Here is a 144179-nt window from a genome sequence, read left to right as displayed (position 1 = left end):
AATAGTGAAAAGTAAATGACTGGTGTATTTTTTATTTACATTTTAATTTAATTTTCAAATTTTATAATATAAAAAATATAATAAATTAAAAATATTTAACAGAATTTATTATTTTCTTATAAATTAAATCTGATCTTTTTAATGAATAAATTGATTCTGCAAAGTTTAATTATAGTAAAGTTGTGTAATTTTTTTTAAAAATTTATTTAATTATATGTATAGAATAGATAATATTTTAATATAAAAAAACTGAATTTTTTTAAAGATATAATTCGAAAACGTATGCTTTTAAATTTGTATTACGTAACAAAATTAATTTATTTATGGAACTTCTCGTTGATAATTGTTGTTTTTTTCACACATTATTAATCAGATATTTTAGCAATTGTACTCCTTTTATTGTCTACCCCGAAAGAAATGTCAGATACACATTTATCTAGTAAATAATCGTATATAACTTGTTCAAATTATAAAATTTTTGCTTGTAGCATGACTAGAAGCTACTCATTCGCTTGTCGCTTCTTTTCTGACTTTGTAGATGACATTTCGTTTATGAAAGCATGAAGAAGATGTAAGTTCTTGCCTGGGGTGTGTAAAACATTCAACCCATTACAGCAATTCCTTTTTTCCCCTTCTCCATTCTATATCAAAAGGGAAAAAAGTTAAAGTTACAAGTTTCATTTCAGTGTCGTTTTGTTGATTTTTTTTCTTTTATTAGCTACAATACTATACAATTCTCTTTATTTTCAAGTCTACATGGAATTTATTTCCTTTTTTTTAATACGTATATATTTTTTCATAAAATTTATATTTTCTAATATATAAAAAAAAGCATTTTACAAAGAATTTTTTTATTTTATTTTATTGTTAGACAAGTTACTAAAATTATTAAATTTAATAAAATGTGGAATGATTTAAAGTTATCTTTAAATTAAAATTTCCCATCTTTTTTTTCTTAATATTTATTGCTTAGAGTTTAATTTAATTTTTTAATAAAATGCCATTAAATATTTAACGGTGAATAGCTATTTTATAGAAAATATTTTAGCTTTTATAAATATAAACTTTAATTATTAATTTTGTATCCTTTTGTATAAAATTTTATGAATAAATATGAATGAATAGTTGATACAATTCTTAAGGATGCTCTATTCATTAAACGTAAGCCAAATGTTAATAACTCTGTTCTTTAATTTATTACTGCATATTCATAACTTTTATCATTAGTTATTCATAACTTTTAAAATATAATGTTCCTGTTAATAAAGTTTATTAATAAATTCTAATTAATATTTATAATATAAAACTTTTAACGTCGTCGTAAACAGCAAAACAAAAGATAGATAATTCTAAAGAATATGTTTTTAAATCTTAAATTTTTAATAATTTATTTATTATTTTGATATTAATTTAGGCATAAATATAATAACAATAATAATATATAATAAAATATGATAAAACATTATAAATATTAATTACAGTCTAATAAATAAACTTAAAATGTCAGTATTATAATGTAAATATTATGTTTTGTGATATTTTATCAAAAGTATTGTTAATGTGTTAAATTCTCTTGAAATGATTATATATATATATAATATATATATAGTTGAGTTGAATTCGTACAAATTCCTAATTTGTTAAATTGTTCTTATATAAAAATAATTGAGTAATATTTAAATATAACAATAATTAAATGAAATTATTACATTGTATAAATATCAAAGAGCATAATTAAAATTGTATTGAAATGTTAAAATTCCATTTAACTATATTAAAATTAACATGTTTTTGATGTTTAGAGCACGTTTAAATTATAATTATACTTTATCATCTGTTTAATATTAAATAATTTAATGTATTTTAGTCAGAGATATACTCGGTTAGATACTATTTATAAGAATAATTCAATTTAGTCTGTTTTGATCCTGAATAATTATAAATTTATACATTTAGAACAACAGAAACATCAATTGTCATTTATAAGTTATAAGTTAATTTTCTACACGTAAATATTATCTTTTAGAACAGATAAAATGTTTAAAGTTTCTTATCTTACATCCAGTTGGATAGAAAGACATTATGAGATGTTGCAAATTCTACTTTTCGGTTTCCTGTAACGACTACAAGATGAGCAACATCACGTCGAAATGCTCCCTTAGGTATGTAAGAAGATCAAAATTTCCAACTATATTTGTCTTTCTCAGAAGTTTCTTGTGAATTTTCCTTTTATAAAGTCGGAAATATCATAACCTAAACAACTAACATTTTTCCTCTAACATTTTTGCATATACTTATGTTTGACATGTACTTATTTGAAAAGAAACGTAAAATCTTCAATTTTTCTTTAATATCAGAGGAAAAAAGACACTATTTTTAAAGAAAATACGATTGTAGGAAGAAAATTTTTTAAACTTCCATATATATATATATACGGCTTACAGAAGGAAATACAATATTCAAGCTCCAGTGTAAATATCTTCCATTTTTATGTTAGGTTGTTGGAGGTAGCACGAGTCCCCAAATACTTCGAATGGATGATAATGTTTGTCCCCATCGTGTTCTGTTGATGGACATTTATTTCCAAAGTGAATATTTTCAATAGAGAAAATAGTCAGCACGGTTCCCAACCTCAATTCGATTCAGGATAGTTGGGAGTTTTAGGGAGACACATTGTCGCATGTCAATCTCCTCCACGAATTATGTTTCATCGGTGCAGAAAAAAGAATTTATTGTTTCATAACTGCAATTATAATTTCTATTTATATTATAGAAGAATTACTTTTCATATAAGTATAACTTTATTATCTATCAAATAGTTATAATTCTATTGACTTTTTTCGTATTATTTTAAATTCTTTCATCAGATAAAACAATCATAAAGTTTATATTTATATTTTGATTTATTTTCTGATATAAACTACTTTATCTTATCAATAATCGTGTAAGTTAATTTAAGTTACAGCTCTGTATAATTCTCATAAACTACAAGTTTAAACGCTCACATTTTTAAATTAATTTAATTTTATAAACTCTTATATACTATCAATACATATTTATTATATGAATTATATTCTTTTACAATTTATAAACTCAATTAAAGATAGTTATTGTCAAAACTCTTACTACAATCTGAAGTCATAAAGGATAATACGATGTAGTCCCTTTTAGAGAATTAACAGATCAAAGAATACATTAATGGCAAATTTGTTTGAAGCCAAGCAATTATTTCGGGATTTATGATTTAAATATCGACGTCTTATTCAAATCTGCTAATATGCCAGACAATAATATTGATTGTGACATTTAAATCTTCAAATAGAATTTGAATAAAATATGATGAATTTATCTAATAAATGACACTTTTAAATCTTTTATATATCTTCATTATTTTTTATTTTTTAAAACTCCCGACTGACAAACGAAACGATAGAAAAAATACAAAAAAAAATTTCCCAAAATTGATGCTAAAGTTTTCAGTTTGTACAATAGATGGTGTTATGTATAAATAGAGCATTCTTCCTCACAATTTTTCCTTATTTTTTTAACTACGTAAACATTCATAAATTTAAAATAAATTAATAAAAATAATTTTCTAATTAATGAAATAAAATTTATTTATATTAAGAAGAATATACATAAAGTTCTAAGACGATAGTCAAACTAAATCCTCTGCCCAATTTCATATGCTACTAGGATACTTTACGACTCCATTATCGTCTTGAATTATGCCTGAAGCCCTATATAAAACTGGGATCGTAATTTAAGAGGACAATTGTTTATAAAGAGCGTAAAATAATATATCTAAAATTAAAGTTATATATTATGACAAAAATTAAATTAATAATATACAAATTTAATTTATTAATGTGGGTAACATCAATTTTGCCTCTAGACTATATAATGAAATATCAAACGACTGCAAAGGAAATTTCGAAATTATTTTAGAAAATATAATTTATAACTCACTTCCAAATACCGTAGTTACAATTAAAAACTCTATACTTTTATATTTAAATTCTAGATTAGAAAAAATTTATAAATTAAAAATGTCTCTTTTTTATTTAATATCTTTGTTATTTGGATACGTAACTTTGCGTACGTGTATTTTAATTTTTTAAATATTAATTCGTATTTTTATTTATTCTTTTAGTGTTTATTTCGAGATGAAAAGCAATTCGTATAAATACTATTTATGCATAAATTATTCATTTATCAATAAAAAATAAAGCATAATTACTGTAATATATAAAATACCTTCATTGTACAATCTCTTGAATGTATTTTATACAATATAAGCAAAATACTACATAGAAGTATATTTTCTTTCAGTCCAATTTCTTCATTTTATGTTATTGTTTCTCTTTTAGATGTAAGATATTTACTTACTTTGATTCTATTCAATGTAATTTTCCCTTTTACAGAAACAATTTTAAATCATATTTATAATTTATTTAATTTAAAGTATATGCTCTTCACCTCAAATTAGTAGTGTCTTGCCCCTGTACATCATACTTTTCCCGATAACAACAGAGTCATGCCGGTCATCTATGTAACTCTGTTCTAAGGAAAAATATTTGATTTAAAATCACGTAACTCACTGTCTAGACCGGAAGTTTGTATATACTTACACGAAGCCTCCTTCCCCTAATCTTTCCATATCTGGTCTCGACTTCAACTATCTAACACGGTTCTCAAGATTCAGGAAGGACAGGCAAACAAACGGAGGAAAGTAAGATTCAATTTATTCAGTATTATTCAAATTGCAGCCTCAATATAACATAAAATATGCATATCATGTAAGAAATTACATATTTCCTTATATATTTTTATATGGTATTAAAAAAATTATTTGTATTATATAAAAATAATTACTTCAGTCTAAAATTAAACTATTATGTTTTTAAATTAATAGCTCGTTATCAGAGATTAGGTATCAGAGAAGTAAATAATATTAACTTTATGAAGTAATTTGTCATTAGTCTTCTATTAAAATTAACTTAAGTAAGTTTAATTAAGTTAAACTGAATCGCTTAAAAAACAAATGTAAAATATTTTAGTAATGATACAAAATGAAAACATTTATCAAAATTTCAATAATCTTTTCTCCCTTTCAAATTACAAAAAGTAATTTTAAATTACATTTATCACTATAAGTGTGAGCAGGAAGCAATTTATCAGATGTTTAAAAAGGGAAAAAAAGATAAGAAAGGTGATTCTTCTGGTACATTATTATAGAATTTAATCAGATAAACTTTCTTCGAAAACATTATTAATACTGCAATGCACACTAATGTAAAAATGATGTGCTTTGTAGTCTTATAGTTAAAGAAATGTTGAAATAAAACATGTTTTACTTTAAAATTTTTTCGATCATTTTTGTAAAATTTCATACGAAATTGTTCAATTTTTTGATGAAAATAATTGATAAAAATTTAATCATTTTACCTAACAAATATGATGTGAAAGTAAGTAAAATGTATAAAATTGTCCGAATATATATGTATATTTTCCCCTTTAAAATCGATATAAAATAAATTAATATATATATATATATATATATATATATATTATTTTAAATACAAAAATACTTAGATAAACAAACAAAGAAATTAAATAACAATATAACAATTAATTAAACAAACAATTTTAATAAAAACAAAATTATTTCCGTTAAAGAAAAAAATAACAAATTTAATTAAATTAAAATACAAATTTATATGCAAAATATAGTATCATTTGCATAAAAACACTATTACATGTTTTTATGTAAATGAATTTAACAAGACAAATTGTATCATTTAATAACAATTAAAAACAAATACATAAATCTGTTTAGATTACTTCGGACGTGCAGAATTAAGAGAATTTTGTATAAATAATAGGAGAAAAAATGAATAATTAATTAAACAACGTTGATCATTTTATATATAAACCTAAACTCTCTTTTTCTAGTTCGTTATAAGTAAATAATAAATATTTATAGGCAGAGAGATTGGTAAGCAATAAATAAGATGAAACACAAACAGTGAGATAAGATCGAGATAAATTTGAGGCAGAGACAAAATTAAAATAAATGGAAAAAAAAGAATCCCGTGTATTAGAACAACAAGAAAGACAACACGTATGATCGATACAGGTGCTATTACAATAATAACTGCTAGCCATGTTCAATATTCATGATTCCACAGAGAATATAAGCAAAGAATGTTGATAAAATGAAAAATTAACTTTTTATCATTTATTTTTCTTTTAAATAATTATTATTTAATGTTGTAAAATTCACAAATTGACAAAGAAAATAATAAGTATAATACATACATACATACTTAATCAAAATAAATTTTTGTTTATCATTTATCAAAATGATCTAAGATTATTTTCAAATATAAATTGACTACTGTATAGTTGTAATAATATTACCAATATTCAAAAATTTATCATTATTAATATTAAGCAAAATATTTAAATTTTTTCCCCTTTTATAACAATCTATCATTTTCAAGATTGTCTTACATTTGTTGTAAGAAATTTTCCAAGATTAATGAGTTAAAATTGAACGGGATTCATATGAATTTAGAAGTAAATATCAGAGGAAATTATTTAAAGTTGAATTTCTTTCGAAAAATATTATAAAATTGATTAATAGCTTAAGGATATGCCAAAGATTTCACTGAATAAACTTAATGAAGTTGCTAACTTACAGATCTTTATGTCTCATTATCTAAAATTTAAAAAACAATGTATTATTTTAAAGGTCAATATGCATTAAAATAAAGTAAAATTTTAAAAAACTGCTACATTATTATATAACATTTATTATCATTAAATATATTTTTTTTAAAAAACGTACACATAATGGGCCTAATTCTTACAAAACACGGTTTTTTCATGTTATTCATTAAAATTAATTATTTTAAAGTTTAAAAAAACACATGAGATTTTCTTTAAAGATTTTTTAAAAAATTTTTTGTAAATTAATTTAATTAAAAATAAATGATAAATAATTAGACTTGCTTAATTTTTTAAATAATCGAATTATTAGCTTATGTTTAAATTTAATAGAAGATAATTTAAATGACATTTAAAACTGATTTAAACAGTTTTAAAATTTCGATATATAAGAATAAAATAATAAAACTATTTTTTTTACAAATTATGACTATTTTAATATTTAATAATCACGTAAATATATATAAAAGAATATTCTATTGTACAAAATTGAGCATGGGCCTCTCTATATAGACCTCTTCTCATGGGTCTTTCAATACAGAATTTAGCGTAGGCCTCTCTGTACAGATCTCTTCGCATGGACCTTTCTGTACAAAATAGGTAGGTTCCTATATACAATTTTATATCTACATATTTATGCAGTTAATTATGTAATATTTGATACACACGACGAAATGTGAGGAAGTGCAACACTAATAACTTATTAAAATATTAATAAAAATGAGATTGTAAAATTCTATAGGGATTAAAAAAACTTAACACTTTCTTAATTGTTTTTCAGATCTTCCAGATTCTAATTTATATCGAAATAGTACATAATTTTAAAAATCGTATCTTATTATTATTATTTTTTTATTAAATTAACTGCAGAAATGGAATGAAATTTTTCTTTTTTATTCTTACTTGAATAATGAATAAGCTTTTCTAACAGTTCGTCGTTCATAAGATTGATTCTCTTTGCTATTTTAGAAGCTATTATCAAATGAATTGAAAATAATGAAGATACCATAGATTCACAATCAGCTTATCTGAAAATGAATGACAGAAAAAGCACTGTTTAAGAATGCAACCAGAGGCAAAACTCTGTTCTTTTTTGTTATTCAAGTAACGAAGAAACTTTTCCAATATTTAATTTACCTGTTTTCCCTTTTAAATTTTTTTTTCTTGGATGATATCGTTTGCTGTTTTAAAAGCTATTAGTGAAATGAACTGAAAATATTAAAGTAACTAAGCATTTAAATTTAGGCTAATAAGTATAGTAAGGAAAAATATATATACATTGATATAACGCCAGAAAGTATAGATGTTGATATTATTTTCATACGACATTCATTTTATTTTAATATGTAAATAATATAAAAAATGAAAGTATAGATGAGCAAAATTCTTTTGATAATTTAAAGGTATTTATTTTATTTTTAAAAATCACGTGACTTCCGGTACAGATCGGAAGTCACTTGTATAGTTAATCGAGGTATTCGGCCTCTAATCCTTCTCGATTTTCATTTCTAACTGTCTCGAGATTAAAGAAGAACAGACAGACAGACAGACAGATGACAGTGGGAATGTATAGGTCTGAAATTTGAAAATTTCAGCCCAATGATATATTTGAAATTCACTTAACTTTTTTATTTTATTAAATTAATCTTATAATTTTTACACGCATACTAGTTATATATAATAAATAACTATTGTGTGTACTTATATACAAAATTATTATGTATATGTGCGTATCTAAAACACGTTTTTTTCCTATGAAAAAATTAAGTAGCTATTTATTGTTTAAGCAATGATAAGAATAATTTTCTTTTGTAATGTGATATTTATCTTCATAGAAAGAAGAAAAATTCGATTAGAATGATACACGAATATAAATTAGATTTATATCAAGAAAAATAAGAAGAATAATTAATTTTACCGTATTAGTTCTTTTGTGATATTAATTGTTATTACTAACATAAAATGCAACAATTGCAGAAAAGTTTTCTTGAAGAGCAATGAATGTCTTCAGCTAAATCTCAGCTAATTTCATTACTTTCAAATGTATTTGTGATAATTTCATCAGCGTCACGTGTTGTTTCTTTTAGTCGCAAATCAAAGTAAATGTATAAAATTTATTCACTTTGATTGAAAATTAATGAATAAGATTCATTAAAGGAAAAAATCCAGCAATGAGTTGCGTAAGTTTCCCGTCCAAACTTTAAAATTGTGTATAGTGCTATCTATTATAAGATTTTTTAAGAAAATTTTTTATATAATTAATTAATATATAATTATATATATATATATACAAATGCTAATAACGAGTAAAATCTTCATTAAGACCGATCTTACTTTGAAATATGACAAGTGGCCTCCTCGACTCTTAATGGCCAAAATTTAATAGACTTAAAGTCCCTAATACACAAACTTCTCTGCAAACTTTTAGAAATTTTCGACAATAGGCACAGCAGTTATTAAGCTACAAAGTGAATGAACAAAGTCGTGCCCTCTACATATTCACACTAACATTCATAAATACAGAAATAATCTAAACTTTTCTTTTTTTGCATTTCTATACGTTTCAAGGTCCCTTGAGTCCAAAAATATAAAATCTTCGGAGTTATTTTTGATCAAAAGTCGTACTTTCCCTCTGTTATATATAACAGCCGGGAAAGTAAAGGTAAGAGATGAATATGGTCATTAATAAAATTGGTAAAATTTTCTATAATTGTTTTTATTATAGAATATATCACTATACTACACTATAGTACAGTATGCTGTTGTAGAGTATTATACGGTAGTATTATTCTGTAGTAGTATTCTAGAGTTTTACAACTACTACTACAGTACTAAAAAACTAGTAAATTACTACTATAACGATGACGTTTCTTTTAATAATGGCACTAAACATTTAATAAAATGCAAAACATGTAAAAATAATAGAATAATTAATAAAAACTTAAGCATATTCTTAGTTTTATTCTATAAACAAGAGCGAGAATAAAATTTGATATTAAACATCAAAAACACTTTTTAACTCATGAATATTTTAAAAAGTAAGCCAAACATTTTAAAAATTTTTATTAAATATTTAAATTTTATTTAATTAAGATTTATTGTATTATAACAATAAATACCTTTGCAAGAATTTTTTAAAAGAGACTTTTCTTCTTGAGGTTACTCATAAATTCTCTAAAAATTAATTTAGTAATATGTATATATATGTTATTAAATAAATTTGCTTTAGATCAAATATTATTATTGATAATATGATGATAATGTTAGTAACCATTATTAAAGATAATGCAAATTTTTCGTGTGTTGAAGAGATTTTTTGATTTCTAGCATCAGAATCATTGAACTGATGCATTATCTTTTTGAAGAATATAAAATCCAATGAGAGCACTTAAATTATCTAAAGTTGTGTTCAGCCACTTTGCTGTAGAGATAAGAAATTTCTAGAATAGAAAATGTAATAAAAAGTAATACGATAAAGTTGATTGAGAAGAAAATTATATCTTTGTAGAATGTAATTTGTCGACATTGATTTTCTTGTAATCAATTCTTTTGCTTGTAACACGATTATCCACATTGATTTAAACATGTTACTTGAACTTTGAAGAATAGTTATTTAGAGATAATTAATTAGTTTCAATATAAAATGTTGTTTTTTTCAAAATAATTAGTAAATTTTAATACTATATTACATTTTTATGCAAGCGACAATTTCAAAAATATAAAATTTTGTAACGTATAATTTAAAATATTTTATTTAAATGTGAATTTTTCAATTTTTCTTCTTCTTTTTGATAAAAATGAAAGAAAAAAAAAGTCAATTAAATTTACTAAAAATTTTTTAAATTAAATTTGTATCGGGTGTAATTTATGAAATTCACTTGAACATAAAATTTAATGTTAAACTTTTAAATGAAAATAAAATAAGGTAAATATTTTTAAATATTTAAAAAATATCAATATATTTTAAAATAATAAACTTTTAAAAGTTACACTAAAATATTATTTATAACTTCAAATATAAATATTTTATTTTATTTTGTAAGATAAATAAAATTTATTAAATACCTTTATTTAAAGAAATATTTTTTTAAATATTTTATTTATCCATACTTATTATATTACATCAGAAATAATGTTTATAATAATAATGTATTGATAAAATGAAATAATTATGAATAGCGTGTAATATTTATAATTTGTTGGTGCTATTCACTAAATATATAATATAAATATTCCACTATTGAAGGAATATCTTCATATAAATATTATGAATGCATAACATTACAGTATATAACTACACATAAATTACATTAAATTAATCAACACAGATAAAACAAAATTATTTGATGTATTAAACAACGTGAATTAGCTAACTTATGAAATTTAGTTTGATAATCAGTATACCGTTTTAAAATATAATATTTATTTAAATAAACATTAACTGATGTGAAATATCTCTATATTACCTTTATTATGATTACTCTATTTAATTAATTATCTATAACGAATAACAGCATTATTTTGTATTGATAAGCCTGTGTATTTATTTAGATCTTAATGTTTATAATTTAAATAATATAAAATAAATAACTTAATAAGAAGTAATGATTAATTTTTAATATAGAGGTAAAACATATTTAAGTACAAATAAATGTGTAATGTTTTAAAAATATTTTTATTTTAAATTTTAATTTAATTGCATACATACGTGAAAGTTAATTAAATACTATTAATATTATCAAATAAAAATATTAAATTGAATAAATATGATTGCTAATTAATATTTTTAAAATAATTAAAAATGAATTGTTAAATTATGAAACAAATTATTGTACTCTAAACTAATTATAATTCATATTTACGTTTAAACTGTATGTTATCTTTATTTATTCATTAATTAATTTAGGGATCGGATACGAATTATTATTAAAAAGATAAAAGTATAAATACAGTATTACAATAGTCACAGACATAATAAATTTAAAGTTTTAAGTTATTAGTATTTTAACTAAATATAAAATTTATAATATATTTATAGTGTAAACATCTAATGCATTTTAATATATTTATATACATATAATACTATAATTTAGCAGACTATTTGTAGTAGTTGCTTTGCACCATTTATTCTACCATGGCCCACTCGAATTGCATTCTGTATTGTTATAAGTAGCATATAATAAAATGTTTATTGATTGATTGAAGCATTAATAAAGTTAACTGTGTAGTATACAATTTAAACATTATTTTTATTTTTTAAAGTCATTAAAGTAATTCAAAACAACTGTAAAAAAATGATTACTTTAGAAAGTCGAGATTCATTTGGTTGTTTCTTTTATTCTCATTTTTCTAAACAACACGATTGATTTCGGATTTTGGACATTCGTTAATTTAATTTTTTTTTATTTTTTACTTTATCATTAAAGAAAAGAAATTTGTTTTCCTCCGGTTAATTTTTGTTTATTTATTTTGTTTATTTATTTCTTTTTAATTTAACGAACAAATTTCTTTCGCATACTCCATCCTTATCTTCCATGTCTCTCACGTATTTTTGTTCTGTGAAATTTAAGGATGAGTTACATGAAATACTTAATTGTGAAGTATTTCAGAATTCAAATCATGATTACATTTGGTGTAAAATTCATTGCCTCGTTAAATAAAAATTCTTTTCTTTTTTACGAATGATTTCTGATTAAGAATATTAAAGTGATAATGGAAACTCGAGTAAAATACTTTTATTTTCTCAAACATCGATTTATTTGTTACTTTTTTTACATTTTTTGAAATGTTCACAAACAAATTTTACATCAGATATAGTTAAAATTTATTTAAATCTAATCAATTCTTTTAATTTTAAATTAAAACGAAATTATTTCTTCTTTATTCTTATAAACTTTAATGTTTCTATAGTCATTTTCAAAAGGTAGAATTTTATTAAAAATAAATTATTGTTTATATAAGCATAATTATTTATTTGTACGGTTTTCTAGAATATTTTCGATACTAAATGTACCTAAATATCAGAATTTTAACTCAAAATAAGGAGCTATCGAGTTAAAGTTGTTCGAGACATTTTAGTTTTAATTTTAATATCGTGGTTTGTATTATTTGCACAATTGATAAAACTAAATTAAACAGAACAGAAATAGAGTTAAGATAATTCCAACAGTTATAGCTTACAGAATAAATCTCTCTCTCTCTCTTCTTTCGTTTGATGATATGCAAAACTAAATTTGCAAAATACAATATCACAAATCTGTCTGAGAACTGAATATTTATTAAATAAAGAAAGAATTATATTCAATTTATTCAAATCAATCCTAATAAGGAATGCACTTGTTTTCTTAAGAAATTATAACAATTTACATATCCATCAATTTTCAAAATATTAGATTATTTCTATTCTCTATTTTAAAATAAAAGTTTTAATAATAAATCAGATTAAAACTTTCTCAAAGAATTACTCATAAAAAAAATTTCATTTTATATAAATTTTTTAATATTTGTTAATTTAAATTTTATAAAAAATATATATTTATTTAATTAAACGTAATTCAAATATTAATTTTTATTAGTTTAAAAGATTATTATAAATTGTAATATTTGAATATATTAATATATTATTAAACGCTGTATGTTATTACACTTAAATTTATATAATATTAAATAAATATTATTTTTTAAAAAATTTTAACTAAAATAAATAATTTTAAAAAATTTAAAATAAATAATAAATGTTTTTAAACGTAAAAAACAAATATAAATTTTTCTGTAAATATTAAATTTTTATTTTAAAAAAGTTTAAAAAACCAAGTTAATAAGTTAATACATATTTAAGTAAATATAAAATAAAAATTTCACGTTTTTATATTTATTTATTTTATAGAACATCTACATTTTTATAAGTTGAAATATAAATTTATAAAATATTTATTTAGTTTATAACACTTTTTAAAAAATATTTTTAAATTTTGATAAATTTAACTTTTATCAAAAAATTTATGTATTCCTTATATCCTTCTAAATTTGAATTTTATATTAAAATTTTTTATAATTATTATTTATATTATTGGAAATTTTAACAATTTTTAATGTTTATTCGTAATTTATAATAAAATTTTATGATAGAGCTAAACAAGTTTAAAATATTTAAATTTATCAATTTAAAAACAAATCACAACATATGGAAATAGTGTATTTTAAAGAAAGTCGAAATCAATATAAATCAAAATAAGTAAAATATATTTGAAAGAATTTATTCGTAAATATTAAATTTTTGTAAAGCAAAATATGAATAATTAGTTAATTCAAGAAAAATTCCATAAGTGTACTTTCGTACTTATAGGATTTACTAGTGAAATCCTGCCTCGTAAATATTTTTATAACCAACAGAATAAATTTTAAAATTCTCTTTTAAGAACGTTAACATGTTTTTAACTGAGATGATAAATAAATAAATACGTTTAATAACTGAATTTTTAAAAATTTAGTGTTTTTTTACCAAAGAGAAAAAAAAGAAATTGAAAGTTTTAGTTTAATTGAAAATCTAATTTTTATTTCACTGTTTACTTCTTAATATAAATTAAGAATTTTTCTACATAATATATTAAACAATAATTCAGAAATTGTATCTAGTATTCATTTACTGAAACACATCGTCAGAATATCAAGTAATTTTCTATTAAATAGGATTCTAAAATAAAAATAATCATATTGTAATATTGCAGGATGAGAATTTTGAAAGCCTTTGTAAATATAATAATGTTTCCATGTCTCAGGAAAAGAATGGAGTATTATTTATATATCTAGAGACGGATTTAGACTTGCTATGGCCCTAAGCTGTAACACATAAGAAGGCTTTCAACCTCCTCCTAATAATAGTAAGTTCAAAAAACGTTAGGCCCTACCTACATATTTTTTTTTTTAAAGTGAGGGCAGAAGCTATAATTTTGTGAGTTCACGCGTTATTCCAGCTGTTTTAAGTAAACATAGATTTAAAAGAGCAAGCTTAATTATTCTAAATGAATATTTACAATTATCTACAATTATTTTAATACAGGTTTATAGATAAATAATATTCTTGCAACAATTAGGTCAGATATTTTAAATCAATAATTGCTCTCCTGTATACGATGGGTTATACATAATTAATTATGTATTTCACTTACTTTAAATTTATTTTTTATGTTTATTTGTAAATTTAATTAAATATTTTGTGTTCAAAAGAATACAAAAAATATATTTAAATTAAATTCTATAATAATATTTTGAATAAAGTTATTTAAAATATTAAAATAATTTTGAATTTATTTTAACAATAAACATTCAAAGAACTTATAAATGAGGTGTATAATATTTAATTAAGAGTTTAATTAAAATTTATTTCTTTTTAAAAAAATATTTTAAGCGAATATTTGAAAAGTATTTTTAGAAAGTATTACTGAATTTTAAGCTTCATATTTTTATATGAAATTTAAATTCAATATGATAATATCGGTGAGAAATGATATGCAATATGTATGAATGTAATTTTTCAAAACTAGATATTAATAATAGGAAATATATTAAATTTAAAAAATTGTATAAAGATTTCCTAATTTAATTTTATAAGTTTTTACTCAAATTTTAAAGATATAAAATTAAAAATTGTAATAAATTCGTATAATTACAACAGCTTAAACACTGAAATAAAAATACCTTATTGCTGTATTTTTTTCCCTCTTAATAAAGATAAAAAGTAAAATAAAATAAAATTTCTTTTAATAATAATTTGTTTATTTATAAAGTCAATAAATTATTTGTATTAATAAAAGCATCGAATAAAATAAATCGGATGTTCTAGATAACAACGATTTGAATTATCAAGAGAAAATTGGATTTATTATTTTAAAATAATTTAAATAAAAATAATAAATTTAGAAAACCAAGATTTTGATTAGCTCGAACTTCTTTTTTTTCCTTCTAAGTATTGGAATAACTAAACTTCAATTTTATATTTTGTATTTATATAATAGTCCGTAATCAATTATTTTATGTTTTAGTAATAATAACAATAATTAGAAATTTCAATCTTATATAGAAAGATATAAAAACATATATTATCAATAAAGATAAAATGCATATAATGATGAAATATTGTATTTGAAATAATTTTATTTTTTAAATATATATATATATACATTATTTATCATTGTTTGTTTGTTGGATTATTTGCTTTAACGTTGCTTTATATTATAAATTATTATTATTTTCTTTCTCGGAAGTTTAGTTTAATTCAATAAACTTAAATTTACAATTTTGTTGAAAGATATATACTTTATTTGTTTTCGTACATTCCGAACTGATATTTTATATTTTTTTAATCATAAAAAATTAAATTTATACTGTAGCTTTATAACCATAAATGTTCCTATTACATTTAAAAAATATCTATTTATTTTAATTCGAAATTATTTAAACGAAACAAAATTACCTATTTGTTTATTCTTACCGTTTTTATGTACAGTACATTCAAACAGGACCTTTAATCCAGAAAATCTTTTTCTATCTTTATTTATCCTATTATCTTTTTCAGAATGTTCATCTACAGAATTTTTAAACGCTTTTTAATGCAAGTAATTATGTCAAATTAGTTTTGTCTGTTAAAGAAAGCAGACAAAACTTTATTTTGTTTAATTAATTTTATTTCAGATTATTTTAATTTTCACGTTTCTAAGTTTGAAATTTCAATATTTTTCTTATTGTTAAATTAGGAATGAATTACACGTTGAATTTTATATAAACAGTAAGGTTCGTTGGCTTAAAACTGTATTTGAGGAATAAGAATTTTGTGTTAAACTTGAAAAATGTTTTAATTTATATAAAATAATTATTCTAAATTGTCGAATAATTGGGCTGCAATTTTTTTATTGCAGACATATATTTCGTCTGTTGCTGTCTGCCCTTCGTTAGATCTATCTAACTCGAGACCAGTTTTAGAAAGCTTAGGGGCCGTATGCCCCGATTTACCACATATTTATTTTCGGTTTATACCGGAAGTTACGTAATTTCAAAGCGAAATTTTCTCGAATACTGAGTTAGATAAACGGCAAGACTCGGTTGTTAGATAAACGGCAAGACTCGGTGTACACTACTAAAATCGAGTCTTGATTTTAGTAGTGTATGGAAAGCTTAGGAACCGGTGATTCCAATGTCCTATACATAATTTTTATACACATATTACAGAAGCCTATACGTTAATTTTTTAAATTAAAAGACGATTAAAATTTGCAGCCCGGCATTGTGACGATGTCACAATAAATAAATGCTCGTAAAAAATAATGTGTTTATTAACATCTTAAATTCTATTTATTAACATGTAAAATAATTGCATTTACAATTACAATAAATGAATTATTTCTTTCAAAACAGCACGAAAACAAAACGTTAGTTATTATTTTAATATATATATATAAAAAAAAAATTAAAATAAGGTTCGTCAACCCTTGAGAAGGCAAATAATAAGTATTTAAAATTGCAAGTATATAAATTAAACATTTCAAATTTATGTAATAAACCCAATTGGGCTCTATAATTATCGGAATTACAGTTTTGAAACATTTTATTTCTTCCAATTTTTATTTGTTTAAAATGCAATTTATTACATTGAATAAATAATGAAACTCTGAATCTACATCATCATTACAACAGTAACGCTTTTCTCTTGAAATATGCAGTAAAATTATTAATGACAAATATTTATTTAATCTTAATTGTCTAATTAATCTTTTAATCTTAATTCCCATTGCCATGATCATAAATATATATATTAACTAAAGATATTCTTATAATCTAAACACACCATTTATGAAAGCTGAACTTAACAAATATTTTTGATCCGAATTTTAAATAAATATATCTTTCCTATATAAATTATATACCGTATTTCCACGCATATAAATGTATGCTTTTACAGATGGAGGAAAATCGATACTATATTCAGCAAAATACCTAAAAATAACTCACTACTTTTAAAAAACTTTTATAACATCGCAAGCATTTTTTTATTTTTGATTCTTATTTATAATAGCTACCACAGGGAAGTCACTAAACAGCACTGCAATCCTCTTATAGGCGAAAGAGAGCTGCAATACATAAGAGCTTGCTTTATATGAACGGAAATACGGTATGCGTTTTACTTATAACTATAATCAAAATTATAATTTCGTTAATAGTTTCTAATTTATATTTGTTCTCTTTTTTAAATTTTTATTTATAAAAGTTCGCTTTATTTAACTCTTTAAACTTAATACATAAAATAGTAATTAATACACCATACAAACAGTGTAAAATATTGGAATGTTTATAACTGTTAAGTGTTAATAGGGGTTAGCCTCTCCATACAATAGCGAGAGGAACAATACTTAATACTTAATACCATCTGTAACCACGTTCTCTGTCATTCTAGTGGTTCCTATGTACGGATGTAGTTTCTAAGCTGTCTTAAATAAATACGTGTAGATGTAGAAAATTAGCGAGGAGAGTGTAGGATATATTTCTGAACATAAGGATAATTCTCGAAGAAAGTACGACATCCATAATTCATAATCTATTCAACCGTTAGAATAGTCCGAAGATTGATACGATTGGCACGAACATTTAGAACAATTTTTACTGGCGAATTCAATTCAAAGTGACAAGAAGGCCTCAACTTTAATTTCTCTGCTAGGAAGATACGGATACAAAGTACTACAAAATCTGTGTGCACCTAGGAAGCCGTACTTACTTCGAACTGGTACAGAAAATAGCTGATCATTTGGCGACAAAACCTTCTGAGGTTAGTGAAAGATTTCATTTTCATAAAAGATATCAGAAGGAAGGTGAATAGGTTGCTAATTTTGTGTTAAGCTTGACATATTTGTCTTTTTACTGTCAATTTGGTGAAGATCTAAATAACTAATGGTGAGAATTAAAAAGTGAACAAATTCAGAGAACGTTACTCGTCATGAAAAATTTGAAATTTGATGATTCGGTTCAATATGCAGTTTTCGTTGAAGGTGCTCGTCGTGAGGCTGAAAAAAAATCCATGGATCTAGTGCACAGCTCACATAGGTGTATTCTTATATATAAAAAAAACGATTCGCACAAAGGCGCAAAGGTGTCTAAATTATTACGGAAAGCTGATCAATTCACCAGTAAGTATCTTCCGCCAACAAAACACAACTCAGATTTACTCAGTGTATCAGATCGTCGTGGTTTCGCTTGCGGATCACAAAATCACGTTCAAGCAGATTGCGAATATAAGCGTGAAATTTGTAATAACTCAAAAACCTGAACACATAAGTTCATTTGGCCATAGAAAACGAAAGAAGAGTATAAAATTTTTTACTCTTGAAGAACAAAATAAGTGTGACATTCTGTTTTACCACATAAACTGTCATAACGCTCACCTCGTAAAACTGATTTTGGTTACGGTCCTGATTGAGGATAGACTCTTAAATATGGAAATGGACATTGGATCAGCACAGCTTAATCGGTAAAAATAGTTGTAACTTAGATTTTAAGAATTATTCCTTAAAAGATACATAAATTTCATTAAGAACAATGGACATTTCTTTCGTGTATTAGGCTAAATTCAAGTATTGTAACATATAAAAACGTAACAAAAACTTTGAATTTATTCGTTATACATGAAGGAACAATCCCTGTAATGGGCAGGGATTGGTTAAACCAATTTAACTTATTACCGAATCCTAATAATAATAATAATATAAGCAATTGTTACGCCATAAGGACAACTCAACTCGACCCTAATAGTGGCTCTACATCTTTAGTTCTACCTAAAACATACAATAATGACCTTATTTACATATTGCAATCCCATTCCTCTGTTTTTAGATCAGAAATCGGTTACTGTAAAGATGTAAAAATACATTTACACCTTAAAAACCGTGCTTGTCCTGTATTCTTTAAGGCAAACTCAGTTTTATTTGCACCAGACAAAACAGAAAAAGAATCACAAAGATTACAAGATAATAATATTATTTTTTCGATTTCGCATAATGATTGGGCAACTCCCATTCAAGCAGTAGAAAAAAGAGATAGTTCGGTAGCCATAGCAGGATTTTATAACTTAACAGTAAACAAAGTCATTCATATTGATTACCCATTACCTAAGGTTGAAGAAATTTGTGAAAAGATACAAGGGTGACATTTATTCTCAACATTCGATTTAGCTCATGCGTATTATCAATTTGAACTAGACGATGATATCAAACAAATAATGGTTATAAATACACATATAGGTCTTTTTCGAGTTTATTTTATGGAGTTGCATCTGCTCCTGCAATTTTTCAAAGAGTAACAGAAGAAACATTACGTCCTGTTAGTACAGCACAGCCATATTTAGATGATATTTTAATTACTGGATGCTCTAGATAGGATAATTTAGATGCAATCGATCGAATTCTCTCTATTTGTGAACAAAAAAAGGTTGCGCTTGAAGATTCAAAATGCAAATTTCTATTGTCAGAAGTAAATTTCTTGGGATTTCAAATAAATTCTTCTGAGTATGGTCCCATTCCAGGAAAACTTAACCCTTGATTCAGGCACCTAGACCCACTTCTGTTTCTTAATTCCGTTCATATTTAGGAATGATAAATTACTATGCAAGATTTATTCAAAATTTAGCTACCATATTTGAACCAAACCTCTTGATATTGGTCTAATAATCAGGAAAAAGCAGCATATTTAAATCAGCTTATTTAAATCTGAGGTTAGAACTTGGGAGCGCGAATCTTTTAACACATTTTGATCCAAATAAACAAGTTTTTAACCGATGATGCTTCTCCAGTAGGGGTAGGAGCAGTATTATTATATGAACTGAATGGAATTAAGTATCCTATTGCTTTTGCTAGCAATGTCTTATCAGACGTTCAACGAAATTATTCGCAAACTGAAAAGAAAGAGTTAGCGAAAGTTTACGGTGTAAAGAAATTCCATGAATGTTTATATGGACAAAAGTTTATTTTGGAAACTGATCATAAGCCATTACTAACCATTTTTGGACATAAATATGCCCGAAATCAAATAATTGCGGCTAAGTTATTCCGTTTGGTCTTTATTTTTAGTCGCTTATCAATATGATTTTCGATACACTTCTACTGAGAACAATGTGGTGGCAGATGGACTTTCTCTTGACGCACTCGATAAATAGAATATCGAAATTTATTTTAATTTTGAATCGTTCATCTTTTATGCAGGGCAATAGAGGCATTGCCTATTTTAGCTGATATAGTTAAGTTTGCACTCGTATCTGACTCTGTCTTTAGTCAAGTTATTAGTAAATTTTCAGGAAATTAACAAAAACCTTCAGAACCTGTTCTAATGATTTATTAGTCTTTGCGTACTCAGGTATTATTTTATGACAGATGTCTCATTTTTGGGGGACAGAGTAGTCACCCATATGCACCCAGGTCTAAAGTTTTACAAGAATTACACAAGTCATTTAGGCATTGTAAAAACTAAAATGTTAGCTCGAACAATCCTTTGGTGGCCAGGGTTACCGAAAGAGATGGAGAACACCGTTAAAGTGTGCACATGTCAAATCAATTAGCAGACCTACCTAAACAATCTAAGGTTTTCCGACCCAAAAAAAAATTGGGGTAGATTACATATAGATTTTACAGGACATCTTTTCAATAGATATTTCTTCCTTTTAGTCGACGCTACATCTAAATGATGTGAAATATTTGAAATGTCTGACACAACATCGGAATCAACAATTAAAGTGCTCAAATCTTTATTCGATCGCTACGAGTATGGTTTGCCATATCAAATTCATTCGGACAACGGAACTCAATTCACGTCTAAACAGTTTTGTGATTTTCTGAATCGAAATGGTATTTTGCACACTCGTTCTGCACCATATCATCCAGCCACTAATGGGGCAGTTGAGGGGTTCGCCAAGACATTTAAAAATCAAATATATAAGTTTGTAAAGCCGGAGCATTTATTGTCGGAATCATTAAGTTTATTTTTATACTATTATCGTTCTACTTCTCACTTGACCAAGAAATTGTTGCCGGCACAAATGTTTTTGGGGCGTACGTTTCAAACTCGTTTACATTTATTGAAACCAGTTCCTTTAGTTGTAGCTGAGGGAACGTGTCCCAGACGTTTATTTAATGTTGATGATAAAGTTTATGCCCGAGATCATGTTCGTCATCCAAAATGGGTAGAGGGGAAGATTTATAGAAAATTATTAAAGGTTATCTTGTAAAATTGCATAACAAAGTCATCTGAAAGAGACATGTGAACCAACTGCGCTCCAGAATTTCAGATTCGGCTCAGAATCAAGCCGAAAGAGATGATGATGTAATGATACTACTTCATGTATCATCTCCGAGACAATCACAACGCCTAGTACTTCAGTCTCCATCAACCCTGTACTTCGGAGATCACAAAGAACACACAGAAAGCCAAAATATTACGGCTTCGAAAATTCAGCATCCCTCAATTAAGGGTGGAGAGAATTGGAACCTTTATGTTAGAATGTTTATGACTGTTAAGTGTTGATAGGGATATCGCCTTATAAGAGCGAGAGAAACAATAGTCAGTCACTTAATACCACCTGTAACAAAGTTCACTTATTCTAGCGGTTCCTATGTATGGATGTAGTTTCTAAGCTATCTAAAATAAATACGTGTAAATATAGAAAATACAAATATAAGCAATATACATAAAGTGTTTATAATATTAATTATAAATAATTTAAGATAATGGATATATATTTTTATATATCTACGCGTGTTCAATAGCTCAACAATAGATTACATGAAAAAAATTATAATGATCTAAACCCAAGTTATAAATATAGGCATGCAAGAGCACATTGGAAGTTACTCTCTTCTGTTATATAAAGAACTCACATTGCTAAATTCTGTACAGAAATCATTGATCCGTATAAAAAGTGTTTTATATTTTTATATTGATCAATATAGATTTTTGTATTGTCTCTAAATTTATTTATTTTTTTACGAAACTATTTTCCCGAGTTCAATATTTTAGAAATAAATTTTTAAATATCAATAAAATTAAAAATAAAATTATATTACATTTAAAATATTATTATGCCTAAACTATAAACTATAACACGCGTTATTGTTATATAAATACTGTACATTCATTTTAGATATGAGAAAATAAAGAAAATACTACATAGAAATATGCTGTTTTTAAAGTTTCTACTTTCCTATTTTATCCTTTTAAGTTCAGATATATATGCATTAAACTAAGTCGTAAACAAGAAGGAATATAAAATAAATTAGTTTCTGTGTAATGCACTCAATACCTTTATATAATTCAGTTCATATAACGAATTTCGACTGACCATTATTCTTCATATTACAAATAATAAATGATTCAAAATGTACATTTTGCTCATCATGTCAAATATTCGATTGGATTATAAAATCTACTATTTCAAATGACTCTGCATTCTGGAAAACAGAATTTCTAACTAAAATTTATCTTCTTCAATTTATTCTCTAAAATTATCCTTATCTTATAAATTCTATACTTGATTACTTTATAGCCAAATTTGGATAGATTACAATTGTTACATTCTACTTCGATATCTGTTACATATTTTACTTACAAGATATAAATTTATTCAGTTTTCTTACATTCTGAGTTAATAATATCGCTCAAAAACTATTTAGTTTAGAGCCTACTCAAGGGTGTAGGCTGTAGACTGAAGAAAAGAAGAGAGTGAGAGGATGAGAAAGAGAATAAGAAGGAGAGATTCCAGTAAGTTACAGAAGCAGAAAGTATAAAAATAAATACGACATTTATTATACACATTCTTCATTAATTGTATCAGCAATCGCTTTTTGTAATGATTGGGCTACAATTTGAAAAACTTGTAGACATATAAATTCCCCACTATCTGTCTGTCTATTCTTCTTTAATCTCCGAGTTATAGGTAAAAATCGAGACCGGATATGGAAAGCTTAAGGGCAGGAAGTCCCAATTAAGTATATACGAACTTCCGGTCTGGATAGGAAGTCACATGACTTCAAATATTTTCCCTAGAACGGAATTACATAGATAACCGGCATGACTATCGTTATCAGAAAAAGTATGATGTACTGTACAGGGGTAAGTCACTACTAATTTGAGATGGAAAGCATATATTTTAAATTAAATAAATTAAAAATTGCAGCCCGGCATTGTGACGATGTCAAAGTAATGTATGCTCGTTTTATTTTAAATTATTTCGCTTTTTTGAAAATCTGAGTTAAAAACTTTATACCTGAAAAATAAATCATATCTAAGTATCTAATTAATGATTTAAAACTTCTTTTACTTATGTATGCTTCATAACATCAGTTCAAGTACACCTTGAAGACACTTTTTTTTTAACTCTTTCCGCCCTGTGGGCACTAAGAGGGCCTCTTATAGACGGCCATTATGGGTTCGGTCAGGCCCACAATGGGGCGACCAGGTGGTGAGGGACGGGTCCGACATATCCGAACGGACCACCCCCCGAAAAATTCCTGGAGATTATTCGACCCGTTCGGATTCGATCCTGGGTCCCCCAGAGCCGTAGGCTGCCACCTTGACCGCTCGGCCATCCGGCCGTCACCTTGAAGACACTGTTCTACTTTATCTTTTGTGTTTCTTTTTAAATCAGCATTAAATAAATCTAGCATATAATTAGAATTATTTCTCAGATTAGTAGGAAATTATAAACACTTTTTATCATTTTGTAAAACTAACCATTCAATCATAATTGTTAGAAAATATTTAGAAATGCTCTCAAATTTTCTGAAATTTTAAATTAGATTTTAGAATTCAATAATTATTTTAATCTACTTTCAAATCTATATAATCATCTGATATCTCCTCAATAAAAACGATTCTCAATATGACTTTCCGATCTAAATTGAATCAAATATTGATTCTGTTTATTGTCTTCCTTCTGATATATATAAATGTATTATATTCCTTTTATATAGGCTATCCTAAGTAAAATATATCTGATGTAGTAATTTTCATGTTATTACATTGTTAATAGTTTATATATATATATATATATATATCATCTCACCTAAAACTTTTACATTTTTGAAATCAGGGGATCTTGAAACATCAAGAAATGCAAAAATATTCAGAGTTTTTTCCTGTATTGTGAATGTTAGTGTGTGTATGGGGAGGGTCACAATTTTTTTCATTAACTTTGAAGCTTAATTATTCCTATATCTTTTAACAAAAATTTCTGAAATTTTTCTGGGAAGTATGTTTGTTAAGGGAAAATGTTTTTGAAAATTTTCAAGAAAATCTGACCGATGAATCGTGAGACATGACCCCACCCCTCTTAATATCTCCCTAGACAATCTTAAGATTTAAAGGTAATGGTAGCAATTATTAGGAATGAAAACAAATAAAGAATGCTAGACATGGCCAGCAGTAACGTTTCCAGCTTTTATTAAGAATGTTTTCATAAATTTTTATATAAAATTAAGTATCAATTGAAAAAAACTTACGTTGTCACAAATAATAATTTACTTTGATTTTCTATAAACACAAATTAAATTTTTGAATAAATTTTCAGAAATGTAAAGAAATTATTTATAAAACTTACTGGCATATATTTAATTAAATAAAAAATATTGTCATTTATATTTATAACTATCAACTATTTATAGACACGTCTGCTATAAAATTAATATTTTGTATAAAAAAACTTTATATATGTTTTTTAGCTGATACATTTCCAGTGTAAAAATTATTAAATATATGTAAAGTTTAGTAATTTAATAAATGCAAAAATATTACATTTTTTTAAATCAGAAAATGCATAAAATAAATACCTTAAAATAAAACCTCTATAACATGTTTTCGAGTCGATGCTATTTTAAAATTATATTTTATAAAACTTTATAAGTTAATCAAAGTTTAAGATTAAATTATAAATAAAGTAACAGGCAGACTAAAACTATAATAACGAAGAAAACTTTGCTGTAAAGTATATATTTTATAGAGTTTTAAAACTATATATAAAATTTATACGTAAAAAGTAAATAATATTTAAAATAATAAATATTTTATATAAGGAATTGTATTATTAAACAAAATAGAGCTACCTGAAAATGGCAGAAGTCACCCCAGCATGTTTACCACAACTCATCATTCATAGCTAAAAGTGGCAGATTTAATGAGGCATTATCTGGTAAGCTTAACTAGCTGTCATAATCAGGACGTTTTCTCTCTCCTCCATACATTATTCTCTTGGGGCAGGTGTGCTGCATCTTTTCTCTTTCCAATTTAGGTCTTAGTTGTGAGGTGAATTGTAAAATTTTCATGGATTTTGAATCCATTCGATTACCCTACCTTGTTATCTTGGTCACATTTGGTAAATCTTTTCGTGCGTGATCTCATAATGATACAGAAATTTTCTAAACATAACCGAAATTAAATAAAATTCTTTTCTGTAATTTCGAATCAAAAATTTCTTATTATAGGGCTGCAATTTGGAAAAATTGTAGACATATATATATTTCTACTGTCGTCTGTTCGTCTGTCTGTCTCCTCTTAATCTCTAGAACAGTGTTAGAGATCAGATATGAAAACCTTAATTATATACGAACTTCCGATGCACACCAGAAGTCATGTTATTTCAATTAAAAAATGTTCCCCTGAAAGGTGTTAGATCTGCACGACTTTATTGTTAAAAGAAAAGTGTGATTTACAGGGGCAAAACACTAGTAATTTGAGGTGGAGAGCATATATTTTAAACTAAGTAAATTAAAAATATGATTAAAAATTGCAGCCAGGCATTGTGACGATGCCACAATAAATAATTGCTCGTTTTTTAATTGTATTATGAGAAATAATTTCGTACGATGACGTTTAATAAAACTACAAATCTAGTGTCCTTTTAATAATGATACAGAGCATATAGAATTATAGAATTAATATCAGATAATATATAATTCCATAAACTGTATTTCGAATATTCAATGAAGCATTTAAAATATTATAGAATGTCAAGTAGCATATTATACAACTGTGTTATCTGACATTTCGATTTTCGTATCTGTGATATTAAGTTACATAAGTTACGTTATAATGTTATAAGTTGTGCAAAATAGATAATTTATTTATTACTATTAATGTTATGTACTATTGATTTTGTACTATTGATTTTGTACTATTGATTTTATACTATTGATGTTGATGTTCATTCTTAGATCTGTATATAGAAATTCTTCATTGAAAAGATTTTTAGGTAAAGAAAATTCGTATGTTCGAAAGGTTTTAGTAATTTAATTAAAAAGTCTTATTATAAAATTATGTATGGAATCTAGTTTTTTATTTGAAAATTAGAGTGTATGAAGAGTGTACAGAAGGATGAAAACTTACAAAAGTCCAAAATATGTTAATTTTTAAACGGTGTAAACTTTGTTGTATATATTAGTTTAAAAAATTAAAATCTTTTAATGCGGGTCGAACTCTTTCGATCAAATTTGTTCGAGTTTTGTTCTGTTTTATAGGTCTTTCTTACATTACTTTAGCATCATTTCTTTAGTTTTATAATAAGAAATTCTCATGAATGACGTTAGATTTACGTAATTGTCCATTAGCTCAATCAATCGAACGAATATTATATGGAAATGCCTAGTGGAGCTTGAAAAGATGAGTTTGCACTTTTAGAATTATAGATAAAAATATATATATATAAACTGAATACGTTAGAATAATTTTATTAACTTTGAATAAATATTAATATTTGATTTATATGTTTGGTTAATACTTATTATTTCTATAAAATAAGAGTTTATTAAGGTGTTTTTTAAAAGTGTAGACAAGTCTCTAAGAGGGTCTGACCATAATGAATAAAATTAAAGAGCCTCATCACACTAAACAAAATTAGAGGACCTCATATTAGACCGCATAGCCACCTCAAAAAACGTATCCTAAACTATTCATTCCATTGCATTTCTTATGTATTAAGGAAAAACTTTTATAATTTTATTATTTAAAAAATGAAGTACAATCTTATGACTTATTTTTAGTATATTTAAATACACTTAGAGTCTAAATAAGATTCAGTACATTAAATAAAAGGTATAAATATTTCAGGCCTTTATTGACATCTGAAAGGCTCTAGTTATACTTACAGTATCTAATATAAAGTATTTATAAAGTGTTTAAGATGTTTATTAAGAAACTTTTTAATAAAAATATTCTTTTCTGCTAATTATATCTATATATATATAATTTCATTAAGTTCAAAATAAAGATATTATCATTAGCTTTTATTAAATTTTTATAAATTTGTGTAAGTAATTCAATATATTCTCTATGATAATCTGATAGTACACATTAATTTATGAAAAATTACAAAAACAATATTTAATTTCTTTATTATATATATATATAAATTTATTTTCAAATTTTTGTAATTCAATATATCGTTAATGATAAACGTTTTTCATTTTAAACAATTTAAATACTTTAGAGATAATATAGCATATCACAAATTATTTTAAAAGTAATTTAATAGCTATGTTGTGTCTCTCTTAATTTATCATTTAATTTGATATTAAAATTTTAAATTAAATTAAATTTAATTTAATTTAATTACGTTATTTTCGGTTCATATTGAGTTACAAAGTACACGTAAAGTATCAAAATGTTGGTTCTATTTTTTTGTCAAAACTCTTTAAAATCTTATTTTCTAGTAAAATAATTCCTTTGGAACTATGTACAATTTTAATAATGATATTCTGAAATATAATATAAATCAATGTTCTTGAAATTCTATTTATTATTTTTTTATGTTTTAAAAAAGAAATATTGAATTTCAAGTAGATAAACGCGAAAGTTTTACATAAATTAAATTGTTCATACAAAGAAGCTTTTATATTTGAAATTTTTATAAATTTTAGCATGAGTTATAAATTTAATTTTTCGGGCTAATTTGAATACATAAAAGTGTAAAGTTACATTGAGACGATGTAACGAAATTACCTTTTTTTTCCTTATAAATTTCATTTTTTTTGTATATTTAGTAAAGTAGATTAAAAAATTTATTTTTTATTAGTTAAATAACCCTTTGTTTACCTTAAAAAATAATGCAAATATCGTATTTATTAATGAGATTTTAGTAATTTTAGTATCTCATATTCAAGAGATAAAATTCTATGTTACCAATGTATCGTTTTCGAAAAAATTAGGTATTACACATCAGTAAATTTATATGAGAAATGGTCCAAAGAAAAAAAAATTAAAAGTAATAAATCTTCAGAAAAAACACTTAAAAATTCTTGTTAAACAACATTAAAAATTAAGTTACTTTAATCGATTAACTTGAACATTTTTCAGAATAATAAGAACGAAACAATAAAAAAAGTAAACCGAGATTTAAGTAAAAGTAGAAGCAAATTATCCAGCTAGATATAAAAAAATAAATAAATAAATATATATATATATATATCTCAACAAAGTATCTTTACAACAATCCTAGCAAAAAGAAGAAAAGAAGTAGATATAATATCGCCTATAAAAACTATAAGTACAGTTAATACCTATCTAATAGCAGAATAAAAGAGAAGTCTCAAGTAAAAACATTCTGCTGACACAACTAAGGGAGTCTTTTGCTACAACTTGCTGCATGGACGTTTTTATCTTTAGGAGCTTTATAAACTTCAATAATAACGGGTAATATTCTCTACTCCTACTGTTTAGTGTTTTTTTCGATCGTAGTTTTATACTAGCAATCTGGAAATTCAGAAAGCAACATCTTTTCAATCGACCGTTTATGAAGTTACAGTCTGGTGGTCTGTAACGGAGTATGACACTTGCACCCACCCACAAGCTTTCAACATTCTCTCGCCTCATTGGTTCTCCATACACGTCTTGACAGCCACTCTGATTTCTACGTCACCCACATCAATAGTAAAGAAGTAGTAGTGGACCACAGCTGGCATTTGTCCACTATCTTCTCATTTCCTGAAAGAGTGTGAAAGTTTTCTACATTAGTTGTTGTCGCTGCACTAATGTAACCGTATACACATATAATCATTGACCTGGCTTCATTTGTATGCAGTTAAAGTAACAAAAATACCTTTATACATATTTATTAAAAAAGGAAGAAAAAATATATATAAATATATCATTTCTAGTTGTTTTTAATGTGAAAAATATATTAAAATCAATCTATTAACATAAGTTTCTTCCTCACTTTACAGAAAATTTTGTAAAACAAAACAGAAAAAGAAATTATCTTTTGTTTAATTAACTACATTAATTTTTCCTTTTTTTCTAATTTATTAAATGATTATCAATATAAATGTCTATTGATATTTTTCCTGTTTAACTAAAGATAAAAATTAAATTAATAATCTTTTTTTTAAAAAAAAAGAAAAAAAAATTTCTTTCGCATTAAAAATATTTTATTTTTATAAATTATTTTATCGAACGTTGCTTTAAATGTGTTACAGTTGATAAATGGTCATTTTTGTGATGATGATGTTATTTGAAAACTAATTAAGTTTAAAATTAACATTCTCTAGTCGACACGTTAGGTCAATTTGCAGATACTTATTCTGACAATGTCAACGTGAGTAATACACATTATAATGTACAAATTGTTATATATTACGTATGCAACAATTATGTGGAATGCTCATGTTTAATTCTTAATAAATGTAAATAATGAAATTTACGTATATGTAATGCATATGTCATTCAGAAAATATCGACTATTCTTCGAATTTTATATTGAATATTTGGAAAATTTGGGCTTCGTATGCATAATATATAGTTCTAAATTCGAAATTTTCATAAATTTCGTCTTCGTTGTAAAATATAGTTGAAACTGAATAGCTTATACTAGACTAAATGTAGCTACAATATTAAATTTTATAGTATTAGAATGCATACAAAAGTATAGTTTAAGAGTTTGTGAAGTTATATATATTTAAAAATGAATTTGTTTTGTTTATTTAGAATATGACAAATGTTGATGAAATGCTAAGTAGATTATTCATGTTGCAAAATTCTCGACTGAACTTTCAAAAAGATGTGTAAGTTCTAACTGTGTAACGCATTGCCTGGAATACGTGAAATGTTTCAAAGTCAAGAATAAGATAAATTATTTAGTGTAAAGAAGAAAATATCTCACGAAAGCAATTGAAAAAAATAGCAATATACAGCGAAAAATTGATGGGTATGACCTTATTCAATTATGTGTACTTCTATGGCTCTGTTTTTTATACTAAATTGTAATCATCTCAAAACAATTTGCTGCATCGTCGCATCTCAAGATTTACGAAAAAAAGAGAAAAAAAATCATAGTTAATTTATTAAAATAATACATTATACCTGCCTTGAAATAAATTAAAAGAAATAAATAAACTCGACGTATTGAATGTCAGATAAATATTCTTTTATTTTTAATAATAAAAAAAAAGCACTTGACATATTACTTTTTGTATCAATATCGATCTTCAAAAAAGACGAATACGGAGTGAAAATAAATATTATTTTTATATTCATACTCTTTTAAAAGAAAATATAAATGTTGTAGGAGGAAGGAAGTAAAATAAAGAAGGAATGGAGGAGTAGAATGGCGAATAGAGAGTCTCTAGAGGAACCATAATGGATTATAAATAGGATAGAAGCTAGTCTGAGGTCGGTCACAATAAAATAGGGTTCGGGGGTACAGTTTCAGATTAGTGACGTATCCCAAAGCTGTTCGGTTGCGATATCGAAGGAGGATTACAATAAGGACTGTCTCACTTCCTCGTTGTAAACTACTGTATCCAGTGGTATTAGATGAGAATTGGTGATCAGTCATCTGAACAGTTACGAATTGACCGGAAAAATTGTTATTTCGACACGCTTTATATCAATTTTGATTAGTGTATGTCATTTTACGTACATTTTCTTTTTAATATAAATATTTGGAAAGCTTTTTATAATGCTTAATTATATAGTTTCTACCTTAATTTATAGAGTAAATTATGAATAATTTAGATCAAGTTTTTGGAAATTCTAAAAATAATACAGTATTTGTAAAAAATAAAGATTTAATATATATATATATATATATATAATAATGGAAAAGAAAATTTTCATAAATGAAAATTATTCTACAGGCGATCTCGTTACAGCAACTCTGAATACTCGAAATAAAATCAAACATTTAGATGATAAAATATTACATCAAGAAATTTACGTTAAAAATAAATAAGTAAAGCTAATTTTAAAATATTTTACAATTATCAATGAAGTAAACAAAATAAATTATAAAATTTCCTCGTATCTAGCAATTAAATAACAATAAGTTTGTTCGATAGTATCCTCATTATTTTGACATATATATATATCCATTCTCCAATGTAGCCATACTGAAAAGTAGTTAATGGTTTTGTTATTTCGCCGATAATCAAACCTCTTAAAGTATCTTAGATGGCTTTCGCTTTGATTGCTACACTTCATTTAACATAACGTTAAGCACTCCTCTTTTATCTTTGATAACATAATTACATTTACAAATTATCATCCTTAAGGAATTTATTTAGAAGTTTTAAATATTCAAAATATATACACTCTTGTAAATTATTTTATATTTTTAAAACGCTATTTAAAAATATATAAATACCTTTAAAATTGTTTAAAAGTTGTATAATATAAACACCTGATTCGGTTGTTTTGGTTGTTATAAAGATATATCCTTATGATCTTACAAAAGTTTAGATTATTTTTTATAATAATCAATAAGATTTTCCTTTCTTTTCAACTTATATATATATATATATATATATATATGTTATTCAAGGTTGTTCGAAAGTAAAATACCAAAGGATGCTTCCACGCATAGCAGATATGTATGTACAGTACGCTACCTTATAAGGCGCTGTCAGGGGTATATAAAATGAAATGGCTGAATACTATAGTTTTTTAAGTTATACATTCATTAAATAATTAACTTTACGGTATACCTTACGTGTTACGACGATTTACACCGTAAATTATGTTTCTCTCATAGACTTCTTATGAGTACTGTACAGTACATACAAACGTGATATGCGGGGAAGCATTGTGAGGTGTGTTATTTTTGAACAACTTTTGTATATTTAAATTTAAATAAATATTTATAAAATTGTTTCAAAATATATTTTTTAAGATAAAATTTTATAAATTATCTATTTTTTACACTAGAATTTTGTTCCACGCTCCTCATGGGACTTTCTCTCATATCTTTTTTATATTTTCACAATTCAATATTTATTTATTTATAATCTATTTTTAATATAGTAAAAAAAATTATAAACTTAAATAAATAAAAAGAATATAATTTTCTTTAAGTTCATAAATTTTTGCAAAAGAAATTATAAGTAAATATTTATTAAAATATACATAAGTTCTTATAATATGGTATATTTTTAATAAATAAGAAGAAAGGAAATTTTGTTTTGATTCTTTTATATTTCTCTTTTAAAGATTAGTAAAAGTTTCAGCTAGTTTCACAACACGAAAAAAATAGTTCTCTTCATCCATAACAAAAAAAGAAATCTTACTGTGAGATATTAGTATCAAAACGCTTTTCTTCTTTCTTATACAACAGAAAAATCGAAGTTTATCTTGATATAAAAAAAAGGAAAAACATTATGCGAATGATCAATACAAATTAAATGCAACACAACGTAAAAAAATATTGTTTTATTCTTAATTTTTTTCAATTATAATTTCTCTAAACTTATTTAGAATTAAAATATGCAATCGAACTATTCGAATATAATTATATATATATATATATATTAATTTTTAAATATATTCCGAAAAATTTATTTAATTTCAAATATATTAAGAAAAATTCTAATTTTTTAGAGTTTATATTATTATAATAAACGTTTATTCACAAAAAAGGAGAGTTTCCCTGTTAAGGGGATGTTACATTTAATAGGGAAAATTACTAAAAAGGTTGAACAGTTTACATATATAAATAATAATCATTATAACATTAATTGCAAGTATATTTTTGTTGCATAATAACAATCAAAGTCTTAAAGTTATTAATACAGATAAAATCACAGTTATTTAGTAGTAATGAACAATGAACTATTAAGTTAGGTTTTTTAAAATTTTTGTAATTTTGATAAAGTAATTATATAGTTTATATAAAACTTTTTTTATTATCTTTGTTGATACTCATTCTAAGTTCAAGAAGTGATTTACATTGAATTATTCGTTTGATATCAAGTGAGTCGCGCACGTTTGTTAAACCGCGACAATCCTGTATCAGATGGTAGAATGAGAGTTTTTCGGAATTGCACCAAATACAATGATTATTTGCAAAATTAATATAACTGTTGTTAATGTAAATAGAATATTTATTAAGGCGTATTTGTGCTATTAATGTTTTCACATTTAAATTAATTGACTTAGATATATATGGTTGTGAAGATGAAATATGGAGCAGATTGGTGTACCAGGGATGATATTTACTCTGATTTAAACTTGTTTGATCCTTGTTAATAGACTGAGATATTCCAGATTCGATTAATAGAGTATAGCCATAATTCCAGTCTTGCAAATTATCTTTAAATAGAAGTCAGATACACCAAATGAGTTTAAAATTTTTTGAAACTTAGTTTGCCATAGTTGATTTGAACTTATGTTTTTGCTTTTTTTGATAATTTCCTGATGTAGAACAATTAAATTATTATCATTTAAAATTTTATACGGCAGTAGAATTTTATTATACGTTTGAGAAAAGACGGGAGTGAGCATATACGGTTGGTTTCGTTACGTATAGGATAACCAGGAATAGATCTTTCTAGATGGATAAGTTTACGAAGAAAATTAATTTGAAAAGATTCCAGTTTATATAAGTAATCGAGACCCCAAATTAGACTGGCATAGTATATAATGGGATTAATTATTAAATTATATAACTTCATATGGATATTCAAATTTGACGTTTTTAGAGTAGAACATAGATAAAAGAGATTGTTAATTGCCAGCTTTCCTTTGTTATTAGTAGTAGTTAGATATGCTTTGAAGGTAATATTCCAATCAAATATGACTCATAAAAAATTAACTTCTTTAACTATTTGTATGGGAGTATTATTTAGATACAACTTCGATTTTGTTTGTGAAATTTTACAATTATTACTGAATATTAGAGTTTATATTATAAAAGTTTTGTAAATTTCTATAACTTAATGATAAAAATTTTTATTTTTGATTATTCCAACAGCTTTAAATATTAATTAGAATAATTTAATGTTTTAAACATTTATAATATTAAAAAATTACACTAAAAATTGAATTTATACATCATATAATTTAATTCCATTGATAACTTTATATAATATTCTATCTAACAAATTATTTAATTAAATATTTAATAATTGATAAGGAATGAAACATTTATAAAATACAAATCATTATATTAATTTTTTGTAATAAATAAGGTAAAAATAAATAATTAATCCAAGTAATTTTCCTATTCACCAATTCATCTCGAGTAGTAGTTAACAGTATATATTAAGTTTTTCCAGGTCGATTATAGCAGCAGATATCTATTGATATTAGCTATTATAAGTCTATCTACTATGTAATAAGCTCCCATTAATATGCGGTACTGTAATGTGTTGATGGTGGTTTCGTGTGAATAGAGTTAATATTCAGTTAGATGCATTAACTGCGATCAATATCGAAAATCGTGCTTAAGAGGTTAAGTTCTCTAATGATAAAGATTTACCCAAATATTCCCCTTTATACTCTTAATAATTTTCGATAATAATGCACAAGTTTTTAAAGATTTTCTCCCCTCTCTCGATTGACACCATAGATAATTATTAAAATTGGCAATTTCACTTATAAATAAGTCGAGTCATCACTTTGATGTTATCTGTATCGTTTGCTCGAAGCTATAATTTGTTCTTCTCCCCGAAAAAAGTCATTTTAATCTAAAAGAATTACCTTTTCCATATGTAATTTTAAAATAAAAATAAAAGAAAATATATTTTTGAAACGATAAAAGAAGGGGGGGGGAAAGATTTAACATTGTCATTGAAAGTCGTGAATTTTATTTCTTACAATACAACATTTGCAATTATTTTCTTACGTTTCGCTTGTTTATATTTCCGTTTTGTTTAAATATTTAAACAAATATTACTTTTATTTCTGAATTTTTCAAAGATTTGTAATTTTATCATAAAAAAAAATAATAATAGAAGAGACTTTCTGGATGGAAAGAATAATAAATTCAAAATCCATTTACAAAAGTTACACCTAAATGTGAAATGTTTAAATGCTTCATTAAGAAGATTAAATATAGGGTATTAAAGTTAAACTAATTTACAACATAAACATATAGAGCAAAATTTTAATTACTATATTTATTTTATTTAATATATTTTTACGATGAAATTGCTTATAACTTTAAAGAACATTGGATCGTAAGGTTCATAATACACGATACTTTACATTTTTATATACAAGAAAGCATTTTAAAGTTTCAAAATTATGTATAACTTATCCTGTACAACATTCAGGATTTGAAAATATTTTAAATGTAGGTGAGTAAATGCCATCTGTTTGCTAACATGTGAGCTTGCTAAGATTTGTCATTTGCGTGCCTTTATTCTGCAATTGCTATTTTTGTACTGTTCATCATGAAGTATCTATCCATTATAGATTGTTTATGATGAACAATAAAAACGTACAGTAGCAATTGAAGATACATCAATGATATTTGAGGATACTCAGTATTTATTCGCGTGTTTACCTTTAGTTATATTCTAATTTTTGATGACCGATCAATGTTTGAAACTTTATCATATCATGCTTTCTAAATTTGGTAGTTTAATAACATTTTTATGGGTTTTATTTGAGTTTAATTACAAATATTATAATAAATTCATATAAGAAAATAAATAAAATATGTTGAATTCGTGAATTTTTTAAACATTTTATTCCTTACATGTATTTTATTTTAATACCTAGAGTAGGCTTATTATTTTAAAAATTTATTACAATATCTAAATTATCCATTCTACTATTTTTGAATTTAAGTATTCTACACGCTTCTGTACTTCTCTGTTATTTTATTTTTTAAAAGAAACAGCAGAATTTCTTGCTCGAATACAACTTGTCCTTTCGGGGAAATAGCATACTCTGCATCACAAAACCATCTAATCTTAATATCAAAAACGCATGTATTTGTCGAGCATCATATATTGATGAAAAGACATCGATCCAAAGAAAAATAAGAGGAATTCTTTTATCGATTTCCAAATATGGTTCTAGTTTTAACTGGTTAACAACTTGGCATTGAACAGCAACTTTCAAAAAAATTGTCGAAAGCGAATTACTTTATTATGTCATATAAAAAAGGAATCGACTTTTATTTCTTGAAACTATCAATTACCATTATATTTCTGGAACAAAATATTGGTTTACAGTTTTTAGCGATCATAAAGGTTTTCCACATGAGATACATGAGCATCAACTTAAATGAGAAGACACAGAAAAACAATTGGACCACAGATCTAAACGACTGCTTCAACTGAATTTGGATCATTCCATAACATGGACGTTGTTTTTGTCTTACCAATTTTAATCTGACATTACTTATAAAAGAAATAAGAGTAATGTTCTAAAAATATTTTTTGTAGTACTATGTATCATACCGTATGTTTACTTGGTCCACGTTTGCTTTAAAATATTATGCTAGTTTAATCGAGCGGAAGTAATTACTAGAGTCTTTGCTCATTTCGTTTTAGATTTACTAGTCATTACTGCAAATCACCTTAAGCTCCTCAAAGTGAAGTCGCTTCTGTTACTGACTCGCCTCATTCACCTATTTCCGACGTTACCATTGCATTTTATTCATGTTATGTATTAATGTTGTTATGAAAATCAGTCTTCATCAATCTCAAAACTGTCATGGAACCTGAATAAAGACTTATCTTCTGGAAGAAGTAAAGCATTTACGTAAGGATATCATTGTATAATGACCCCATTTGCTTTAATGCCAGTTAAGAAAATACATACAGTAATAGGCCATACGTTAGTGTTTCTATAGTTAGTGTAATATATTGATGTAGAAACAAGACATTTTAAGTGTTGGAAGAAAAACAAGAGCTTCAGATAATATAGAAATAAAAATAAAAATTTCAACTCCGAAATAAATTCTTATTTTTACTCAAACCGTTGTTCATTCTTTGCTTATTTTTATGAAATTCTGATTCAAAGAAAGTGGAATTACAACAAAACGAGTTTCTTGTAATTTTATGCGAATGATGACAAGAGAAAGAAAGTACTCAAAGAAAGAAAATTAATTATAAAAGTTCAGAATACTTTCGGCATTTGCATGATTTTAAAAACTTTAAAAAAATTAATTAAATTCAAACAAAAATATATTTTGTAACATCTCTAAATACACAGTATTTTAGAATTAAACTGACACTAATTCCTTTTATAATTCCTCAAAAGAAAATAAAAGAAAAATTAAATTCTAAAAATTAAAAATTTAACTTTTAGTTTTCTAATTTTTGTAATTATCATTACAATTTTTTAAAGTAGTAATTTCATACATTAAAATTATTTTATAAAAACTGTAATGATCAAGAATGATAGAAAAATTTACAACGTACAACGTACCAAGCTGCAATTATAATCGTATTTTTAATTTATTTAATTTAAAATATATGCTCTCGATATCAAATTAATAGTATCTTGCCCCTGTACATTATACTTTTCCTGATAGCAATAATCAATGTAACACCATTCTAGAAAAAATTTGAATTAAAATCACGTGACTACCGGTCAAGACCGGAAAGTTTGTAGACAGTTAATCGGGGCCTCGTTCCACAATACTTTTCCAATCCAGTCTCAGGTTTTATCTATCTGACACCATTCTCAAGATTGTAGAAGGACAGACAGACAAGCAGACAAGCAGACAGACAGATTACAGTGGGAATTTACATTTCCACAATTTTTTCAAATTGCAGTCCAATTATATATTGCTATGTAAAGAAAATCGAAAGCTTTATATACAAGACCTCGACAGTATATTTATTAAAGTGACTGGAGAATAGTGCTTCAACAATATAATTGAGTGTGTTGACATTAAAAGCTTATAGATATTATTTCAAATTGCTTCGTCTCACAATTGATAAATAGGGAATATATTTTTGTCAAATGATACGTTGATGTCGCAATTTCTTTAGTCTGCAGAAAAAAATAAACGATTTCAACTTGGAAATGTTGACATCTTTCAACAAAGAAATCGGTTCTAGATACATTATTAATGATCCTGTTTATAGTTATTTATATAAGCTATAATTATTTTTCCACAAAAGAATTCTATTTTTAGAATCCTTTTGTGATAAGTTATACCATTATATACATATATAATCAGCAAATACTCTCCGATTCATTAATCTTTTATACGTTTCTATAAACAAGTCCTTTTTCATAAATAATATAAATTAATTAATTACAATGTTAAAAAATATAAAAATTCTTTATCTTTCCATTTTTGTTTACGAAGAGGCTATTTGTTCGAGCTATTTGTTACCGATAATCAATCAAGACAATAGTACAACAAATGCAAAAAGAATAAAAATAAGTGAAACAAAGAAGAGGAAACAATCTCTTTGCTAAATGTTTTATAGATACCTAAGAGTTATTTATGATAACCAATACTGAGTAATTATGACAAATGAACATTTTATGACCCCATAAATCAAGTTTTCATGTATTTTCAAGAAAAACCATTTGGTTTTATCTAAGCTCCGATAGATACTATTTAGAAAACCGAAGAGAAATGTTTGTTTCTCGAGGATAACTTATTTCTTCGTTCCTATTAAGTTCCTGTCATTTATTTTTTTTAAACAATTTTTTTTACGATATAAACGAATGTGTTTAACGTGTTTTTATGTAATTGTTAATGCATTTTAATTTCCTGAAACATTTTAAAGTTCGTTCGCTTTCGTTTTTTTAAACGATCGTTTAAAGATCACTTTTTAGAATTGAGCCAATTTTTCTTTAAAATTGTTTTTATATATATATATTTTTTTCTTAGAGTTATTTTCTGATTTTTTTAAAATTTATCTTCAGTGTTTATTTACACTTTTTAATTTTAAATTCAAAAACTGAGAATAGATGTATTTATTTATTTTACATTGAATTTTGGAAATGCCATTAGGCAGTTGATTTACACTCCTCAGTACACAACAAACCGAAGAGAAGTTTAAAAAATATAAAAAGACAACGGAAAAACACGTAAAAAGCAATATAACACGATACATAAAATATATATATATATAGCGGAGAAGTGTAAATAAAAAAAAACATACAGATAATATATTGTTCGAGCTATTTGTACATTCATTAAAAAAATATATAAATTTAGTAGAAAATCAGATCTTAGAAAATGTTAAAAATAATTGTAATATTTAAAATTTATTTTCAAGAATTAAAATTTTTAAAATTAAAAATCTTTCATGCAATTTTTCTTAATTAAGTTTTAAAAATATTTAATAAAGTTTTATAAAACGAGTATTTAATGCAAATTTTAAACAATTAAAATTGAATATAATCCAAATTTTTAGTAGTTAATAGAATTTAGATGTGTTTAATCTATTTCATAATAGAAATTTTAATATATAAATGATGTTAAATTGTAATTTAATATTAATTATTTCGTTATAAATTCAGATTAGCTATAAATTTTACTATGTTAGTTAAATCAATTCATATCTACTGTACTGTACGTATTCCTGTATCTGGTTAAGAAATGCCTTTATTGTGTTTAGTAGTTACAATTTTTAACAATTTTAGAATTTACAACTACATATTAATGTGAATTTGATAACACATTATAATAAATTTATCTGCATAAATGTTTACATAAGAAAAATTCAACATTTTTACAACTTTCCTTAAGTTAAAAGCTTGCAAAACTTTGATTTGCATATTCTACTTTACACATAAAAATTAAAATTTCTAAATTATGTTTTAAAATTTAAGTATTAAAATTCAATTAGAAATTAAGCAGAACTTTCTATTCATAATATTGAAATTATACTATAGAAATATAATGTCTGTAAACATAGTTCAATGATATGTCCTAACAATGTTTTTAAATATAAGATAGAATAACTAATTTACTTAAAACTTGTATTCCCATTAACTTCTAAGCAAATTATATAACGTTAATGTTCTAACTAATTATCTCTTCTAATATTTTATAATATAAAATGGAAGTTATGATGTATTATTGACTAATGTTCTATTGCTATAAGTGGATATGTATTTAATGATATGTAGATTAATTTTATGGCTATGTATCCACTCTTCCATATGGCAGCATTAATCTCAAGGAGGAATTATTGGTGATAATTTTCCATTGTATTGTTAATCTAAAGCCATTATCAGATATATAGTTTCCAATTAATTCTATATCACTCGATTTCTCTGACATTTTTTAAATATATAATTGACTTAAGAATTGTAAATTATGTAAAGAATTAATGATAAAAATGTTAATTATCTTAGATAATTAGCGAATAATTTATTGAAAAGATTTGTGTTAACTTTATGCATATTGTTTAGTTATGTAATCTAAATTGTATTATGTTTATACTGTACAAAGAAGCTTCTACCTGTATCAATTTGCATAATAAAAAATATTTAAGTGAGTTAATATCAAAAAATGCAATTTATAATATAATTAAACACAAAATTAATTCACATTTAATTTAATTTTTATCGTCGTCATTCACTGCTGCAAGGTTAAACATATATTTGATATTAGAATACTTTCATGTACTGTACTGTACTGTACATGATTAATTTATAATTAATATTAAATAACATATATAGAATACTGTAAACTATATATTATAAATGAATTTTAATATTTAGTTAGCAATTTTCAATCTTTCATCCCGATAAAATGTATTTAAAAAAATTAAGAGTATTTTTCGATAAATTAAACCCCTTAAAAATATTTTAATTTATAAAAAAATAGGAAAAGTTTATATAAAGTATAAAAAATAAACAGAACTATACATTTAAAAATATATATAAAAACCAGTATTAAAAATAGAATATTTGTTTATGATACTAAATGTATTTATAACTTAAGTCGAAAACAGGAAAAGATAAATTTATTTTATGAAAAAAAAGACTAAAAAAATAAATAAATAAAATATTTAAATGTTTTTACGAAGCAAAAGAAAATAATTGATTAATTGTTTCTGTTTATCGAAGAAATTTTTGTTCGATAATTTTTTATTTATTTATTTATTTTTTATACTTTTCTGTACTGTTCTATTGATTTTTTTATGATTGATACTACCGCAGTTTGATATTTCTGAAGAAATCACTTACAATTATGTAGTAAATGCAGGAAAGCAGAAAGAAGAAGAGACTTAAAAAAAATAAAATAAAATAAAAATTGCACTTAATGTTGTCCAAACTTGGCTTTAAAAATTACATTATGTAGAGGAATAAAGCTTAATAATGAGGTATTTTATACATTCTTTGTATTCGTATTGATAAATATGTCATATTTTAATCTCGACTGAAAAATTCTTTATAACTGTATGATGGAAAAATGCCAAAAAGTATTTTCAAGTTTCTTTAAAAATTAATGAAAGAAATATTTTCGTGTTTCAAGATAATCTTTTGGAATCTTGTCAAATAAAACTTCTTTACGAATAAAATGTAAAACTTAGAAGAAATATACGAGAATAAAGTATATTTTGATTTCAATTAGATTTACAACTTTCGATATTTTTCTCTTCTTCCTTCTTTATATTATATATATATATATATAAAGTTATTTAAATAAAAATAGGATATAAAATTATTGAAAGAATCACGACAATATGTTTGGTTGATTGCTTCAATATCTGACAAAACTTCTATATATGATATATTGTTCGGATTTCAGGAGCAAAAATGCGCAAGACATGTCACAATAGATAGCAATATTGAAACTTATTTTATTCACTTTTTTTATATTGGAAAGAATCCAGGTCATAAAATTATGATTAGAAAACCGAAACTTTACAGGTGCATAACAGTGGAAATTTTCATCAAAAAATGTTTTATTCCAATTTTAAAATTATAAATTATTTTATTACAAAATTACTATTTTAACATTTATATTAAAAATTTAATTTTTTTTACAAAAAATTCTTATTATAAATCAATGAAATTTATTTTATAATTTTATATATATATAGTATATTTTAAGTCAAATATTGTGTTTTTTATTTTATGTGTATATATAAATAATTTAATCTAATAAATAGAGGTAAAAATGTCTTATTTTTGGCTAGAAAATAAACGATTTTATGAACAAAAAGATCAAGAAAAATTCAAGTTTGACTTTTTATTCTCGATTCATAAATCTGAATAACCAAGTTCATGTTTTAGTTTCGTTCTGTCACTTTCTTATTTTTCTTTTATTTTACAAATAGAAGTCATTTGCAAATTCAGCTTGGAAGGGAAAAAAAGAAAAAGAAAAGAAAATATAATCAATAAAACAATCCTAGTTAGATTCAAGGATGTCATGGGTTAGAAAAATTGATGCAGATATACATTAGAAAGTAGATAGAAAGAAATTCTAGATGAAAAATCAATAGATTCTTAATGAAAAATAGTGACAGGTGTTAGAATACATGCCTATCAACCGACAGTATTTCTCTTGTTATTTCTAGAATAGTATTTGATTTCTTTTTTTCTATATTCCATATATATATATATATATATAAGAGAGGAGGAGTTTACAGGTTGATCAGTGCACAGCTGCTTCAGAAAGACGACAAATTATTGACACAGTCGTCTGTCATTTGTAACAAAATATTATTTGTCACTCGCTTTTTTTTTCTTTTTGGCTAAAAAAAAATATATATATATTTATTTATTTATTTTTATTGTGCAAAATTATTGGCATAAAATAATCTTCTACGAAATTTATTTTGAAAAAAATAAAATTTATTTTAGTTTCTTAAAGTAATTAAAATTTGTTTTTAGTGTCCTATTAAGTAACGATTATCATCATTAATATGTATTTATCTTCTGCCTTATAAATATTTAATCCATATTAATTAGAAAGTAACGAATGATTTACATTAAGAAAAATGTATTTGTAAATTTAATTGGTTTTTAAATAAGATAATATTTTAAAAATTCGATTTATTTTAATCATTTTACAAAAACGTTTTTATTTCCTTAATGAATAAATTAAATTTTCATTTTATTTAACTTTGTATTTATATTTTCACTTCTAAGATTACTTTTATGTCATATTTATTAATATAAATGAAAAATATGAATAATTTCTCTGACAGATTCCGCATTAATTAATTTAATATCTTCATCTTTCCAAGTTTCATAGATAAGCTTTAATACAATGCGAGGATTTCAGGAAACTTTTAAGATTAATAATAATCTCTGGTTAATATTTGCATTTCACTATGTGTAAACAAATCTCTTCTCATTTAATATTTATTCAAATAAATGAAAATTAATTTTAACCAGAAAATATTCTCTGTATATAAACGTTAAAGATTTAAAGCTGGTTTTAAAATCTTTTTTTTTTCTTGACATTAATTGTAAAATTATCCTTTTCTATTTTTATCACTTAAATTTGAATTAATAATTACTTGATTTCTTTTTTAAATAAACCATAATTTTTACTATAAAATTATAAATAAAAAAATAAAGAATTGGATTAGAAAAATTATATTATAATTTATTTTTATAATAAATAAACAATACTTTAATTAAGTACAATAATACATAATAGTGTGAGCTTATTTCCTCTATGAAAAATGTCAGAAATAATTTTTAAAATGTATGTAAATTAGGAGTAATACATTAAGAGAAAAACGGTAGAATTTTAAATAATTTAATTGTATTAATTATACACAGTCAAACCTCTAAACAACGGCCACTAATGGAAACATTAAAAAAAAAAATGGCCGTTGTTTGCAGATTATCTCTATACACTTCTAAAACTAATGTTACTGAAAAAATGGCCGCCGTATAGAGGTGGCCATTGATGCTTGCCGTTATTGAAGGTTCAACTGCGTATACTTGTACAGTTAACTGAAATAAGTTAGAATTTTTTTAATAAATAAATAATAATTTAATATTTTATCAATGCCATTATAAATGTTAAACATTTAAATATAAATTTAAAATTAAAAAAATACTGTGTAATTAATATATTAAATTTTGGGTTTTCTGTCCAATTTACTCTAAACCAGAAGTTCCTCACTATTTTGCTTGTAGATCCCTTTTCAAAAATAGATTGAATTCGTCAACCCCTTTCTATACTGATACATAACAAAAATAAATAATCAAATTTGAATTTATATTTTTTAAGCATTGATCAAAATTCAAAATTTTATTTTTAATTTACTAAAATTTAAATGAATATCAATTATCAATTTTTATTATATTTTTTTAATATAATAGTAATCAGATTTGTCTACTGACCCCAAATGACCCCTAATAATTCATCGATCCCTGATTAATCGATTGGCACTTTGAGTCACCGGAAATACGTTAGGAACTCCTACTCTAAACAAATATGAATCATTACAGTAGGCCCTCGATTTAACGTAATAAATGGAGAAAATGGGTATCTGAAAGTACTTCAAATCGAATGAATTATCATTAATAACAGGTTTACAATGTACAGTACAGGATATATTAAAATTTACACCGATTATTTCATTTATTTACGTAATTTTTTCCAATAAATGGGGGTCTGTTAAATCAAAGAGCCTATTGTATTGAGTGTTAGAAAAAATAAATACTTAAATTAATTTGCTACACATATAAATTATCTTACACTAAAATATTTAAGCAAATGGAATGTTTTTACTTTATTTGTTATATCGAAACTTTTTATTTCTATTTTATATTTAGCTTAACAACCTTTATTTGATACTTAAAGAAAGAGATGACGTAGGTTTTTATTTAATTAGCATTAAAAATTATTTATGCTTTTAAAATTATAATCAAATGCAATACAATTATTAATTGTCAAGTTTTCTATCAATAGAGTCTTACTCAACATCTGATTCAGCATTCTCAAGCATCTCAAGCATCCTAGAATATCGTAATTACTAACAACAATTTAAGATAAACAATACTGTTAATAAGTGATCTTTCATTTAATTTATTGTTTTTAATTCGAAATGAAGTAATTTTTAAACATATTTTAAATTAACTTATGTAACAATTAATCAAATTTTTATTATAATTTATTGTTTCGATTGCTTGTAACACATTTCTGTATTAGTTTATTCTTATCTTAATTCTTCTAAAATTATAAAAGAAGGAATTTATTATTCTAAACAAAAGAAAAGTTTCATTGTTTACAGAATTATAAAATAATTTATAGGATATTTATTATAGAATCATATTAGCAATATATGTGTACTTTAACTAAAATTTATTATTTATGTTTACTTTAGTGGACTAAATAATTGGAATTCAATTCATTTGCATGAAAATTCAGAAAGACTAATAATCGATAAAAGTTGTTGAACTTTAATTTTAAATATACGTGTATAAATTCCAAATTTTTATAAAACAAAACATGAATTTATTAAAATATATTTTTATTAATAAAACGTAAGGATTTAAACTTAAATTTTCTTATATTTTTATACATAAACAGTAATTGAATTTTATAATAAAAGTAATTTATCAATAGCAACCATACAATAATATTATAGTGATTGAAAACAATGCATTCTTTCAATGTTTTATTTGGAAAATTGAAATTCAGGCGTAAAAAATCTTTTCTCCTTATTATTTTTTTGAAAAATTGATTTTATTCAGATGCATTCTCGACTTTCTATGTATTTATTTTATACAAAAATATTCATTTATTAAGAGAGAATTTTCTAGAACGAGAAAGCATGGAAAACAATAGATAAAATACCAAAAAATAACTCAAAGTTCGTATGTGAAAAGAATATTAAATGCAAGAAAACTTCATACGACAGTAACATATTTACGATTTTGATAAGAGAAGGTAACAAGGCAGGAAATATCAGTGAATCCACAGCAATCAATCTTCCTGAGTCACATAATGTTCTGATACCAGTTACTTCAGTGAACTGAAGTGTTTTATGATGTTTCTGCTTTCTTTTCACCTAAGTTTCCGAAATTTTCTTTGTCTCGCTAGAAAGCTCATCACATGAGATGATACTTTTTGATAGAAGAACTAATGTTAAAGATACTCCCGAGAACGATACTGCATAAAGGTTTCTTGCATACTAAATAAGAAAACTGCACCCTGGTTTCATATCGAATATAAAAGGGTTTAAAGGTAAGTCAGCTGATGGAAAGCAAGTTTGAATGGAAGATTTCTATTTTTTTCTTCTTCTTCCAGTACTAGTGGAAGTAACTGAAAATGACGTTAGAGAAGTGTCAACGATCTCTAAAAGCCGCAGAACCAAGTGCTGTACAATGGAACGTATGCTGAATAGAAGACAGTGAACAGACTTGTCTGTAAAGAGTTGTTACGATTAATAATGTTAACAATAACAATAGACTTACTGTTGAGATATTATTACAATATGCATTGTCGTTTATTTAACGCTTTTGAATAAAGTTTAATCTTTTCTATTATGCTGCATCTTTACAATATCGTATAATTAGCTTTCAGATTCTACTTTCATTTTAACAATTTTTTTTATATATTTTTAAATAAAGCTTTTTACTGTATTAACATAATTTTAATTAATGTTTACACGTAAAAAATGTATAATTAATGAGAGAAATAAGTTATTGTAAACGGAATTAGTTAGAATTGGATGTATGATAATTAGTATACGGAAATTAGATATTGAAATTTAAGTCGAACAATAAACACAGTGTGAACGTTGAATTAGATACCTAATACTGTGGTTAATACAACGGTATGGGTTGTAATCCTTCTGTCTATCAGTTGGAAACTGCGACAAATACTTACTAAATCGTCCACACTGATTGCAATTAATCTGCTAGCCACTTTACATAGCGATGTCAATGGAATACATTAAGTGTCAGGAACTTTAGATATTTGCACGTTGAAACAAAAGATAATCCTCTATTAGAAAATGAACTTAATGCGCCTAAGTATATATATATACTTATATATTTTTAGTAAAAAATATATTATTAAAATTAAAATAATTAACAAAAGAATTAAACTTAATATACACTTATAACTTTATTAATAAAATTTTATTTTTTATAAGTGTACAAATCAATTAATAAGTTTATCAATTATCAATTATCGGATGTGAGTTGCTCGTCTGGTGTGAGAGTGAACTTTTGAAAGTAGCTGATACTTAGTACACTAAAATACAATTGTGTCAAAGGAAGAGGAATATGTTCGACGGTAAAATAGAGAAATTGGCGAATGGTTTATCCCTGGATTTGATTATAATATTGTTAATAATTGCTGGAGTTGAGCCCAATCCAGGTCCTCTCCCCCGTTCCCCACAACAAATAAGTCATCAGGATATGCAAAAGAAGGGGCGTGGGAGACCTCGGAAGGAAAGCTCCAAGAACGAGGAGAAAGAAAACCAACAAGTAGAAATTTTAAGTATAGATTACCACCAAATAGAAGAAGAGAGTAAACAACCGTCTGTATTCACGAAAGAACCAACAATTCATGATTATTTTGAACCATTAAATGAACCGAAATTACAAACTGCAGTTAAATCTCCATATACATTGCAATCTATTTACGAGCTAATCCAGGATAATTTTTGTCGGTTAAATATCGAAATTCAATCGATTAAATCTGAGATAAATATATTGAAAGAAGAAAATAAGCGTTATAAAGAGGAATTGACGGAAATTAGATATAAGCTACAAGAATTGGATAAAAAATCGGAAACTAATGACCATCTTAAAGGTATGTTCGAATTTGAGTTTGACAAATTAGCAAATGAAAAGACTAAAAAGAACATAATTATTATAAATTATCCATTCGCAACACTAGATTATTTACAAGAAATAAATTCATTTATTAATAATGAATTAGAATTAAAAAATGTTGAAATAGAAGGATTAATTAAATTAAATAGCACTAATAATAAACCTATTGTTAAAATAATCCTAGAGTCTGTAAATATAAGGAATTTAATTCTTAAAGAATTTTGGAGAAAGAAACCGAATTTAGTTGGTGAGAATGAGAAAAAAATAATTTTTACTGCCGATTTATGTAGGAGATCGAGGATAAGGAAAAAACATTTACAGGCCAGAATTAAACTAGAAAAGTTAAACGGGAAAAAAATAATAGTACGAGATGATTATTACATAAAAGATAACTTAGTATATACGTACGATATTGCCTCAAATAAGATCATCCAATTAAATCATTTTTTAGGAGATGTTTGACTGCAGAGTTAGGAAAGGAAGGGGAAATAAGGTGTAATACATCTAATTCTGATTCAATTGGAAATAATTTACAGTTGGTTCAAAACTCTATCATAAGTCTGGATGATAGAGTCAATGATGTTAGCAATAATAATTTTGCATTTATAAGATATACTAATAACGTTAGAGACAAATTATTTATTAGTTTTTGGAATATACAAGGTCTCCGGGGGAAAATGCATAGAAAGTCAGTAAAAGAGTATATAAAATCTCAAACGATATGTGGCTTCACGGAAACCTGGATTGTTAATCTAAATAAAGAAGACGAGGAGGTGTTAAAACGTGAAAACACGGTGTTGTTCAGCGGAGCTCAGAGGAAGTGTGGAAAGGGTCGTCCAGCGGGTGGATTATTGCTGTTAATTAAGAAGAATTTTGGGCAAAGATAAAGAACATCCAGGTTCATTTCCGGCTGTTTAACTCTATAATAATGAATTCCATTGGCTATGCGGCCCCAATTTGGAGCCTTACGAACTTTCAAAAATTAGAAGTTGTCCAAAATAGGTTTGTACGCAAGATTTTTTTGCTGAATTACAACACACCAGGTAGCGTGTTAAGACTGGAATTAAGCAGGTTTAGATTGAGTGCTACTTTAATAAGGAGATACATGAAATTTTTATTTAAAATAAGAGACGCTCGAAATCTTTCAACTGTATTATTATACCAATTGTATCGAAAATCTTTGATTAAAGTACAAAGCAAAAACTGGGTGTCACAAATTGCACAAATTTTAAAGCGCTTTGGATATTCTATTAAAATATTCCTAGATTTACCTGAAATAAGTGAACAACATTTCCAAATGTTGATACAAAATGTGCTCGAAATCTCCTTATCACAAGACATAGAAGACATATTCACAAGAGAGAAAACGGATTGGTATAACATAATTCTTGAGTATCCATTTATTAATAACTACATGTTAACTAACCTGGCTTTTAATGTTAAAATATTTTTCATATAACTCAGAATAAACAAAGAATTAATATTAATTAATAAAATTTCATTGAGTTTTCAAAGAGTATTTGCCCAAGATGCCAAAAAATAATCTCAAAATTTCACATGTTTTGTGGCTGTAAAGATGCAAAGGAACTAGCACACAATCTTGACTTGCATATGTTAACAGGGTGCACTAATGAAAGAGCAATGTATGAAATATTCCATACAGCCAAGATAGACATAATTTATAGACTATATAAATAGGCCCACAAATTTTTAATGTATCAAATTCATTGAATACATAAGTAATATAAATTAATGGTATTGTATGTTATAGAACCATGTGTATGAAGAAAGTTACCAGTTGCAGTATAGGTTGAAATGACTTTAAATTGATGTTATTAAAATAATTATAATTGGTAACTAAATGTGGAATATAATGCTTGGTTTGACTTGTGTTGCTAGTGTATTTTTTAACATTAATAACAAGCGATTGTTGTCAAAAACATCCTTTGTAACTGGCTATCGCCTTATTACGAATAAATTTTGAATTGAATTATCAATTATCGAGCCATATTTTATACCCACAAAAATTATCTTAAATATTTAATTATAAATTATATATGTTACTATATATTCATATTCAATTGAGTAATTTAATTTAACATTATAATAAATATTAATAAAGGTATATAGCATGGAAACAGAACTTATTGTAAATACAACGTACTGTATATACATTTCAAGTATCGTATTATGCGTTTAACATTGTAGAGGCATGCGAGTATAAATTTAATTTACATAAATTGAACTAGATAGATATTATTAGGGTGTGTGTAGTGGTTAAACCACCAAATGTACCCATTTAGCATACAAATAATAATTAACACCATTAATAATAAATTTACGATGGATATTAGTAAATGTTTTTAAGGTTATTTTTAAATAAATTTTCCTATACATATATATCACCAATTCTATATAAATTTGTAAATTTTATTTCTATTTTTTTTATTATAACTGTATAGGAAAGATATTTGAAATATTAACCGTTAATTTTATAGATGAATATATTCCAATTTCATATACATCTTTGATTTTTGGGCCTTATACATTCATTTTTATATAAAAAACCACCTTCTTCATAAATTCGTAGTATATTTTTATATTTATTTTTAGTTCTTCTTTTTCATATATCGTCTCTCCATATATATAGATATATATATTTCCAATATTCTTTCACATCTATACTATAAAAATATTATTGTAAGTACAGTTACATTTTAAAAATTATTGACCAACCTCACAGCTAGTAGGCCCACATTTCATTTTAAAATATTTTCTTGTTCGTTTTTTTAACAATGAAAATTCTTCAAATATTTTCATGCTATTATTGTAATATGCAAAAATCTTTTTACAACACTTACATTTCCTTTACAACAAAGTTTCGGCTAATAAAAATTTTGTTTACATATAATAAAGGTTTAGCATTAAAAATAAACCAAGAATTATTTGTATCGATTGGAAATTTATATCTTATTTTTTTCATTTAGAGAACAAACTCACAATAAAACTTTGAAAACAATTTTTCTTTGGATCCATTTTTCTTTTAATCTCATCAATCATAAAACACAGAAAATAAAAATTTGAACACATAAGTACAATTATTTGCGTTTTCTTTTTAAAAAAGAACAAGTCATTGGGTTGAATACATTGTACTGTACGCAATATTTTATTGTTCGTGTTACATACATTGTAAAATATACATACACTTAACGTTATATAGATGTATACATTACTCTTATCGATTTTGTTGGTCCGCATGTATCACTGATAATGTAATTTTAAAGTCATTCCCTTTTGTTCAGATCACAATAAGCACGACTGTATCAGAAGATAGGATGTACTGTATATGCATATATATTTAAATGAACAAAGAACAACCGATATTGTTTTATGAGAATACTCGATTCAGAAATTAATGAAAATGACGTGAATATAGTTGTTACCGAGAACAATGACGTTTCATTATATTCAAAGATAATTATCAAAGTGCCTTTAATTAAAACGTATCTTGTTGCCGCTAAGAATTAATTGGCCATCATTCGTAGAGACAGGCAGCAAACCAGGCGTGTGCTTTGCCGAACACTTCTGTATATAACGAAGTAAGATACAGAATGGTCATGATAAATAAAGAAAAATTAATAATTGACATGTTTGAAACGATGAATATCTGCTTTATAATTGAAATTGAATTAAAATTAAATTATGTGAGAGCAATTATTGTATATAATTTCCTACCTTTGTCGATGATTTCTCCTATGCTACTGTTAAGATAATAGTTTGTCTCCAACACTTGCTATGGTAACAATTTTAATTTACTAATCATTCAGGCAAATAAATTCTATTTTAGTGAGAATTGCAAAAGTTTATTCAAATTGATTAATAATAAACTTATAATGTTATTTAATTATATTTAAAATTAATTTATCAGTTTGAAAAGATGTAAATGAGAAGTTTCGAAAAGATTTAAATCAGAATTGTTCTAAAGATTTACACAGTATAATAAATCATTCATTACAATTAATTAAAGTAGACTCGTCTTGTGTAATGGAAATATGATTAATAAATGGAAAATTTTGATTTATAAATTTCTTACTTATTTTTAATTATATTTGATACATATTTTTTAATTTACTAAATTAAAAAAATTGCTGGCATCATCAATGCTTTCATAATATATTATATATAAAAACAAGTTATCAATACGTTGCATAATTTAATATCAAATATTCTTTTGTGAAAATATCAAATGGCAAATTTTGTTATCTGCTGTATTAACAGTTAAATATGTAACATCTGTACATATTTAATAATAGTACTACTACTAATAATAAATATTTCATGAATAAATATGTTTATTGTTACAAGAAATGGAAATTAATCTGTCATCAGTCCAAAAGAAAAACAACATATTAAAAAAACATACATACAAACACATTTATTCTTTACAATAACAATAACAACAATGCTGATATTTATAACCTATTTGTTAATGCAGAATTTTAAGTAATTAAAATTTCATAATTAATTTACCAAAAAAATTTTAGAAATTCTCATTTCTTTTCAGAAAATTTCTTAACATGTTAATGTTTAATGACATCACATAAGATACTTTAATATTTCTATTTACTCAAGTTCCACTTTACAAATAAAATACGACAAGCAAGTCGACAACAAAGAAGAAAAATGTTCTTTTTTTTGTTCTTTCTGTTATCCCAGTGGGATATATCGTCTGAATGGTGTTGGCATGTGCAGAGCATTGAAGTGTAACAAAAAGAAATCTTCATTTCAGGAGCTCTGCTACACTCTGTATTTGTGTTACTGCTTCTAGCTACACGCCCAGAAAACTTAAGCTGCTTTCTGTATTAAAGTTGCGAAGGACAGAAGGAGAAACTGCAGTTGTCGAAAATTCCATTATTAGGTTTCCAGTACAATCTGTAGTTCTTTTAAAATATAATCTTCTTACACTACCTACTTCTTCTGCTTGTTATTTATTGTTAAGATAAGAAGACTGTACATAAATTACATTTAAACTATAAATAGATAGGTAGATTAAGTAAATAAACAGTTTTATTTAATTCGAAAATATTTTAAAGGTTTATTTTTACTTATCGTTTTTAAATTTCATATTTATTTTATACTAAAATCTATCGTAGAATCTCTTTTAAAAAATAAATAATTAAGTAATTTATCACTAATTAAATATTTAAATTTTATTATTTTTTTAAAAAAATTTATTTATTTTAATTTTAAATAAATTTAAAAATTAAATATATAATTAAATAGTACCAGTGAAATTCATACTATATATTGATAGGAGCATTACAAGGAAAAAAGAATTGGGATAAAGAATTGATTGAAATTGACTGAAAGAAAAGAGAAGATGAAATTCTACAATATTTTTTTCATCTTTCGCTTGTAAACCTTCATTTCACTCATAAAAGCTTCGCTGTAGAATAAACCATAGAGAATTTTTATCAAGAAAAATTACATTTTTAAATTTAAAGAACTTAAAATTATTTATATCATACATTTAATTTAATATATATATATAAAGTTTCTAGTGATTTTATATTTAATACATCATAATCAAATATTATATTGTTGATGAAAATTACAAAGTTGCGCAAAATTTCAACAGGAAACATACCTTTTATTTTTCCTTAACGTTGAGTAAGATGTTATATTACGTCACAAACTGCATTTTGACACTCCGAACTGACAAACATCTTTATTAAATTAACAGTTAATATGAAAATTGTAAAGTAATTAAAAACTGATTAGTTTGTTTTCTGAGGTAAAGAAAAAAAAATTATCAGAGATGATCAACTTATCTTTTATGTTGTTTTTCTTAAATTAAAATTTACTTAATGCCATAACACCCTCATAAAGTGGATTTTTTTTATTAAGGGGTGTATGCAAAGTTATGTATTAATTTCTTAAAAGTTTCCGATGAAGTAACATCTTAATTAGATAGTCAACAATACTTTAAAGTTTTATTCCTAAGATCAATTAGTAATCCTAAAGCAGTACTTTCCAATTAAATTTGCAAGGATAATAAAATTGTTTGTTAATTAGAAAGTGAAGAAATTACTTGTTAATTATACAGGATGATAATCCACCGTTATTTTTCTTCACTAAACGTTATATAGTTTTTCAAATAAACGAAATTAATTTGGTGGTTTATGATCATAGGAAAAGGGAGGAAAAAATCACAAGAAAAAGTACATTTAATAATTAAAACGTTTCCAGTTTAATTAGAATAAAGCAAAACTCGTATTTTAATAAAAATTTAAATGAATAATTTATATTTTGATAAATATATATATGTATTTTATTATATTAATACAACCTCTTCTTAATTATTTTTATACTTATAACAGGTTTTCCCCCTCTTATAATTTAATTAGATACCAAAATCACATTTAGGTATGAACATTTTAATATTTAACTTTATGGAAATGTGATAAGTATGTGGTTAATGTTGTATAATCGTATAAAATATTACTATTTATCAAAATGTCAATCAATCAATAATCTTATAAAACATTAACCATAAAAAATTGTATGGAAAAGAAATAATTTACTTTCACTCATGATTTATAGCTTGAGGAATTATTTTCGAATTTATATTTAATCATATTGAAACTTCAAAATTTTATTACATTTTTTCATATGTTGTTTATTGATTTTCAATATATTAAAATTTTATTTAATATGAAACTTTTAAGAACATTTTATTAAGTAAATATTATATTTTTCTATAAATTATACAATTGGTGAACACAATAATGTAACTTATTTAATTATTTTTTTAGAAAATTAATTATTAATTAATATTAAAGGATGAAATTATATATTTTTTCTTAAAATATTTTAAAAATTTATTAAAATATTCAAAATTTTTTGGGGTTATACAATAATTTTTTATATACTATACATTTTATTGTCTTGTAGATCCAACATAGTCTCAATAGGAACACTTAAAATATATTGAAATTTATATTCTGTATCTTTATGTAAAAATATAGATTTGAATTTTTAAAGAATTTAGTCATAAATTATCATCTTTTTTCCACCTATCATTTTTTTACGCCTTCAAAACTGACAACAGAATAAAAATCGAATAAAAATGACATGCATATTGTAAGAATATAAGATAAACGTTAAAGGATTTAAGGATAAATGCGTATCTAAATGTTATATTTCACTTTACTTATGCTTAATATGAATATATATATGCTCCTAGATTCTTTACTTGTATGATTTTCGTATGAATTTATTATGAGTGAGTCATAGGAGTTGTAAAGAATCCTAGAACCAATAAAGATAAAATAATATTTATGTCATACTCTATACATACTTGAGTATGCATCTTTCGATAAATGTGAGCACTTGGATAGGATTGAGTGAAGATAAATCCCATTAATCTATCAAGAAGAGATGTAAAGTACTAAATTGATTTATTACCTATTAATCTGCAGAAACGAATAAGCTTAGCTGCTGTTAATGACGTTAATTATTAATGTGATTGAACTGCAAAAAGAAAATTATGAATAAAGTGTTAGTGCATTAAATAAAACAAGCATATAAATTTTTCTTACAGAAAATAATTTAAATAAACTTTTGTATACCGAAAAAAGTATTAAACAGGAGATACAGGAGGTTGATAATGATAACGATGAAACCGATGACCAGGAGGCGGCGGAAGAAAGAGTAGGATGATCAGTAGCGCGTTATAGCTTCATGGGGTTCAAGCAAATTTGAATTAGGAAATCCCATGTACTGCGTTGACTTCAGACATTATTCTTCTTGGAAATTTTTGGGGAAACTTTTTCTTATAAAAGATTGGTTGGGGCCCTCTGTTGGTGAGGATCCCAGGCAATTGCCTTTTTGTCCATAGGATAATGCGCCACTGAGATGATGATAAAATGAAAAACTTTATAAAATAATACAGATAATATTTATTTTTAAAGTTTTATTCTAGTTGAAGACGCAATGTTTTAAACTCTGTAAGAGAGTACTCAATACTCTGAAAATACGAAATCCAAGAAATAAAAACAACTAAATTTTGTATAAATTTAATACTAAATTATGAATAAAGTTTTGAAGATTTCTTCTTAATTAACAAACTTTCCTAAAAGCAATCGAATTCAGGAATTCAGATTACATTCATTAACCAATTCTAGTAAGGAGTTTATTGTTCTATAAATCAATCAATCAATAAAACTTTAGAACATTTGCCAGAAGAATCATCATTTATCTTAAGATAATTTTAACCAATTTATATATATATATATATATATAGACTTTATAGATTTATCAATCCTATGAAGTTATATGAATTTATTTTCTCAAATTTCGTTAATTAAGTCATTTAATTAGCTATTTTCAATTACGTTCTTGATAATAAATAAGTCAATTTGATCCAATTGAAAAACCATTAGCAATGACTTGGAAGGAATAAGGAAGTGACTTAAAAGAATTTAATATAATACTAAAATGATTAAATACTTAATTTTATTAATTAATCTTTTAAGAAAGCAATTTTATCTATTAAGAATCCGTAACGAATGAATTTGTTCATAATTTGAGAAAGTGTAAACAACTGAAAATTAATAAGATTTCATTCAGCAGTTAAGAATGTACCAATATTTTCCGATGAACTTTCTTAATCTGAACTTAATAAGATTAATTAAATACTTGGTAGATTTATTGTCGATCCGTGCAGGTGCTACTTAAATTAAGTTAAAAGGATAGTTTGTACGCTGTGTACTTACTTCGACCAACATAAAATCAATGAATGCTCCGAAAATCTTACATTCTTAACAGTCAAGCTAAATTTATAAAATACTCTTTATCAATATTCATTTATAAATAATTTTTTAAATATTCAATTTATTTAATATTTATTACTTGACCAAAATTAATAATTTTTAAGGCATCCGAATCAATTATTTAAGACAATTTCAACTCGATTTTTATATTATTAAAAGATTAATTTTTATTTAAATATTTTAAAAAGTATGTGTATAATTTAATTTTAAAAATTATTTAACGTAAACAAAATTGTACCGTTATATAATACGCGAAACACGTTAATTAATTTAAATTTTACATCAATTTTGTTAAATTTTTGTTTAATTATTTCTAAGAATTTAAAGTTTTAGTAATTTATGTATAACCCGAGCGTGTTTCCTTAGGGAAAGGTCAATAAATTAAATTTTTGGTATGGGAATTTTATCATCATTACTAAAACACAATGCTATCTTTGTTAACAATATAACTTTATTAAACATTTAATTTGTATTAAAGTTATTCTTTAAGGTAAACTTTTAAACTTTTTAAAATAAAATCGATCATCGAATAGGAAATTCGAACGTAAAGTAATTAATATTAAGTACATTTTAATTAAAACTATTGAAATAATTAACGCAACAAAATATTCGAAAATATTTTATTTCGAATTTTAACTCAAAAACAATGAAAAATTAGCTAAAAGTTGATTATTTTAATTTTAAACGAGTTTTAAAACATCTAAAACACACATAAAAGGAAATAATTTATATATTAATATAAATTTCTTTTGTTTGATGTAAATAAACAATATTATTTTATTATAAAATTAATTAATTTTTTAAATTGTTTATGTATTATACACGTATACATTTACTTAAATTGGAAGAAGTTATTAAAATTTTTGATAATTTGTTGTTTATATTAAAAGAATTAAGTACTAGAAAATATTTTCTAACAAATAACGTTTTAAAATAAAATAAATTATTTTAATTTTATAAAATAAATAAATACAACTTTTATATATTTATCCTGAATAATTAAAGATAAACAAGTAAATGAAGAATCTCTGTTTTAATCAAAAAGTTTATATTCAGTTTTTTAAATTTTTATACATTTTTAATGATTTTTTAGAAGTAAATTAAAGTAATAATTAGTATATATTTTTTTAAAAGATAAATTTTATTTCTATTTTAAATTTTCCGAGGTAAATTACAATAATTTAGTTTAACTTCATACACATTTATATATATATATATATAATTCATTCAACTTTATACCTTAACAACGCGATTAATCTTATTATCATTAAATTATATTATATTTAAAGTTTATTATAATAATAAAATTATATTTTTTAAATCATTATTTAAATATGTTGTACTAAAAAAAATTATTTTTAACTAAGTAATATATTGTTATCAATCAAGAAAAATATTTTATTTAATAAGGTATAGTAAGTACATATATAGAAGGCTACATTAAAAATATATATTGTCTAGTGCAATACTTTTTTATTTAAAAAAATATAAAGAAAAAAAAGGAAAGAGACAAGTGAATAAATGGAAGTGAGTCAATCAATAGTTGCTGTAAATAGAAAAATGTCAAACGCTTAGAAAAATTATTTTTGATTCCTGTCAAAGATTTTTATCATTAAATATAAGAAAAAAAAATATATTTTGAAAAGTCTGATATAATGAATATTTAATAAAATAATTTTAAAATCATTCTGTTATCTGCTTTGATCAATTTCTGATGGAACGTTCAATAACAGTAAGGGGAGAAAACAAAAATAAAATGAATTCTCATGATGATAAAACCCTATAAATCTTATCGTAATGTATATAAATGTGAAAAATTCAAAATGTTAGTGACAGCAAAGGAATAATATCAAGAAACTATCTATGATTGTTAGAAATGGGGAAGAACCTGAAAGATTCAAAGAGTTGTTACAAATACACCAGAGACACTCCTACAACAAACAAGTAACAATACAATTTATGTATAGCAACATAAGCTAGAGAAATACATATATATAAATAAAATAATATTTTATATGTTATAAAATTTTAAAATATTGAATTATAATGCTGTATTATATAAAAAATAATGTATAATAATGTCTTAATACTAAAGAATTTATTGTTAAACTCAATAAATTAAAATAATTAAATTAAATTAAATATTTAAAACAATTTTTACAGTTTTTTTCTTATAAAATACTAAAAGATTTAGAGATTTTTAAAATAAATTTTAAGTATAGCTTATTGTAATCACAGATATTATCATCAGTATTCCATTGTTATCAGAATTAACATCTCCTAAAACATGTAAATTAATAGAAATAATAATAATTATTATAATTAAGAAATCTTCGAATTATATAATATTTAATTGTGTTTAACGTGTCCTTTTAATATCAGAGTCAACAAAACCAGAATTTCTACTAACGAGAGTCTTATTTACTTACCTCGCTTAATGTCATCAATCAGTTATCATCAGTATAAAGGCGTTTTAAATTGATTACAATAAGCTAATTCTACTGTATTAACTATCCACTAATTGCTTAAATTAATAAAAATATATATATTTTTTTAAAAACATTACATTTATCAAATAAACGAAAAAAACATACAGAATAAATTTTCATTTTTATCGTTTTAAATATCGATTGAGGTGATAATGAAACAAAGAGATAAGATAAAATTCGTAAGGACAATCATAAAATTGAAATCTTATCTAACCATATACATATATTCATTGTCATTAAAGAACTGAAGGAAATATATTATATAAAAAAAAAGAAAAAAAGTAATTATGGATCATGATACATGGCCAGTTTCTGACCAGCATTTATCGACTGAAGGGAGAATATATGAATAAAAAATAATAATAGTAAAAAAAAAAAAAAGAAAGAAAAGATTATGATTGCTCATAGTAATGTTTAGTCAGACTGTAATCAAATACCAAGACATAAATACGATAAACTGAAGAAAATATGTATTAAAGGATATCATGGAGAAACAAGATACGAAACAATATTATATTAACGAGGTCATGCACTGTTGTTTATTTTATATTCGTTGCAGATACTTGATAAAGGTTTAATGAATATTTATGTAGTATATAAAATAGATTTAATAAATATTTAAAACTCGACAATTTTTCAGAAAGATTGTCTAATTTAAAATATTTGAAAATCTTCTAAATATATATTGATTTTAAAACAATTTCAATTTTAAAATGTATACATATTTGTGATGATATTTGAAACTCTAATTATTCGAATTAGTTAAATGAGACTAATTTAATTATTTTATTAAATTAATTTTAAAATAATTATGCAAATTGCATATACAAGATTTTAAGATTTTGATTAAAGATGATATTAAAATATATCAATTTTTCTTGGACGAAATGAGAAAAATTTGTTGAAATTTTCATCCGCGTGGAATTATCGATTAATCGAATTTTCTTTAGATAACATCAAAATTATATTTAATTATATATTTATATAAAATTTTTATTCTTTTTCTTATAAATAATCGTATTAAATATCTTAATTTGTATTTATATATATATTTTTTAATTAACAATTTTAGTATTAATTAATATTAAAATTAAAAAAACCATTTCTATATGTAACATTTAAAATTTTTTAAAACTAATTTACTCTATATAATTAGATTTTTAAATTATTAATTTAATTTATTTAAAAGGTATTTACAAAGATGTATAGAAATAAAAATTTTAATTTAAAAAAAATAAAATAAAATAACTTTTTATGTTTTTAAAATGATTTTAACATAATTAGCTAGAGTATATTTCATTTTATTTAAAAAATATAAAGTAGACTTTTTAAAATAGATTATTTTTATATAATTTTTTATTTAATCGAAGACAAATTTTTTATAATTAATTTTATTTTAAAAACTTAGGAAAAAAATTGTTGACTTTACTTTTTACATTTTGTTCCTCTCCAAAGCAATATTTTGTTTATTATTTTATCAACTTTTACTAATTAAAAAAAAGTAAAAATTCCCATTAAAATTTAGCTTTTCTATATTATATAAAATAATATTTTATCGCTTTCGAAATTTTTAAATAAATCCAATAAAATAATAATAATAATAGTAATAAAAATTCTGTTTTTTACATTACAAAATATCGATACTATTTGAATATTTTACATAAAATGAAATATTAAAATGATATATATTTTTTTATTTTTAAATTTTTTTTATCTAAAAGCATTTTCTTTGTATATTTTTATATAATTTTGGCAGCATCAGGTATTTGAATTGATTTTTATTTTTGTATTAAACTTATTTAAAGTTATAAAAGAAAATACTGATTTATTTTTAAGTCATTTTATACATATTTTATTCATAAATATATATATATATTAAAGATTACTCGTTAGATCATTCTACACGTAGTAAATTTCAATTTGCAATTTTAAAATATTTTTTTCTTCATTTTAAATGCATGAAAATCTAAAAAATTTAGTTAAATGTTCTAGCTTTTATTCAAATTTAACACGCTCTTTTTCTTAATAGAAAATGTAGTGACGTTTTCTCCGAAAGACTTTTTTTTATAATGAATTAAAAACTGAAAATGTTAAATAAAAACAAAAAAAAACTAAGTAAAAACGAATAAATCGTCATACATGTGTATGATTTTATGCTGATGTTATATATATACAACATTCACAAATGGGATATTTGAGGAAATAAAGATTTACAGATACCAATAACTTTAATTTTGAACTATAAAGTATGAGTAAGTGTACCATTAAAAAAGAGCATTTATCTAGGAAATAAATATAAAAAATGAACAATTACTTTAAGTTTTGCTCATTACAAAAAAAAAACAGAAAATTTTTGTTTTATTTCTAAGAAAAAGTTTCATTTTATTAAAACGAAAAAATAAAATAACTTCTTTCTAAATTACCTAAATAAAGTAAAAATGATACCTGAAAGATACCTTTGAAGAGAAAAGTGAATTCCCTTGATGATAATTCTTTTCGACAAGATCTTTTGAGTATAACGATTCTAAACCGTTATTCCATTCAGCAATAGTGCTTTTCAACTGACATTCAATAGAAAAGCCGTAAAAGAGTAAAACGTTTAAAACATGTTGTCTAAAGACATACTGTCTGATACAGTACGTTATGATTTCTTTGCTCCATTGAAAGATTCCGATCTGAGTCAGATAGAATTAGTTTCAACCAAGCTGCCATAAAAGATTTCATTTATCGAGTAAAACGTGAGTAAAATTTCTTAAATTCGTTTACGACGTAGGAGAAAATAATAATAATAATAACACACGCTTTAGTACAGAGGTTTTTAATTTAAACATTTTTTTCCTTCGATACAGTTAACAAAAAACAAAAAAATAAAAAAATAATAATAAAAATTACTTCGATCACCTACAAAATGATAAAATTAGGATTTTCGGATGAGCGAAGAGAAAATAAAACAAAGGCCCCATAGCACTCGAAAGCATTGAAGAAGTGAACTAACTATGTAATGAAATCGTTGAATAGTTTTGTACTAGCCTAGTAATTAGGCTAGGAGTTGCTTGCCCACATAAAAACACCAACAACGCTAAAAGGTCCACTTTTAGATTTTAGTTTTCGAGGCAGGAAGGATGCGAATTGACTTTTGGTGATATGAGACTCAGTTTCCCAGCTTGCTGGTTGCTATAGTAGAGCCGTGAGACAAATTCAGTCTGCTGTTATCGTGTCGTTTCGTGAGCCACTAGCGTCAGTAATTAGAGCGACGAAACACAGTCAATCAATAGTCCCACCAATTCCAGTTGTGTTTACAGTAGCACTGCCTGGACAGCAAACTGATTGACTTCGCTTATGAGAAGTCTTGTACAGAATAACCGTGCTTGATTGTTATTTTCCGAATGGCACAAATTAATAACTAATATATACATATATTTATATAAATAATTGGAGGAGATTTTTTTTTGATTTATCATCACAGAAAATCAGTAAAAAATGAAACCTTTTTTTTTCCTTTTTTTATATTATAATAGGAATGTTGTATATGTTGATCTGGAGGAATTTTATGCACTCTGAAGATCAACAGACACTTTAATATACATTTATACTTGAAACAGACGCAACTACAGCAATCGTTTTAAATGGCTTGAGTGGTTTTTTTGTGGTGTCACGATTTAGGTATTTTTCAAGTCTTGTATCTGGCGACGTTCTCGATAAATTCACAAATGTACAGTGATAAGGATGAGGCACCGCAGGACTCTTGTGGTTGTCGCCTTGACTTCTCGCCAAATAATTCTTTCCTCTGGTTTGTGAAGCAGATGGCTGAATCACACGGGCGTCGATAGAACTCCAACTTCTTTATACGCATCACCCCAATGCTGTTTTATAGGAAAACATAAACCATTAAAATATAGTAAAGAAACTAGTTATTAAAGGTATTTTACATATGAGAACTTTTATCATAATCATTTTTATAAGGTAACGTTATAAAATATGATCATTTTACTGTTCAAATATAAATTTCTTAGTGTCTTGCACGATTTTTTAATTATAAATATTGTTAAAATTTTTCAAATAATTAAAATTTATTAATAAAAATTCCTTTAAAAAATCCTACTTAAAAATATTGCAAAGTACTTTGTTCTTATAATGAAATAACTTTATGGCTTAAAATTCAAATTAAAAAAATAATAATAATAATGAAAATGCTAAAATCTTATGGTCTTTTGCTGCTTCGAGCATGTATTTTAAGTCATTTTCTCGGCTTTTATTAATTAAACAGTTAAAATTGAAAAGTTTATATCGCCAAGAGCAAAAAATTTTTATTAGCAAATATTTAATTTTAGCACAGTCTGCAAATTTTTTTTAAAGCTCTGACGGCTTATTTAAGCTATATTTTTGTATTAAAGTAGAAGAATACATCCCAACAGTATATTATCTATTAAAAATGAATTTAGTGGATTAATTGTTTCAAAAACGTCAAGAGAATCTTAGTCCATTGGGCATCATCCAAGCTCAGACAATACGATATATTTTCTTGTTTAATGGTCCAAAATTTAATAATCACCAGTAGTGATATTGATTTTCATCTTTAGAATCGATAGCTGTTGTAATTACATACCGTGACTCCGAGTTGTACATCGTTGATTAGAGGAGTTTCTACAGTAATCCCACATTCTTCCATCTCTCCTTCTGTTTCTTGTAACATGCGTAATTTTCGAGGAGTCTGTAAAAACATCACCCTCACTAAGTAACCTACTCAATGACTATTGACATTACCAATTACAATCTAAATATATCAAGTCTCAAGAGTTAACCAAATTAAATTCGTCACGTTATTAAATTAAAATTATAATTAAACATTTATCTTTCTAATTTCTCTATTAAAGAACTACGTTATCCTATTTCTCTCTCTTAAAAATATATTTATAACATAATTAAAAATAATTGAAACATTCTTTATTATTTTTTTTCTTCATTTTTCCCCCCTATCTCCTCGATAACACATATCCTCTGAGGAAAGTTCAGTGTGACTCAGAAGACTAATGCGTGATCAATATATCGAACCAATAGTTTGGTAGTGGGCTAATAACGATGTTAGTGAATGACCTATTTAGAACGAATTTACTAAAGTATAACCTTCTCACTCCCTTCTATACATGTTCTGTAATGACGTATAAATGTAAACTTACCGATAGAACTATCTCTGGTTCCTCCCCGTATTGAATTGTTTGATATTTATCGTACTTAGCTGGTGGTGGTTCACCTTTTGTCATCTTTGGGCTCGCATCTGCATCACTGATTGAATCTCTTGTAGTGATTTCAGATCTTTCTGAAAATAAAAAAATGCACGCAAACCTATCAGTACAAAGAAACATGTGTACAATTTCTTTATTTTTTTTTTAATGTTTACTCGACTACTGGATGTGGAAATATTTATGTCTACTGGGACATTTGCCAACGTCTCTGAGTGATTGAGACAAATAAAGAGAAAGGAAATTGAAGTCTGTAGTCCTCTATAAGCAATAAGAATCTACTATAGATTAAGCTTCACTAGTCAGTGGTTGATTTTAAAAATTGTTTTGAAGATTTTTTTTTATTTTTATTTTTTGATCTGATAATATTGATTTTTTTTACCTCCGAGTTACATACTTTTAACGATTTTTTCCTTCTGCTTCCTAGAAAATTGCCTCCGTACTTATTCTCGAATTTATTATTTACTTTACTTTATTAAACTTCCACTAACAAACAAATTAACTTTAATTAAAAGTTAAAAATGAAAAAAAAGTTAATCCATTCCCCGTGGAATATATTTTGATTTGCGATAATTACTGAATTGTTAACTGGAATAAATTTTAAATGCAAATTTACAACAATTGTGTTAAATTGTGTTACATTTAAAGCAGACTTTATTGAAATATATAATTTTTGATGCTGTTAACAATTATTAATTTAGAGTAATAACAACATATAAAGTTCATAATTAGTTAAAAGATAATCTAAAAAATACAGAATTCAGTTGATATAAAAAAAAAAATTAATTTTAAACTCTGTTCATCCTTTGGGAAATAAAGATAATTTAAAAGATGTTCTTAACAAAGAATTTAAAAAAATGTAATTTACTTATAAATATACAAGTAAAATAATTACAGAAAACAAAGGGATTGGCTTTATGCTGTTGAGAATGAAATCCCCAAAGGACTAAGTAGAGATCCATTCTTAATCCATTCACCATTGTGTAATTTGTCACTGTATTTAATTTAGCTATCCTTAACCGTATGATTCTTCTTGTTTTAGAAGTTATTTTAACTTTAATTTTATCATTAATTCTTATTTTTATTCTTTATTCTTTATAAATTTTATAAATTCAATTAAAATTTTCAAATTTTTATCTAATAAAAAACACATTATTTCTTACTTTCCTCTACTTGCAAACAAGAATTTTTTTCTCTTCTCTCAATCTATAAATGTTCGTTGTTTTGTTTCTCATTAAACTTTTCTGTTAGTTTAATACGTTAGTGAAGTGTTACCGCCTCAGGATGTTGTACAATGTGAATGATATCGTTGTAAAAATTTCTTCGCGTATTCGTCTTTTGTTCATCGTGTATCACTGGAAAACATGGAAGTTCTCTACCAAAAGTTAATAAATCTGTCGCTATAAATTATTTACGATATTCTCATTATCAGCAGTCTAGAGTTTAGTAGATTTTTAAATTTATGAGAAAAGAAACATGGCTGATTAAAGGGTATTGCGAAAGGATCATAAAATCGGTCGTAGTTAATAGTCCGTATATTCTTATTGCATAGACTGAGAAATAAAATTTTTATAAGACATTGTATAGTCAATTGCTGAAGGAAATAATAAAAATCTTTGTCATAGAAAATTTCATTTACTTCGATATCGACTCGTCGATGAAGAAATTTGCAGACGTGCTTGTTTCACTTGTTAAAAATTGTGTTTATACGACGAAACTTACGTCAAAGTATTATTTAAATTCGGTATACACTTACTTTCGTATAGTAGCATGCTTTGTGTAAAATATACTAAATCCTGCGAGATAAAATATAGGACGATGCTTGCAACAACGCTTAGTGAAGATTATGTTGCTGCCATATGGACTCAAAGTTTAAAAGTTTTTCAGAAACTGGCCATAAATTTTAGGAGCCACTGGTAAATAGGATGCGAAAAACTAACAGAAGCATCACAGAATATAGTTCACTAAGAAAAAAAGAAAAAAATAGTGTAGAAAATGAGCAGTCAGCAATAACTGCGATAAGTCAATTAAGTAACAGAATGGATGAAATTTATTTAAATAGGAGATTATAAAGTACTTTAAAAGTTTAAAGATAATCACCTTTTACTTAATAATTACGTGGAGAATAAATTCTCCACGTAATTATTAACTATTAGTGGCCGTTTATCCGTGTACGTATCCATAGCGTTATTTAACATATTGTATGTAAACAGTGTTTCCTAAACGGCCACTTTCAATTAGCTAACCCATTGTCTACCTGAAAGCACCATATACTCTCGCAATCGCAGACTTTATGACTGGTATGTGAAATTTATGTTCTGCAAGACAAGTGGAGATCGTGTATACAAATTAACATATAGGATAATTACGTACGAGATGAATGTGATGTGCCCATCAAAATGAATAGCTTATTGCTGCTTAGATTAAACAGTTCGAGAGAAGATCGGGCTAAATTATTCTATTTTGGTTTCGAATATGAAATAAAGTTTCTCTCTCAAATGTCATTATTTAAGTTGATCCTACTCCTTTAACAGGAGAAATGATCTGAAGACCGGATACCATTAAACACAGATGATAGAATGTAAATATAAAATTCAATAGAATTCATCCGTAAAACTGCTTTTTTTTTGTAAAAGAAAAAAAAGAAAGATGGAACTGGTAAACGAAACGACTTTTCTTTGTTTCATCTCGATCGTTTAGTACAATATATTGGAAAGAAAGTTTTAAGACAATAGCGGCATTAATTTAACTACAGCAATGTGCACTATATTGTAAATGTTAAGATCGGTACCTCTTTAGTGATATGTCAATGCACTTGACGGGAAACACTAGCTAATCCATGACAACAATGTCAACTAATATCGCCCTAGGGTATCGATTTTCTGCAAAACTATTCAAGATAGACCATACAAAATAACCTTCCGGTCTATGGAGATATCAAATTTCCATTCAAAACATCACTTCTAACTGAAAACAAGACATGGGATAGGCAGTTGTTTGCTTTACTTTTTCATATAAATCGATTACTTACTAAATTCTATCTCAAAGCCCATCTACTTTATTTTCTAGAAATTTTTCCATGCTGTTTTCTTTAAAAATATAACAGTTTACAGTAAACAAACTTCACTTTTATTTCTACGACTTCAAAATCTTTAGATAAAATATTAGTTTATATTATTAAATTATTGGGTATAAATCCGAATAGAAATTTTAATTCTTTTTAAAAAGATTAATTTTTATATAAGATATTAAATTAAATAAATAATAATAATTATTATTATTATTACAGTATATGTAAGTCATACATTTAATATTTTATAATATTGATAATTTTCTAAGTAAATTTAAGAATATAATAATAATATCTTAAAAGTTAGTATAATAAATTATGATTTATTCGGAGACTTTTTACTAGATTTAACTGTTTACGTATGAAAAAAACCTCAAAAGCATTTCACTGCACCGAGTTTGTTTACTTTACTGTTACAAGAACTTTCACTCACCTTGAAAATAATTCTTTTCTGGAATAATATCTGGTCCTTGACTTCCTGTTAATCGTGAGTCTTTACATTCTTTCATTAAATGTGTCTGTGATCTTGATAAAATCATTTAAAAATTAACATAAAAAACAATTATATCATCTCAATTTTCCCTACTAACTATAATATATATATAACGTATAATATATACGTATATATACTTTTGTAAAAGGTTTGAAGAGTAAAACTTTTCGTTTTTATTGACTTATAAGGAAAAAAATTGAGTGAGAAAAGGTGTTCTTAGAGAAAAGCGATCATTAACAACCACTCCTTTCGAGTACATCTTTTTCTATTCCTTTAAAAACAAGCTTGGAAAGGAAATTACTGAATATTTTAATCGTTAAAATTAAGAGGGAGGGAGAAAAAATAACATTTAAATTATAGAAATCAGAAACTTACTTTAAAGAAAATAAAATATTCTAAGCTTTTCCATCTTAAATACGATCAATTTTTATTGGTAAGTTGATTTCAATTTAAACGTAATCTGCTTATCCATATTCAATTATGTATGTCTACTCATTTTCAGTAGAAAACAGTCATTAAATTGATCTCTAAACTTAAATTTTTCATTAATTTTTTTTAAATGTTATATTTTAATCCATAAATCAATTAAATTTTTATTAGGCATATAGTTTTAAGTATAAATTAATTTAATTTAAAATTATTATAATGTCTTTTTAAGTTTAGTACGTAAAGTAGATTTAATACTCGAGTTTTAATAGTTTAAACATTAATTTTCTAATTATCTTAATATAAATTATTTATTAAATAATCTATAGGAATGTGTTATAAGATACTTTATTTTCTATTCGCAGTTTAAAATATAGTTTAAAAAATATATTAAAAAATTAAATTAAGAAGAATTTCATTAAATTTATGTGTGTTTGCATTGAATTTAATCGCCTTTTAATTTAGAATTTTGAAAGTTAAAGTATACAGCGTTAATATACAGGGTGGTCCAATAATATACCTATATACCTATATTAAATTACATACTACTATTTTCTAAGCAAAGAAAGAAAACTATCCAAAAGATTTTAAATTAAAATTTACGATAAACATAAAAATTGACTTTTTAAAATGATTTAATTATCGTACAATATTTTGATGTAATGTATCAATAAATGCTAAATTTAATTTTTAAACTTGCTATGTTTAAATAAAACTGGCAACGATATAAATTTATATATAAATATGTACAATTATTATTAAAAAAAATAAATAAATTGATATTTAATTTTTTAAATAAATAATTAACAATAAATTTCAACGTTAATACGTACTTTTCCAAGTCACCACGGTACGTTCTTCCTAAAATAAAAGCAGTAACAATATTAATTCAAAGTTATTTTTATAGTCGACGAACAAAGTGACATTTAATTAACATTAAAAAAATTTTCTTGGAGCAGAAGAACGATTATGAACTCGACTGTTATCACCGAATATAAAATAGGTTATAAGGTGGATAATTAAGTTTTGCATTCTAAGAAGTCAATAGAGAAAATTGCCAAGGCATTTTTCACTTTTCAATTGTAAGTAATGCAATGATAGAGGGTAATTATGTAACAAAATAACTCGATAACAACCGTAGACCGAGTCATTTCCTAACCACTTAGCATCATATCAGTTGATGCTAGAACATAATTTACTTCAGGAAAGTATATTTAGTGATTAATGATTTAAATCGTTATTCATATCTACTTAAGAGATTCTGATGAAAGGAATTGTTTATCAAGTTTAAAACCATAACTTTTAATTAACCACAATGACACCCTATGCAAGATAGAGATGGGAGGAATTTCATTTCAATACACTCTGCGTATTATTCTATTAATTGAATTTAATTGAAAATGTTTCCAGTTTATTATTTGCACTTTTATCATTTTCAACTCGTTGAGGGTATTAATATTAATAGATTGAAGAATTTGTAAATTGTATTGTGTTTACTTAATAAATTTGATAACGAATAAATTGTAATTTTATTTTTAAAAAAATTTCGTTTATAAGACTAAAAATATGAAAATTCAGTTAATAAGCGAATGTAAAAGATTTTAAATATTATTATTATTATTATTATTATTATTATTATTATTATTATTTTATATTATTTTTTTTAAGTTAAGTATTTTGATACACGTCTCGATTGATAAAGCGAAGCGTTAGGATATAAAAAAGAAAAAATCCACCAAAAATCACATTTCTAAAGCTGTATAGAAACTAAGAAGAAACTAAGAAATCCAGGAAAATCTTCAGAGGATCAAAGTACAAAAGAAATTACAAAATAGACAAGGTATACAGGAAATATATATATATAATATATATATATAGAGAGAGAGAGAAATATAAAAAACAAAATTTCTATTCATCAACTTTAAGCAAACTAAAAGTACTGTACAGTATTATAAAAAATACTATAAAATAAAATAACAGTACAATAGCAAAATAAGGAAAAAATAGAACAATATGAAAAACTCAAAGTCCAAAATAAATTACAAAGTAAATGAAAATCTAAAAAAAAATAAATAAATAAAATAAACTTGCCAAGAAAATAAAAAGTAAAAGAGCAAAATCAAATTTAAAAAATATATATATATATAATAATAATAATAATAATAAATAATAATAATAATAATAATTTTAGAATTCGAATTTTATATTTAAAAAACTTTGAAAATTTATCTAAAATTTAAATATAGATATTTTAATATTCATTAAATAGAGCATCTGTTAAAAGGAACATTAAGAAAATCTTTTCATTACCGAAAGTCATGTAACTGTCGTGTAAATATCACTTTAAGATAAAATAAGAGCAAGTTAAATGGGATTAAAGAAAGCGTAGGGATGTCATGTAAACGATTTTTATACATATCACTTTACATTCCATTACTTTAGAAAGAAATAGTTAACCTTACCAAACGAATAGAATTATAATAAAAGAAATTGCTTACCCTTTCTTCTCCTGTGCGTTCGTAATTTTCCTACAGTAATGGCAACAAATGTGGCTAGAAGAAGAACAGACACTGCCCCGATGAGAATTCCAACTACATGATTGATGGATAGCGTGTCTTCTTCTCCTGAATATAGCAAAAGGGATAGGGTAAAGCAGGCATACAAAAATCTCGAATGAGGGAATAGAAGAGAAAACAACATAAAAAACACAGATATTCATCCGGAATGAAAATTAGAACAAGTTTCTACTCTACAGTAATCACTTTACGGGTTTAAACTGGAAAAGAGAACACTTACAGCTAAAAGTTTTACTTTTTTTATTTTAATTTTTTTACCGAGTAAATTGTAAAGGAGACGAGTATTTTGAATAAGAATGGGAGGTTCTTGTTTAAAAGGGTCAGATCTTAAGGTTAAGATCAAACAAAAACCTTCCAGCTAAAGCATTAATCCTTTTAACATAATTGTTTCTTTCCTTATTTATTTTTTTTTTAAGATTAAAAACTTGTCTCCATTATTAATTGATTTTCTAAATAGATAATTCAAGTTAAAAATACGAAATTAACTTGGTTTTTTTTTAAATTATTTATCAAAGAACTCCAGCAATGATGACGAAAGAATTTTCTTTAAAGCCTTATGCGGTTTTATTTGTCTGTCTCGATTCTAAATCACGCTAATGTTCGCCTCAGGGCCTCGAGAACTTGTCGATAAATTTGGTGAAACACTCTTTTCGGTTGGTAATCTTATCGAGCTACAAAATCTCTTCCTCTAATATATCTTTCTACCATTTTCGAACACATTTGCACTGTAATTTAACATTGAAAATTATTATAAAATCTAGCAACTTTGATAGAAATTATTTACGTTTTCTTGTATTTTACACGGCAACTAATTCGTGTATAGGAAAAATTTTGGTAAACTTATCATTTATAATTCAGTAAATGTAACACAATAAACAATAAATACATACATATATATATATATATTACTCGTATGGTTCTGATGATTTGTTATATGCTATATTAGTTTTCTTCTGCTCTCTAATGATGACAAAAGAAAATTTATCTTATTTCTTGTTTTTCTCATCATATAGATGTTATTTATTGCATAATATTTTTACATAACTGTGTAGGAAATTAACGATAGGCTATACATTTTATAAGATAACAATAACATGTATACTTACACACGTGTAAATTATTAATAAACAGATTAAAAATGGATAAAAGTAGACTATAGAATTATGATTTTTTGCTTCTTAAATCGCGTTTAAAAAAAGGAAATAGTAAATAATATTAGAGCGTGGGAGGTGTAGCGTGCATTTTAAAATTAGTTTTTGCTCTTACCTGCTGTGCTTTGTTGAGAAAGTGTGCTAGATCTCAAAGCTACTGATTTACTTCTTCCCTTGGCATTTGCTGAATATATGACAAGAAGGAATGATGTTTGAGTTGGAAGATTGCAAATGGTGAAAACTGGTACATCTGAAATGGATACGTTGGCTTGAAGATGATGTGATTCCGTTACGAAGATTTCAAGATGAAACAATTGTGTTAATCCACCATCGTTTCCGGCTTCGCACTGCACTACTAAACACTGTATTGTTCTATTCGCTAAAATGCAATGCTTGGGTTCTTCAGGAGGACCTATTAAATAGCAATGAAATAAAATTATTCAGGATAACAATTTTATTATTTATAAAAACTTCTCTAATGCTTTTCTAATGTGTTAAGTGGGCGAGAAACATCCAAAAATACCAAAATTTAATTTACATTTGATCAAATAACTAAAAATTATTCAACTATAACGAGTTCGTTCTATAAATTCTGTGTTTTCGTACAAAGTAACGATTTCAAGTTCTGTAATTTACTTCTGAATATTTCAAAATTCTCTAGAGATTTTAAATGCGAGACTGTAATGATAGTAAGTTTAATCAGAAACAACTTAGATTATTTCCTGTTAATGAACTTCTTTGATAAAAGACGTAAGTAAAGGTATAGTGAGAGCAATCTTTGAAAATCTGATGAAATCACCTTGAAAACTTCCTTTAAATGTATATGTCTGTAACCGGTGTTTATTTAGACAAGTCTCACCATCGTGTTTGGTATCGGATTTTCTCCACTGGCTGTAACGTAGACACGCAGTTCTGACAAGAATGATAGACGGCTATGGTAGTAATCTCTTCCTCTTATGTTGTGCCTCCAGGAAATAATGCATGTCAGAAACGCAGATTAGTAGAAGGAAATGAGATTATAATAACAAATTCCAACACCGAAACACACTATCTTAATTATTTACCAGGTATATTTCCTGCTTTTGAAAGGTTAAGATATGTCCTTCAATAACATTACTTCTACTCAAATTCCAACATAATTGTCAACGATAGAGTAAGTTGAACGTTTTATATCGATAAAATTAAGTTATTTATCATGTAATTTCTTTATTTACGATAGTTTTTAATGTAATACAATTTACAGAAACGATAATAACGTGCTTAAGCTTAATTAAAAATATTCTTCTTTGTCATTTTTAAATAGTAGGTTCATAAATTTTCATGAAGGTTATAAACATCATTAAATAATTATAGTTATGTTGAGATATGATAAATTACATTAAACACCATTAAATTTCGTAATAAATCTTAAATAAATAGGAGAAAAAAGGAATTACCCGCTGGAATAATTTGAAAACTGCAAGGTTCCTTCTGAAGACCAACAGAATTTGATGCCCAGCATAAAAGAATACCAAAACCCAAATTATCTTCTGGAATTATTGTCGCAATACTTCTAGTCCCATTTGATTTGAACGAATCTATAGGCTGAATGTCTTGTGCTGATCTGTTTAATGCCCATTTGAACGTGACTTCTGTCGGATCGGCATCTACATCACACGTCACACTAACAGCTTCACTTCTAATTACACCATAAACTGAATGACGTGGTGACATACATTTGGGAGCATCTAAAAGATTATTCAAGTAAAGAAAACATCAAACAACTACAATTTTTTATTATATATATTTTTATATATTTTTTTTAAGTCGGCGGAAAAATACAACTTTTTTCCATTTCTTAAATTTTAAATATCTTAAAACTTTTTAAATATTTTAAAATCTTATATTTAAGAAGAAACACGAAAATGCACTAAAAGCTATATATTTTTCTGGTTTTCTTGCTGTTAAAAAATAAAACAAATGTATTTTTTTTACATATGTACAGTACGTGTTAGGTATCGTCAGGTTAGTCAGTAAGAAAGATAAATAGGAATAAACTCACAATGAACCTTCAGAAACAAATCCTGACTGTTTCCTTTTCCTTCAACGTTTTCTGCTCGACATTGATAATATCCTTGATGTTCTTTCTCCACGGGAGATAGCAATAGGGTATGGTTCTTTATCACTACTCCTAATGATGGACTACTAAACAAAGACTTTCCGTTGAATCTCCAACTCACTTCTGATATGGGCGGATTAGCTTGGATATGGCATATCAATGTGACATCGCTTTTTTCAGTGACAGCTTCCATGTCTTTCCATAAATTATTTGACAAAGTAAGCTGAGGAGGATCTACGAAAGAAACGTTACCTGTAACCTTAAATTTCACATCATCTATAATATTCTCCCACATGATATACAAGACCTACAACATTGAATTAATTAAAAATTACCATTTAAAGAAAACCTATAAAGTAGAGCAATGGATTCATTTTCTACGTTAAATAATTAATTCTGTTAAGATTTGTTGTATTTAAATTTAGATTAATTAAGATAATATTAAGATAGAGAGAAAATTTTATTGTCAAATAAAATGTTCTTTACACTTTTATACTGTTAAACTGGGATTAGCAAGAGTGATGCTGTTATCGTCTATTCATTAGATGACTGAAATAAGCTCTAATGTAAGAGAAATAATAGCTTTCTACATTATTAATATAACTACAAAACTCTTTAAATAATTTAAAATTTATTTGAATTTTTTCCCTGTAAAATAAACACGAGATAAATTTTTTCTGTCGATTTTATGATTTAAGCAAATTTACATATATTTTATTTATTTATTCATTTACTTAATAAATAAATAAATAAATAAATATACGATTTCTATATTTCATAATATAATTTACATATTTTATAAAGGAAAAAAGTTTTTAAAGATATAAAGGAACTTTTCTTTTTTTTACTAAATTGCATTGAATTTAAATTATTTAAAAAATTAAATACAGCGAAACCTTTGAAAAGCGACCACCGAAGAAACATAAAAATGGACGTCGTAAGGAGGTTATTTTGTATGCTTTAAAAAGAAAATTGTGAAAAAATAGACACTGTTTAGAGATGGCCGTTATTGGAGGTTCGGCTGTATTAATATAATTTTTTAAAATATATTAAAAAATTGTTTTTATATTCTTTAAGTAAAAAATAATATTAAAAAAAATAGTTTTTATAAAACTTGAATGACACGTTTTAAAATTTAACGGTTGAAGTCTTCCAATAGTGAATACGTGTGTAAAATGATTGATAGTTGTTAGAAATTCAATAAAAATTAGAAAATTTAGGAAAAAATATTTTTCTTTTATAAAAATAAAATTATAATCGAAGACCATATACAAATAAATTTTGTTTTCTTACAAAAAAAATCCTTCGTAACCACAGGAATGCAATTAACATTAGCAAAGTTTTTAGGCTCTTCTCTTCCCACAAATATGTAAAAATTGATTAAAAATAGCTCACGTATCGAATTCTTGTAAAAATCTCAATAAAAATTTTAAAATTCAGGAGAAAAATTCAGAATTTCAGTTATAATATTTTTCTTTTTAAATAATTTTTATCCCTAAAAATTAAAATGAAAAGTAATATCGAGCGATAAAATTTACACGAATTGTTTAACAATTAGTTAAATTATTTCTTTAATAAAATAATTCATTGTATTTATTTTAATATCGTATTTTCTCAAAATAAATTTCATAACATCATATATTTTATACAGTAGAACTATTTAAGAATAGCATACGTGTTATATTTGTGGGGAAATTCAAATAGAAAATGCGAATAAAGTAAGTTTTCAATTGAACTTAGTATTGAATGTAAATTAATCAAGAATAAACTGCATCTAAATGTCGAGTTGAGTGGATTTCGCTGTTAGATAATCAGGTATTGAGAAAAGAAAACATAATGACAATTTCAAGCTTAATAAATATTGTATGAGTATAGAGGACAGTGTGAAAGTGCAAAGCACACATTGAATAAATGAATACTTACAATAAACATCGAGGAACCAGACGTCTTCTATTTCGCTGTCTCTCAGCTGAGGGTTATCTGCACGACACGACAAATTCCTCCCGTTGTCACTAATGGTAGGCACATAGGTCAAGACACTGATTGTTAGGTTGTCTTCTCGAATGGTTGTTTCCCTCACTTGGGTGAGTTTTTCGGTTCCCTTCCACCAGGATATTTGTGCTGGGGGTCGTGCACCTTGCGACTGGCACACCAATTCCACCTCCTGTCCGACAGATACGGGACGATAGGCAGTATGGATCCTTACGTCTAAAGGCCTCACTGGCACAAAGGAATTTGTATCACTTCTTTGTCCGTTTGCTCTCTCGTCAAAAGCAATCTACATAGAAAGAGTATTGCAAGCAAAGGAGCACATTGACACGTGGTTCTCACTACGTGACTAATTTCTGTTGTCTTGTTTCGAAATTTATTAAATTTTTTTTTCTTTGTTAAATGCAAGAATATATTTCTTTTTTTTCTAATTGTATTTATATAATTTTAATATTTTTCTTCTTTTCTTTTTGTTTCATTCACTTTAAAGTTATCGAGTTTCGTTTAATCAGCGAGTCGAAACTCTTAGTTGTAGTTAATTGCCATAATTAATTCGAGCAAAATCACCTTTAACCTAAGCTCTCCATACGAAAATTCTCATTTTAATGGATTAGAAAATTAAAAATTTTTCTGGGTAATTTTGCTAAAATCCGAAGCGAAATCAACTACAACTAAGTATATCTTTTATTATTATATACATAAACATTAATTTATATTAAAATTGTTTTCCTTTCTCATTTATTATTTTCTATAAACCAATTTTATATTCGAAACTGGTTTTAGGTATTCCTTTGCTTTCAACCAATCAGAAGCTGTGTCTCACGAATAATAAACTTTTTTTTTTATAGAATTAATTATAAAATTAATTTATCATATAGCATAGTAAACAGTTTTTAGATAAGAAAAAAGTTAAAGGAAGATCGTAAACCAGATCTTTTTAATTCTGTAAAAGAAACAGTACATGCTTTAAACATCCATTCTTACAATGAATCTTCAGCAAAGATTAGAAAGGGGAGGATAAAACAATTTCTAATCTAAAATTAATCAAGGTTTTTCCTAAACTTCTCTTAACATTACCTTGATTACGTACAAAGTTTGCGATTTAAGAAAAAAAAAACATCAACCGAACATTTTCCGTTCACATTATCAAAATACAAAAATTCTTTTCGGAATCAATTTAAGTAATGAAAAACCATGACGTTGTTTACTTTAGTAGAAAAGAATTCTTGATAATATTAAATTATAAACAAGGAGAGATATTTTAACATTGCTCAATACAGAATCCAAGTTAAGGTTTTTAAAGTAAAAGTGTGCGAATAATTTAATAGAAAATATCAAGTAACAAAAGAGTAATTCTCTTGATACTAGTTTTGTTCACGAAAACACATGAGCGAACATTAAATGCAATGTTTAAAGCAATTTTCTCAACTAAACTTTCCATTAAATACAACCAATGATTGTAACAAAATGTTATGTACATTACATACAATTGTAAATTAAAGATTGTAGAAAATTAAAATTGTTAAAACAATAATTATTAAAGAAATTCCTTTTCTTTTTATCATTTTTTTAAAGATTTTTGTTTTGTTTAAAAGATAAGAAGAGTGTTCTTTTAAATAACTTTTTTTTCTTTTATTAAATTTTTATTCAAAAATTAGTAAAAGAAAATCAATTTATACTCGAAAAATTTACATATATATAGGTATTTTTTAATTTATTTCGTGATTTAAAATATTTCTACAAATTTTTATTTAAATACAAAACCATTTTATTTTACTTTAAGCAAGTGCAAGATTCACGACTGTTGATGAAAATCGATGAATTTTAAGATCAACATGGTGAAATTTTTATTTCTTATTTCTTGTTTTTCAAATTCAATTCTGAAAGTTAAACAAGAAAAAAGAATACAAGAAAAGGAAAAAAAAAAAAAAAAAAAAAAAAAAAGAAAACGATAAAATAAAAATCAGAGAAAATAATAACGAAAATTGTTATTAGATAACTTTTGTTTTTCAGAAAGTTAATGTTCTTAAAACTTAATGGTTTCCCAATGAAGTACATTTTAACAACACTACAGAATTTTAATGAACAAAGCAGCAACATAAATTACTCCTTATATTATAAATTAAAGAAAATTACTATTGTTTCCTTCCCCTCTTCTCTTGCTTTTACAGAAAATTAAAATACTGAAAATATTTCCAATTGCATTAAAAAAAACATTACCGTTCAATTATTTGTAGTATAATATACATTGTTGCAAAAACATTCGTTAGAAAAAAAAAAACAAAAAATCAAATGGGTAAACAACATTTGAGAAAGTTATATTTTATTTTAAATTGGCTGAAATACTTACAATTTAAATCTAAAGTGACAGAACTAGTAACTGGAGCTGTAAAGTTGGAATTGGTTGCTTGGCAAGTAAGAACTGTCATCAGATCAGATCGGCGGATAGTAGAAAAGTGTAATTCATTCCTGGTGAAGTGCTGAGGTGTGAGTGTATATGTATCATCTATTAGAATCGAATCTTTCCACCATGTGACTTTCGGAGGAGGGTCTCCTAGAAAACAAATTACAATTAGAAAAAAAAGCGAAATAAAGTAATTTTTCTTTTCTTCGTCGGCTGTTTTATACGCTAAAATCCTCCTCTAAACTAAAAAAAAATTACATTATAATTTTAAAATCATTTTAGATTTATTTAATTTTTATAACTTAAATATGTAAGTTTTTTATTTGGTATTCATATTTATCGATTATGTAAAACACAAATAATTTATAAAAAAAATTATTTTATATATATCCCAGTTAGTTATTCATAAAAATATGTTTGAAAAGTGTACATGTTCATCAGTTAATTTACGTATTCCATCATATAATCTGTAGCATATTTAGTTATACCCTTCGCATGCAAACATTTCATTAATTTTCATTTAGATTCATCTACAAATTAAACGGAAATAGTTTAATCAATTATGGAACATGAAGTTTCATCGCTTAATATTAATAACTAAATTCTTTTAAGGAAGGGAAAAATTATTCGACCTATAAAAACCAACCGTCGATAGTTAATTTGAACTATTAAAAATCCATTTAGTTTCATAAATTCAACGAAATGTTCTCTCATCGTCAGCAAGATCATTTTATTAATAAAATTAGGAAATGGAAAAAAACTAATTTTTTTAAAATCTATTACGAAAAACCAGGTGTTTTTAACAACGCTAGAATAATCTTTAGTTATCAAAACAATTTATTCAACTCGGCTTCAGTTTTATTCTACAATAATCTTGTTACGTCTCACTCTAGTTTCATATTACCTCAATTCAATTGCTCATGATTTATTTATCTCTCCCCATTCAGATATCAATCTACTCCACTGAAAACTATTTTAACTGTAAGCATTGTTCCTACTTCCATTAAATGTTGCTGGCTGTTACAGACGTCTGCCATTCGAAACCCGTTCCGAAGCACCCAGGTGCCAAAGGCAATTGGTTGTCTGCCACTTCCACTATTCCATTAATGAGTAAAAGTCACATGGGCTCGACATTCGCGTTTAAGATAACAGGAATAAGAGGAAATTCGTTTGACTAATGACTTGAATGAGAGAATACTATCTATTAAAATAGTAAGAAAAAGCAGCAAACAAAGTTTTGGACCGATTCCATATGCGGCTATATAAGTTCGAGTAGTATGAAAGTTTGCAGGAATTAGGCAAAAATATGTTTAAAACAAGAAAACCTAGTAGAATACTACCCTCGAGAACCATTTGATACGAGTCAAAAACGAGTATCGTTATCTAAAAATTTCCTCAGGCTTACCTAATGGCAAAAACTGCATGCAAAAGAAGAAAAATGATAAATGGTGATGGAAAGTGGCTTTTTTCTTTTTTCCCCCTCCGTGTAGTTCTAGGGAATAGCTTCTTTCTTACCTCCTTCACCCTCGCAGATTAGAGATAGAGGATATCCTTCATTGTACGGTCCGATGATGCCGTGAAGGTGTTGGCCAAACTCATCCATTATGATTGCTTCTCTCGGAGGCACTATGGAGAAAACAAAGCAAAACACTTAGTTATACATTACAATTCTGATGTATACGAAAAATTAAAGTGGTGTGATTTCGAATTGCCTATTTGGACGATGCTGAAATTTTTTAAACTTTACGAAACAGAAGCATCATGTGAATGATGATTACTCTCATTCTTCTTCATTTTTTTCCATTTACGACTATAAATCTACGTTTAATTTTCGTTTTTACGTATCTATTCTGTTTACTACACGTGTAATTTAACGATATCTGACAATGGATGGCATGTAAAATGAATAATAATTTACTTGATTAATTAATTCTATTAATATATAGAAAATGTCAACAATCTTTTCTTTCATATTAGCTTGCTGCTTTCTTTACTTTGAATGTTTTATCTTATTATAATTAAATTATAAAATTTAATTATCATTTTACATAAATTAAAATTAATGTAATTAAAATCAAATATAAAGTCATTATAAGTTATAATTTATTATTATGCTATTGGTTTTAACTTTATAAACTTACTTATTGTTACCTTTTGGTATAATTATAGAATAACTTGTATTAATATAATTAATAACTTTTCCGTATTAACGAAACTGTTTTAAATAAAATCTTTAATTAAATTTCAGCTATATTTTGTATTTTGTTATAAAGTTTTTGTTCTTTTTACACATCAGAATTATGAAAAAATTATTTTTAATATTATGAAAGAGTATTAAACATAAGAAAACATTTAATTAATTAAATTTATTCTTTATAAATATATCAAGACATTTATTTTATAAAATTTAATTTTATAAAAATATTTTTTAAAAAATTACAATTTCCTACTTAGAAGCTCAAGATACTTAAAAATTTAAAGTTAAATCGAGCGTAATATTTTAATATATATATATTTTTTTCTTTTTATGAATAATTCAATTTACATTTTTTCTTCTTCAGTACATACCAAAGACGAGAGGAGAAATTATTATTTGCTGATTATTAAGAAATAAATGGCTAACTTGAAAGAAGAAAAAAATAAATCAATTTTATCGTAATTTTCGCATTAAATATTATATAAAAACGATGACTTTTTTAATATTTATGAAAAAAATAACTATCATTTCGCAATAAAAAAGTTGTAACTTCTTAATACTTTAAGAACGAGAATATCCTTCTCACAAATCCTTCTTCAAACTTTTCTTTCATATCTATATAAGTACGTTACAGAATATCAACAAAACCAAACTGAATATACTTTAATGGAACTTAAAGATATGCAGTAATTTACGACTTTAAATGTATCCATTCTAAATAACAACTGCATAGCTATGTTATGCAGGATGAACTTTATTTACATAATCAGTTAAACGACTTCCAAATTTGCATAAGCTAGTGCGATTGTCTGCTTTTCCTGAGATGAAGATCGGCTTGCAAAGTACACCTTTGTACTAATAGTAAAAAGTAATTAAAGTTTTGCATTTATTCGTTAAGTTGTTGGGATTTAGTTTATACAAGGATTGATTTTTGTTTTTAAATTTAAAGTAGTACGTGAGTTATCAGTCTTTTTGTGTGCTAATTGAGCTCTAAATATAGAAGGTGTTATGGAGATTTTACAGTAAGAAAATTGGTGATATTCGCTTATTTAAAAATATTTATCTGTTTAAATGAAATAAAAGCGTGGTAATTAATTTATAATGACTTTTATATCCTATAAAACAAATTTTATGCGATAATATACGGAATAGTAAATTAAGGTAGGGTGAAAGTATGAAGCGATCGCGATGCGACACTATTGACGTATTGTCGGGTCTTGTATACGTTATATAATTTTCATCACGAATAAAGTGTTTAAATGTCTTTTTTTCAGTACAAATAAGAAAGAATAATTGTATGTAAAGTGAGAATAAAAGGTATGATCTCGTGACGAGATACAATTGCACGACAATTGTTTTGAACACGTCGCTGGCGATATTTAACCGATTAAACTTTTCCATATTAGAAACAACGTTCTAAGAAAGAGCAATTTGTTGTATCATGTCTAACGTGTTTTTATAGCTTACTTGATTAATCAGCAGATTACTTACTTTTTTATCATGTCTACTTTCGCCATAACTCACTCGAAGACGATAGCATCCAAGAAGGAAGGAGATGATCGCTTAAGGAAGAGATATGTTGTAACCGGAACAATCAACCAACCCTAAATAACTCTAAGAGGATGATGATGATAGCTCCCACGAAATGAATAATATAACTTATTCAATAAGTTCTAACTCTTAAGTAATGCATTCTGCTGGAAGTAACGTAGCATTATTGTTAATGAGAAAGAAAAAATGTACAACTGTGTGGAATGTAAACTTATTCAAAAAAAGTTCAATACCTTTTGAAGTACAAACAGCATTAATTAACCAATTTATAGATTTAATCAACAGTAATTAATTCATCGCATTTTGCCATCAATGAATCTGAAGAAAATCTTTAATTAAATTTTTAACAGAATTAAATTAGTGAAAAAAATCAATAAAATTTTGTTTATTTTTTCCTAATTTAATTTCATGTACAGTACAACGTTTTCTCGTCGTACATCACATTCTTTAAACAATATCTTTTACTTTAATTACGTTTAATTATTGTAAAGTAAAACAACAACAACACAGTTGTAAAAATAAAGAATTCATTCATTAAGTTATATTGATTAGGTTATTTTATGAAAATAATTTATGATGGTAATAAAAATAATCTTATCGACTGTGTATAATGTAAAAGGATGAGGCAACTAAAACAATCACTTTATTTCTTATCATTGCTGAATAAACATTCTGTAACTAAACAATTTTTTTATATTTGGTAAAAAAGAAGTATACTTAAGGTAATGGGTTCTTCGATAACAAATGTATCTCCGTGTTTCTTACTTCACACTTTTAGTAGATAACAATGAAGGAGACTCCAGATCGGTTTCCAATGTGTATTAACGATAGTTCTTAAACCGAAGAGAAGCAGAGTTCTGGTAATCGACCTGTCCTACTACAGTTCAGAGTTCAAGTAGAGTAAGCAATTTCCTTCCAGGTACATCATCAATCGTCTTAAGGTGTTTACCCAAGAGGCAAACTATCAACCTTAGGGCATCTGCTACTCAATATTTTGCTTAGATTCGAGCGCTCCAGGGAGCATTCTAATGTTAAAAATTCGAATTTTCTTACCAAAAGCAACATCAGAGAATACTTAAAAATATCTCGATACAGTGTTGATATTCGATATTTTATCGATTTTAATATAGGATTTCTTATGGTAGAAGAAGATAAAAGAGAAAATGAAACGACACGTAACAGAATCGTAACAGAATCATAACAGAAAGAAGGAAGATATTTAAATATAAGAAAAAAAATTACACATTTTAATGTTAATTAAAATAGAAAAATACGTAGGAAAAAAACCTCTTCTTTGCAGAAGCAGTAAAGTTTTTAATCTGTAAATTTTTCTTTCTAAATAACAGTTTAATCCTTCATCCATCTTGATTATGTCCTAGTTGTCATTTCTAATCCGACTGAAGACATAGGACTTTGACATATACAAAAAGTAAAATGTCATTAAAGAAAGAAGGTAAATGTAATGTTTTCTGAAGTTCATATTTTATCAAAGAAAGCATACGACTAGAAATTCATAAATATTTGAAATGGCAGAAAAAATAATGGAAGATACGTTGACATTTTGGAAACAGTATCATAAAAATATCAAACATTTCAAGAAATTCACGAAGAACACTCATCGTTATGAACCACATATTTGGTATCATCTGATGAAGTGGATTAAACTGACATTCAATGACCATCTTGTAAGATATATAATACTTTCGGTGCCAAATAGACGTAGAACTATATTAGATTTTTTGATAAGTGTTTTTCTCTCTTTTGGATTTCACAAAGTTAATAACAGTTAATGTTTCATGCTTTTTAACTGTATGAAAGAACAAGAGATGAAAAACAAAAAAGATAATATTAAAAGAAACAAAAACTTGTAATAGTTCAAAAAATATCTATATGATTTCATAATATACTCCGTCGCTTATTATTAATATACAAATATAATTTACAGCTTGATATTTTAATAGAAATACAATTTATTATTATTATTTTTTATCGTTAAACATTCAAAAATTCTATTCTATAATGCACAGTCCTTCATGATTATTATAAGGTAGCTGAATGAGTTAATTTTTATTATATATTTAAATTTAGTGTTTACTAATTAATATTAATTTAAAAATATAAATATAATTTATTTTAGAGCGAAATAATTGAATTGTTTTCAGCATTCCATTTAAGAGAAAAATAATACTCGGAATTTATATTTAAACTGAAAAGATTCGATATTTTTAAAGTCCAGTAAACAAGATTAAAAATAGATTAATGTTTTAAAAACTATGCTTTTTTATTTTATTTCTTTAATATTTTGCTTTTAAGTTTGGTAATCAGATAATCGTACATTAATTGTTCTTTAAAATTCAATAAATATAAACATTTACAGATGAACTATTATCAATGATAAATTATTTAGGTTTCTATATATAAAAATTCGTATAAATATCTATATAGAATCTCATCTATTAACTTTTAATTTCGTATAAAAATTAATTGTTTAGAAAATTTTAAATCCTTTTAAGTTCAATGCTTTCATCCATACTTTAAAGGCAACCGTATTAAGAAGATTTATTGAATTTTAATCTTATTTTTGCATCGTTTTTAAGTCATAAAATCATTTTTTTAAACTAACAAACGAATTATGATTTAAAATTTGATTTACAAATTATCAGAAAAAAATTGAATTTCTTGTTATAATATGGGAGTAAATAAATATTAATAAATACTTCTCACGAGTTAATAAGACACGGTGGAAAAAAAACAAAAGAAAAATAGTTTTAAAAAATTGTTAATCAGATTTATAATTTTGTTATTATCAAATTTACAGTATTTTGTTCTCCATTAGGAATTTTTTAAAGAATTTTTTGTTGTAAAAAATGCTCTATGACGAGATAAATCTATAGCACAAGGAGGACATTTTTTTTCTTGCTCTGTGTATTGTCTGAGAAGATAAAAAAATAAATAAAAATCCAATCGATCGTAGACCATCCGATTCATTTTTGTTAGGATACAATTTTCTAAAGTCTGCAGCTTAGTTGTATCCGGTTCTAATTTTATAAAGTTGCAATACGATTCTACACTTCATGACTAGAAATACAACTGTTATTGCTACTCTTGAAAAATCAATAAATTTTCTTGACCATTTCCTTAAGAGTTTAGATAAGTATTTTATATTCTAGCATAACGTTCGTTTTTATAGAAAGTTTCAAAAGTTGTTTTCTAATTTATTTTTCAACAAAGTGAAGATAAACTGAAAAAAGAAAGAGATAGAAACGAGGAAAAAAGAGAAAAGAAAAAGATGTTTAATGTACAATGACTTTTCCTGTTTATAGTTTAATGTACGGTGAATTTTTGTTTTGAAGTAATAGAAATGAGAGGAAAAAATTGATTTTTATAAATCGGAAATCGTTTTTGTTTCCTTTAGAAAAAGATTTAAAGTACATTTAAAGCTTTTAATGTAAATTGTTATTATAAAAATAAGTTTCGAATTTATCATTAAAAATCCATATAGAAAATGTAAATTTTATTCAATTTTAATTCTTTGGAAATTAAAATTTAAAAGAAAATAGTTCATCGAACAATATTGAAAATGCAGTTATTGAAATAAAGAATTAAATTATGTTTACTGTTTAAAAAAAAATTACTAATTACAGTAAAACTTGTTCGAAACGGAACCTGAATAGAACGGAAACTCTGTCTAAACAGAAAAAAAAATATATTCGGTACTGCGCGATTCCAGCTTACACAGGTTTTACTGTATAATAAATATAATTTTTTGGTGTGACAAGTTATAATTACTCGAATATATTAACTATATAAAGAGATAAGTCCATACATTTAAAAAAAAAAAAAAAATACAAAAATCAGCTATAAAAGACAAATGATTCAATGTACTAATCACATAATTAAATTATTTAAAAGTAGCAACATAAAATTATTTATTTAAAAAGTTTAAAAAGTTTAGTAAAGAAAGAAAAATAAATTTTAAAAAGTTATATAAAACTAGAGAAGAGATAAAGGAAAAAAAAATGAAAAATCGTAATTTACATAAAGAATATTACCTTATCTCTAGAGTCTATTTAAAATCAATTCTTCCATCTGTTTTATGAATTATTCGTGAAAATAAATTAATCATTCGATTTTACAGTCATTTTAATAAAAATGGGACAATAAGTATGATCCACAATTTTTCTTCTTCTGACATATTAAAAGTTTAAACATCAATAAATAATGTTCAGAAGACGAGCTTTCACTTATGTTCCGACATCGAGTATATATATATATATGATGAATTTAAGTTGGGTGATGAAAGTCTACTTGCAATGTAGCTTGCTACAAAACTGATATATTGCTGGCAACGTCCTCTTGAGTGAAATACGCACTTTGCAGCACACCAAACATTCATCAAGCTAACTGTTGGTATATGCAAGCTACTACTAGCGATAGTACTTAATACCTTAAACTAAATCATTGCAACTAATTAATCGATAACTGTACTAATTAGATTTAATTAAGTTTGTGTGTAGCCCACATTGTTAGCATTGAAATGGCATTTATATTTAACTGTCGTGTAATATATAAAGGCCTACTGAATATATAGAGAACTCTGTGTTCCTATAGCCTTATTACTAGAAATGTATGATTTTACTACCTATTCTTAAGGTTATAAATATATATATATATATATTTTGCTTCGCACAAATATAAAATGTCTTATAAAAGTTGATCAATGAATATTTAGTATTTAAGAAACATATGTGTTGTTTCTATTTATTCAAACAATTGAATGCTTTGCATTTATATTAGGTGAGGTGAATGCTTATTATGAGCAAACAATTCAGCATTTGCATTACAGAAACTTAATTCAAACAAGAAAATAAAAATTTCATTATTATTTACACAAAAAATATTTAAACACAACACTTTGATGAATTGCATATAAACAGAGTATTCATATTATAAAATTATTTCTATTTTTAATAATAATTTAATTATTTATATATAAAAAGAGGAGAAAAATCACATTATATGTTTATAATGAAAGGAAAGATAAATTATAAATAGAATTTACATAAAGTAAAATAATAATTTAAAGATTAAAAAATAAATAAAGAATTTTATCTGAAATAGTTCTGAAGTTCTTACTTTATTACTTGGGTTTGATTATTTTAAATCATTAGAAATCTTGTTTAACATTTTAATTACAAAACTGAATATTTAAAATTTATGTATTCTTTATTTAACAGGATTTTTATTCGTGGAAAATTTAAATTAGAATTATGGAAAAATTAAAATTCATAATTATTTAAATAAAGTTACTTTTATTGCATTTAAAATAGCCTTAATCTTTATTAAAATTGTTAATCTTCATTTCTCTTTCAAATATGAAAGTAAAACTGTAAAGAATAATATGATATAATAATTAACGATTAAGAAATAAAAATTAATAAATGCCTATTACCACCGGTTTTTAAATAGCTAATAAAAGTGTTTAAAGTTATTAATTATTTTTAAAATACAGTATATATGTTCATCTACTACTCTGACATATAATAAGACTATTTCGTCGAGAAATTTTAATATTTTACTTTATTTTTTTAATTATATAAATAATATATACTTAGTTTCCCCATTAGTATGCTCACAAACATAAAAATCAAATTGTTTAGTGTGCATGTTTTAAATAGCTTGTTTGAGTTCGATAACACGAAAGAAGATAAATGTTAACTGCATTTAGTAACACGAAACAATACTTAGAAGAATATATGACTATAAAATATTATATAAAAAATATTCAATAAAAATGGAAAAATTTTTACACATTAAAAAGGTATAAGAAAAAATAACTAAGTCGAAGATAGATCGTTTATTATAAAGATAACTGAATTTAACTGCATAATAAAATAACTTCAAGTGAAAATGCTACAGAAATTATTTATAAAATTCTCAAAGTCTCTAAAGCATAATAATCAATTAAAAAAAAAAGGAATAAATATTTCCCCCTGAAATGTTATTAGTAACGATTTTTCTTGACAGAATGTTAAACCAAAGCAGAATATATACCAAATATTTTTCACTAAATTTGCTACAAGAATATGTAAATGAATAAAATTGATTTGCATAAATTTCCGAACATTTGGCTTAACTTGGACTCAAAAGTTTGATCTGGTTTTTCAGAAAGAGAAGACAAAAAAAAACTTTCATAAATAGAAGAAAAAAATCTTATCCAGTTGTCATCTGAAAAATCAATTGCAAACCTGAAACAATATAGTATCAATTTTTTATATAAATCTGCAAAAAATAGAACAAAAAAAAAGGTTTCGAGTCAGTTTAAATGGAACTATACTCAATTCGTTATTATTTTATAAGATATTTGAAAAAGTTAAAAATAACATAGAAAATAATAGCAGTAAACACAATCCACCAGAAACAATGACCTCTTCTAGAAACAAAAATAAATAAATAAATAACTGTATAAATCTTGTAGATTTCTTTTTAAGATAAAAAAAGTATTATTTATATTAATTATTATTTTCATTATTACGAAATTAATTATAAATTATCACTTGTTAAAATTAATTATTAAAAAACTTCTGTTAGATAGCATTTTTATTATTTAGGTACACAGTCATTAAAGATTAAATGATACGTATATATAATAAAACACATCATTCGATACCATATTTGACACAGAATTTCGATTGAAAAATTGATATATATATATTTATTTTTATTATTATTTAAAATATTTATTTTTATCTTAGTTAAATTCTTTGGCATAAGTTTTTAAAATTTTTTTAATTGATTCGGAATAATTTTAAGTATATTATAGTAAAAATAGAATATTTTTTATTTAATTTTACTTACAACAATGTTTCTTCGTTAATATTTTTTTATATAAAATATTTTTCATATTCTTTTATAAAATATTCCAAAAAAGTTTTTCTTTTTTTTAAATAATATGAACTATAGTAAACAATTTAATTTTTTTTTTTCAATTTTCTTTTATAAGAATTTTTACAGAATGGAGCATTTGCTATTTTAGTTCATTATCTTTACTAAAAGTAAAATAAAAAAAAAATTATTATTAAAACTTTTCCATATTTGCCATGAAATTATTTAAATTGAAGAATATTTTCTTTTTATTTCTATTATTATTATTATTATTATAAAATGAACTTTTTAATGTAAAACTGAATATATTTTAATTAGAATTTATATTTAAATACATAAGAAAAATTATAATTTTTTTTCTGTTAAAACAACATCATTAAAATTAATAATTTAGTTTTTCTCTTTTACCATAATTCATTCCTAACATATCGTGCAGACTTTCCTTTTATATTTGAATATTAAAGTCATTTAAAATTGTTTAAATTTCTGTATAAATATTTAATTTACCTCTTTAGAATTTTAGATTTTATAAAATCTATAGAGATATTTAATGTAAATTATATTTTATTTTTCCATTTTTTTATGAATCGTTTGTTGATTATAATAATTGAAATATTTAGAATTATTCGAATTAGTTCTCAAAATTAATATATTAAACAATAATTTCACTTTACTTAATAATTCCATTAATCATAATAATGTCTTATCTCGTTATACTAACAATGGTAATAGAAATTCAGTATAATAAGCGTAAATTATAGCGGTTTACGCTAATTATCAGTATATTAGTGTAATAAAACTATTCGTAAAGTGCATGAGATATAAATAAAATATATTTTAAAACAATATCTACTTAATATATTTTATTTTCGGTATGTAGTATAGTTTCTAAGATAGATTTGACTAACTATATAATCGAACTGAGATCAATATGGCAGCAATAAACAATCTGAATATCGATTTTTCAAAGTATCAAGTGCAGTAAATTCTTATAATTTATTACAGCTATATAAAACTTTCTCATATATTATGAAACTTGGAATTTCTTAAATGTTCTAAAGTCACAAATGCTTAAATTACAAGTTTTTTTAAATGCTGTATGATGGAAAGTTTAATAAATGCAAACTAACTTTATTCTTCAAATAAAATTGCTTTAATATATAAATATATAAATATAATATCTGTAATATTTTTTATTATTATGATTTTTTTAAATGTAAAGTGATATTCTGGTAGATTAGTAAAGTTTTATATATATATAAATATAACTTAGATATGAGGGAAAATGTTATTCAGCACAAGCTCATTTAGTTTTTGTACGTGAATGATAAGCATCCAACATCCAAACATCAAAATACCATGAAGAAGATTGTATCTTAATGCATCTGCTATTTTGCTAGCGAAGAGGTATTTTATCTCTATATTAAGGATCTCGTCATCCTTTTAATAGAAGAGAGTTTTTCCTTAAAAACTTCATCTTATACACTTTCACATGTAAGTAAATATAACTCATGAATAATCTCACCTTTATAAAATGCATAATGCTTAAAATATTTAAAACCATTCAAGCGATTTACTTAAGAGCAAAAATAATAAAATAAAATTTATTCGATACTTTTTGGGCGTTATGAGCTGTTCCTAGCCATGCAAATGTAGAATTTACACGAAAGTGTTCATGATATATTATGAAATCTTTAGAAAAAATTGTAGAAGATATCAAAAATAATAGCTAAATAATACTATAAAAGGAAAAGCAGATAGCGCTTTCTAATACATTAAAATTTAGCGAGCGTTAAACATGCAAAGAAAGCATATTAAACGATCCATCATAATGTTTAAGAAATGTTCTATATTGCTTATTAAATAATTTCCTCGTACGTCTATACTTATCTGAATTAAAGATAGTTTTTAATGGATTTCACAGTGTTAAAAGAAAGATGAGAATAAGAAATTGGAGAGTAAATTTACAAAACTGAAGAAGTGCTGAAAGGCAGATCACTTTAGGTAGTCAAGAAGACAATAAGGTGACGTAAGAAGATTGCGATAGTTACTTGGATAGAAATGAAGAGAAATTGTTGGAGCGTGCTAAATCTCACAGTGACGATGTGCACGACTTACAATGCATCTAATGGGTAAGATGTTCTTTATGACGACATAACTTCTGAAAAGATCGTGATTCATCTCTTCCACAATACTTTACAAAATCGCATTCTCAAAAAGAATTTTTGATTTTTTTCTAAAAAAAAAAAAATCCTTACGAATTTCCTTTATTCTCTTCCAGTTATAATTATCATTGCCAACTTCGTAATTATGCCATTTTACTACTCTCCTTAACCAACCAAACTGAAAAAATCTCAGCATTTTCGACCCCACTTCTTTATATTAAAAATAGTAATTTTTTTCCTTCGTTAAAAAAGTAATTATCTCATCAAAACTTATATTTTTCATCAATATTTATAACAATCCCCTTACTTTATATTGCTCTTGATCTTTTCGTGATATGAACATTCAAATTTATCTCAATTAAAATTTGTTTTATTTAATTAGTTAAATAAATAAATAAATATTAAAATTTAAAAACATTTTTCTTAAAATTTACCTAGATAATTGACTGAAATAATGGAAAAATGAATGGTAGATTTATTTGAAATCTATTCTACTACTCCTGTAATTCAGACACGTAAAGAGATGCTAAAATCAGTATATTAGACTTCCTAAATATGCTATTGAGGGAAAAGAAGAACATTACCAGTGATTTTTAATAGAACATCTTGTGTTTCTGTTCTGGCTCGCCTGTACTCCACTCTGCACTTATATTGCCCTTCATCTTCCTTCCTCAGGTATTCAATTCTCAAGATAGATGGAGATACAGAAGAATTGTAGTGGGATCTTTTTTGATAATCTTCTCTTGGGAAATGTCTGGCTTCGTTGAGAAATGTTTCCCTCGCATCGATGGTATATATAGGACGATTACCTGATTCACCCCTGTACCATAGTATCAACGATATGTCGTCTTCTAGTGATGTTGAATTCAGGTCACACGGTAGTTCCACTTTTCCTCCGACAAGAGCATGGAAAACTGGCACAGCTATAGGGGAATACAAAATGAACTTATTACCACAATGGGTGAGTGCATTGTCCTCGTTTGTCACTTTTTTTTACAGCGGATCGTCTTGAAATATGTCGCCACACCCACTTGGAGTAGTCGAAGAAAACTATCTTTCCGGTAGAAAATTAAAGTCTCACGAGGTCAAATTATAATGGTAATTATTTTATGCTGTAATAATTGCACTAGTCATCTGCTGCCTTGTACATGAAACAGGCAACCGACATCAATAAAGATACAGAGGAGAGACGTTCTAATTTTGTTCAATGTGATCCTTCAGTGTCACGCAAACAGCATCTTAATAATCAAATGCAATATCATGGACCACTAACTAAGCTAATGTAAAATGACTAGCTGATTAACTTAATTTTTATTCCTATCCGATGAGATCTTTATCGTAACTACTCATAGAAGAAATGACAGTTTTAAATTTATCCATACGTAGACAGTTATTTATAACCGCAATTTTAGTTTTAAGAGGAAATTTAATTATCGATTTAATTTATAAATTATTTTAATTTTCTTAATTAATTAATTAATTTATTTATTTATTTTTCGCGTGTTACTTGCAAAGTTAATATCATATTATTTTACGCGAGTTTAGATAACAATTTTTAACTCGACTATAGTTAATCGCATTTATATTAATTTAATTACTTCTTAAACGCGATTAAATTTATATTGATTAAAACATTTTATTAGCTACTGGATTTTAAATAAGTTATTAAAACTGTTAAATTTACTAATAAATTGGGAGTTAATGCTTCAGGAAAAAAATAAATAAAGTATAGGCCTATGTAAAAAAATTTCAAAAAAATGAAATAATATAAAATTTATATAAATTTTAATACTGATATTTTCAATTTTAAAATATGTTAGTATAATAATAATAAAGCAATTCATTCTCACATTAATTTAATTCATTAATTTTCATGGAAGAAAATTAAATTTTTTATATGAATGATATATACATAAATTAAACTTAAATTTTAGTAAAAAACGAAAAGGAATAATAAATTAAATTTTCATATTAAGTAGAGCAAAATTATAAAAAAAATTAAAGTAAAAAATTATAATTATTTTTTCAAAGTCCTTAATATTGTATAAATGAATAAAGATACTGAAAATTTATATTTATTTATTAAAAAAATGTTAATAAAATTCAAATTTTTATAAAGTAATACAATAAAAAACTAATTAAAAATTTAAATAAAATTTTTTAATATATTTTTTTAAATAATTTTATCAATTTCTTTATAATGTAGAGATTTAAAATTGACATTTTTAAATATTTATTTACTGTTGTTTTCAGGCAATATTTAAAAAATTGCTGAAGTATATAGTTGTGTTAAGCTATTTTACTATTGAATTTTACTTACTGAACAGTAACTAAATCTGTATATATATTAGATATACATATTCTACTATAAATTAGCTAATTTCCATTATAATTATATCGTAACAATGCATATCTGATTTATGAATTATTTAAACGTATATAAATAACTATTTTCCATATTATTTAGTTGTATATTAATAAAGAATTTAAGAAAAGTTTCAAAATTTTCAAAGGTTGTATTCTAAGAAAATTTGCTAAAGTGCAGTAGTCCTGTGGGTTGTGTTAACCTTTAAAAATATTAAATTTATGCTGCATTTTAGAGTTAGTATACGTCATAGGCAGCTGCTTTCTGTAGTTTTTTCCTTTTTTTCCCCGTTTGTTTTTTTCTAGACATCTTGCAGAAAACAGTAGATCGATAATTTATCTGTTGTTTAACAAATTTTGCTTTGTTTTAGTGTGATATATTTATTTTAGCCCTTTTTTTTCTACAAGAAAAAATATATATAGATGTGACAAGAAACTTTTGAAAAATAGAAAAAGAAAGTATGTAGAAGTTTTATCCCTGTCTTTTATTTTTAAACAATTTATTTGACAAACTAAACAGGTTGAGTAATTCATTTTGCAACATGTACAACTAACTTTACTTGATTTAATGCTGTTTTCTTTTGCTATTTATTATTATTTTCCTGTATCCATTAGTAAAAATATGAGTAATTTTTACTTTATATTTATAAAATGATGTTTTTTAATATAAAAATTTAATATTTTAACCATAAAAAGCTTGAATGTAATATTATGATACTTTTTAATTATTGTAATTATTTAGTTAATTATTTCTCTTTATAAATAATGCAATTTTTAATATTCTTCTATGAAACATTTTGTTTCTATTTTCTTTGTAATTTTTGAAAGATGATACTTCATTATAAAATTTTCATTAAACTTACATTAAATATATTCATGTATAAACAATAGAGTAATAGAAAAAATTATATAAGAAAGATGAAAAAGATTCACGAGATTTAATACTGAATTAATTACAGTATAAATTTATCATTTTTTATCTATAAATAAGATTTTTAAAAAATAAGTAAATGCTCTTAATTTAATTTTGTTTTCAAATAAATTATTTAAGATAATAAAATTGTAATATGTTAAACTGAAAAATTACTTAGTATAAATTAAGTACAGTATACAGTTTTTTTAAAAGTTGTGCCATTGTTATTAGTAATTTTATTAATGTTTTATTTTAATAAGATGGATATTTTTAACGAGATAAAACTGAAGTGAAATTCTTTAAAAGTTTGTTGAGAAATTTATAAAAATTTAATTGCGTGTTAAAAGAAAAATTGAACAATTACTTTAACCTAAGGCTATTTATTCCATTATTGCATCACTTGGTTTCCACTTGTCCAAAAGTTTACCCCATGTGACCCAAAGTTGTAGTAACGAGCATTCTAGTTCAACTTGTTATTTGGTTCAATGGCACTAACAAAAGAACGCGAAAATCACTTTATCGCGTACTTTCTTCATCCAGAACAGACAAGACTTTCTTTACTTCTAGGCAGTAATTAGATTGCTATGGTTCTCGGCAACATCCAGTTATTCTACTCGTAACAGCTGTCAATCATACAGAATTCCAGTTTTACCGCAAAGTGAATTATCTTTTTTTTTCCTTTTTTTTTATCTTCTTTCCTTCAATCAGGATTCATTCATGCGTCACAATCGACAACGTCGTTTTCTATCAGCCACTATCAGCAAAGGGTAAAAGTAGATATTTAGACCACAAACAGCTTACCTCCTGAACAGGATGGTTTCTCCACACCGGAAATTAACAGTACGGGTAGTGGAAGCAGCAAACACGAACAAAAGCCCCACCAACTCGACTCCCTCTCCAAAGCTGATATGAACGTGATGGTTTTCAACTGTAGGTAATTTGCAAACAGTTGCCTAGAGACCTCGTTCATTCCCAGAAGGAATAAAGGATTTGGCTACATTTTATCTGTTAAATTTCCTCCGATTTTAGATCCAATCTTAAAATAGAATTTTTGTATATTTTCTAACCATTTGACCCGGAGGCTATCGTAAAATGTAATGGGAAACGGGATAGCGTTTTTTTCCTCCTCCTCTTCCTCCTCTTCTCTTCCTCCTGCTCCATTTTAGATTTCTGATCTCTTCTGGGAAAAGATATAGGCCTATACATCTATGTATATACAAATGTATTATTACCGAATATAAATGGTTTTACACCACAAAAGCAAATTTATCCATTGAAAGTTGCAGATAGAAAAAGGGAGAGAGCGAGACAAATTTATTTATTTCTTTGTAATATGAATAGATTAAATGTTTTTGAAATGTACGAAAAATTCTTCTAAAACGACGAAGATATCATTTTTTACAATAATTTCTTTTTCCATAATACAAAAATTTAACGCGATAATTTGAAAACATATAAGCTCTTGAAAAAATTTAAAAATTTGCAATGTTAGTAAAAAAAACACAAGCATATTCTTTCGTTTTAGATTAAGAATAAACAAAAACAGTTATTTTTATCGACTCGGCCACGAAGTGAGAATGAAATGGCGCATTCTTATACTCTCCACGTCTCCTATTTATAGCTTCATTACCATCAAAATATCAGAAACACGTATGAAGAGATAGGAGAAAAACAATAGTTAAATTCTTATCACAAATTATAAAACACTATAGATCAAGAGATAATGAGAATTTAACAATTTCTCTACGATTTATTCTAAAGAGATTAGTTTTTGAAGGAGGAAGAAGAATTTTATTGTCAAAACGTCACCTCTTTAACATTTACGAATATTGCGTGATGCTATTACTAACTAACAGATAAGACTCTAATATGAAAAAGATTTATGATGTCCAATTGGCTCATTTATGTCATTACCTGACATCATTTCTACTCTTTTAAATAAAATATTTTTGAAAATATATATTTAATTTTTATTATTACATTATCTGCTATGCATAAAAAAAAATAATTTTGTTAATGTAGGCTATTAAAACTTTATAATAACTCCATTAAATTTTAAAACATAATTTGCGTAGATGCAGTACTGGAATTAGACTTGTTGTGGCCCATTTCTATAACACGTAATAGGCCCTTCCTCTCCACCAAATAATAATAAATGTAGAAATATGAGGCCCCAAACTATAGACTCATAACGCGAGACCTTAAGCTGAGGCTTATTTAGTTTACATGTAAAATTCGACTTTCCATGGATGCATTCATTCCCTACAAGCAGAGATGAATGGAGATAGTTGCTCATGGCTAAAGCATACATAAATACTACTCATAAAGTGTGAAGAAATAACTTCTAAGTATATTTATATTAGTGTTATGAAAGTATTAACAGATTATTATTAAAATTTTCTAATTTAAATTGAATTTTATAAATTTTCGTTAATGTAACTATCACAGATTGCAACAGGAAATTAAACTAATTGGATGAGCAAGTGGTTGTATGATTATTTGTAACTTGGAAACAGTAGTTTAGTCAGCTTAAAATCTTTACAAGGATTTAGAATAATATTGCAATTAGTAAAGATATTTCAAAATTAATTTTAAAACAAGTTAAAACTAAACCTTTATCATTGTTATCAGTTTGATAACTAAATTTACAAGATTAGTAGGAAACTTTATATCATTTAAAATTAATTACTTCTGAATTTAATATATACTAATTTATTTATATAACCATATATTAAATATATAGTTTTATATAATACATAAACAAGAATGTACATAAATTATTCTATATCAAATTTTAAACGCTCTACAGTAGCTTATATAACAATTTTCATATTAAAATATTTTAAAATGGAAATAATTTAATTTCTAAATAATAGAGAAAATTAAAATTTATAAAACTCTTATTTTAATTTACTTTTAGTAATAAAAAACATAGCCTATATATATTATATATATATATATATCTGGAATTAAAGATTTTAAACTAAAAAATTTTTAAATATTAATTCAATTTATTACTTAGAAAATTAAATTTGATTTAAATTTAATTTAAATTTGTTTATTTCCATTTATTTATTTATTTATTTTACTACTATATTCTAAAATAAAAATTGAAAATATTTTAATTTTTTAAATAATATTAATGCTTATAAAATTTTTATTTTCACATGTTTTAACAAGAATAAAAACAAATTTTTAAATTAAAAATTATAAAATAAAAAATTTTAAATTGAAGAATTACTAACTTTTATTTTATTTTTTTAATTCCAAATATATATTTTCTATTGAATTTTATCTTGAAATAAAATTTTCTTTACTGATATAAAAATTCTAGTATAGAAATTCGAGAATAAAACATTTCTGGAATAGAAATTTTTGAAACAAAACTTCTGGAATAAAATTTATTTTTTTATTTTTTCCTTTAAAAAATCTAGTATTTAATATATGTAACCGGTAAGAAATTTTTCTTTTCTAGAATAAAAAAATGAATAAATAAAATGATTGACACGTGACTTTCTAAAATATAAATTTTAGAATAAATTTGAGTTGAAAATTCGAATATAAGATACTTTTGTTTTAAAGAAAATGTTTCCGGAATAAAATTGAAATAAAATTGAAATTCTAGAAAAATAATTTCTAGAATTAAAATTTTGAAATAAAATTAATTGTATAAATTTTTAAATTTTTTATTACAAAATTCAAATATGCAATTAAAACTTGTGGACGACGGCCACTGACTTAAATATTAAAAATGGCCGTTGTTCGGAGGTCATTTTGTATTAATTTTTTTCAAAAAAGTATCGAACAAAATGGTCGCTGTTTAGAGGTGTCCGCTGTTGGGAGGTGGTCGTTGTTGGAGGATCAACTGTATTTAAAGAATTTTCGCAATAATATGAATAATTAAAAGAAATAAATTATATTTTATATATGTTTTTTTAACTAAAAATTCCTTTAAAATTTACAGAATTTTTAAGCAAATTGAAATAATTTCAAAGGAAAAATTTTCAGTTTACAATACAAAATTCCATTACGTTTTCGTTAATTAAATTTATTAAAAGATTTTAAATTAATTAAAATTTCTAATTTAAAATCTTAATCTTATTCACTGATATATTATTACAGAAATATCTCTTCCAGAAGACTATTGAATTTTCAATTTTTTTTTTAATATCACTTCTTATATCAATTAAATTCAGTTTGATGAGATTAATATAAAAGTCGATTAATTATATTATATAATTATATTAATAGATTCAAAAGTATTTAATTAATTAATTAAATTTTTCTTCGATTGATTATAATTAAAAAATTAATAGAAATTAAAAAATGGAATAAAATAATTTTCATCTGTTGTTGTTTATATGGTTAATTAATGTGATTAATTAACTTTCTATAATTACTGGTTGATGTTATTTGTTTATATTTAATCTATATTTATGGTATAAAATTACTTAATTAATATTTTAATTGCCAATTTTAATTTATATTTATGAAAATAGACGAATTTTCCTGCAAGAAATTGCTGATTTAGTTACTAAATTCATTCTTAACAACCAATAAACGCCTCGTTAATAAAAATGACGTTATAAATTTAAAATATAATGTAAAAATTATGAATTATTACAATATTTTTTCTCTTCCTTTAACACTTTCGTACATTATATCGATCTTTCAGCAGCTCATATGCATTTGATATTTTCTGTCCTTAAGTCATTTATACTGCATATTATTTATACATGTATAATATATATAAAATTTGGCATTTTGTTTTGTTGATTAAGCTATAATTTTCACATTTTACTCTTCTGTTATTTCCAACTATAGATTCTTTATATATTATATAAGGGCATTTTAAATCGCATCTTCTCTTCTGTACAACGAATCGATGAAGTCTTATGTGTACAACTACCCAGTCAGTGTATCTTGGTGATAACAGCAGTTTAGACCCATTCGATTATCTGAATATACAGCATTAAATAAGACTTATATCATGTGCCATTTGAAAAGTAGAATTTATGTAAATCCCGCATATTCCTGAACCGTTCCGCCATGTTATTTTTATAGATATTGGTAGGTAAATGTATATGTATATTGCTTATATAATTCAGGAAGTTTTTAGAAGGTATATGAAATAAAATACATACTTTTAAATGATAGAATTAAATTTTTCTCTGTATAGTAACGCTTTGAACAAGAGTTATAATAATGATTTAAATAATTTAAATTTATAAATTTGAATTCATTTCATTAATTTAGATGAAAATATAATTTTTGGCTACAGTGATTTTATATATTTAAAATTATGTTAATAAATAGTGAAGATTATAAAATAATATAGTGTTGATTAGTGAAGGTTCATTGCTTACATATTTAATTATTTAAAAAAAACAGCTAAAATAAGCCGTAACAAACCTTAAACATTCAATAATCGAGCAGGGATTTTTTTCTTAAAAATCTCTGCTCAATTATCATATCACATTTTTTAATGTAAAATTTTATAAATTTAAACTTCATAAAACAAAAATTTCAACGTTGCAACAAGAAATGCCCAAGGAATTTATACTTTTAAGAAGTTTACAGACAAGAGAATCTTCATTAAAACAATTTTTAAACAATTTCAATTAATATTTATTAAATATATTTAATTTATTCAATAATTAACAAATGATCTTGTAGAATTTAATAAAATTTCTCATAAATAAAGGTTTTCTGGATAAAGGAAAGAGCTTGTTGTTCCTTATAAATACTTAAAAATATAATTTATGTTATTTTAAATAAATTTATAAATAAAAACAACTTTAAATAAAACTCAAATAATTTTAATTGATACTCCATAAATATACTTAATTCTATAATAATTAAAACATTCGGTTGTGGAATTTAGTAAAGTAAACTTATTAACAAAATGTTTTAAAAAAATAAAATGTTCTCTGGATAAGAGAATGCCCCTATTCTTCGTTATAATGTTTAATTTCTAAAGAGAATAAAAAATCCAATCAGGAAATTAATCTCTAAACATAGTAATTAACATTATCATCGAGCGAATATACAAATTATCCAAAGCAGGGGAATTATCTATCATTTTTAAGACTGATAAAGCATTTTCCATTAAAATTTTATTATATATTTTATGGATATTTATCATTCATTCCGTAACTCATTCTATTAAATTTTCATAGCAAACATTATTCCTCCAAATATTTAATGATAATTTTTACGGTTTTTTGTAGGTAATTTCATCTTTATGGAAATATATATTCTTTAAATTGAAATTAATAATTGATATAAAAATCTTACAGTGATCCTTTATGAATTATTAATATACGATCTATTTAATAAATATTTATAGAGAATTTTTTTTATCGTTTATAGATTATACTCACGCAAATTTTACTTTTTCCCCCCTTTAAAAAAACCAATTATATAACTATTTTAGAATTTTAAAAAGTTCATAGACACTTTTATTCATTAATAACCATAATAAAAGTAGCGAGTGTTTCTGATCGAAGACTTTTCTTTTCGATTCATTACTTTTTTTATTGTTTCTGTCTTTTGTTCGATCTAATGCAATTTGTCTTTACTCAATCATAAAAATATAAGCTTAATTCATTGCTTTTTTATCATCTTTAATTAAATTCTTTCAAGAGAATTTCCTTAGTTTAAAATGAAAGTCAAAAGTATCCTTCGAAATTCATTATTATTAACTAGCAACGATGCAAGATTAGTTTAATATTATTCTTAAATTATATATAAATTTTATATAATTTATTCTCTACACAACGTTAAAGTTTAATAAATATATAATTAATTAAATTTTTTCTTTCATTAAAGTGAAGCGACACGAAGCGAAGAGGTGCTATGCGATACTCAGGCATAAACTTTAAAAAAAGATATTTTTTGTTGTAATTTGGGTAAGAGAACAAACTAAATAATGCACATAAATCTCTTATCTTTGAGCAAGCATTGAGAAATAATAATACTATACATAAACACGAAATCTACTTAAACTTTGTTCCTAACGTTACTTCAGGTTCCGTTTACTCTACATATAAATTAAACGTAAGTGCCATAGATTATTGTTCAAATAAACAGCGATACTACAAATACTACATACAATAAATACTTTAAACGTCAACATCATCAATCGTAAAACATTTTGTGATAAGGAGAGAGCTATGCTGCTAAAGCTTGCAGCTAAAAAAGGAAACTTGTAATAGTACTAGATTATAACTAATGGAAAAAGGTTAAACGAGTTTTACAGTTTCGAGTAAACTGCGTTAAAAAGACATAAAAATATATCTACTTTGTAACAATTTTAAATAAAAGAAAGCAATTTTAATTGATATTCAATAAATGAATTTAATTTAAACACTTATTAACGTATAGAATCTAATAAATTAGTTATAAAAGGAATCGTTAAATTAAACGTTTAATTAATAAAAGTTTATAAGGTTTATTTACTATTTAAAATTTATATTTTTAGTAGTATTTATTTCTGTAAAATTCTTTTTAAAAAATTTTGTTTTTGTCCATAAGGACAATGATCGATTGTTCTTCACTTTCTTCCTCATTCGAAACGCGATATAACGCATCGCGAGTCGCTTAGCGTAAAGTATCTCAAATTTAACAAATAATATTGATCTAGATATACAAAAATATTGGAAAAAATTGCATTTCCTATAAAACGTATACATTTTTACATGATAAAAGAGAAAAGTTTTTTTTTATTGCATTTCTTTTATATATAATAAACTTTCATATCGTCCCGTCGCAACGATATGAAAACGGCGATATTTCAAGAAGTGTTCATTGTGGGTAAGTGCTATTGTGGAAATTTTGTTTCTACAAGTTATTCAAAGTATTTTTAGTTTTTGTTATTACTTCGTTGTTCATTTTAAATAGTCGCTTAAATGATACGTGCAGCGACATCGCGTCGCTATGCAATCTTTATGAAAACTAATTACGAATTGAAAAAGTATATAAAATTAATTACATTAATAATTAACTTTATATTTTATATACGTATGAATTGTAATTATATTTTCAATTTATCGTTAAATTTAGAATAATTATTATTAAGTAAATAAAACAACAAAAACAAAGTTTGATACATTTGAAATATTTAGCAATGATAAATATGTATTAAAAAACATAATAAATATTTAATTTAGCACTTTAAAATTCTGAGAGACTTTCTTATTTACAATTTAATTAGTCAAATAAATTATTCGTAAGTTTTTATAAATAATTACAAAGTTGATAACTCATTTCGTATGCATTTAGTACTTCATTTATTTTTATATTTACAAGAATTTTCATAAATCTGAATAGAATATTACCAATAAAATACAAAGAATTGGCATGTAATTTGGTGGTGAGATGTCAAAATAAATGGTGAGAATTTTTATATATTGCAAGTGTGTATCTTAACGAGGTTGCTTCTCACGTAATTCATAACATGATTTTGTTGTTATCGACAGGAATCAGCACATCCTGCAATGATTTAGTTCACATGCTCATCAACTCAGATAAAGCAGTATATAGCTGTGCTGCACCATAAACGATACAACTATTCTCATTTTACGTTCTTCTGATACGATGTGAAGAAGATTCGGAGGTAATCCCATAGTCTACCATTATTTACGGCAGACATAAAGTCTACAGTTGACATAAAGGATTAAGTTAATTGATGAGAGTTAGAAAATTTGTTATTAAGTGTTAAGTACGTGCTGGCTTTTATATAACTAATCAAACAATACAGGGTTCGAAGCTAAGATAGCGCGTGTTTATATTACAAACAAACTTTCGGTCATTACGCCTCATGAATCAAAAAGCAATTTTACATGTTACTATACATTTAATAACTTTTGGTATCTGTTATATAGTCTTATATGAATGTTCTCAATCGTTACAATGATACATTAATTTAATTACGTTCGGAATTTAATGATGAGGATAAAATATAGTTATCAGCAAAGTATGCATAAAGTTTATTTGATAAAATGTTTGTAAGTAGCGTGATGCTGAGATGAATGATTTGTAAACTACTTAGGTTGGCTGAATCATCAAAAGTTTAATGCATTTCTATTGTAAAAGAGAATATAGAAAACTGAAAATTCAGCATTCTTCACTTGAGAAAATGTACTAATAAATGGGAAATATTAAAGAAAGTTATAAAATATAATTACCAAAACTCTTACTTATTGAGATGTAAACATGCTTATTTTTATTTTTAATCAATTATTTAAACTTTATCATCACGCATCTTTATTAATTAATTGTGAAAGCCATATATATATATCCAATGTGTGAAATAAAAATAGTGATTATAATAAAAATTCTAGTCTATAAGATAATTATCGAAGTTATACCATTACTTCAATCATTTTATCTTCAGAGGCGAAAGCAATTTAATCACAATTATGGGCTATACGTTCTATTTTTTTCTTTTTCTTTTTTTCTTTTTTGTAATGTTGCAGCACCCTCGCTACGAAAAAAACACAAAGAAGAGTAACAAAAATGATTGCGGTAAAGAAAATAATTTTCTCAGAAAAATCTTATTGTTAGTTGCAAATGCAAAATTCTTACAGGGATTTGCCATTTTCTTCGATAGAAAGAAGGAAAAAAATTGCAATTCAGCACAAAGTTTTCTAGCACAAAAATGCAAATATATCAACGAATAGTATCTTTAAAGTAGAGAAGGGAACAAGTTCCAGGCGACAAGTTAGTGCTTCACGGTATAAGTGGGGAGGAAAGAAAAAATGAAAGTAGAAATACCTATTCCTTGATAAGAATGATTTTACTACAGACATTGATGGATGACTTTTGAGCACTTTTTCAAGAACAGACATTTTCAGTGCGTACAATAGTGTTAGTTTTTCTTTATATTTTTCATTCAAATCGTACACTGAAACGGAAGCCACGTGACCACACAACCTATAATCCTTCATTACTTTACAATCTACTGTCAACTGACAGTTAAGAAATTGGACTTTGAGTTCACCTCTACTTCAAGTTTTTTTTTTATACAAAACAGAAGATTGGAATGCCTGAATTGGACTTAGCACTCTCACCAATTGATCTTTGGGATCCATATCACATTATCCTAGAAATAAGCCTGGTCGTTGTAGAACTTTTCAAGAAAGAAAAATCATGATAAAATTAAATTTTCATGAAACTTTTCAATAGAAAACAATAAAAATGTTAATAACGATAAATAAATAAACAACTAAACAATAAAATTAACAAAATTACAATTTTAAAAATAAAGAATAAATAAATAAAATCGTGGTAATTGAAAAAAAAAATTGATAAAAACATTAAAATACTTCCTAATTGTTTCATAAAAATGTAAATATTTGTAATTTGTTTACTTTCAACGAAAAAAAGAAAGAAAGCAGTTATACTCAAATTTTTGTATGTAATTTTTTAATGTTAAACAACAAAACATAATTTATCCATTCTAAGAAATTGCTTATGTGGATGAGAAATTACAACTGTTTCTAAACAGATCAATAGAAAATTTGCATATTTAAAGTGAATATATCTAAACAAGATAAATTATTCAAAGTAAAATAATAAGCTGTTGACTCTTTATGTATTGCATTACTTTATAAAACGAAACAAGTTCATTTATCTTTAAAAACATTATGATAAATTTTCTATTTTCTCAAAAGAATTTTTTAAAAAAACAATAATAATAAAATAATATATTAAAATGCTTAATAAATAAGTTTTTAACTAGAAAACAAAACAGTAATATGCATTTTAATAATAGTAATTCTTATAAAAAAAATTTTTATAATGAATTATAAAATAACGTGTGTGAGTTTAATGATCGTTAAATTTTTAAAATATCATTGAATAACTTTATATACGTTCTGTTAATTTAATCTTTTAAAAACTGTATAAAATGTTTATTTAAAAATAAATTAGTGAGTAAATAATTATTTTAAAATGATTTATTAATGTATTTATAAATTTTACATATATTTTAACAATTAATGTGTAATATTTTTATCTTCAATTTTCTATAAATAAAATTGAAAGATATAACAAAAGTTTTAGAACTTTACACTTACTCTAAAGCTTATAAAGTTTTAAGATAGTATTTTCTAGATTATTTTTCCCAGAAATAGCTAAAAGTCTGTTAAATTCGACATTTCTTCCTTTCGAAAAACCGTTTTCTTGGCGAAATGCATCGGTAATAACAGTAACAAAGTTAAGAAGTTTTGGAAGAAAATGACAGGAAATAAAAAAAAGAAGAGGTGCCACAAATGAATTTCATCTTGGCAAATAATGCTATACACGTCCACAGGAAGTGACCACACTGTCCACTTTGTAAGGATTTTCCGTTGCCTCTCGCGATATCATCAGCAGAGTAGATGATTACAAACTATTGAACACAAACAGATAATACACAGACACACGATACAAAATGGGAAACATTATTACTATCTACGTAATCCTTATTCAGTTATATCTTCTCTCGTATGTCCATGATCTAATAGATACACCATCCGGTGCGAAACCAAATGGCAGGTCATTAAAATTGCTCCTCTTTTACATCTCTTAGGCGACGAGTATCGTCACTAATGACCTCTGAGGAGTATTAAATGGTATTCCCTCTTCAGAAACTTCCTTGTTTCTTTCGATAATGGAGTCGGGTTATTTTCACACAAACACAGGCACATAGTGAGTTTCTTGTGTAATTGCACTTAACTCATCGAACAATCGTTAGTACTTGAAAGTTAATGCTCTGCAATCCTTTCTTTTATTTCAAGAATAGAGACAGGATTAATTCCCTTTACGTCGATTAAACTGGCAAAGTGGAAAATAAGGTGACTAGTGTAACTTTACAGTTTAAAAATGAAAAAAAAAATTGCAAATTAATTCTTAAACTTTGCTCCCTTTGCAACCATTCTTCGATATAGTTGCAATTTTATCACTTAGCGACTAATCAATGTCGATCCTAAGTGAATTTTACTTTAATAACCTTTCAAAATGGAAATGTAATGTGAAGTAAATCGGATGTTGTGCAGTGTCAAATTTTTGGTGCATGTAATTGTATTGACACATCGATTGCTAATGCAAAATATCATTTTGTTTGTTGGATGATTGAATTTCGTTTAATCAGGTCGATTTTCATTTTTTTCAGATTTTTATTAATTACATTGAATAAATAAAAATTCTTGCGATAACTTTCATTTAAAATTTTATAATTACATAAAAATATTCATTATACAATTTCCTATGAATTTAGAAAATTGGAATTTTTCTTATTCAAAGAGGAAAGTTACTAATCTTTAAGTAAAGAGAATTGCATGTTATTAGGAAGATTAAACAAGATTCTTACTGAATAAAATTGTTAATTATTTATTATTTTATAAATTTTAATGAGTAGAAATCCTTTTATTTCCACTTTTTTATAAGTTTAAAGAGAGATTTAAAAGATAAAAATATCCTTGTGATCTTTATTTATATAATTATATTTTTATATTTCTCTAAAATAGAAAATCTTACACAATTACAAGAATTAAATACTTTAATCGTTATTTTGTTTACTTAATTTCATTTTAATCACACAGTTTTGATATTTTTCAATTTAAAGCTACCATTATAAATATTCGTCATTAAAAATCACTTAGATATTCAATGAAGTGAATATGAGCAATTTTAAGAAAATTTTCTAAAGCGAATTTTACTTTTAGTACATTTTTAGGCTGCATTTTGAAAAAAAGAAATTGTAGATTTATAAATTCCCACTGTAGTTTGTCTATATGTCTGTCCTTTCTTAATCTCGAGAACGGTGCTAGATAGATGAAAGTTGAGAACACATATCGAAAGCTTGGAGTAAGGAGGCCTCATATAACTATATATTTACTTCCTGTCTAAACCGGTAGTTACGTGATATCAATTTAAAAATTTTCTCCAGAATGGATTTACATAGATGACCGGCATGACTCCGTTGCTATCGGGAAAAGTATGATTTACAGGGACAAGACACTACTAATTTGAGGTGGAGAGCATATATTTTAAATTAAATAAATTTAAAATATGATTAAAAATTGCAGCCCGGCATTGCAACGATGTCACAATAAAAAATTTCTCGTTCAATTTTATTTTTCTTTAACTGAAAAAAAGAATATTTCTAAATTTAGACTATATTTCAATATATAATTTTCTAAAAAGCGTGTCTAATTGAAGTGGATAGAAGCGTAGCAACCACAAAACTGCAATACATAATGCAATAAAATACCAATTCTCGTTCACGTTTATCTTCTCACTTTCACGAAGATGATGTAGACCAACTCTCTCAAGACTTCATAGGTGTTATTAGCACGAAAGAAGGTGAATAATTCAAGTGATATTACTAAGGTACTGACGTGCGTGACTTAATATTGGTGCGTGCTGTCATCCGTATGTATACATGCTGTTGCCTTTGAGAATATTTAAACGTTTACTTATCGAATGTCTTTTACTGAAAGTATACGTCAGAAAGAAAACGATTAGTCCAATGGTATACCTAACCTATTACATCATGAAATATGCAAATCTTACAAAGAGACAAAATTTCCCTAATGGTTAGCTGTCATTAAACAGTTCTTACTTTTAAAATACCTTTTCTGTCATTAAGCATTATCTGAGCTTGTTATTTTCGAATTTTATGTTATTTTTTCTTCGTTTTTTAAAAATATTTTTAATCTTTTCTTTTCTTTCGAAGACACAATGTAGTGACGTAAACTTAAACACTGGGCGAATTTTTCATCCTTTTTATTCGGTTGGAACGCTTTTTTATTACATAACGCGTTTCGGGCCGATGCCCCTCTTCAGCCAACTAAACATTAAAAAGTGAGAGATGACTATATACAAATATTTAAAATAAATATCGTGACAGTATACATAATTAGTTTTTTAGAGGTTGTTACCTTCTAAATCCTGGTAAGAGCTTGTATACCGTTAAAAGCTGGTCCGTACCTCATTCGGTAGTTTAGACGGATGTAATAGTCCAAGGGTACGAATCTTGATAAAAATTCCATAAAAAAGGAAGGTTTAGTATCAGTCTGTAGAGGTATACGGGGTTATTCTTTCACAAATCATATTCGTGAAACCATACCTAAGATTCGTCTTCCGGTGTGTTCCTTTTTTATGGAATTTTTATCAAGATTCGTACCCTTGGACTATTACATCCGTCTAAACTACCGAATGAAGTACGGACCAGCTTTTAACGGTATACAAGCTCTTACCAGGATTTAGAAGGTAACAACCTCTAAAAACTAATTATGTATACTGTCACGATATTTATTTTAAATATTTGTATATAGTCATCTCTCACTTTTTAATGTTTAGTTGGCTGAAGAGGGGCATCGGCCCGAAACGCGTTATGTAATAAAAAAGCGTTCCAACCGAATAAAAAGGATGAAAAATTCGCCCAGTGTTTAAGTTTACGTCACTACATTGTGTCTTCGAAAGAAAAGAAAAGAAACGAAAATACAAAACACGGTTTCCTCAAGATAGAATATTTTTAATATTAGCAAAAGAATAAAGTCGAATAAATATAACAAACATTCTATTTTTTAAATGCAGTTATTTTCTGCAAAGATATCAATTTTAATATTAGAATTTTATTTTTATCCTTTCTTTAAAATAAATTTATCAGTTGTTATCACTTTATTGGATAGTGAGAAACTGTAATGTATTATTTTCTGAATTTTTTACTAAATTTTAAGTAGTTTCCCTCTTTGTATTCTTTGATAAGAGGTTTGAAATTTAAGAATTTACATAAAAGAAAATGGAAGTGTAAAAAACAAAATATGAAAAAATAAGAATGATATAACAAAAAATAGATATATTGAAAAAGAAACTTCTAGAGAAAAAAAAAATTATTCAAAATAAAATATATGTATTTATATGCATATAGAAGAGGGAACAAATTAAAAAATAGAAAATAATTTTAAAAAGCTAAAAATTCTTTCTAGCATACGATATTTGTTCAAAATGTAATCCACGAGTAATATAATTATAGGATTTTAGTAAATCTTTTACTAATTATAATCAGAACATTACATCAAGAATAAGATGTGTAATGTTAAAATTCATGAGGTCCAGATAGATTAATCACTAAGTACTGTTGACATTTACGTCTTTTAACCTAAAGGCATTAGTTTTAATTAACTATTTGTTGTAAAAATAACAAACCAAGTAATTAGTTTCAGAAATCTAGTTGGAAAACATATTTGGTTAAAATCTTGTGCAATATTGAAGATTATCTCTCGGAGGTAATTTTGCTTATTTAATTTCATTAAGAGAAAATTAAAATTTACTGTGTTAATAAAGTTACAGATTTTGTTTTGCATTTTTCTCATATAACACCTCGTTTTTTCTCCTTCATAAATAAATTAAAACTCGAGAATAAGACAACACTAAACAAAAATTATTCATTATAACGTAGTGTAACAAATACTCTTAGTTTCTTAAAGTCAAAATTTATGTTACCTTCTCTAAGATAAATTTACAAAAATGTTTGTGGAATTATTAATGTGATAAAAAGAAATATTTTTCTTTTAAAAATAACGCGAGAGAAATATGGTAAATTTGTGCATAATCAAACGTATTTATACCATCTTACACTCATCTAAATATTATTAGAATTAGCATACTAATTATTCTTTAGATTATTGATAAGCTACGTTTTGCCTTGCATAATTTTCTAGAATATAAATTTACCATTTATTTATTCAGCTCGCTTCTCTACAATTTTAAGTTCTATTAAAATTCATTTACTAATCTGTAAATACTGATATTATCAGAAGTTTATTCATAAACTTTTACACGAAATCAATTCTGTTCATGAATTAATAAATCTTTAAAAAATAAGAATATAATTTTGTTGGACGTTATCGAATAAAGAAAATAATATGGTAACAGAATATACAATGATAAAATACATAATTTATTAATTAAAATTTTAGAATGTATCTTAATAATTTTTTTCTCAATTTATTTTATCTTTGACTTAGGACTGCTTCTAAAATGTACTGTGTGACATCTGAATAATTCAACAATAGATATTGAGCTGTCACATTATCGGAGATCCACTCTAGTATATCTTTGCTGTCACTCTTTTCTTATAGCTGTCTATGTTGAAAAAGAAAACAGTTAGTACGACTTCCAGCATATTATATCCTTTATAATATATACTAATATTAAACTTACATGTACATAAATAATGAAAAAAGCTGTAAATATTTCATAAACATACTCATCTGACGATAAGACATCTTACATTTTCTAGAAGTTGCTTTATGTTATGAAGGAAGACTTTTAATTCTTTTGGAGGACCGTCCTCAGGTTCCGCTTATAAACTTTTATGAATTAATTCTAAGAAAATTTAAATTAGATTCACGATTTATTTCTATAATTTATAAGTTGAACATAAGGATAATCCTTTAAAAAGATGAAAGAACTTGCTTACAATATAAAATGAATGTTGGAAATTTATATCTTTTTATTATTTGTTGTAATTTGTAACAAGTATGTAATTAAAATTCTGACTTAAACACAAAAACATACATAGAATTTTATTAATATATCTAAAGTTTTCATTTTAAAATGGAGAAATTGAAAAAATTTGATACAGTACTTAATAGAACTTTTTGGTAGGAATTAAAATATTTATTTCATGATAAACAAAATAAAAAAATAACTATATAAACAAGTAAATTATTTAAAAATACTTCACAACTCTTATTCCAGCATAAATTTTCCCACACTCGAAGCTTTAAAAAAAATAAATTCTAACATAAGGATACTATTAAATTATTAAACAACGCCTTCAAATTTAATCGATATTTAATTTTTTTAAAATTTTATTATACTAAAATATTGTAAAAAAAAAGCCCATAAATAACAATTCTACAAATTTTCTTTTTAATTTTATAAGAATATTATAATGAGAATTTGATTAATATATTGAATTTATTCAGATTATCATCAAGATTCTTTATGAATTTTGTAGAATTTTTAGTAAGTTTTTCAATAAATTTAAGGAAAAAAAATTAATTTATTTCTGAAACATTGGAAGTAACGAAATTTCAGTTAACCAATGATTCTCGAGTTATTTTTAAACGAAAAAATATGATCATTTTATAGTAGTAAAACTTTTTTAATATCCAGTTTCAGATTGAATCAATTTTTCTTATAAAGTATATCAAAGAAATTTTATATAGAATTCGAAACGTAAGAAACTTTTTTGTAAATTTATTTTAAAATTGAAGAATATATATATATATTCTATATGTAAGAAGCCATTCGATATATATATATATATATATATTATAAAATATTAAAAATCAGTTATATTTTAAAATACTTATTAAAGTAAATAAATAATTTATATATTTAATAAATAAAAAGTAAATAAATATTTAGCAAATTTATTCTTTTATTATTAAATATATAAATAATTTATAGAATTTAATTGTTACTTTTATTATTTTTTATCATATTTTGTTGTTTATTTATTACTAAAAAATTACTCAGAAAATACAAGACATCTTAAGAAAATTTTTTATTTTTCTTAGTATTTGGTATATAAATATTAGCATTTAAAAAGGGTAAAAAAATCATGTAAATATAGAGTTATATAATCCAATCTTTAAACAATGGCCACTGAAGAAACACAAAAAATTATCGTTGTTTGGAAGTTATTTTTTAGTCCTATTTGTTCGTTATTGTGGCCGCTATTTAGAGGTGTTCGTTATTGGGAGTAGGTCGTTATTAGAGGTTCAACTGTATTAACATTTGACACATGAAAATGGTCGTTAAAATACTTAGAATATCAATTATATAATCTAGAATGGAGCTATAACTTTCTCTATTGCACATACTGATAGAACCAGGAGACACTAATAAAATTAATTCTTCCAATAAGTATCTATCTATATCTATATTTATATATACACGTATATATTATTAGGAATTAAAGAATATAATGTGTATAATTTATTTACAGTTATATTAACATTTAAAATGTTAAAACTGTTGTTAAAATTCTAAAAATATCACCGATATGCTGTACTCTGAAGTTGTCACGACTTTGTCTATTATACAGTACATAGTATTGGTACAAATATAAATATTTGTATATTATTAATAATTGACTAACGAACAAACTTTTCAATGTAAACAATTTATTCAAAGTTTGAAAATTGTCGTTAAAATATTCAATTTTTTTGATCATTTGTTTTAAAATAGAACCACAACAATCTTTATATAGAAGCAGTACCAGTAAACATTAATAAAATTAATTTTCTCAATAGGTGCACATATATATATATAAATATTCCTTTCTTCTCGCTAACGACTAAATTAATCATACAAGAGCTGCTTAGTTTTCTCATCACTTAGATTTATATTTATTCATTAAAATTTATAATTATTCGTTTAATTATGTACGAATTTTATAGAAGTTTTATTTATTTATTCCAAATAATAGAATTCAAAATAAATGACGATGATTTAATTAAAAATTCATGCTTTATCATATAGAACACGTAATATATTATATAAAATATTTATAAACAAGAAAAAATATAAAGGATTTTTCCTTCTGTTTAATAAGACCCTTTTTCAGTAAACATACAATTTCTTCCTTTTAATAATCACAAGATAAATTAAAATTTGATCTTGTGTAATTACCAAAATCAAACTTTTCATTAAAAATAAATAAAAATTCTTCTTATCTTTAATTTAAAAATATTTGTTATTAAAAAATTAACAAAATATTGCATTTGATACAATATATTTTTAAATATTTAAGAGGAAGGAGCCTAGTTGTATATAAAATAAAATAAAGTTTCTCTATTAAAATTAAACATTCTTTTTACATTTATTTTAATTGAAAAAAAGCTGAATTTTCTACACTTTTTAAAAGAATATTTAAATTTCTCAGGGGTTAACGAAGAAAAAATTAACTAAGAGTATCTTACAGGGAACGATTGAAACACTAATATAAACTGTATAATTATATTTCATACATTAATAAATCGTTACAACACTTATTCATTAACTTTGTGTTATATTTTTTATAAATTTTCTATTCCTCTAACAGAGTAAACAGATGCTTTGTACTGTACCTCAATCAATAAATATTTAATACAGTTTCTATGTGTATGTAACAGGATAGAAATTAAATTATTAATTAAAAACTAATTTTTATAAACCTTTCCTGATTAACTATTTTTAGACTATGATTAAATTTTTGGTAAATATTTTATAAAGTGAAAAAGTACTAACTAATAAAGAAATATAAGGAAAAAACAGACTTCAGAGAAATTTCTGCAAAAAAAAAGCAGAAAAAGTGGAGGAAAGATAAACATTAATTAGAAGATCAAAGATATAAATTTGGAGGGAAAAAAGTTTAAGAAATTTGAGCAATGTTTGCATTCGATAGATAATGTAAGCTCGTTGCATCTATATATTTAAAAAAAATTATTAATCAGATATATGCATTGTACATGTAAATTTTCAGTTTTTTTCACAAATTTTGACACGCCTACATATATATATGATATGTTATTTTTAAAAAAAGTTTAATTAAAATGCATTCATAAAAAGTTAAGATACAAAGAAACAAAATTTGTTTAGTTTTTTCTGTGTTTAATCTTATTAAAAAAAACAGTTTTTATTTTTAATTTATATATTTAATACAATCTTCGATATTCCAAAAATAAAATAATTCGAAAAATATTTGAAAAATCATATGTTATTTTCGAAAATTTTAATTGTTTCGTAATAACGAAATGCTTTAATTATTACGTAATAATATATTTTGAAACTAGCAATTTAATTGGCGTAAAAATTCAAATTTTTATTTTGAAAAAAACAAAACACAAATAATGGAAAATTCATGCCAAAATGTTTAATAATATACGAAAAAATTACTTAAAATGCAATTTTTTAAAAATTTATTTTCCATTTCTAAGAATTTTACAAGAAACAAGATGTGATATGTATTATATTGTATACTGTTAATAATTTAGGTTAAGTATACTGTACATACATAAAATGAATAAATAAAATATATATATATAAAGTATTTTTACTCAATAAATTACGTTTTATATTTTAAAATTTTCATAAATCATTAAGCAAGTTAAAACATAGATATAAAATAAGATTTAAAATAAGTAAACGTTACAAATTTTAATAGATTTTCAGATTGTAAATTTATGTATTCATTAATCATCTGTATAATTCATTTCATAAACTAAATGTAGCGTAATAGTAAGGTTAAATACGAGAAAGGTTCAATGGATTGAGTGCAACTTTATCCATATAGCAGTCGATATATCCTGAAAATGTGCAGGGGCAACGTCTTTCCTGATATCATTGTCAAACTCAGGCTATGCCAAGTGGTTTTGTAATATTTTGTGTTGTCGATGGCAGGTTTAAGTGAGAAATTGTAGACCTTCCGCAGTTTACTTTGTCATTGATTTCGATGAGATTTTCTTCTTTTACTTTACTTTATTCGCTGAAGATTTATTATATCATTATGGCTCTACTCTTTAATCTAAAATTTAATTTTCATTTTTAATTAAAATATGTCTTACTTTAGAATTTAAATATGTATATATATATATTTATTTATTCGAATAGAAGCTTTAACTTTTAAGATTAAATTCTACTTAGCCTCGGGCGATTTATTAAAATTTTAAAATTTTCGTCGATAGTATTCGTTTTTGCATTTATAACGAATTTTTGCCATGTGATAAGAATATAAAATATTCATTTATATATATATATATATTGATATATTGTTGTTTCCTCCAAACTTTAACAATCATGCAAATTTTATATTAATGCTTGATTTGAAATCCTATTTTTAGAAACAAACACTACATTTTAAGGGTGTTTATAAAGAAAACACTTGAGATTTTCAATGCATATATATTTTAAATCATATATTTTACGAGAAAAAAATATATATGAATGTTTCAAACATAAACTAGATTGTAGACTAGATTGTATATTTACTGTGCAACGTAAGTAAATAGTAAATATGTCTTGTACGAATTTAAGTATAAGAAGTATATTTTAATGAAAACTTTTTCAAAAAAAATATCAAGAAATTTATCTAAAAACATAAAAATTCAATCAAATTTAAACTTGAAAATATATATTTATAAATTAATTTTAAATTTATACCTTGTATATAATGAATGAAAAAGAAACCACTTAAAAATTAAATTAAGGTTTATATTAATTAATAAAAAAGTTATACAGGATGATATTTATTTAATTAATTAAGTTTTACATAAAATAAATAAATATAGAAAGTCAACTTGAATTTTTAATAAAATATAATGTTATTAAAGAAGATAGTTTTGAACTTTGTGAAGGATGTTAAGTGGATGATCTCAAGGGGACACTTATCAACCATAATTGGTCATTCTGCAGAAAATTACAAACATTGCACTACACGAATAGTTTACTAGCTTGTATAACAAGCTACCAAACTTTATCATTAAAATCAAATTAAATATCGAAAACCCAAATATTTTTACTAATTATGACGGATAGAAAATGATTTAAATTTGTCCAATTATAATTTAATGAAAGTGAAAAGTGTCTTTATGGATTTTTACACTTCTTACTTTCTGCTTTGGTGTGATAATAATAATTTAGAATTTTATAATCTTTCATTAACCTATACTTTGTCATCTTTTTAAGAAAATTAGCTATTAAAATAGCTTAAAAACATAAAGCGAAAATTTATATCTTGTAAGATTTCTTATTATTTTGAATCAATCCTCATTAAGTGTCAACCATTGTTATCGTTGTTAATGAATTTTAACATTTTACAACCTTATTACTTGTAACCTGTTTTAAATACAGATGAAAGCATTTCAATAAAGCATTATACAGTATGTATGAAAAGGAATTATTTAAAAGGTTCTGACATAATCTTACTTCATTTGAAGTGAAAGATAATTGTCGCTGCAAAGATAATTAAATCTCATTGACCTTTTTTATGACAGAAAGTGAGTATGCTAAATGCGGAACATAAAGTAAATTATTTGATTAATATATTGGATTATTATGTAATAAAATGGGAGTAGGTAAAATGGCAAAGGATATTTTTATACAGAAGGAAACCACTAAAATCTAAAATACTAATGAAATTCTTCAGGGATATTGCTCTCGATGTGTTGAAAATGCTAGAAAAAAGTAAAATCCATACAATTTAAAAATTTCCACAAAGAAAAATAATGCAAATTAGTTAAATAAAAAAACAAAAAACAACAAAAACTTCTGTACAATTTACTACTGAATAAATTATATTAAGTATGGCTCACTCAGGAGTAAATTATTATAACTTTGATAAGCTTTTAAAAAATAATGAAAATTTGTATAATTTCTTTAGTAATTTCTTTTAAAAAGTTTCATAAATTTTATTTATTTTTTTTTATTTTAAACGAGGGGAGAAAATGCAGAAGAAGTATTCTATACAATTTAGAAGGATGTAAATATTCCACTTGGTTGAGCATTTCTTTAATCAAAATTGTCAGAGATGATGCAATCTGCTTGAAATAGTGCAATCTAATGCTCACAGACCGAATATTGATCCATATGTCGATTGATTTTTTTTGATACTTTTCTTTAACTCTTGTCATAGTCAAAGTTGCTTCCTAAAACTTCATAAAATAAGTAAATTTTCTACCAGGCTTTCTATTTAATGAATTATTTTCTATATTTCAGAAATTTAAAGAATTAAATCTTTAATTATGGCATGATTTCAGCCTTAAAAACTGCATAATTCAGAATATATATATATAAATTTCAATAAATATATATATATATATATATATATATTTTTTACTTTAAATAATATACATTTTAATGTATAAAATATTGGCGAATCGTAAATTTTAATTAATTTTTATGTAATTTTAAGTGATTTTAACATAAAATTTACGATATATTTTTAATTAATAAGTTTATATTGTTTATGAAATCAATAAAAATAAGCATAACATTGATTCATAAAAGTCTGTACTACAATATTGGAAGAATGTAAGGAGACTTGTGCAGTCTAGGATAAACCCATACAAGCTGATCATGCTTCACTAGAAATGGCGATACGAATGAATTGTTTGTTACTCAAAGGATAAGTTATCTTTCTTATTTAACAAGTGGCAAGTTAGCAACTCATATCAAAGAAAAAGAAGAAGAAAGAAAAAAAAAATAGTTATGAAAAGTAAATTCATTGTTTAAAGTGCTGCAAGTAATAAATTTCATAATGATAAATCAATCTATTTAGTACAAGAAAATGTAATCCAATAGGCGATGTTATTCTAGTAAACTAAGATAATAGATCACACTGATTGATAACATATTGCGATTATCGGTAAACCTATTATTCCACTAATACCAAACTCGAATCAGATTTAGTAATTACTAAAATCCTATTTAAGTATCGGGTTTTCAAGTAATTTCAAATTATTGCTCTTGTTTCATTATTTAATGGAAATTGTGTAAAAATTAATTCAAGCAATTAAGAATATAACTTTAGAACTTTATAATCTTTAATGTATTTACTAAACAAACCCCTTAGGAGACTCTAGATAAGGAAATTTAGTTATTAAAGTGGTCCGGTAGTCAGAAGCAAAAATATATATATAAATATTTGCAGTCATTAAATTCAGTAAAATATATCTCTACAGAAATGTTATGTGCATTTTGTTGTTGCTATGTTACTTCACGATAAAAATATACAAGAACATTTTTTAAATTTTTCTACAATAAAAAGTAAGGAGAAGAATATATGTTTGTATATTCTATTGTATAGATAATTGAAGAATGACTTTATTTCTTATAAAAATGTAAAAATTAATTTTTCAATTATCCGATTCCAAACACGTAATGCGTTAGTTAAGCGTTTACAATAGTAAAATCTGTTTTGGGGATTAACATTAATCGCAACAAAGCTGATTGACAATGATTGTTTTTCCAATTACAAAGAAATTCTACTTAGCAATCACAATCGTAATTGAAAAAGGTAATCCTATGTTTGTCTTTAACTAGCTTTAACAAGATTTCCTATCACAGCGGTAGTATTTTATATATTTGAAATTTTTAACACGTTTGTATTAAAATTATTTATTAAAGAAAATAAAAAATAAAATATTACATGTCTGGATTATAAAACATAATTGAAAAATCTAATTTCGTTAAATAAAAATTCTATTTTTATTTTCCTAGTTTTAATCCATTTAAATGCATTAAATAAAGAAATTTTTATATGTAAAATTTATTTTATTTCGGAAATAAAAATGATTGTTTCTAAGTTAGGAAACATGATTAATATACTTATATTTAACATAGTAGATGTCTATGCATTATAAAATTATTACGTTTATATTAAGTATTTCTTTTTAAAATTCTTATCTTATTTTCATGTTAATCTATTATATTTTGTGTAAAATGTGATAAATGTTCTTGCCTACAGTTTGAAATATCTATACAATGATACATTTTTATTCCTTGCATAGGCTTCTGTATGATTTATGTTTATCTATTGTATATTATTCTATAAATGAACAAATTCGACGATATTTTACTTCATATTTGGAATAAGGCCAATTATTTAACAATTTAATATTTATTCGTATAAATTTTCAATAAAATATTCATTATTATTTTTAAAAAAACAAAAAGATTTTATTAAAGAATAACATCATAAAAATCCAATTATTGTGAATATTTAATCATGTCAATAAACTTTAAATATTAATATATAATTTAATTAAAATAAATCGTATATATATATATATATATTTTATATTATAAATCTATTTTAATTAATATGCCAATTAATTATTTTTTGTTTTTATGATATTTATTTTTTTATTCTCCTGAAAGAGATTCTTTCAAACTATTAGATTAACAACTGAACGAGATGAATTAGAAAAAAAAGAAGAAGTAAAGTGTATTGTACTTTATCAGAATCTCAATTTATAGACAATGTGACTTTTCGCTAACTTCAGCATTTTCATTTAGAGTTAATGAACTTTACTTGTAATTTAACTCAGGTCTTTAGAGTGCAAATACCGGTTAAAGTATTAATTTTATGCATTTATCTATGATCAATCTCTTTTAAATAAAACGAAGAAAAAAATTGACATGGCCATTGTCGTACGAAACACATCTACTCTTTTAATATTATATTTAAACAATAATAAGATGAAGAGTATGCTATCAAACTTACAAGACATATTTTATAAAGAATATTTAAAGCCCTTTGCTGTTTTATTACAGCTTTCGAACCTGTTAACTTCAACAGAGATAAGCTTTTATAATATTTTATTGATATATCTCTAGTACCTTCGACTTCACAACTTATCTACATGCCCGAAGATAAGAGGCTAATCTGATTTTTGCAACATATTCTGATATTACGAAATGTATGCTACCACGAAGCACTTAAATTATTATTACTAAAACAAGTAAACGGCAATTAAAGCAATATTAAGTCGCGGAATGGCTGTAAACTATAGAAATTTTATAGGGAAAAATTCCTTAAAGAATTTTAAAAATATATATATATATATATATATATATTTATCTTTTCAAACTTTCTATGAGTATGAATGTAGACAATACAAAACGACATAACGGTTTGTTAAAGTGAATTTAGTGAGAACCGAGCAAAGTATATTTAATTTCCTCTATAGGAAACATGCAGAATTCCAAATATTCTTTCCATTGATATAATGTAAAATGACATATAGTTTTATTTTAGAAAATAAACCATAAGAATAAAAGAAAAGAAAAAACTAAAATAAAAACCAAAAGGGGAAAAAATAAAAGCAAAACTAAAAATGCTTTGGTGGTATCGTTAGATAGTAATTCAAATACATTCAGAACATCCGGAGAAGTTTTGCAATTGGACTGCGCTTATATTTCAGATATTTTATACGGTTCCTAAATCAGTAGATTTATTGCTTTTGGCGAATAGTAGAGAATTGCGACGAGAAAAATAGAAAAAAAAAAGAAAAAAAGATATTCGGGGTAGCAAAAATGTTACAGACTCGAAATCCACTTATCTACCATGTAAGTAATTTCTCTCCTCCCGCATATAAATTCTTCTGCTTATATTTTACAACTGTTAAACAAGTTGCTTAAGAATTTGAATATTCGAAAAAAAATAATATAAACTTTCTTCGAGGGGTAATCTACTCCAATCCATAAAATTTTGATTATTTTTTTATGAATTTTTATCATTTAAACATCACGATATAAAAATTTTTTTTTTCCTGTAACCGTTTATTAACATTAATTTAAATTTACAAAACGTAATTTAATTTAAACGTCACGTAATTTTATTTTATTTTAATTTTCGAACACGTAATATATACATATAGCTTATATATATATATATTATATAAGGCGAAATTTAATTTTAAAATTATCGTATAGTTAAAGCGATTTCAGATTATCTTACAGGCGCGAAACATTAGCGAATGTACCTGTATCACTTACCTGTAGAAAACAATCCTCTCGGATGAGCAATAAAGGAAAAGACTATAGTCGAGAACCAACAACTAACTCTATCGGACCACATACTTCCCACGTGTTTTATGGTACTTTTTAGCTTTCACTGTTCAGAAAAAAAGGGACAGTTTCAGCTGAAGTCAACAGATGCACAAGCGTCGTGTCATACGATTTGTCCATTATTTTTATGTATTGATATTATTATTAAAAATCCAAAGATAAGTTGGAAGAGTTAGCCGAGTCTATGTCCTGCTGGGTCATCAGAAGTATTCCAACTAACTTACGCCTGCTCAGCCCCGTCTCAACGTTTTGGTGCAGCATGTGGAAGATACCATTCCTTCAGCTAGGGGAGAGTGTAGAAATCGATTCAGCACTGCTTCAGACCATATTTCTCAGCGTTTATACTCAGACTTTCTGTTGGATGCTACTTCAACGATTTATTTTGTTCTTTTACCGGACGTATTTGTATTGCATCAATTTTTTTATTCGATAATTCATACACAAATTCTGCTGAAAATTTCTTTACTCGTTATTCTCGTCTTTGTCGTTATAGATTTCCTTTTTTATATATAAAAAATTTACAGGTAAACAACAATTAAAAAAAAGAAACAAAAAACAAAATTTACATACGAGTTCCAGCTTCTTTAGTCTTTTATTTTGTTGGCGGAATTTTTAAATAGTAAAAATTTTCTACTCAAATATCGCGCGAAATCTCCCAGGATTTTCATTCTTTACTATTGCCACCCCTCGCCCAATTGCGCTGTTATTGGCACTTTTGGTAACAGCCTCAACTCTGCTTTTTTTTTCTTAATAAGTAGATAATGAATTTAAGAGATGTGACACTTCTGCTGAAAGGGCTATAGCTTTCTGCTAAACACTTCGCTTGAGTAAATCGTGTATAAAAAAAGAATTGTTTTGGTGATACAGAAAGAAAAAAAAAGAGTAGTTGTCGAACGACGTGCATTTGACGTCAGAAATAAAGAAAAACCTTCGACAAAAGGTGATCTGGGAGTGACAATAACACAAGTAGCTGTAAAGTTTCTTTGCTAACTGCTAAATGTTTTTTAACTTATGAAACAGAAGAAAATTTCAACTAAAGTCATCTTTAAATTAATCTAGGAAAAAAACTATAAAGTTGAACTTTTAAGCAATAACAATTATAAGAGAAGAGAAGAGAAATTGATTATATAAAAAACAATAAAAAATTATAGAGTATATAATTTTAACAAATTAAACATAAGTTGCAATGTGCAATGTGATCTATAAATTAAATTTTATTATACTTATAAATTTATAAAATTAATTATTTTAAAGTATTTTCATTACTATATTATAATTAATAAGACTTAATTTATATATATGTATATATAATATATTTAAGAACTATTTAAGAAAAAGTATATTTAATACATTAATAACTTGTTTTCTATTATAAAACATCGATTTTAAATTTTGGTACTGCTTTTAAGCAAACAATGATTTCAAACATTAAAAATAAATACGAAACAACAGATACATTATAGAAATAATGTTATTTTTTAATATATTAATTTTATACAATTATGAATCGCAGAATTAATTATTCAGTTATATCAATCATAATTATGCTGCTATATTAGCGAATAAATATGCAAACGATATCTCTGGAGATATCTGATATATACGAGTAGTTTAGTCTTACACTATGTAATATAAAGTTATAAAGCATGATATAACAAATATTAAACTTACTAGAAATTGAATAGCAGTATTTGAATAAAGCTTACATTACAATTAATAATGATAGAAATGTACAGAATAATAGATACCAATGAAATAAATGGTATAATGTATTCGCTCCATACATATAAACTTAATATTTTAATAATGTAAAATTGTTTTATAGATTAAAATTCTTGAGTTAAAACGAAAGAAAAAGAATTTTTTCTATTGTAGATATAAGATTCTTTTCTACACTTCTTCGTTCCAGAAAGCCAAATAATGATTTTTTTCCTCCTCTTCTTCTTTCTTTTCTGAAGTGAAAACAAGTGAGGAGGTTACTGCTGAGATTAACAGAAATCCTTATAACTTGAGATTAGGACAAAGACTGATTGTATTGCTTACGACAATAGTTATCTTACATATGATGTTGAAGCAAACATTTATGTCACAGTGCGTTGTCGAATTACTTCTATAGTAATACATAAACATCTCATTGAATGTTATTTGATAACTCTTTTTATTATATGTATTACATATTCCATAAAAATAGTATGTTGTGCTGTGATACTCCTTACTTAATATGATTTATACTGTATACTGTATCACATCTGTAAATGGAATTAAAATATTTATTTACTACAATTATCATCATTAAATATATGGAAGGAAAGCAGATACGTTTTGGAATTTTGTCAATAATACATCTTTATATGAATTATTTATTATTATTACAATATTTAAAAGCATATAAACATTAATTTTTATTAAGGGTACATATGTATAGACCGTACTTTATATACTGTATTATTAATAATGTTCTTTACAGTATTATATTAATTATCGATATTCTCGTTTATTTTATAAATAATTTTATAAGAGTTATTGCAAAATACTTTATAAATTAATATAATTAGTGAAACACCCACTTAATGAGATTTGTTATTATTATATAAAGTTACAATAAGTAATTAAAATTATGGTAATGTTATTGTTTACGCTAAGGGTAATTTATGCTAAGGATTTGTATGAAATATTTATTATAAAAATGAAAATGATAATTTAATTTATTTGTTATTTTCGTAAAGTTTTTTTTTTATTACGAATGATTTTTAGAATAATGTAGAAAAGATAGATGATTTTTTTGAAATAGTATACAATGATTTTGATGGAGTTTACCTATTAAAAATATGCTTTTGTCCCTCTTCCTTTTCGTAATATACTGCACTCAAGATATCTGGTATCTTGAAAATTGACTTAATAAAGTTTAAAATGATAGAATTCTGTGCTAAAGAAGAGATCAATAAATCATCCACGTTCCTTTACTAAAGACTATTTATTGGTTATTTCAAACTTTCTACTTTATTTGATGTTTTTCAAAGAAAAACTAAAGGATAATCATTACTTTCACTAAACTAATTTCGTTTAGGAAAATAATAATAAGATTTAAATAAAATTATAAAGTAATTAAAGCTGTTTTAAGAAGAAACTTAAACAGAATAATTACATTGAATTCTGATTTAATCGTATATTCGGCACTAATTTAAAAATAGTTATATGATTTTATTTAAATTGTACGTTAAATCTAACAGAATAGATTAAATTTATAATTTATTAATGTTTTATTAAATTTATTTTTACTTATAAATACTCTATATATATATATTTTTTTTCACAAATTAATTAAATGTTTTTTTTATCGAAAGAAATTTATTATTTAACTTCAGTTTTTTTCCAAAAAATTCATTTATAAAAACTTTCATATTATTTTTATTAATTTGCAAATCATAAACTTTATTTTTATAATATTAATGTGATTATTAATTATTAGATTATTATAAAGTCAGAAGAATAGAAGAAACAAAAATGGCCGTTGTTTGGAGGTTATTTTTTATGCATTTCAAACGAAACGTTCGTGAAAAATGACCACCGTTTAGAGGTGTTTATTATTGGAAGTTCGCCTATACACATCTTTAAATGAAAATATAAAAATAATATGTTATTAAATATTCCAAAATTTATATAAATTTACAAGAGTTCAATGTTTATAAACATGTTTATCCCTTTAAAAATGTATTTCGAATTTTTTTACAACAAATATTTTTTTAAAAATCACAACAAACGTTTTCCATTATTATTATTGCATTTTTCTTTAAATTTTTCGTATACCTAATAATAATAAATAAATTAACATATTTGTTACACCTCCAGAGATTTGTTTTATTTTTTTTTAAATTTCGCTTTTTGATAAGTATTATGTTGTTTACAATAATCACACAACGAATAAGAAATTATCATAAGACGAAAATTTTCTTTGATAAAACCTTTTCCTTGAGGAATTCAACAAAAGATGACGATTAAAAACAGAAGACGAAGAAGAAGAATCAAACTGCATATGTACAGTGTTGTAAACAGAAAAAAAATCTGATGGAATTTCCTTAGGGTAATTATTTTATCGAAGAAATTTGCTTCGCAACATTCCAAACAGGATGTTTCTATCCTAGGGCTATTACCAAATGAAAAACATACCATCTTTTAGTCAAAGTTGGACTTCATTAATTAACCAACTTTAGGCATACTCGACAGAGAAAAAAAATGCAAATCAAATAGATCTATTTGTATTTTTTCATCCCCCTCTCTCTCCCTCTTAATCTTCTTTTTTTTATCAAAAAAAATCCGCATTATACTTGAGACTCAATTTTTTTTAATTATTTTATGTGAATTATAAATATATACATATATACTTTATTTTTATATAAATAATATTTATTTTTAATTCATTTTTTTAAATTTAGTGAGATTTTTAAACAGAATTTTTATAATTATGACTCCATAAGAATAAATCGTTACAGCTCTATTTAAATATATTTCAAGATTTTTATTAACTTAAATATATTAATGAAAGGCTACAACAGAAAAAGTACAGTAAATGTTTTTTAGTTCCATAATTTAATAAATTAAGTTAGTTTTGTCTTGTTAATTTGATAAATATAAATGCAACAAGTCAAAATAAATATTGATAAATTAAAAATTCTGTTAGTAGACAGAGAAAATGTATGTGAGCAGTGTTAAAAAAACAATAATTTTTATTGAATTTTAAAAGAATTGTTTTCAAAATAATTTATTCTTATTAACTATATAATATTTTATTTATAATTCATGTAGCTACAGTCATTAATTACAACTAAAAACCTTATGGTATAAAACAGGATTAGTAAATATGAATTAAAATATTTTCAAAAATAAAGTGATAAAAATTAAAATCAACTAAATTAGCTTCTAGTAATGATAATGATGGCAATAAATAAAACTTTATACCATTAAAAAAATGAATTTTTAAATTTATTTTTTACTAGAAATTCTTAAAATAACGTCGTATATTAAAAATGCATCATTTCTTAATTGCAAACATGAATTAATTTTGTTTTAGATAAGAAAAATGATTATTATTATTATTATTATTATTTAAATATTCAATAAGAAAGATAATTAAAAGTTCTCGTATGGACAGAAATAATGATAACCTTTTATTTGAAATTGTAAGATAGCAATAAGATTATCCATAATTGAGTTTTTTAAAAGAAGATGATTCTGCAACATTGATAAGATTCTCTCTCTTCTTTTTTTTATGTAGAAAAAAAATTTACTTATGAATTACTTATGGATAGAATATTACTCGAATTATCGAAGAAAAATTTGCTTTTTACTGTATTAATTCTCTTCCATTTACTATATATGTTCTTCTGAATAATAGAATACTTCCTTTCTTTGGTAGGATACAGTTACTTAATCGTAGAAAATTAAATCAATGAATAGACTTGATATTAAAGGATCAAGGGTATTGTATTACATTCACTGAATTTTTTTATCTGCTTTTTAAATACTGAAGATTCTATAAAATTTAGGTAGTATTTTTATTTATTTATTTATAATTCATTTTATTCTTTATTATGTAATTAAACAATTTACTTGTAATTTAAGCTAGCAAACACTTTATTAAAAAATGGTGTATAAATATACATATCGTTAAAGTAAAATGGTTTCTAACATGAATAATGGAAATAGGTAGTATAGAAATTAAATAGAATAGCGACTGAATAGTAGACTGAATTGGAGTAAATAACGTAGAAGTGTGATAGAGAGGTGAATAGCACAGAATATATACAGTAGAAGAATAGTTCATTTTAGTCTTTCATGCCTCCTATCGAATAGCAAGTATATAATGAAAGAAAAAAATCAGTTAAACACTGTAAAATATATTATAATTTAGTAAAATATTTATAATTAGTAAAAAATATTTAATTATAATTATTGGGCTGTAATTTGAAAAACTGTACGCCTATAAATTCCCACTGTTGTCTGTCCTTCCTTACTCTCGAGTTATACAGATGAAAATCGAGACCAGATATGGAAATCTTAGGGGAAGGAGGCTCTAGTTAACTATATGCGAACATACGGTCTAGTCCGGAAATCATATAATTTTAATTCCAAAATGTTTTCCAGAATGGATTTACAAGATAACCGGCATAAGCCTGTTGTTATCAGGAAAAGTATGATGTACAGGGGTAAGACACTATTAATTTGAGATGGAAAACATATATTTTAAATTAAATAAATTAAACATGTTTAAAAATTGCAACCCGGCATTGTGACGATGTCACAACAATTTTTACTCTTATATTATTTACAAAAGGATTTAAGTTAAAATTCAATCAGAAAATGTTAAACACGTATTCGTTTAAGAAATTAACAGCCGATATATTTGTTTATTTACATATATAACAAAGTTAATTCTCTTATATATTCCTTCAAAGTCTGATTATATGTAAATTATGTTAATGGAATTGTATACTTAAACACGTTTCCTTATTCAATTGATTTCTACCTGACGAGTTCTGTATGTTTCCCAAGACGAATTATTTTCTATTTTACTTAAAGTGATCATTGCTGTTTGACCCGTAAAATCAGATAAGTGAACTTAGATATCATAAAGCTATTTATGAGTCAAATAACCTAAAATGACTCGTGAAAATTCTAAGTATGCCCAGAAAATTATTCAATACGGGCACTAAAACTTTACGTGACTGAAGGTTATTCGAAAAAAATGTTAATAAAATATAAAAAAGAAAAATATGATTAAAATATATTATTTTTTACAGTGCTACATAATTAAAAAATAAGATTTTTCAATTTAAAAAAAAAATCTAATTTCGAAGAATTGAGTTAAAATTAATTTGCATTTACTAGTTATCGGAATGTTATCCTTACTGTCGTCATAAAATTCTCACGCATATTTCACTGTATTAACAAGAATGACAAAACAATGGTAGCAACTTGTATATTGTGAATATCCCATCGTAAAATTGTTATCCTGAGTTCCATAAAACGGTGGATTTATTGTAGAATTTATAAACCTAGAACATAAAATACGATAATACTGGCAGTAGAAATAGGGTACTTAACAAGGTTAGAAAAGAAAACAGACAAAGCTCTTTCTTGAGTGAAATGCAAATATATCTTTGATCGAATCCTTTTAATTTATTAAGAATAAATTACGAGACATTTACAAATGAATTCTCTTACTTTTTGACTGTAATTTTTATTAAACTATTTACAAATTCTGTAATTAAGATATGATTAGAATAATTAGTTATTTGCATGTTTTAATTATTTGTGATAATTAAACCATTAAAGTATATTATCGTAATAAAGAATGAGTACATTTTTCTAATTTAATATATTTCTATTTAAGTATAAAAAGAAAAAATAAATAAATTTCTTAGCGGGATGCTTAATACTGAGCAAAAAATGCAACATTAAGTTACATCTAGTTAAATTATCGATTTATTATAAAAAAAAAGAATTCAGTAATATATTATATACACTTCCAACTAATTTTGTATATAGTTTAATAAATACCTAAATTTATTCTTAAGGCATTTATTAAAGAACAAAGGACGCTTCTTGTAATAAACAATTTGATTAAATATCCTTTAGAAAATGAAAAGAAACATTCGCTTATTCTATTCTTCAGCAACAGCTTCACTAATTTACACTCGGGTTACGTTCTTTAACAAAATAACAAATTATTGCCAGTGGAAATAGAAGGAAAAAACAACAAACTAGTTAAAATTTTAATTAAGTTATTATATAAGAAGCCACTGACGTTTAGAGATGAAAACGTTTTAAAGTGTATTTTTCCATGTGAAAAATCACACAATAAGCTTATCTGAAATGGAGATCCGGGGTATATTTCTCTTCAAATTCGACATTTACACTACAAGTGTACAGTATCTCTTCAGACATAAAATTTCCTAGAATACATTTTAAAGATCCTGATTTATCGACTCCAACTGAGAATTGTAGTACGAGACAGAAACGATTTCAACGAAAAATACTTTATCAATGGATATTTGCGAGAAACACATAAAGTCTGGTTACATTTCTACCAGGTATTGCACTTTTAAGGATCAAGCATGTCACTGTTGGAAGTCGCTAATCTTCTACACTGTCAATTTTTGTAAGGTAAGAATATATACTAAATGGAAAAGCAAGAGAAGAAACGGCTGCAAACGATTAATGTTCACAAAGATGGTAGAGTGAGAGGGATACATTTTTTATATTGTTATTCAACACATTTTCCCACTTCTTTCGCAAGAGTACAAAACTCATTCTTCATTATAATGACGTTGGAATATCTGGCACTAGTCGTGGATGTGAAGGTGTAAATGACTCTACAACTTTGATAAATGTGTTTAGAACGAACCGATATTTGAAAATAACGATCTCTCAATCCCTTATATACTTGATATGTTTGGCAAGTTTCTTATATAGCGAGTGAGATATAAAAGTATAGAGATTTTTATAAAAAATACATAAATATATACTTTTCCTGTCTATTTAAATCCAATATTTTATGCACAGTCAATATATAAAATATTTGATACATCATACAAATCACGCTTCTATCAAAATACTATTTGGATTTATGCAAATGTAATGCTTTTCCTCTCTCTAAAAACCGTAAATGGTAAGTAAATTTCAAAATATTTTCGCATAAAAATATATATTTTTTAATATCTAAATTTAAAAAAATCACAAGCTATATTTTACATATCATTTTTTAAAAAGAGTATTTTTATTAAATTGAATTAAAACATGATTTTTTATGATTTATTTACAAAATTTTAAATTTAATCTAGTTTTAAAATATATCCCAATTTTTTAATTTAAAATTTTATAAACAGAATTATTTTTAAAAATATTTAAAATGTTTTAAACAATAGAATAATGTGTAAAATATAAAATTTAATTAATTTAAGTAGTAAAAATTAAATAATAAACACAAACAAACTTTACTAATAAAAAATTATTATTTAATTTTTTAATAAAAATTTCAAAATATTATTTAAAATTTTTATTCATTAATATTGCAAAACCTTCTATAAAAATAAATTTACTAAATTTTATAATTTTTATAAAATTATAAAATTTTTTTTATAATTAAAATAATTGTTTATTTATATTTGATTTTAAGTACATATTTAATTAATATTTATATATGCAAAAAATTAATTAATAAATTTTCAATAACAATTTTTCAAAAATAAATTTATTTAATTTTAATTGAATTTTAAAGTTTTTTTTAATATTTATTTATAAAAATCAAATTTAAAAAATACCATATATTACATATTAAAACGAACATGATTTAATTTTATAAGATTCAATTATTGACATTTCTCAAATATGAAAAAACAAAATTTGTTTAAATTTAAATTAAATTGGTTATTATTTTACAATTTAATGTGTTTAAAATAGGAATCGAATTTTATTGACTTTTTAAAAAAATACATATATAATTTCGTTTTAATTAATTACAAACTTAAAACTTAATTGAAATTATTTTGTACAGAATATTTAATTTTATACATATATTTTTTAAAATTAATTTTTGTATATTTAAATGTCAAAAAACATATTTTAAAAATTAATAAAATTTAAAATGCCAATTTCATAAGTAATTCCTTGTTGAAGCTAAAAGGATTCAATTTTAAGTTATTAAATTAATTTAAATTTAGAAAGAAAAAAAAAAGGTTTTATTAAAAGATTAAATTCTTAAAAATCTTTTCTCGTCATGAAATATTTACATGCTATCCATTAAAAATTGAATATATTCCCCCCCCCTTAAAAATTATACAGGAAACGAATTTTTAAAAGAAAGTTAAGTAATTTAATTAAAATTTTTATTATTAAAAATTTTAATTTTTATTTATAATTGAAGTGATAAGATATTAATTAAAAGTTCTCATGCTTTTACAGTATATCAAGTTATTCACTTTGTGAAAATTTTATTAAGACATGGAGTGAGCTAAAAGAAAAAATATTCAAAAATTAATTTTTTAACGTAATTTTAACATTATATTAATAATTTATTCTTACATAAAAATTATTTTTATGATTGTAGTTATATATATATATATATATATATTTAAGTATTAATTTCAAAAATATATTTAATTATTAGATTGTATTTTTTATTGGTACATGCTTAGTTTAATTAAATTATATATTAAATAGTATAATGATAACTTTGAGCGATAAAGATATTTTTTTTATGATAAATATAATTTAAGTAAGCTTTTATCATATTTATATATTAATTAATAATAATTATCTATCAATAGTAATCGTTTTTCTTTATTATTTTCTTCTGTAATGCCGTTTCTTGAATCATAAATATGAATAAAAATAGATTTTTTATAGATAAGAAGGTTAGTTTTATAGATAAATTTGCCTTAATTAAATAAGAATTTTATGTAAATAATTGAAATTTTAGCTAAATCTTTTAAATTAGTAATAATTTTAAATATTTGAATGAAATTCTATTATTTATAATTATAAGATCCATCTCGATTTAATATTATAGCATGTTGATTAAATTATTTATAAATTAATAAATTTGTTCTCTTCTTATTCTTATAAAAATGGGTATTTTCATAATATTTGAAGGTTCTTTTATAGATTTTTATAAGTTTAATCTAAGCTTCGTCATATTATCTGTTGCTTTCTTGGTAATGCTAAGATATGTTGAATCGATATTTTTAAAATTCCTCTATTAATAGTTGACATTTTCATACCATTGGGATGACCGTGCCAACTATTATCAAGTACTACAACTCATTGACAATTGGTATACGAGAAACATTGTTTGAACTCATTTCTATTGATGTTAAGAGGTGCAAAATAATAGTATATGATACAATTAATGCTATAGAATATTTTATATTAATAAATACATTAATTTAAAGATTTTCTACTCTAGAAAAAATCGTTCTTTAAATTAATTATTATAATATTGTTTCCTGTTAAAACCATATCAATGTTTTAAAAAGTTGATTATTTTTTCAATTAAATCGAATACAAAATTTACGAATCAACTTTTAATAAATTAAAGCTTTATTCAATTCTAAGATTTGTTATAAAACCAAGAAAAAACTCTTAGACTTTAGATTGCAACTTCAATGTCTACCATTCTTCATTGTAAACTCGGTACATTGAATTGCGCAATAACTCGTATCGTAAAGGGACAAAATAGGCGAAACTCTCACTCTCTTCTTCACTTTGTGACCAAACATTTCCTATAAAAAAAAAAAGAAAAAAAACTGAGATTGTGTACCTGACATCACAGTACTAGTTTATTCGTTACAAATTTCTACTAGAGTGGAAGAAAGAAAAAACTGTAAGCTGTAATTTCAACATTGAAACACGAACATACACTACGTACAATTCTGTAGAAGGGTTTTCGAGTTGAATAGTCTCTTGGGTTCTTGCAAGTCTTCTGATGTTCATAGATTAGAAAACAGCAAAAGAAATAACAACTGATTGTGTACTTCAAAGTCTGTTGCATTTAACTAAAAAAAAAAAAAAAAAACAAAATATGTTGTAGAATTTAAAAAATAGAGAATGAGTTCAATTTTAAACTTGTATAACCGTTCATCCAATTACTAATTTAATATATAAATAAAATGGAAAATTTTATATATATATACGTACTGTGTATAAACAAAAAACTTTTTCTCTAAAAATAAATGTGTGCGTATTTAAAAAAAAAACTAAAATATATTAAATTGAAGTAAATATAATTTTTAAATTGTGTAAATATTTTCCATTTGCATTCTTCTTTGTAAGAAATGTATAATAAATAAAGTTATTTTTATGAAAAAATTATTTCGTGCTTTTAAAAACATTACAGATATATTCCTCAAATGTAAAATATTCATGAACTTATCCATATATATATACAGTATATGTATACCTGTCATAGTAAAACTGAATTTATCGTTTGATAAGATCACTCTTCAATCAATATTTCAGTCAATTTATATAAAAATTTCAATTTTCTATCTTCAAACATTTCTTTTGATATCAAAAATCCTATAAGTATTTAAATGATTCAAACTTTATTATGGATATAAATATTTATTTAAATATTTAACTACATTATCTATATTTCATTTTATTATCTACAAAAAAAATAATCATTTATATTTTAGATGAAAATAACACATTTTTATTTTTTCAAAAGAGTGAAGTTTTGATTTTTGTAAATCAAAAAATAAATGCAAAAATATCAATACTTTAATAGAGAAATTTTTTAAATAAACATTGTAATATGACATATGTTAAAAACATTGTAATATGACATATGTTAAAAACATTGTAATTAAATATAACAATGAGAAAAATCCTTAAAACTTCATTGTTATTTTTTATTGTTTGCCATGGATACTTAATGTTAAAAAATATTATATAATATTTTTTAGATAAAATATATCCTGTTATTTGATATTTTATATCTTCTTCTTAAAAATAACGTTGTTTTCTACAGTTTCTTTCACATGGCAAGCACTTAGATGTACAAATATTAAACTTTTACTCTTTTCTAATCCAACTTTCTTTTTTTTATACTTTCTGTTGATAAAGTAAATAATTTAGGTTGTTGAATGTTTACGACTATGCAGAAGTAAAAGAAGAAAATTTTTACAAATTTTATCCTTTATTTTATAATACAAAAGTTTGTTTTAAATCAATAAAAATTGCATAAACAAAGAATTTTAATGTCATATATTATTAAAATAAAAAGACAAATAGAAACAAACAAAGTGAATGTAGTCATTGATTATTATTATTATTATTATTATTATTATTTCCTAATATTCTAATACTTATTAAAATAAATATCTTTAATAATCTTATTTTAATCATAATATCGTTGCCACACAACTTCGTACATTTTAATATTTTAATAACTACAGAAGTGTTCTCTATTCAATATTTTTATTTATTTATTTATTAAACATGTATTTATAAATATTTTATTTTTATAAAAAGTTATATTATGTCGCTTATGTATTTATAGATATTCGTTAATTAATTGAATTTTAAAAAATTCAATTAATTAAAAATTTTAAAATTAATGCAAAATATTTATATTCCATTTTAATACGTTAAATATTAACATATAAATAAATTTCTTACAAACTTAATTCGTTAATTCTATACAAATTCAAATTAATTAACGAAAAATAATACATTATTTATGCTGTAACGCATAAAATATTTATTATATTAAAACGAAATAAAAATATTATTATTTTCTGGACAGGACGAGGCCTGACAATTTTGGAATTTAGACCCGAAGGCCTAATTCAAAGCATATTTATTCTGCTACATTGAATAACATATTCAAATTTATCGAAAAAAATAGTTTATTCGGTTTAATATTTTATCATCATCATCATAGAGAGTTTAATAACATAAAAATAATACAATACAAATTAGCAATACAAAAAGAGAACAATTTCTCTGTTATGGGGGAATAATACAAGTGGTTCGAAGGATTACAAATTAGCAAGTCTAAAGTACAAAGATACAAAGATAAGTCATAAACACTATAAATAACAATTTTATGATTGCATACATAATGTTTCATCTATAATTACAAAGACGACGAATACAATAACAATCATTAATTTTGATGTTTCAAATAGATATTATAATTTAAAATCAGATTATTAAACATATTTATTTTAATAAGTATTAAAATATTAGAATTATTATTATTATTTCTAATTTAAAAAAATAATAAGACAAAATTTTATAAACTGAAAATTAAGTATTTTTCTTATAGATTTCTAGAGAATAGTTTATTCTACATTTTTATTTATTTAAAAGTTTTAAAGTAATATTTTAATTTTAAAAAAAAACAAATATTAAGTAGTTTTATTTAATCCACTCAAAAGGATAAAAATTAAATAAAATTGTTCACAATTCTTTAATAAAGAAAATATTTATATAAAAGTTATTTGTCAAAGTATAATTTTGAAACATCAATAAAGTTAAAACACTATATATTTACGTAAATTTAATTTACTGAAAAAGATTTTTATACTGATATTTTTTAAAAATAAAATTTAGAATATTTAATTAATTATAATTTATTATACGAGATATTCGAAAGATATAAATAAAAATAATAAAAAATCTTATTTAAAAAAAAATTTATTGGAAAAGTGCATCCAGGAATCTCAATTCTAGACTGTCAGTCTGGTTATAAACTCTTCAAAGACGATGAATTGGAAGATTACCTTCTCCTTCATTTTGAATTCAACTCAATATTGATTTTGACGTCAAACCGTAGATATATAAACCGAATATGTTTATTGATCACTAAAGTTTTTTTTTAAACTGTTCCAATTATTTTAATAACTATAATGTTTATTAATTAAATGACACTTAAGCTTTATGTTTAATCTATTTAAATAGCGTTTTTCCAAATAAATTTAAAATCTTTATGTGTATTATCTCCTAATTTTATTTTTATAAATAATACAAATTAAAATTATAATTCTTCTTGTTTTAATCTATGTTAACTTTAGTAAATCTTGTTTGATTTATTGAAAAAAGTATTTTTTTAAATATTTTAATAACATTTAAGTGAATTAACTCTATTGAATGATGATAAATAACTCAATTAAGTGGAGAAAAAAATCAAGTAATGGAAAAAATAAAGAATCCTTTCAAATCCCTCCTATCAGTAGCAATGTTAAAGTTATTGATTATTAGTTTTTTATTATATAAAAAATACTTTATGTGTTGCTTTATATATATATATATTGACAATTTAAAACACATTTAAAATTACTTTATAAAAATAAATAATGAATAATACGTCCATCATAAAGTAAACGTATGATCTCATTGTCATGTTTTTGACTTTTATGGCGCTGATTTATGAGTAAAGAAACATAATCTACCATATTCATATGTACAGTTCTGTGTAGACATATACAAAAATGAACATTTAGTTCTGTTTCTTAATATGTAATTGCATTTCTACATTTAAATAGTTTTTTTAAGGTTTAATATTAGATTATTTTTTACATAATGCCTCTATACGACCAGAAGAATAAAACCATTAACAAATGATCATAAATTCATTAAAAACTAGCAAAATGTTGATATTTTAAAGAAGAAGAAAGGTAGAAATACACAGAAGTTTAGAAAAAAAACAGTATTAGATAATGTCATTATTGAATATTTTAACTGATATTGGCCTGTCTTCTGCATGATTCGATTAGAGAAAGAAAAATCAATGGTCTGCAGAAGGATGGGCAAAGTGGACAAGTGTTCCTGTTTCTTTCTGTTTTTTTTCAGTTCAATGCCCTATTTTAGGAGGAATCAAAAGAAAAATCTTTTACAATGTGGCTTACCTCTTAAGGCATTCGTTTCCCAAGTGATATATTTTATTCAATGTATTTTATTTGTTCATTCCCAATATATGTTTCTATATTTTAAACTTAGACAGGTGATTCTGTATAAAATGTTTTGGGTGATATCAATTATAGCACACACACATGTGTGATATCATGCTTAAAATATTAAACTTTGTAAGATTAAATTTTATTTTTTAAAAGCTAGATAATGTATTCTCTTATTTTTTTATTAGAAGGAAAAAATCTAAAATGAATTGTTTGAAGAGAAAAATATGATTTTAATTATTTAAACCAAACTTAAAGCTTTAAATGTATAAAAAAAAAATTCTTAGAAAAATAAATTAAAGAATTTATTAGCCATTTTTAAATGAATGCTACAAAAGTAAATGTAAATGATACCGTTCTTAATGCTGTAAAAAAATAAAATTAGTTTGAATCCTATGAGAGTAATTATGTTCTAAGTAATTAAATAAATAATAGAAATAATTAATCATATAATTTTTTTTACTTTTCCTTTTTTAAATTCTTAACACAGTGTTAGAGACATTTCTTCTCTACAATAAAAATATTTTTATATTAGTTATAAAAAATTATTTTTAATGTTAGTTTCTTATAAAAAAATTGTATAAAGTTTTAAAATAATTTTAATTTTTTCAAAATTATTTTTTAAAAAATTATATAATAACTTTTTAGAAATTTATTTATACAAATAAAGAGGAGTTTAGTAATGTAACCTTAAAGATAAAACTTTAAAAAATAATCAAATATTTCTCTATAAAGTAAAAAAATTTAAACAATTATTATTCTTTTTAAAAGTTTTATTCTCGAATCTTTATTTAAAAAAATAAAATAACTTTTTAGAACCACTATTTGCATACAATGAAGGATAAAAGTAGTAAAATTTTCGGTCACAGAGGGTAAAAAACGACTGACTAATGAATGAAAAAGCATACGAAGAAGGCAAAGAAAAGTTTGAAATAAAAAAAATAAGAAGATATTTAGTGGATATTTTTAGTAAAAAGAAATATCGTTTCTTGATGAATTGCAATGTGATAGAAGCGCACAATCATCTATGGATGTTTTTGTGAATCAAATCGATATATAGATAGTGAAGTTTTGATGACCTTTATGGATGATAAAAAGTCAGAAGAGACCATTGTGAAGTAAATTGTAAAAGAGATATCGGATTAATAGAGAAGAATAATTACTTTAAAAGGTGAATTAAAGTAATTAAAAGAGTGTAATACACTTCAATTTATCTCTTAAGATTGCTTTAATTATGTCTTCGTTACAAACGTAAAATTTTATTTTCCATTTATAATATATGGAGTTGAAAGTTTGATAGATTTCCAGGGATATAAAATAAATGTTTAGAGTATTTCAAAATATATAAAACTTGTTAAAATAATCTTTTAATGTGAAAGTAACTTTTTTTCTTTTCTTTTTATTTTCGTTAAGTTATTTATTTTTCACACCATTTTCAATCTCAATTTGAAAAATTGATTTTCAGCTGAGTATCCGATTAAGTATAGAGTTACAAAGTGTCTAATAAATCACCTGCTAACAATAAAATTATCGATAAGACGACACAAAAGTAGAAAGTTCAAGTGCATGATAAGGGTAAGAGATGATGATGTTTTAAATTCAATTTTTTAAAAATTAATATACATGATGTTATAGTTATACAATAAGTAAAAGTGATTCTTTCACTTAAGAAAAAAAATATATATATATATATATATTGAAAATTAAATAGAATTATTTAATAGTAGATTATTTACTAGTTTCCTTCTATTATATGAAAGATAAGCTACGTAATTCTTCACCTATGTTCAACCTTAGAGCATCAGAATAGCGAATCCTCTGACCTATTTGATCATAAGCTTCGTCCTGACATCTCATTTACGAAGTTTATCGTTACAGATGTTATTTAGATGACACATAAACGCATCGACATACAGATTAACCTTTTATTTCAGACACATAAAAAGAAATTGCCAGTCTTCATAAATTTATTTATACCATTTATTTATAGCATTGTGCAATGCGGTTGTCTACTATTATTCGCAAGAATACGCGTTTAAAAACCTTAATTTAATATCCGTGTTTAGTTTAAATTGTTATATATATACGTTTCTGACGTTTAAAAAACCAGATATCTCGATAAATAAGATAAATATTTTCAAAAGAAGGGGGAGCATTTACGTTTGATAGATCATGTTATGATGCAATAAAAGTTTAAACTGAATACCCAATTTTACTATCCTAAAACTTCTGCTACAATAAATATAGAAACTTGTACTAAAATAAATTCTTATGGTAAAAAACAGGATTCTAAATCTATGCTTTGTTTACCCTGGATAAGATCAAAAACAATAGATATGTACTTTTATAGTCAAGGATGAAGATGAAACAGATACTTTTAAATTCTTCCATGTTATTATGGTTGAATTATTTATAATAATATTTATTATTGGATTACTTTAAGAAGGAAAAATTTCTTTAAAACTCTATTTAAATAAAAATTTTAAGAGTATTTAAAGTTGTCCAGTTAAAATATGTCTTAAAAATTCCTCTTATAATCGTTAAATTCTCTAGTAAGATGATAATCTGACTATTATAATTATTATAAATAAACTTTCAAACTCGCTTTTGTTTACATATTTTTACATATTTATTAAGGTTAATTACTGAATAAATTACAGTAAAATTTTATCAGAGTAACTACTTAAACAAATTATGCAAAAACCGAAAATTAAAATAAGAACTAAATTACATTTAGTATAATTTTCTACATTAAAAATCACACACACATACACTAAATATATATATATATAAATTTGCATATAAATCATGTAGTGTTACTTTAGTGAAATGCATTTTACTGTTTAAGGTTAAACCAATTTAAAAGTTAAAAGATAAATTACATATAAAAGGTGTAGAAGTTGTAGAAATGCCTTTTCTAAGTAAAAATGATTGTTGTTAAAATATATCCTGGTGGCATTTTGTCCTCGACGCCACGTATCAGTCTAGGATTACTGTCGTCGCTGTTGAGATATGATTCATGTATACACGTAAAGTTACAAAAGTGTTGTAAATGTTGAGGTGACCGAGATTTGTTATTTTGTTTGAAGATAGAGAATGTTAGTAAAATCGATACGTGCTTTATCAATAACAGCATCTTATTAAAGGACGACAAATTTGCATTCGATTTATTTCTCAGAGAGACATGACATGGTAAAATAAAATAAAAAAATAAAAAACTAACCATCCTCCTCCTTTCTCTTCACGTTATTTCTTTCTCGTTAGTAAAGTATATCTTATTATATTTATTCTACTAGGAATCTCTTTCTCTCTCTCTCTTTTTTTTAATAATAAAATATACATTTTAAAACCTTCACTATGGATAAATAATATTTATAAAATATTACTGCAGTTTATACAGACTTGTTCTTTGGCTGTATAGTTTATACACATCAATAAATCAGTCGAATACTATATTTGTTTTTGTGTAACGAAATGTTATGCTTATAAATCTGTAGAAAATAACTTCAAAAATAAATGTTTTATAAGTTTGGATATTGTAAGGATGATAGTTTTCTAACAGAAACGAGCAAAAATTATTGTGACATTGTCACAATGCAGGGTTGAAATTTTTAATCATATTTGTCATTTATTTAATTTAAAATATATGCTCTCGATCTCAAATTAGTAGTGTCTTGCCCCTGTACATCATACTTTTCCTGATAACAACAAGGTCATGCCGATCATCTATGTAACTACGTTCTGGAAAAAACCTTTGAATTGAAACACATAACTTCCCGTCTAGACCGGATGTTCGTATATAGTTACATAAAGTCTCCTGCCCCTAAGCTTTTCATATTTGGTCTCGACTTTCATATATCTAACACCGTTTTCGAGATTAATGAAGGACAGACACACAGTGGAAATTTATAGGTCTACAATTTTTCAAATTGCACCCCAATAATGTAGCATGGATGATGATGACACGCATGTTGCTACTGGAATGATGATGGCTCACGTTATGCTACTCTCTCTATTGATACTTGCTATTCTAGGGAAGTGGAAAATTCATTTAGGATAAACACAAATCATATAAGCCATGCAAATTTATTAACAGTGGTAGTGGATTGATAATGTGATTTAATACAAGTAATGATAACGATAACGTTTTAATATTCTCAGAGATGATGATATGCAGAGATAATATTATTAATAATAATTTATAAATGTCACCGTTATGATAAAATGGCGAATACTACACAATTTCTACAATATTCTGAAATTCTACTATACTAAAAATGATAAAAAAATATATATATACAAAAATTCTACTACCCGATAAATAATGATAGTGCAGAAATGATATTATTTCATGAGTTATAATAGTGAAGTGGTAATATTTTTCCATAAATTTCAGTATAAAACGGATGATGTATTTCAATAAGTTACGTTGAAGGCGGTCATGATTTTTTCTCATAAATCAAAATATAACGGAAATTCGTGAATTATGGTCGGTGCAGACATGTTACAATATTGTTTCATGAATTATAATAATAATAAATGATAATCCAAAACAAATCAGGGGGAAAATAAGATATAAAACATAAGGGTAAGTTTAGAATTTTTGTTTGTTTTGGGGAACATTATTTTTCCTAAAAGGATATTGTGTAAAGAAAGAAACGACGTTTGACTTCTACAAATGGACGTTTGCCAATCTATTGAATTCAATTTTTGCATTTTCTTATTCGCAAGTCAAATTTTCTTTTCGACCCATTTCATTCAATTTGACGTTTCTTTCTTACTGCGGTTTAACTTTAAAAAATAATAAAAAAAGAACGATTTTCTAATTATTTAAATACATTTTAGTAAATATTATCGTACAAAAGCAGCGTATCATATCTATCAATCATCTTACGAAGTTTAATTTTTGCTGTAAAATTTTATTAAGAATACATTACATATTCCAGAAGATGAAAATGTAATTAATCGAATGAAAAAAAAAAATAAATTGTCCAGTCAACGTTAACAAGCAAGGAGTAGAAGAAGAAGAGACGACATGAAGATAACTAAGATAGATAAAATATTATCAAAGTAAGCACAAAACAAAAGCTGAAAGTCCCAAGCAGATCATATGTTTTGGATCCAAATGCTTGACTTAATGAACATGGACAGAATGCCAATGGAATTTCTTATATAACAAAGAATTAAGATAAACTTCACCGACTTCTACTTCCTATATAACAGCAATGGATAAATATCTATCTACCTTTACAAATCACTTAAAAATTATATTAGGAAGATATTTCACTATGAAGAATTAGGAAAAAATACTGTATACAGATAAGTAATTTATAATAAATATCAATTTTTAAACAAAATTGCAATAATTATATAAAGAGTAGTGTAAAATATTCTAATTGATAAAGAAAAAAATCGTTTATTTTTTATCAATTAGAATAGTTAACTTAGTCTTTATATAATTAATTTTTCGTTTATTTTTATAATAATTTTATACTTTAGTGAAGTTGTTAGTTGGAAAGATAAGTAGGAAGGAAAATCGGTGTAATTTAGATTGGGTGGAGTTGAAAGTTAAATGATTATCCATAACTTTATTAAATTATCACGAATGCTAGTAATTATGTAGATGCTATTAAAGAGTTCATATAAATAAAAATTGTTTAATTATTCTTATAAGGTATTTTCCTTCACTTAAAAAATAAACTTAATTATTTTTAAATATTCAAATTATATCCAATTAAGAACAAAACGCGATTAAGAAAAATTCTATCTAATTAAGTTACATAAAGAAATTTTAAAATTACTTAAGTTAAATTTTTTTTTGATTAAATAAATGAAATTTTCATACAGATACGTTGAGATAAAGATAATAATTTTTTAATACTTTTAATAATTGAAACCGTAAATAATTATTAGAGCACTTATAATGATGTAAACTGTTTTAAGAGCATCTTTAGGAGTCATAATTTATTAAGAGGAGTGAGAGAAAGGGGGCGAAAAAGATTAAATGTGACAAATTAACGAATTTGTAAAATTTAGTATAACTCAATAAAGAAAGCTTACGAGTTAATAGTTCGAAAGGAAATTGGTACTTTTCTGAAGTCCTTCGACTTCTTTCCTGATTCTAGGACCCCTTTTTTGCAATTTATGACCACAATAAAACTTGCCAAAATGATTTCCGGCCACTTGATTTGACGTTTTATTCTAACGCTTTATTGTTGCCTAGTTATAAGAAAAATTAAGCTTATCCTTACTTATATATATATCTCCCTATTTAATTGAAATTCAAGATATTTCAAAAAATATATATATTAAATTCTTACTTCTTTAGTATACTCGTAGTATATATATATATATATATATATATCGTACAAAACTCCTTTGGAATTTCGATGAGTTTAGAAGAGTAGCCAAAAGTACAGATATTCATAACAACTATACGATAATTATTCAGATGTGAACTGAATTTAGAAAATAGTAATGATCGTTTACATAAAGAAAAAAAGTCGAGATTTACGTTTATCTAATGAATAAAGTTATCGAATACTT

General features: G+C 24.4%; 1 protein-coding gene across 3 annotated transcripts; it reads right to left on the bottom strand.

Annotated features, from left to right (window-relative positions):
- Window positions 1-62518: 62518 nt before the first annotated feature.
- On the bottom strand, window positions 62519-122416 carry LOC136984755 (synaptogenesis protein syg-2-like). 3 transcript variants are annotated; one of them, XM_067281865.1, is made up of 14 exons: window positions 122101-122416; window positions 92864-93202; window positions 80997-81107; window positions 79428-79631; window positions 77012-77308; window positions 75032-75322; window positions 74427-74717; window positions 73106-73402; window positions 71762-71887; window positions 70097-70124; window positions 68778-68869; window positions 65212-65351; window positions 64641-64745; window positions 62519-63897 (listed from the first exon to the last, which is right to left on the bottom strand). In XM_067281865.1, exons 1-14 carry the CDS (start codon window positions 122180-122182, stop codon window positions 63847-63849), a joined length of 2454 nt encoding a protein of 817 aa, XP_067137966.1. In that variant the 5' UTR covers window positions 122183-122416; the 3' UTR covers window positions 62519-63846. The 3 variants fall into 3 exon arrangements, with proteins under 3 accessions (XP_067137966.1, XP_067137967.1, XP_067137968.1); XM_067281866.1 differs by lacking the exon at window positions 92864-93202; XM_067281867.1 differs by lacking the exons at window positions 62519-63897; window positions 64641-64745; window positions 68778-68869 and having other exon boundaries at window positions 65310-65351.
- Between the last annotated feature and the right edge of the window lie 21763 nt (window positions 122417-144179).

Source organism: Centruroides vittatus, unplaced genomic scaffold (genome assembly GCF_030686945.1).
Source record: "Centruroides vittatus isolate TY-2023 unplaced genomic scaffold, ASM3068694v2 contig_927, whole genome shotgun sequence".
Taxonomy (NCBI): domain Eukaryota; kingdom Metazoa; phylum Arthropoda; class Arachnida; order Scorpiones; family Buthidae; genus Centruroides; species Centruroides vittatus.
Note: the sequence above shows the minus strand (reverse complement) of the source record. Positions and strands in the feature narration are given on the sequence as shown.

What these genes read in the sequence shown, in the direction of transcription:
- LOC136984755 (XM_067281865.1), bottom strand. Translation starts at nt 122,182, where the DNA reads ATGTGGTCCGATAGAGTTAGTTGTTGGTTCTCGACTATAGTCTTTTCC. An exon ending in TGTCACTTTAGATTTAAATT is followed by an intron (nt 77,309 to 79,427) that starts GTAAGTATTTCA and finishes CCTTTGTGCCAG; the next exon opens with TGAGGCCTTTAGACGTAAGG. An exon ending in CTGGTTCCTCGATGTTTATT is followed by an intron (nt 75,323 to 77,011) that starts GTAAGTATTCAT and finishes TTTCTTTCGTAG; the next exon opens with ATCCTCCTCAGCTTACTTTG.